Source organism: Engystomops pustulosus, chromosome 4 (assembly GCF_040894005.1).
Source record: "Engystomops pustulosus chromosome 4, aEngPut4.maternal, whole genome shotgun sequence".
In the NCBI taxonomy this organism is placed as follows: domain Eukaryota; kingdom Metazoa; phylum Chordata; class Amphibia; order Anura; family Leptodactylidae; genus Engystomops; species Engystomops pustulosus.
The window spans coordinates 196,973,631-197,089,440 of NC_092414.1; the positions used below are offsets into that span (position 1 = coordinate 196,973,631).

A 115,810-nucleotide genomic window follows, 5' to 3' on the forward strand; every position below is an offset into this window, starting at 1 on the left:
CAATAAAGTGGGCAATTTTGAAACTCAGTATCTAGAAGCTTCGCCATCACTGCCGTAGGATATCGGCAGACCTTACTTGATAGGTGCGGCTGCACCGTAATACAGTAGCATGAAGTGGATCCCATACACAGCGCTTTTCTTCTGCAGCAAATAAGTAACGTTACTTATTCCTGAAGATCAATGCAAAGATTGAGCTCTAGCGTTTATACACATCAAAAACCAGACATGGTCGAGTGATTACCGCAGGGGCAGAACACACCGCCACTCTGCAACATGTACAGATACCCTCTGAGATCCACACAAAACTGCATCCGATCAACAAGAAAGGAAACAGCAATTCAATTAAATATTTTATTGTCAGCACCTGAGATGGAGGAAGAAGAGAACAAATAATGGCTGCCATCTTCCCTTGCTGTACTGCCAGTGTTGTGGGTAAGGATTGATGGCAGCACTGTACAAGCCCACACCAACACACTCAGCTCTGCTATTCTAGGAGACATACCAGCTCAGCTCAAGCATGACCACTAAACTATTACTATAGAACATTCACACAAAATTGCAAAAATGTGCAAATCTCCCCCAGACTGTGCTATGATATCTCTGTGCTATAACATGGCGCCGCCTGTGCACCAGGTCTCCTGCATCAAACCTCTCAGTTCTCTTCTTCCTTTTACTTCAAGATAAAGCAAACACTATTCAGGTGTCAAAACAGCAGCAGCAGCAGGGGACATATCAGGTCCAGTCAGCGTAAGGATTGTCCTCTAGCCAGCAGCGGATTGGTCAGTTCATCAAATTAGGAAGTAACGGAACGGCTACGGTAATGGATCCATGAATTCATGTTCGGAACAGCTCCAGCAGCTGAGGCTGTCACCTCCGTTGCACGGGAAATGGGAAAAAAATAATAATAATAATAATAAAATTACCCCTTTTGTTCAGTTGGTTTGGTCCAATATATATTTTTTTTTCTAAGAAGGAATATAATCCACTTATCAATATGATAAATGTCCTAAAAACTGAGTCCTCACATCTCCGTTACAGAGATTGACGTAAAAAGGACAGCAAGCAGGTATCGGTTTTCGAGACAACGGATTTGGTACAGGCCTCGGAATCACGTTAGGAAACCCCTAAAGCTCTCATGTCCGTGAGAACCACTTGGACAGCAGTGGAGCGCTCCACAGGACCGTGGGGGTAACACTGCTGTATAACACGCTCTTCCTTTGGTCAAGATCCCACCTCGAAAGAATGTTGGAGAATCACAAGCCTCTGTCCGTGGCCTATCCCAGCTGGATCTGACCGGAGAACGTGGTCAGTAGTAGCATGATGGAGAACCCTGTAAGCAGCCCCGCATTCTGGATGAGGAAGGCAGTGAGCGGCCGTCCTCCTTCCTCATCCTCTTTACTAACTTCATTCATCTCCGGGAACTGGAAGAGAATAGTAAAATAAAAGTGTTACAATGGGCAGGAGAAACTGGACCTCAACATAAATATAAACCATGAGCTAACAGGTGACGCATCCAGTACCAATGCCATATGACCAAGATACGCATATGATGGACATTACTCCGAGGTCCAGGCACTGTGACTGTGGTATCTTCTTATAGGTGTTATCCATGGCCACCTTCCTCCTATGATCTACTTTTATAATCATGCTAATGAGCCAAAATTGCTCACAGGCAGTTAGGCCTCTTGCACACTAGCGTTGCGTTTCACGTCAGGGTGCAATGCGTGAAAAACTGACGTTTTTGCTGCGTTTTTGTTTCATTTTTGTTCGCGTTTTTGGTGCGTTTTTCACGCGCGTTTTTTTAAGTCCATTGGACTTTTTCAAAGGGACCAAGGTTTCGGGAATAAAATGTTTTATTTAATTGAAAAATAATGTCTTCTGATCAGTTGCAAACATCTGCGATCTATTCTTCACTGTTCCGCGCGCGTATATTATCTCCCGACAAGTTAGCAGATGTGAAGAACAGTGAAGAATAGAATAAAACCAGTGAACACAGTGAACACAGTGACCACAGGATCATTTAAGATAAAAACACAGTGCAGAACACAGTGCAGAATAGATTACAGATGTTCGGCACATCTGCTTACTTGTCGGGAGATACGCGCGGAGCGCTGCGAACAAAATAGCATGTGAAGAACAATATATATGTGTGTGAAGAACAAATTGCAGATGTTTAAATACATCTGCAATGTGTTCTTCACACATATATATTGTTCTTCTCCCCGCGGTGTAGACAGGGCACGGCGTGAGCGCGCACAAAGTTTCCCAGGTGTCGCCCACCCTCCCTTTACTCGTAGCTGTACACACAGGCGCGGGGTAACGTCTGCTGAGCGGTGCCAGTGACATAGGAAACCTTCACACACCGCCAGGTTCCCCTTCTCTGTACGGGATAGCAGCCGCAGGTGTCGGGCTGCGTGCTCCCGTGTACAGCAGGTGCCTGCTGCCGTCCTCCTTGCGGCGCTGCAGGACTTTGAGTGAGGGAACAGCTGCATACTACACAGTCTCCGAGCCCTCGTGTCCCCTCTTCTCCTGCGACAATGGGACAGCCCCAGCAGTGACACGGCACCTGTGCAGCACACATTAAGGGGGTGGCGGCTGCTTACTATTGTCATACGTCCCTGACGTGTATGAACGCTGTGCTACATGACTGAGGGAAAGCTTCAGTTACATGGAGGGCAGGCAGTGCCGCATACAGTACACACGGGAGTGTTATCTGATAACACCCTGCGGGAATGTCCTGCGGGGGAGAGGAGGCGCTGCCAGCCGCGGTGTAACCGATGTTATCCACTACAAGGATGGGCACATTGTTGTTCAAAATAGCATGTGAAGAACAATATATATGTGTGTGAAGAACACATTGCAGATGTTTAAATACATCTGCAATGTGTTCTTCACACATATATATTGTTCTTCACATGCTATTTTGTTCGCACCGTTCCGCGCGTATCTCCCGACAAGTAAGCAGATGTGCCGAACATCTGTAATCTATTCTGCACTGTGTTCTGCACTGTGTTTTTATCTTAAATGATCCTGTGGTCACTGTGTTCACTGTGTACAATGATTTTATTCTATTCTTCACTGTTCTTCATTGTGTTTTTTTAATTAAATGCTCGATCGCGAGCAGGGGAAATAATGTTATTCTGGTCACCTAGCAACCCTTACGTTTAAAACGCATTGCACTCGCATTGCACTTGCAATGATTGCGAGTGCAATGCGTTCTTGATGCATCTCCATAGACTTGAATGGGGCGTGAAAAACGCGCGTGACCCGCAAAAATAGAGCATGCTGCGATTTTGACGCGCGTGCAAACGAACGCAAGCACGCGCGTTAAAAACCACGCTAATGGAGAAAGACCCATTGAATACAATGGGACAGAGTGCAATGCGAGTTCTGAGCGTCAAATGCACGCGCAGAACTCGCGCATGAAAAACGCCAGTGGAGAAGGGGCCTTACACTTCCCTCTCCCACTGTGTGCTGAGAATACATCAACTTTGCAAATTATGCTAATGAGTAAAGGGCTCATTACCAGCACCTCTCCTCACTGCAGCTTCACAGGTTATTACAGGTCTCCCCTTTTGCTTCCTCAGCACTTGTTCCTCCATCTGCTTGGTGTAATCTCACTGCAGCAGAGTTTCAGCACACTGTGGGTGAGGGTACTTCTCCTGCACAGTGTAACAGCCTGTGAATCTGCAGCACAGATGTGCTCTGGGAACCACCCCAGTAGCCTTTTCATCATAAAAGGCTCATCAACGTAATGTTAAAAGTTGATTTTAGAAGGGAGGAGGCCATGGATAAGAAATATAAGAAGATTCCCACAGTCCCGGTGCCTGGATCTATGTGTAAGTGTCCCTGGTTTATCATGATGGATTTTCATGGTAGATTTCCTTTAAGTTTGACAAACATCCAAAACAAAGACATCAGGAATGGTATAAATAGATTTTCAATTGCAGCTTAAAGGGGTTGGCGATGGGTTAATAGTACCTCCTGTCCACATTATTAAAATCTGCGCCTCTGATTGTGAGAACAAGGCTCCTGCTCCCTTTAGGTCGAGCAGGTGCCACAAGACTCCATCTTTTATTTTATTTTTTACAGGACTATCAGCGATAACAGAATATCGTACAACCTGCCATTCAATTTAAATGTAGTAATGGGTCCCCCGATTTCAGTAGAGGGTCCCAATGTCTGGAACCGGTCAAAGGGCTGCAGTATGCCATTTCATACTCACCATATCAGCAAGACTAATGTAAAGGAACATCCCCCCTGCTAAACCAAAGATCCAGTTAGAAGAGAAGTGGCTGCCGGCGAGGATCCCAAAAGCCAGACCGAGGTAGCAGCAACAAGCCGAGAGGAAGTTAAAGAAGAGCGCCTGAGGAATACTCATCCCCGCGTTTAGGAGAATGACAAAGTCACCTGCAACAAAACACAACAGGTCAAGATCCACAAACAGCAGGGGGCGCCACTGACCAAGAAGTCATCACCTGAGTAGACTATGACCTGCGCTATACACTAGTAGCCTGGGTTAATAAACATCAGAAATCTACAATCATGCCCAATGTTTATCAGGAGTTCATTAAGTTGACAAACTTTGTTTGCCAGCTCCTTACTTGGCAGGGACGGCCTGTCATGTAAGCAGTTCATGAAGGACATGAAGGAATGATTGTCAAATAGCTGATAAGACGTATCCATCATTCTGCTGGAGTACAAAATACCTCAGGAGTGTATCCAAATGTCTGACACCGCTACTGCACAACATATACATTGGTGGGTGCCCGACGATGGACTTTGCCATGATGAAACGGCTGATAACTGAGAACAAAGTGGGATCTGCTTACTTCAGATATGTGCAGATACACATTTGTGACCTCTGTGTAAATAACTTGTATTTCAGGTTGTCTATACAAGTAGGTTATTGTCCAGCAGTGACCCTTATAATTACATAGTGACACAGACCTGCCCCTCCACTATTTATATTACACACAATTATACGACGTTTTTAACACAAAAGCAGATCCAACAGAAAGCAAAATTATAGTACATTCCCTTCCTTTTGAGTGCAAAATCGGGTTTTTGTTCTGCTTTGGTGTTATTCAGATGGTTCTAGGGCAGTGATGGCGAACCTTTTGGAGACAGAGTGCCCAAACTACAACCAAAATCCACTTATTTTCCCATGAAGTGCCAACATGGCATTTTAAGCAGTAACTTATTGCTGCCTGTTCTTCCACATCTTTCAATTGTATCGCCCCCCTGAGGCCACCAATACAGTTGAAAGAAGGAGGGCAAATTCAGACTCTCGTTGTAGCTTCTCTCCAGGGTCTCTCTGTAGAGAAAGAATGGTGGGTCCAGCAGGATGACCACCAAAGATAATGTATTTCTGTCCACATCTTCTCACTTTTCCCAAAGTTCCTTACAGCCAATGAAATGTTGCTTTAAAATAGCGCTGAGAGCAGCATCTCTTAAGTTGCCTGGGACTTGGTGGATTTGGTCCCATTTGGTGAACTCTGTCCTGGGGTGATGGTCTGAGTGCCCACAGAAATGGCTCTGAGTGCCACCTCTGGCACCTGTGCCATAGGTTCGCCACCACTGTTCTAGGGCCTCAAACACCACACAATATCACAAACAAGTTTCCAATGTTGTCAATTTAAAATGAGATTCTTGTACTGGCAAAAGTAAAAACTATGGTCACTTTTGTTGAGAAAATAGCGCCACACTTCTCTCCAGGGTCTATATGCTACTGCAGCTTAGTGAGCGGAGCAAAGCTGTAGTAGCACAATTAACCTTTTTTTTAAATCTTGAACAAAAAGAAAAATTCCATTTGTTTTTTAGTTCCCACACCACATGGGGATTTCATGGTGACCAACCCACTGAGAACTTGCCTCATGCATCCCAGGTGCCCCTAAGGGGGGGACATTTATCAGAGTCCTAAAATAATCAAAACTCCTTACAAATTGCGATTATCCCTTTATACCACCGCAAGTGGGCAAGGAGTGGCATAAAGAGCGTTGAGGACGCCCCGCGGTGGAACGAGGCCGTTCCTGCCCTGTGCTTGCACACTTGCTATAGCCTGCAAGAGTTCAAGTCTGAACGGTCGCAAAAAAAAAAAAATAGCGCAATTCCATGACATGTATGGCCTGGCATAGAATCGGGATATATCCGGCACTTAATTTTGTACAAGTGCCGACACTACAATATGTATAGATAATTTGGGAACAAAGGATAATCAAATGAAAAACACGTCTCCACATGTGTTGATGTGCTATAAGTGCAATCACAGAGACACCCCCCATAGAATGGATCTTGCTTCCGTCTGGTAACGTACCAAGTTCATGGGGAAACTCCTCACACAGGATGGCGATGGACGTGCTGACCCCTTGGAAGACAGACACTGTAAACGAGGCTCCAATAGCCAAGCCATCAATGAAATTATGGAGTCCATCACTTAGTGTGATCATCCAGGCGAGCGTGCCAATGTCAGAGTACCGGATACCTTTCAGCCAGTAACAAGAGCTCTGCTGTCCCGGTAGGTCCTGCATGAGAAGAGGAGTCTAAGTACATGTAAGGCATGTACATTATTATACCCAGAGATAGAGGAGGATTGTCATAACTCACCTGCACGGCCAGGGAGCCCACCACAACCTTCTCATCCACCAGGTGTGGCCGGAGGTCCGGCTCACTACCACCAGGAGGAGGAATGATGTGATCCAAGTCGCCATTCTGCAACTTCTCCGTCACGCCTTCCTCCGCATCCCGCTTACTGGTGTCAGCAGTGTAGTGACTGTGCCCGTGCTGGGGAGGGAACACAAGGCATGTGTTTAGTATAGTTGTCTGTTACATGATAAAACTTTCCTGGGGTTTATATGCAACTTAATTCAACGTACAGACTTTACTATGCAGAAACAACGGATTTAGACCAAGGCTAACTATACATATAGCTTTTCCTTCTTCCCTACACACTCAGCTCTCTTAGAGAACACATGCTGGCTCAGTCTCCAAATCTGACATATTGGGGGTCATTTACTAAGGGCCCGATTCGCGTTTTCCCGACGCGTTACCCAAATATTTCCAATTTGTTCCAATTTTCCCCAGGATTTTGGCGCAAGCGATCGGATTTTGGCGCATTGGCGCCGGCATGCAAGCGATGGAAATGGGGGGCGTGGCCAAACGAAAACCCAACGGATTCGGAAAAACCGCCGCATTTAAAAAAAAAAAAAAAAAAAAAAAAAATGCGTTGCGAAAATTGCACTTAACTTCACTAGGAATAGGCCGGTGAATTTCAGGGCATTCAAGCGGACTTCAGCGCAGCAGCTCCACCTGGTGGACGGCGCAGGAACTGCCTTAATAAATCCCGACCGGACCCGAATCCACCGCACACAACGCGCCGCAGGATCGCGAATGGACCGGGTAAGTAAATCTGCCCCATTGGATCCCTTGTATTTAGAATCGAACAGCCAAGTCCTTATACCCCTGGTACAATCCCTCATGCATTTGATGGTAAGGTCTGATGTAATGTGTAAGTACACGGAAGTCAGTTTTGGTGCAAGACCCACTTCTTCTCCAGACATTAACTTACCTGCCAAATCAAATGTAACTATGACCTCAAAAGTAGTGCTTTATAAATGAAGGAACACTGCAGACTCTTCTGCCTACCCACGGGATGTACTGCTAATCAATAGCGGTCCTAAACTTGATGGTCAACACTGCAATGTTATGAACCCATAACTTGTAGCGTGTTAATATGATGCACTTGCAACGCAATTCAAACGCATTGGGGAGGAGTAATCCCTGAACACAGATGTAGCTAGACCGCAAACACAAGTGTCTGGGTCTAAATACAAGTGTTTTGTCTTCTATAACAACAAAACACAAGTTGCTAGTTCCTAAATGCAACCTTGAAGGTCTAAACACACTGACGTAGCCGCGTTAAGCCTCATGCACAGGAACATATGCATTATGCTGTAGCCCGTGCAAGCATACAGCCGGGTGCAGGAGAGAAGGGGTGAGCACTCCTCACCCCCTCCCCCTCTATATTGAAAGCCGAGAGGCTTAAAACAGCAAAATATACGACATATCCTGTATATAACAGTGCAATTTGGTCACGGTGTGGCGAGACACTGTGTGCTCACCGTGACTGGGTGCCACAGACGTCTATGGTGGCCGTGATGCGGCCGTATCGCCGCCCCCTATACGTTCATCTGCACGGGACCTTGCTCCTCCCCTATGCGTTAAAATTGCACTTCGAATCATAATTCAAGCGCAATGTGTGCATGCGGCCTTAGGATAGGTCCGATTGGATCCAACTTGCTAAAGTTTAATTCAGAAACAAAAATGCAAGAATATCCACAGCGGCAAATACTCCCAAACAGGGTGTGCATGTTAAATCTTTTATGGTGCGCCCCCTGTCTATGCCCCCTATACAGATCCTACATACGTGCCCTTTTAGTAATAAATAGAGATGAGCGAACATGCTCGTCCGAGCTTGATGCTCGGTCGAGCATTAGGGTACTCGAAACTGCTCGTTACTCGGACGAATACTTCGCCCGCTCGAGAAAATGGCAGCTCCCGCCGTTTTGCTTTTTGGCGGCCAGAAACAGAGCCAATCACAAGCCAGGAGACTCTGCACTCCACCCAGCATGACGTGGTACCCTTACACGTCGATAGCAGTGGTTGGCTGGCCAGATCAGGTGACCCTGGGATAGACTAGCCGCTGGCCGCGCTGCTCGGATCATTCTGTCTCTGGATGCCGCTAGGGAGAGAGCTGCTGCTGCTCAGGGAAAGCGTTAGGGTGTTCTATTAGCTTACTGTTAGGCAGGAGTGATTCTCAAAGAACCCAACAGCCCTTCTTAGGGCTACAATAACGTTCTACTTTTTTTATTTTAATTTGCATCTTTTACCATTTTGTGAGGAATTAGCAGGGGGACTTGCTACCGTTGTGTTTAGCTCTTAGTGGCACACATATCCATAGCAAAGACCGAAGTGGGAAAATTCAGTAGGGGTTGGATTTCTATTAGGCAATAACTCAGTGTCATCTCATCTGGCATAGTACTGTGCTTCCTTTGATACTTGGCTAGAAAATAGCCATAGGAGAATACAAACAGCTTCTTGAAGCCTACAGTAGCGTTCTATATATTTGATTTCTGGTTGATCTGCTGGTGGCTGTAGTTTCTGCAGTGCATGTACTTGCCAATTCTGAGCAATTTGTAGTGGGACTTGCGACCGCTGTGTTCTGCGCTTAGTGGCGCACATATCCATAGCAAAGGCCGAAGTGGCAAAATTCAGTAGGGGTTGGATTTCTATTAGGCAATAACTCAGTGTCATCTCATCTGGCATAGTAGTGTGCTTCCTTTGATACTTGGCTAGAAAATAGCCATAGCAATAGGATAGCATTGTTTGGTTTTAAAAACTCAAAAAAAAACAAAAAACACAAAAAAAAAAAAAAAACAAAAAAAAACAAAAAAAAGTAAAAAAAAAAATAAAGTTATAACTCTCATTTTAAAAATGTTTAACCCGAGGGCTAGGGGTAGAGGACGAGGGCGGGGACGTGGGCGTCCAACTACTGCAGGGGTCAGAGGCCGTGGTCCTGGGCGGGGTGAGACACCACCTGCTGATGAGGGAGCAGGGGAACGCCGCAGAGCTACACTCCCTAGGTTCATGTCTGAAGCTACTGGGACTCGTGGTAGAGCACTGTTGAGGCCAGAACAGTGCGAACAGGTGATGTCGTGGATTGCTGACAATGCTTCGAGCAATTTGTCCACCACCAGTCAGTCTTCCACGCAGTCCACCCATGTCACCGAAATCGCCACTCCTCCAGCTCCTGCACCTCAGCCTCCTCCCCCCCAGTCTGCCCCCTCCCAGGAAAATTTGGCATTTGAACCGGCATACTCTGAGGAACTGTTTTCTGGACCCTTCCCACAGTCACAAACCACTTGTCCGGTTGCTGCTGAGCAATTTTCCGATGCCCAGGTTTTCCACCAGTCACAGTCTGTGGGTGATGATGACCTTCTTGACGTAGTGGAAGTGTGTAAAGAGGTGTCCGACGATGAGGAGACACGGTTGTCAGACAGTGGGGAAGTTGTTGTCAGGGCAGGAAGTCCGAGGGGGGAGCAGACTGAGGGATCGGAGGATGATGAGGTGACAGACCCAAGCTGGGTTGAGAGGCCGGGTGAACACAGTGCTTCTGAGACGGAGGAGAGTCCTCGACCTGAACAGGTTGGAAGAGGCAGTGGTGGGGCCAGACGGAGAGGCAGGGCCAGAGCTGGTGCATCAGCGCCACTGTCAACTAGTGAAGCTCCCGTGGTGAGGGCTCTTGCGGCGAGGGCTAGATCTTCAGAAGTGTGGAGGTTCTTTAAGGAAACACCGGATGACCGACGGACTGTGGTGTGCAACATTTGCCAAACCAGGCTCAGCAGGGGTTCCACCACTACTAGCTTAACTACCACCAGTATGCGCAGGCATATGAATGCTAAGCACCCCACTCAGTGGCAACAAGCCCGTTCACCTCCGGCCGTGCACACCACTGCTCCTTCCCCTGTGTCAGCTGCTAGTCAGCCCCCTGCCCAGGACCCTGCCACAAAAACCCCATCGTCGCCTCCACGATCCTCCACAGCATCCACCAGCGTTCAGCTCTCCATACCCCAGACGCTGGAGCGGAAACGCAAATATAGTGCAACCCACCCGCACGCCCAAGCCCTTAATGTGCACATCTCCAGATTGCTTAGCCTGGAGATGCTGCCCTATAGGCTAGTAGAGACCGAGGCCTTTCGCAACCTCATGGCGGCGGCCGCCCCTCGGTATTCGGTCCCCAGCCGCCACTACTTTTCCCGATGTGCCGTCCCAGCCCTGCACCAGCACGTGTCAGACAACATCATCCGTGCCCTGACCAACGCCGTTTCTGACAAGGTCCACCTGACCACGGACACGTGGACGAGTGCTGCCGGGCAGGGCCACTATATATCGCTGACGGCACATTGGGTTAACTTGGTGGAGGCTGGGACCGAGTCTGACCCTGGGGCTGCTCATATACTGCCGACGCCGAGGATTGCGGGGCCTACCTCGGTCCAGGTGTTTCAGGCCTACTATGCCTCCTCCTCCTCCCACCCCTCCTCCACCTCCTCCTCCGAACTACCATCCGTGGGCACGGCGCCATCAGTCGGTAGCTCTAGGCACAGCAGCAGTGCCGTCGCTAAGCGACAGCAGGCGGTGCTCAAACTGCTGAGCCTAGGCGACAAAAGGCACACCGCCCAAGAGCTATTACAGGGCATCACGGCGCAGACTGATCTGTGGCTGGCACCGCTGAACCTCAAGCCGGGAATGGTTGTGTGTGACAACGGCCGTAACCTGGTGGCGGCTCTGCAACTCGGCAGACTGACACATGTGCCATGCCTGGCCCATGTGTTAAATCTGATAGTGCAGCGTTTCCTCAAGACATACCCCAATCTGTCTGATTTGCTCACGAAGGTGCGCCGCATCTGTGCGCATTTCAGGAAGTCCAGCCCAGATGCTGCCACTCTCAGGGCAGCGCAGCGCCGCCTCCAACTGCCCGCTCACCGACTGTTGTGCGACGTGCCCACGAGGTGGAATTCAACACTGACCATGTTATCCAGAGTTTACCAGCAGCGCAGAGCGATTGTAGACTGCCAGATGTCAACTTCCACCAGAACTGGTAGTCAGGTCAGTCAGCTTCCTCAAGTCTACAATGAGGAGTGGACGTGGATGTCTGATATCTGTCAGGTGCTGAGTAACTTTGAGGAGTCAACACAGATGGTCAGTGGCGATGCCGCCATCATCAGCCTCACCATCCCGCTGCTTGGCCTGTTGAAAAACTCTCTGGTCAGCATGAAGTCGGAAGCTTTGCGCTCGTCACAAGAGACGGGGGAAGAATATTCCCTTGTTGATAGCCAAAGCACCCTGAGGTCTGTTTCTCAGCGCATATCGGAGGAGGTGGAGGTGGAGGAGGATGAGGAGGAAGAGGAGGAGAATGTTGGCGAGACACAAGAGGGGACCATTGTTGAGTCCTTCACTGTTCAGCGTGTATGGGCAGAAGAAGAGGAGTTGGAGGAGTTGGAGGAGGAGGAAATGGACAGTCAGGCCAGTGAGGGGAGTGAATTCTTACGCGTTGGTACTCTGGCGCATATGGCAGATTTCATGCTAGGCTGCCTATCCCGTGACCCTCGCGTTCAAAGAATTTATTCCAGCACCGATTACTGGGTGTTCACTCTCCTGGACCCACGGTACAAGCAAAATCTTCCCACTCTCATCCCTGGAGAGGAAAGGAGTGTGAGAATGCATGAATACCAGCAGGCCCTGGTGCACAAGCTGAAACAGTATTTCCCTTCTGACAGCGCTAGCGGCAGAGTGCGTAGTTCTGCGGGACAAGTAGCGAGGGAGAGTAGGCGAGCAGGCAGCTTGTCCAGCACTGGCAAGGGTACGCTTTACAAGGCTTTTGCCAGCTTTATGTCACCCCAGCAAGACACTGTCACCTGTCCCCAGTCTCGGCAGAGTAGGGCTGATCTTTACAGAAAGATGGTGAGGGAGTACGTAGCTGACCATACCATCGTCCTAAATGATCACACAGCTCCCTACAACTACTGGGTTTCAAAGCTGGACATGTGGCACGAACTGGCGCTGTACGCCTTGGAGGTTCTTGCCTGCCCTGCCGCTAGCGTCTTGTCCGAGCGGGTTTTCAGTGCAGCTGGTGGCATCATCACCGATAAGCGTACACGCCTGTCGACTGACAGCGCTGACAGGCTGACGCTTATTAAAATGAATAAAGGCTGGATTTCTCAGAATTTCCAATCTCCACCAGGTGAAGGAAGCTCAACCTGAATAATTGATCCACTCCTCCTCCTCCTCCTCATTTTCCTCCTTCTCCTCCTCTTTGTACAGTAAAGCAGAGGAAACTGGCTATTTTTTGACAGGGCCCACTGGCTCTTGCTATAGTACTTCATGCATTTAATTTTTCTGGAGGGCCACCTACCCGGTCCTCTGTTTGAAACAATTTTTGTGAGTGCCACATACAGGCACTCAATCTATTCCATTTTACTGCAGGGCCACCTACCTGCTCCTCTGGTTTGAACAATTTTTGGGACTGCCACATACAGGCACTCAATCTATTCCATTTTACTGGAGGGCCACCTACCTGCTCCTCTGGTTTGAAACATTTTTGGGACTGCCACATACAGGCACTCAATCTATTCCATTTTACTGCAGGGCCACCTACCTGCTCCTCTGGTTTGAACAATTTTTGGGACTGCCACATACAGGCACTCAATCTATTCCATTTTACTGGAGGGCCACCTACCTGCTCCTCTGGTTTGAAACATTTTTGGGACTGCCACATACAGGCACTCAATCTATTCCATTTTACTGCAGGGCCACCTACCTGCTCCTCTGGTTTGAACAATTTTTGGGACTGCCACATACAGGCACTCAATCTATTCCATTTTACTGCAGGGCCACCTACCTGCTCCTCTGGTTTGAAACATTTTTGGGACTGCCACATACAGGCACTCAATCTATTCCATTTTACTGCAGGGCCACCTACCTGCTCCTCTGGTTTGAACAATTTTTGGGACTGCCACATACAGGCACTCAATCTATTCCATTTTACTGCAGGGCCACCTACCTGCTCCTCTGGTTTGAACAATTTTTGGGACTGCCACATACAGGCACTCAATCTATTCCATTTTACTGGAGGGCCACCTACCTGCTCCTCTGGTTTGAACAATTTTTGGGACTGCCACATACAGGCACTCAATCTATTCCATTTTACTGGAGGGCCACCTACCTGCTCCTCTGGTTTGAAACATTTTTGGGACTGCCACATACAGGCACTCAATCTATTCCATTTTACTGCAGGGCCACCTACCTGCTCCTCTGGTTTGAACAATTTTTGGGACTGCCACATACAGGCACTCAATCTATTCCATTTTACTGCAGGGCCACCTACCTGCTCCTCTGGTTTGAAACATTTTTGGGACTGCCACATACAGGCACTCAATCTATCCCATTTTACTGGAGGGCCACCTACCTGCTCCTCTGGTTTGAAAAATGTTTGGGACTGCCACATACAGGCACTATCCAAATTAAATTGTCTCCATAGCAGCCTCCACACGTTGTCTCCATTGCTACCTCCAAAAGTCGTCCATATAGCTGCCTCCATACATCGTCCCTTTATCAAACGAGGTGTGTCAGGCAGAAATTTGGGTTGTTTTCATGGATTCCACATCAAAGTTGTTAACTTTGTCGCCACCCTGCTGTGTTATCCACAAAATATACTGGCAAACTTTTACCATTTAGGGATATTATTTCAGCGCTTCTTGCGCATCTGTTTACATTCCCCTCACCCGGCATATCCTAAACTTATAAGAACGCTACTACACTTGATCTTATACAAAAGGTTCTTAGAAGTGCTGTTTGGGGAGTAGCCTAGAGACAGGGGCTTGGATTGGCGAAAGCTCGCCTGGCAGGGGAGCGCCAGCTCCATGCCAAGATCCAACTAACATAGTTTTAACTGCAGCACCTTTAATCTACTACTAGTTCACTGCCTCCATACATGGTCCCCTTATCAAACGAGCTGTGTCAGGCAGAATTTTGGGTTGTTTTCATGGCTTCCATGTTAACTTTGTCGCCACCCTGCTGTGTAATCCACAAAATATACTGGCAAACTTTTATCATGTACCGATATTATTTGAGCGCTTCTTGCTCACCTCCTTTGGTTCCTCTCTGCCACCCATTGGTTTGAAGCCTGAGTCCATTTAGGGTATGTCGCCATGACACTCTCTAGCCTGCTGCCGCTGCCTCTGCATGCCGTCCCCTATAGTGTCAGGGTCAATTATTGGATGTTTTAGATGCTATCTAGCTTCATTCTGTCACTCTGTCATGGCCATGCTGTTGCCCATAATTTTGGCATAATGGTGCGATTATGCAGCCTCAGAGGCATCCATGCATGCTGCCCCTGCTGTTTCCTGTCCATTTCCGTGGTGTTTCCATCCTTTTCTGAGGTTCCCAGGTGTTTGGCCAAGCTTCCCTGTGCAGAGCCTTGGTCCCCTTGAAAAATGCTCGAGTCTCCCATTGACTTCAATGGGGTTCGTTATTCGAGACGAGCACTCGAGCATCGGGAAAAGTTCGTCTCGAATAACGAGTACCCGAGCATTTTAGTGTTCGCTCATCTCTAGTAATAAACACTAAGTATTTAGTTAAGGATTTATTTTTCCATGCGGTGGTTTCGTACCCCTCTAACAATACTCCGACCGTATCCATGACAACAAGCGACAGAAATTATTGAGCAGAGGCCACAACTAAATGCTTCGCCATTGCCGCCGAGACATTACCTCATGTTTTTGCTTGAGAAGCATCTTCAGTACTTTTTCGGTAAAAAAGAAAAGATAAAAACCCCCAAAGACGACTGCGGATGTGGCGATGTAGGAGTCTTCCAGCGGATTAAAGCCGAATGCCTGCGGTACAGCAAGAAAGAAGCGTCAGGGCCCGGGAGTGGGATAGAGGACATATTATATACATCAATGTGAGATCTATATACTACAGGCCTGCTCAAATAACACTCCCATATATATTATTATTAGAGATACTTGTATATCTGATTATTGTGAATTTTGAGGGGGGAATTCATGTCTATCCCACCCATGTGCTGGAAGCCAATTTTTGGTTACTCAAAATGGTCAACTATATCCAAAACTAGAGCACAGGGAATATAAAAGAAGTTGCATGTATTGACCAATCGGGCTGCCCTTTACATTTTTCAAAAGGCCTCTGAGAAATGTTAGCTGTAATCCGATTGGTTGCTATGAGGAACTGCTTAATTTTTCCTCTGCCCTAGTTTTAACAAATCTACCCCCAAGAAACATAACCTAGTGGGGTAAATGGCACTAACCCTGGCTTACGGGAATAGCTATACTCCACCAAGGCTGAATACGTACCCTAATGCCCACCATGGCAGCAATATTGATACCAATGTGGAATTTATTCATATTTTTGCCTAATATATCATTAGATTATTAGGTAAATCATTGGATACTCAACACTTCCTGAACTTTGTGCTGTAAATTCACATTTTTAGTAGCACCACCAATAATAACATAATACTGGGTTGCTATTTGAGCAATAACCTATATAATCTCCCATGTAGTCTACCCGCCTGGCATGCACATGGTGTCATGACACTATAGCAGACAATGTGAGGGGAACAAAAAAAAAAAAAAAAAAAAAGCTCCACTGAAGAGGTTTTTACAACATTTCAGTTCAATAATTATTCTGAACACTGGAATTTGGGGTTTCTTCTCTGTTCACATCTAAAGCTGCGATTATTTAATATTAACTGGATTGTCCAAGATTAACACAAAATTAGGTGGCTTTCCTAGATGCCCAAAGAAAAAGCCCCCCCCCCCCCCCCAATAAATTCTCCATATATCCTGCTTGAAGTAGTGTCCCCCCCACCCCAATACCCGGAAAAGCATTGAGGTCGTTCTAACCACAGCACCTTATGTATGCGGACCCCTCTACTACTTTACTCATTGCCCCTAATAACTGCTTACCCCGAATTTATCTCCTGCACCTAAATTGCCTAATCCCAGATAATGAAGATGAAGTTTGCAAACTTTTAAGAAAGGGTGGAAAAGGGGGTTTTACCCATGAACATTTATCTTCAGTCTACAATGTGGTTTCATGTAGTAAATGTCTTATCATGGATGGGTCAGTAGGCTGGTATCTGTGATTGGCATAATGGGGAAACAACAGGTCCCCCTTACCCATCTAGTGAAGGCGCCATCCAACATTGGCTCATCCCAGGAGTCGTGACAGAAGTCCCATAGCAGTTTATGGAGCACAGGATGAATACTGCTGCACTGACTTCCAGGGGACTTCATGACTAGAAGACGCTAGAAGTCGCAGGCAACCTAAGGGACTTGCAGTCCCCCATTCTCCTGATGATGGGGGGGAGGGGGGGGTCCTGGTAGTACTTTTAGTGTGATCCAAGTTGCAGGTCCCAGGGCTCCTACTAGGTCCTAGGACCTCCACCATCAGCAGCAGGAATAGGCTGATCGGCGAGGGTCCCCAGGTATCGGACATCCCCCCCCCCTCTAGTGATCGGATATTGATGACCTATCCTGTGGATAGGTCATAGTTATCCCAAAGCAGTAAAACAGTTATAAAATGCGTTTCCAGTATTAGCCCATGAACAGATGGAATAAAGAAGCCGTACTAGATGTATATAGAGATACTTTCTTACACAATTGTCCATAGAATTTTAGCTTCTAAAATTCTATGGACAATTGTGTAGGAAACTCTCTCTATTTTTCTAAACATTTGCAATGATTTATTTTTTTTGACTCCATAAAGTGGGCAGAGGGTCTTTAATTCTTATCCAGCGTACATGTCCCTTGAATTAGATGAACCCTTTAATTTAGCTGTGAACAGTGAAGAAAAACACACAAAGTCAAAATGTATCCTGTACAAGTAATCATACCATCAGATTATGTAGATTGTAACTGAAGTACTGTAAAGAGTGGAGCTCAGTCACTAACACTACCCATACACATACACACAGGGTCTCAGGATTGTACGCGGCCCCCCCATACCTCGGGGATGAGCTGAAAGAGAGCGTTGGAATAGAGGGTCCCAATGGCGAGAGCAATGAAGAAGAGGAGAAGACGCTTGTAACAGGATTTCTTCATGAAGGGAACCACGCCGGCCCCCAGGAGGGAGCAGAGAGAAATGACGGTGACACATAGGAAGCCATAACCCCACACTGAGGAGAGACGTACAACATAAATAGAGGACGAATCAAAGACCAGGAATAAGGGAACCAAAAGGAGAGAAAGAGACGATTAATGATTGGATTCCACAAATACGATGTGATTACGTTAATTCATTCATGGGCCTCATGCACGTATAACCCGAGGAGCAGCAATGGAGTCCAAATTACTGCAAAAATCCCCTAAAAATATCCACCTTCTTTAAGGGTCAGAGAGAGAAAAACATGGCTGCTTACTTCCAAAAACAGCGCCACTCAAGCCCAGAGGTTGAATGTGTTATTGCAGCTCTGAAGGTATCGCCATGATTTTGTATCCCTGTAAGAAGTAGTTTATTTTAGTACCCAGATGAAACATGCACGAGCCCCATGATTCTCACCAATCTCCCCAAGATGCACCAGTATATTGAGACAAGATTAGATGGATGGATGTTTCTAGGTGGATCCTATACCCCAGGTAAGTAATAACGGAGGTATAAGAAACCAGAGACACCGGGTAATTCTGCTGCAGCCGATACTCCTCAAAGGACACAGTCTACAACCAAAATATAAGAAACAACTTATGTCTGCCATCCAGAATCTTTTACTTTTGAAGCATCCATTACTCAGCCATAAGTAGAGATCTAAATGTTACCCCTATGATGCTATTCTAGCGGAACATTTGCGTAGTAAAAGGGACACAGTCGCCAGATTAAACTACTACTCCCCCCTCAAGTAGGAAATTAAACGTCCTTTCTAGAACCCCTCTTGTGTCATATCTCACCCATTTATAGATTGAAAAAAATCTCCTCCAAAGACATGTAATAATGACCAGAGAATAGTCATATTTTACCCAAAATGAGTCACTTTTAGAAGTTGTAGAGGAAAGAGTCACTTCCCACACTTCTGGTGTCATGTTAAAGATAAGAAATCATCTTTCAAAATCACATCTAATTAAACCAGAAATAGGCAGTTAAAGGCATATAATTGAAAGTGCATAGATTCAAATTTCTGCCCTTTTCTTTAATTGCATCTCTGGTTCTGTAGATCACCGAAACTCAAGCAGGATGTGATCTGAAAGATGAGATTGAATATACATGCATCTGAAGTGCACCTCCCCATGCAGCTTCTAAACTTGACTCATCTTGCGCAAATATGACTCTTCTCTTCTCATTTTCGGGAGACTTTTTTTTTTTAATAGGTAAACAGGTGAGATTTCACATAAGAGGGAATTCTAGAAAAGACATTTCATACCCTACCTGGGGTGGTCAAAACTGGAGACCAATTTTATGTAACAGTCCCGTCTATGCTGTACCCTTCTTATGCACTAGGTAAGGTTACAGTCAGAGGAAACCCTTTAAGAAATGAATATTCAGTTGCAGCAGAAATACAGACATCAATTAGACCCTTTATATAAGACATAAAAATTGACACATGGAATTAATAACAATATCATAAATCACTTCTATTACACGCTTTATTCTCTAGTGACCCCTAGATCACAGCGCGGCCGTTCTGATTGCGGGAAGATATTAACATTCACTGGACACGGCGGCCGTAATTTTGCTTGGCGAACCAATAATAGAAATGATAGTATAGTATAATATTTTATAAAAATGGTTCATCCCACAAAACAGCGGCCTGCACTGTGCACCAGAAACATACACGTTAAATTAATGATAGATCTGTCAGCTCATCAAGGACATGGGGGATTGGGGGTAGCAGCTACCGAGACGCCAGCATTCACTAGATGAACCCGTTATTATAGGACCTGAACCCCCCCCCTCCCCTACAAATTATTAATGATCATTATGTGTATCTGTATGTTCTGTAGAGCGTTGGCTCCCTCTGTGGTGGACACTGGTACTGCACCTCTGGGATCAACTGCAGGAGAGCATTAGACAGCAGCGTGCCAATGGACAGGCCGATGAAATAGATAAGGAGTCGTCGGAACATGGGTCTCTCTATGCACGGGGCAAAGAAGACACCCAGGAGAGAGGACAGGCTGATGACGGTGACTGCCGCGAACCCAAAACCCCAGACTGTGGGACAAGAGGAAAAAGTGAGGGATGTGTATGCAGTATAGGAACAAAAAGAAACACACTTACGATAAGAATAGGAATATACAGAGACCTGGATCCTCATAAATTGGATCCACACGGATCCTCATAAATTGGCAAGAGGATAGAGCCTCAGGCAGGGGCGCAACTCAAGTGTCAGGGGGCCCTGTCATCTGACCTGACACCAGAATGTGCACCATTATATACAGATTATGCTGCACATGGTACAGCACAATTTGTATATAACATATACGTGATGTGTATACGATGTACATCTGTGTATGGTGCTGGATGTGTGTATATGCGAATGTATAAATGTGTGTGTATGAGTGAAGAACTGTATATAGGTATATAAAGGAGTGTGATATATATGAATGTAATGTGTATAAGGGGAAGGGGGGCCCATTCACAAGTCTGCTATAGGGCCCAGCCTCCCCTAGTAACACCCCTGCCCTGAGGTTCAACAAAAAATCCTTTACCAGTTAATATGTGCAAGAGCCGTCTGTTCTGTCCCTGAGTGACCCCATTACGTAGGGTTAGCCGATAATCATTACACAACCACATAGGGCTCTATAGAATTTGGCTGGATTGTCGATCCAAGCCCCGGTACGTCACCATTGTGGCGCGGTCTCAGTTAAAAAGCTTATTCTTGATGGTCAAACACGTGAATTGGGTTTCGGTTGGTAAAGCTTCACCAGTATATAAATATATACAGTTCTAAAACTTTCTGTCAGTGAATTTCCATTTCCATTAATAGGCCAGAGAGGTGAGCAGACCTGATCTTCAGGTTCGGCGTCCTCCATTCAGCAGCTTCCAAAAGCAACATATCCTGGTTAGGTGGAGCTGCCGAACCTAAAGTTTGGAAAAAACTCATCTCAAATAGGCAGTGATCCTGAACATGACTAAATGCTCTCAGACATGGACACAATTGCGTCCAGTCTAGAAAATGCTCTGTGAGCCAAACACAATTGTATCCAGTCTAAAAAATCCTCTGTGAGCTAAACACAATTGTATAGAGTTTAGACAATGCTCTGTGAGCTTAAAGTGAACCAGTTAGCAGAAAAATTACCTCAAACCACTAACAGCATGTTGTGAAGCAGCCGTACACCTTACAGATCGGGTTTCTTTCATGACCCTACATGGTGGAATCATCGAGAAAATCTATTTTGAAGCTAGATGTAAACTGGCTGTATAAAGTCAAGGAGGTGGAGATTTTAACACAAGTCAAGCTCTCTTTCCCCAGGAGAGCCATCTTCAATGTAACTGATGGTCCTGCATCCAGAGACATCACAAACTAGATCTCCTGAAGTCTGATGCATGATGTCAATCACAGAGGAGAAGGTATTCAGAGCCCCCACCTTGACTCCAGTGTTAGACTCTCCTCCTTCTCGACTTTATGCAATTTACATCAAAAGTTTAAATTTTCTGGATGATGCCACTGGAGGCAATGAAAGAAACTAAAAGCCAAAAAGTGTTATGCTGCTTAACAATACTGGTATGGGTTTATTAGATCAATTGCTGATGACAGGTTCCCTTTAACAAATTTCTGGTTGTTGGCTACAACATATCAATTGTGGTTCCAGACTGTAGCTCGGAGAGCATTGTCTAGACTGGGATCCATTGTATCCACCTCCCAGCAGAAAGCAGGACTCCCCATGTACAGGGTACAGCAATAACATATCTGGACAGTAGTTTAAAAGTGTTGTCCAGCCATATAAAACTTTCCCTTATACACAGGATAGGGGATAATTTGCAGATTGTGGGGATCCCAGTGGTGGGACCCTCATGGATCAAGAGAATGGGGGTCTGTTGTACCACAAGTGGCCACACTGTCTATGGCATGGATGGAAGTAGTAGAATATTTTGCTCTGCTATCTCCATCAGTGCCATAGAGTTGACTAAATAAGCTTCTCTATTCTTTGGGGGTGGAGGGGGGACTACGGACCCCTGTTAATGTGATCTGTGTTGAAGTTGATGTAAGGCACTTCCTAAAGAGAACAAAGACAGAGACAAACAGGGTAAACAGTTCTACCTTATTACATGGATGTGACATGGAAAAAGACAGCTGTGAGGTTCACATTAATATATTTATACTTCTTATCTCAGATAAAGCCATTACACGTCTCACCAAAATTAATCAAACTGAATAGTAAACAGAAAAAAAAAAAACGACAAAAGTTTCAACAGGCGCCAAAAATGTGATCATCACATGAGACTTTACAGCAGGGAGAGTAATGACACTTCTGATGAGGATATAGATGGGGATGACGTTCTTCTTACTTACCTTCTGCACTGCTGGGTCTCCCCTCAGGCTCCGTGTCATTGTGTAGGCTGCCGCTGTCCTGGCACGCTTTTGTTTCCATCTGTTGGAGGATGGATGGGCAAAGATTTTGCAGACCCTCAGCATTGACTGTAGATTGGGAGGTCAGATTGTGAGCCGAAAATAGGGCAGAGGCGCTAAGACACTGAAAGAAGAATGATAGGGGTAGTGATACATCTGCTGAGGACAAGCCATACAGAAATCGGTCATAAATCAAACACATCCGATGGAGTCCGAATAGAACTATACACATTATACCGTCATCAAGTGCCACCCAAATATTCAGGATCAGCCATCAAATATGTATGGAAAACTTTTCAGGAAACTATTTTTGCAAAGTAAGGTCAATCGGCTAAAAGGATTAAACTGGACCTAACCAAAAAACTGTACATGTATGTATCCAAGAGAACCTTGCAGAGCCCAAAGTAAAACAGTCGCACCCTGTAGTACTCCAAATTCTTACAACCTCAGATCCTAAAGGAGGGAGCGACCTACTGACATCTTATCCATAGAGGGAGTCATGTCATGACTCTAGACAGACTTGACCCAGTTCTTATGAAGTAATGGAAGGGTAAAGGTCTAATCATTTGGGGTCATTATACTGGGAACCCCAAGAACATTACAACAACCCGCAGATGCCCCATGTGAATGGCACATGACCAACACTTCATTCACATCTTTTAAATGAAGTGGGGGAGCGGGAAGATGTGATAACCCTATATATTTAAAGGGATTTTCTAGTCCCCTATACCACCAGGGACCTATACATAGTATAGATTGAATGCAGTTGAGGGGGCGAGACCTGATGCCTCCACACATCAGCCGTTCTACACTATGTTCAGTGTCGGCTACACTACACTATGTGTGAATCCACCAATATTTACAGTGTATTTGTATGGAGGCAAACACATAGAATTTGATATCCCTGTGAAGACCAGATAGAGATCAGTACGGGAAGTGTTGTCATGAGTCCACAGGTGGAGACTTGTAATCTTCTAACACTGATAAGATGGAAGGTAACACATAAAACGCTGCCAACGTAAAGTAACCAGAGCGATTGCACTTTGGGTCTCATAAAGATAAACTAGATAAAGAAAAAGTTGTTATTTGGCAACATCTTCCATGTGTAATAATTCCTGAAACCACCACTGGGGGACAGCAACAAGCCCAAAACTGATCCAGATTTTTTACAGTGGCACCCAGCTACCAAATCTCATCATACATCAAGACCGGGGACCCCATAGAGATCCTTAAGGTCTATTCTACAAATAAGCAGCAGAAACAACACCTCCTGAAGTCCAGCACACCTCGGGTTCCACCAGTTTATGTAACAAGCTATAGATGAAAAGACCAGAGATTACGGCCTCTATAAAGAGTCCTCTGTTCTGTAGAGCCAGGCTGCACTCTTAATCCTGCTATAGGGAACCTATAGATACTACGGGGAATGCTGGAAAGCAGGTGACTAGCGGAAAGAACCAGACTTAACTTCCCAGCACTAATCCGCCATGTGATAACCATTGTCTCAGGTCAGATTATCAAAAAATGACTTAAAGTTTAGAAGTACAAAGGGGTCATTACCAGTGTATGTAAAGTCTATGATCACCTCTGATTTCCAGGACAAAGGGCCCTATGTACAGATCTATCCCCTTGGCACAGCACATAGATTTCAGTTGCTGCCTTCTAATTGATAGAACACAATCCCTTGCTTAGGTCATGTGCACATGTGTGTTGGAGGCTCGGTTGGGAAAACACTGAGAAACCGAAGCCCAAAGGACCTCATTATAGTCAATGGGATATTTTAGGCTTCGTTTCCCAATGGATCAGTGTAAAACTATCGAATCCCACCTTTTACTTATTATATGTTGGATCAATGTGTACAGGACTTCCCCCGCCCCCACTGTAGGATTTTTGCACATGTTCCAATTGGTAATCCTAATTAAAATTGACTTTCCACAACTTTCCATAAAAGTTCTACTACTTTCCATTATACTTCTTGTTCTCCAATCCTCCATACATCGCTCATAATCTGTATGGATACAATACATACTACATTGTAGTGGATTTCTCTGTATTATCCATGTCTCGATCATATACAGGTTTGGGTTTTCTTGGATAGGACAGAGTATCATCTTTGAAACTCCAAGGTGTCCCCTACTATTGGCAAATAGAAGGGGAAATTACTGGAGCAAAACTGACCCTTCTCTACATGAGCAGACACAGCACTGGCATCTCTGTAGCCATGACCAATACTGCAGCTCAGCAACCATCACAAGTGTCAGGTACTAATGCTCTATCCAAAATAGAGGGTCTGAACCCCCTTGGATGGATGTCACATGGTTTCCTTGGTCTCAGCATCACCGAGTTATCAAACAAAACCTACCTGCGATATGTTCCGGGACGCAGCGGCTCCTTTTCCGACTTCCAGTCTTTCCAGCAGTGTCTGTAGCTGTGGTAATGAGAGGGTCTCATTCTCTCCATATCTTTCCAATATGTCCTGCAGGAAGGAGGCCGCGCTCAGCTGATCACTGGAGGCCGGAGTTGCACCCTGCACTTGGGGGATCAGGGGTACACAGCCAAGCAGTACAGAGGCAAGGAGGAGCCATGTGCCAGTCATGATGGATCCTAAACAGGAAGATTGTAGTTACTTCATTTATGTATATGAAAAGTGGAAAATAACAGAAACATGGAGAGAACATACAAGTTCTATGCAGGCGGTGTCCATAATCAGATGCCCAGGGAAGTAGACAACAGACATGCAGGGGAAGGCGTAAAAGACAGTGCTGGGCGATGGGCACGGATAGAAAGGGGTAGAAGTCAGAGAAGGACAGGGGTAATGATAAAGAATAAAAAAACGACACAACAGAGCCAAAAGATGTGAGCAGAGCGAGGAGGTTTTTGGCGATTATGAGAAGAGAGAGCACAGGGCGGTCTACCAGCATCAGAGGTTACAGCGCAGGGCAACGGGCTACAAAGGACAATACATGGAGACATTATGGTGGGTGCAGGGGAGCACAGAGCTATAAAAGTGGGGGCAAACTGGGACTGAGCAGTGTGACAGCACAGGATAAAGAGATGGCACAGGGTGACAAGGGGGAAACGACCAAGTACAATCAAGGATGCAGTGTCTCAACCGGGAAAACAATCAGTGTGGCGGCGACGTCGACGAATATTGCAGAAGCGCAAATCACAGGGTGACAGCCAATATTAAGGGGCAAGACCAGATCACAACCAAACTAGAAGGGTGACAACCAGAATAACAACCAGGATGACTGGTGAGATGTAATATAGAAGGGTTACGACCAGGATGACAAGGTTACATCCCATATCACAGAGTGACAGGCAGTGTGACATATCATATCACAGGGTGACAGGCAGTGTGACATATCATATCACAGGGTGACAGGCAGGGTGACATATCATTTCACAGGGTGACATTCCATATAACAGGGTGACAGGCAGGACAACTAGTTTCATCCCATATTACAGGGTGGCATCCTATATAACAGTGTGACAGGCAGGTTGACATCCCATATAGCAGGGTGACAGGCAGGGTGACAACCCATATAGCAGGGTGACAGGCAGGAATATAGGTGACAACAATAGTGCCAGGTGACATTGAGCAGTCCGCGCAGGTGACCGCAGTGACCCCCGGGCGCAGCCCCTCACCTTTGCCCGGCTCTCTCACACATCCGCCGCTCACGCTCTCCCGGTCTCTGTGATCATCCCGGCCTCCTGTCAGCAACGTGGAGCTCGGGAGCTGGCTCTTTAAACCTTGACGTCACGACAGATTCAGCTCCGCCTCTTTCCGTGACGATGGGGAGTGACCAGAAATACCGAACAGATCACCTGTCCAGGCACATACAGCGTTATAAACTAACGAGGCCAAGTTCAAGCATCCACCCAAGTCCGCAACGTCCCTGTCATCGTAGGCCTCACCTTTCTATAGTCCAGTGACTTGGCTCCGGCAATATGTCTTCCCCCGTTACTTTCTATAAAAGTCAGACACTTCGCCCTCTAGTGTTAGATCTCCGCGCACTGTATGAATGGAATAATGTTCGCTGCATTCCCTTCCCGGCGCGTAATTGGCCGCTTCATATCACGTGACAGCATATATACAGTCGCTTACGTTCAAATACAGTGGAATGTCAGCGGGGGGTCACGTGACCGGCTGTACTAGGCGGGATGTGTACGTGTGAGAGGGCTCACCTATGTGTGCGCCCCCCTCACCCGGTGCCAGCCGCCGCCAATGACAGAACACGTTGTGAAAAGATATAAAAAAAAATAAACCTCTACCCATTCTCATTTACACATTTATAATACCTAATAAAATGTAATAGAAAAAAGCATAAACAAAAAACGCAATGAAGCTATTAAAAGCCTAAGGTGTTTTATTCACACACTGCTGAATTGATAATACATAGTTAGTCCTGAAGGATGAGGATACTTCTTCATTTGACACAAAATTTCTGGAAAAACCCTGAAATTTCTGGCAAAAATGTTGATGTTTTAATAGATAGGTAAGGAATAGGGACAGAAAAATTGCAGGATTTTGGTTTAACACTACAAATACAGGCCCCTTTCTCCACATACCTTTACACTATGCAGATCTTACTATAGTAATAACATAAAATCAAAAATGTAAAACTTCAGCTACCACAGAGGTGTCACCATCAGCAAAATGGCCGCCTCAGCGCTGCTCCATGTAATACAATACAACATCACCTATCCACACCCTGCTCCATATCACTACTTTTTTATGTGACTAGATTATGTGACAATTATGTGACAATCTTGGTGGCCTCATCGTGTCAATGAAACCTGTCTTTTTAAGTCAACGGGTGTGTAAAAAAAAATAAAAAAAGATGTCACTCATGTGTCACCCTAGTACAGTCAGATTTACCTGCACCTATAAGTCTTTTTTTAAATGGCTCGACAATTACTGCCAACATTTGTTACCAGAACCAACCAGAACTTCTTTGAAAACTCTTCACTTACAGTTCTGCACTCTACGGACCTTTGGAGGCCCCTCAGCGGTCCTGCAATGTCTCTTGTATACATATTACAAGAGCCAGCACATATAGATGAGGATTTCAGGGCTGGACGTTCCTCTCTATATTATATCTACAGGCAGGGCCACCACTAGGAAGTTTGAGGCCCTTGACTGGCAAATTTTGTGTGCCCCACACCCTCCACAGAATGATAATCCGGTCCTGTGTGCACAGTGAGTTCCCTGCAGCTTGGAAGGGAGGAGAGTTTTCTGGAACTTGGGGCCCCTTCTATTCCTCAGGGCCCTCTGAACATAGTCACACTAAACCTCCCCCAGGGACGTAACTTGACGGGGTGCAGTCGCAACCGGGCCCAAGAAGCTTTGGGGACCCATAAGGTCACACTTTCCCATATGAGAAGACTATTACTATAAACCATACATTATAGTCGGGCCCTGGCACAGACTTTGCACTGGGGCCCATCGGCTTCAAGTTACGCCACTGCCTCCCCCTGATGGCGGCCCTGTCTACAGGTCAGTATCAAACCTGGGTGACTGTGGGCCCCCTCTAAGCCTCAGGAGGCCCACCCTGAACGCCCATATTATAATTACTGCTGGACTCAACCTTGACAGAAGATATTGAAGTAGATGTCGGTTCTGAACTGCCTGATCCTTTTGTTCTTGATATAAATCACTGTCTTAAGGCATCATTCACACCTCCGCCATGATCAATTAGCTCCCCAAAGCTGCCAAAGACCAATGCAACGATTCCTGGAAAAGCCCTTTAAGAGACCTTTTATCCCTCTCCCCATATAACATTATTTCCCTGTCACATTTATTATCGCTTTATTCTAAATAACCTGTGTAAATAGTGGCAGATTTGGTGTTTTTGAGGAACCCTAAGGCCCCTTCCACACTAGCGTTGCAGTTCACGTCAGGGTGCAATGCGTGAAAAACTGAAGTTTTTTGCTGCGATTTTGGAGTCATTATCGTTTTTGCGTTTTTACCACGCGTGTTGTTTGCTTTTTTCTTGTGTTTTCGGTGCGTTTTTCACGCGCATTATTTAAATCACATCATTCTTAAATTGGTACTTCATGACTTTGTTTCACATCACCTAGCAACCCATCTGTTTAAAACGCATTGCACTTGCAATGCTCGCGAGTGCAATGCGTTTTTGATGCACCTCTATAGACTTGAATGAGGCGTGAAAAATGTGCGTGAAACGCAAGATTAGAGCATGCTGCGATTTTGGCACGTGTTAAAAATATGCAAATAAGGACAAGCCCATTGGAAACCATGGGACAGAGTGGAATGCAAGTTCTGTGCATCAAAAGCACGTGCAGAACTTGCGAGTGAAAAACGCAAGTGTGGAAGGAACCTAACTCATCACTCCAGAGCAAGGAGTCTATGGTCCTGAGGGTGTCAGTTTATGGGGTTCCCCCTGACCCCTGGTGGTCCTAAACAATTGTTTGCATTGGATTTTACGTATATTGAGCCTTCAGTGTGAACACTTATATCACTTCATCAAACGTTACCCTCAGAGGTCAGAGCGGAGACCATGACAGCGGTGGGACACCTGGTATAGATGACAGAGCACGGCCTCAGTGTAGGCCTCATTATCCCTTCTAATGGCTGCCCATCAGTCAGGGCTGTGTGTCTCAGCTACTAGTTATAGTCAGGGACTATCCATTATATCTAGATAACATCTCTCTACCTATAGCAATGTAATCTATAGACAAGTGTCCAGTCATAAACCCCTCATTACCCCGCACCGGTGGTCTCCAGCCTGTATAATGACCCCTCTACCATGCCGTGACAGTCTCTCCTATATATTATTGCTGGGGGAGGATGGAATGTTCTATTGTAATGTAAATAATTCCCGCACCTCGCTGGTTCTACCACTTTTCTGAAAGGTGAAGAGGGCAAAGTGCACCACAAAAAAAAAATCATTATTTTGAGGAGAACTCTAGAAAAAATGATATGTAAGGCCTATCCAGAGTCGCTTTTTAAGAGCCTCTTACAAATGTTTGTTGGTTGATTGTATCTTTTATGCTGGAGGAGAAATCTTTGTTTTCGGGACATATGACCATGTAATTGTAACCAAGAGACGCTCGGTGTAAATAGGGCCCCGAGGCATCACAGAACAATGACAATAGAGGCAGAACCGGGTCCATGACATGACAAACAGTAACAGATGCCAACGGATCCCAACGGTGTTTATATCAAGACGTTACTGGACAAGAATGTGCTGAATTTTCAGCTTTTTTAGTATTTTTACATGGTCATATGTGCTGAAAACAAAGATGTCACCTCCAGCATAAAAGATACGATCCACCAACAACCATCATTTTCTGCTAGAATTCTCCTTTAAAAATGATTTCTTATGTGGTGCACTTTGCCATCAGAAAAGTGGAAGAACCAGCGAGGTGCGGGTTGAATCCAGACAGAGGTTTATATCAGGAACAAAAGGATCAGGAAGTTCAGAACCAAAACATCTACTTCAATATCTTCTGTCAAGGTAGATTATAATTTTGGCCACCTGAGGCTTGGGGCCCACAGTCACCCAGGTTTCATACTGCCCTGTAGACAAGGCCGCCACCACAGGGGTTTAGTGTGATTGTGTTCAGGGGGCCCCAAGGAGGAGAAAGACCCCCAAGTTATAGAAAACCCTCCACCCTTCCCAGGTGCAGGTACAGAATAGACTGCAGAGGGTGCATGTGCTCAATAACATATCTCCTCATACATAGACCGGTATTATAAATTATACACTGGAATTTGGGGGTCTGGTTTAGATTTTGCATTGGGGTTCAGCAGCTTCAAGTTTCTCTACTCAAAGCTTTCAATGTAGATGGCGAAACATGACCAAGCCCCTATGGCTATGATGAAATTTGCAGACATTACTCCAATTGTGTCATATAAAAATGTATAAGGTTTGGAGTGTACATCTTCACAATGCTATGTGTCTCCATGGTAACAGACTACAATCACTATGAAAAATATTCTGGAAATAGTTAAAGGAAATCTACCGTCAAAACCCATCATGATAAACCAGGGACACTTATGAATAGATCCAGGCACTGTGACTGGTGATCTTCTTATATTTGCTATCCATGGCATCCTTCCTTCCAAAACCAAAATTATGCTAATGAGCAGAGCCTTTTTGTGCTTCAGTTTAACAGACTATGCATGAGCACTTAGCCATCCAACTGTGTGTTGAAACTTCATCTTCTGCAGTGAGATCATATCAGGCAAATAGAGCAGGGGGTTAGAGACAGTGTAACAGCCTGTGAAGCTATCAGCACAGAGGGGTTCTGGTAACACCCCAAAAAGCCCTGAAGGCTCATTAAAATAATTTTAAAAGTTGATTTTAGAAGGAAGGAGGCCATGGATAATAAATATAAGAAGATTCCCACAGTCACGGTGCCTGGATCTAAGTGTCCCTGGTTTATCTTGATTGATTTTTATGGTAGATTTCCTTTAATCATTAGCCTCCTTATCTGTCTGAAGGGGACAGACCTCATTGCAGGAGGAAGACTAGAAACAAAGCAAAGAGAAGCCACTTTACTTAATGAAGTATATGACAACGTTTACTGTTATCACCTGCTATATTCATTTCTGAAATAATTTTTTTTTTAATGGAGCCGGATGCGGGGGGGAAGGGGGTTGTTGGGGGGGTAGTGAGTCGTCCCAGTGGGTAGACCCCCATCAATTACCTTTTATTGTGGAGAGATCTACCCCTTCCTGATAACATCACATGTGATGGAGCCTCTTCAGCATGGAGGAATGTGTGATGTGAAGATGCGGTGCTGAAATGTCAGGAGCTTATTTATAGGAACAGCCTTATCAGAAATGTCTCAGCCCTATTATCAGCGGGTGCTGGAAGTAGGTCACTGCCAAAATAATAGCTGCCCCCTCCCATCAGACCTACTTCTAAGTGTCCTGAGTAATTATATACAGATTATATAATACATGGATTATTATTATCATACATAATGGATCCTATAGGCAGCAGGTAATTACTGAGAACACTATATTTGGCTATGTACCGTACAGCACCTGGAGACTTAAGACACAAATAATATGTTTCCACAAATTACAACGTATTCTGTCATTTTCTGATTTGCCCTCGGATGTACAATCCCTGCCACATTGCACTATGGGCTACATTTATCAAGCTGTCTAAGAGTAAGAAACTGCTTAGTTGCCCAATGCAACCAATGACAGCTCAGCTTTCATTTTACCAGTGCTCATGAATATTTTAAAGGGGAGCTGTGATTGGCTGCCATGGGCAACTAAGAACATTCTTACTCTTAGACAGCTTGATAAATCTGCCCCATTTATCTGTGTTCTCCTTGAAAATAGAGTAAATCATTGGCAAACATAATCCCATGACGGATCTGCTTATGTTACATCTAATAAATACATGTATTTTATGTGAAATAACAATTCTGGAACTTTTTTTGTATTGGAATTCCTTTGTTATTCCTCCTAGAAATTTAGGAGTATGTGGACAACTGGGTGTTACTAACTAGGGCTTTGTCCTTGCACAGTTTGTGCCGATTGGACACACCCAGTTGACAATTTAGTCTGAAATATCTAGGAGGAATAACAGAAGAAAGGCACATGCTGCAGAATTGTTAGATTGTGAATGTTATGTATTTGTGGGGTAAAACCCCACTATTCATCCTTTAGTTGTACTCATGTAGCCATCATAGCCCTGTAGTTGTGATACAACATAATACTGGGATGCTAAATATCAAACTATTCCATCCAGATGCTACAAAAGATGCCATTGCTTGCCATGGAATTGTTTTTGATACCCCAGGCTGGATGTCTCTCTATTGTCAGGCAAGTAAAGGTTGCATGCAGTACATAGCTATACACTATACCTGGTTATTTCCCCCTCCACACCGAGGGGGCGCGGACAGTGGTAGAGTGAGGCGGCGCGGAGCGTTCCTGTCTCTGCCTGTGCACTCAATACATATAGTGACTGTTTGCTAGTTAATAGTACAAATGTATCCCAGGCAGTGCATGGCGTAGATTTGTACACTGTGCTGCCCATCCCCCTAATGTATCCAGCAGCGATGGAGGGACCGGACCTTTATCATATGCTGGGGCATTATCAACACCTTATTATAAATGTCCCCCATTGTATCCCTCCTGCCACACAGGATCAGGCATCAGATTGGTTTGGGTGTAGTAGCTTCACAGTTTATAGATTACATGAAGGTACCTGCCCATTGTACCATGCGTGGCCCCTTTGGTAAATGTTTGCCCTGGTGGACCGCCAAGACCAGACTGATAGTGTGTGAGTACAAATCCCTACTGCATTGTTCATTGTTCACTGAAGTGACTTTCAGTGCCCCATTTTATGACTTCCCATGTAATTTTATGCCTGTATTATTACAAGACATCCCCAATGGAGGGGCTTATCCAACACTTATCAACAATGTTATCTTATAGGGAGGGGGCGGTCAACCACCAGCCATTATTAGCCAGAGTGGAAAGCTACAGCAAATTCTGGTGGCATTGTAATATTACAATTCCCAATGCGATGCCCGGGAAGCTTCGGGGTTCCATTGGCAATGAGTTGCCATTATTAAGACGAATGTCTCAAAATCAGTAATGGCAGATGATAAAGGTCTGATCAGCAAAGGTCCAAGTCCTGAGACCCCCATTGACCACAAGGATGGGTGATCGTTGAGTCCTTAGCCAGTTGATGGACAGACTGACACATGGGGCTACAAGGAAGTGATTGTCCCACTTCCCAAAAAACATCATGGTGGCCCAATATCCGGTTCAGCCTCATGACTGTGGTTTACTATATACACTATCTATAGGTCCTCAGAGGGGAGAATGATGGATCTGGATGCACAGTAAGGACATTAGAATACAGAACACATAGAAGACACCAATTCTAGTTGTGTCACTTACCTCTTCCCCGACACCGAGAGGGTAATGGTCGCTGGAGGAGGCTCAGTTTATATGTAGTCTGATCCTCTTATCAGGGAGGGTGATGGTGATTTATTGGGAGTATGATTAGGCTTCTAAGGAGTGGAAGTTACTAAGTAATAGGCAGGATGGCATTAAGTCAGATCAATAAGAAACTCATGGAAAAATATATAGTATACAGCATAACCCCCGGTATAAGGTCTTCATTTGGTCATGGAAAAAAAAAATCAAGGGGGAAGTGAAAAATAAGTAACTGTGTATAATGTGTACTGGGCCAGCAAACCCATTCACTAGATCATAGAGCACTATAAACTCTCCCTGCAGTGCCCCCACAGGGGAGATTAAGTATTACACAAATCCCATCTAATCTATGTCTCAAATTTTATGAAAACAATGTTTTTGGAGATGTTATTGGTCTGTCGTGTCCAGTATCTGCCATATGTGGTCAAAGGAAGGACAATCAATGACCAGGTCATGAGAATCAGAGACGCATTGCTCTGAGTGTGTAGCAAAGCCTAGCCCAGGTGGTCCGATCCTACATCAAAGTGCAGGACAGAGCAGCTTGATGTGTATGGGGTAGTGTTAGTTACCCACTCCACCATCCAGAACTGGACCAAAAACAATGAGGGAAGACAGACTCATCTATGGAGAAGAGAGGAAGATAAACAGGGTGGAATAAAAAGGTCGGAATGGCAGAATATCTCGAGAAATACACAACAGATCGAAACACTAAAAACGTACTGTACATATCAAATATTTTACAAAACTCGTCCCCTACCCCCAACCCCTGGGGATGCGATGAGGGCAACTTTAAAATCTAAGAGCCTACATTTTTATTGCAGATTCGGATTGAAACATTACATTAATTCAATCTATGAGTCAAGTAATTTTCATTGGCAAATGGAGCGGTAATCGCCAAAAATTAAAAATGGGTAAAAAAAAAAAAAAAAAATTCAAAAATGCTAACGAAGCAAAAAACACATCGGATCGAAAAACAAATCATCCCCCAGGGAATGATGGGGGTAAACTAATTTTTAATGTTGAGCTTTATTCAATATAAACCAGGAACAAAAACATAAATAGTAGTAGCTTTCTGTTCTGGGGCGGGTGTAATGTGAGTTCCTGCCTCTCACACATCAGGGGCGGGTGTAATGTGAGTCCCCGCCTCTCACACATCGGGGGCTGGTGTAATGCGAGTTCCTGCCTCTCACACATCGGGGGCTGGTGTAATGTGAGTCCCCGCCTCTCACACATTGGGGGTGGGTATAATGTGAGTTCCCACCTCTCACACATCGGGGGCTTGTGTAATGTGAATCCCCACCTCTCACACATCGGGGGCTGGTGTAATGTGAGTCCCCGCCTCTCACACATTGGGGGCTGATGTAATGTGAGTCCCCACCTCTCACACATCGGGGGCTGGTGTAATGTGAGTCCCCACCTCTCACACATCGGGGGCTGGTGTAATGTGAGTCTCCGCCTCGCGCACATCGGGGGATGGTGAAATGTTGGTCCCACCTCTCACACATCAGGGGCTGGTTTAATGCGAGTCCCCGCCCTCTCACTTATCGGGGGCGTGTGTAATGCGAGTCCTGGTGTAACGCGAGTTGGACAGAAGCTCATTGAGGTGTTAGATTACACAGAAGATTATGGAAGGGGGGGGGGGGGGAGTGAGTCACAGCAGTTAGACCCTTACACAGATACAACCCCGACACAGAGAAAAACGACTAGAAAAGATTGTGCAGATTGTGCGATATTTCAAGCCAATAAACAGTGCAAGGAATGGATGTAGTTTATATACTGAAGAAATTGAGTTTTTTGTAATTAGGTTACAATGCATGTCACATGAGATATATTACAATTCCTTGTTCCCAGGAGGAGCGCAGGCGCCACACCCGGTTGGGGCCGTATTACTATCATGCAAAGGACCTCAAGTATCCGGCTCTGTGTAGCTGTATTAATGATTTATTTACCTAGACAATGCCCTGAGCGCAGCACTTACACCTATATACACATCCTTACATCGAGCCGGAGGGTAATAGCATCTCATTTCATGATAAGGTGTTTGCACAGTAGGGAGCTGCAGATTACACTTGTGACATTTGCCTTCCACAAGGAGAAAACTCGCTACATGAAGGTCTTATTTCTACCGGACACTCATAAAACAGGGAAACGGGTATTACAATATATATGTAATAAAAAAAAGATAGAAGATATGACTTAGAGGTATCACACAGTAACAATTTTAGTGACCAAAGCCAGACAGCTGCAGCGAAAGCAAAGAGAAATATAGGATGTGTCACGTGAGGAATCGATTTGTAGTTTGGCCTTATACAGATCACTGGTCAGACCACACGTGGAATATTGTCCACAGGTTTGGGCACCAGTATATAAATAGGACAAAAACTGGAACGGGTACAGAGGAGAGCAACCAAAATTATTAGGGGAATGGGGGAACTAGATTAAAATGACAGATTACAAAATTTGGGATTATTCAGTTCAGGATAAAGACGACTGAGGGGAGACCTCATTACAATGTACAAATACCTGAACGGACAGTACAAGGATCTCTCCAAAGATCTTTTTATACCTAGGCCTGTGACCAGGACAAGGGGGCATCCTCTATACCTATAGGTGAGGCGGTTCTACCATGACCATAGACAGGAGGCATCCTCTACACCTAGAGGAGAGGTGGTTCTACCATCACCATAGACAGGGGGTATCCTCTACACCTAGAGGAGAGGTGGTTCTACCATCACCATAGACAGGGGGTATCCTCTACACCTAGAGGAGAGGTGGTTCTACCATCACCATAGACAGGGGGTATCCTCTACACCTAGAGGAGAGGTGGTTCTACCATCACCATAGACAGGGGACATCCTCTACACCTAGAGGAGAGGTGGTTCTACCATCACCATAGACAGGGGACATCCTCTACACCTAGAGGAGAGGTGGTTCTACCATCACCATAGACAGGGGGGTATCCTCTACACCTAGAGGAGAGGTGGTTCTACCATCACCATAGACAGGGGACATCCTCTACACCTAGAGGAGAGGTGGTTCTACCATCACCATAGACAGGGGGGTATCCTCTACACCTAGAGGAGAGGTGGTTCTACCATCACCATAGACAGGGGGGTATCCTCTACACCTAGAGGAGAGGTGGTTCTACCATCACCATAGACAGGGGACATCCTCTACACCTAGAGGAGAGGTGGTTCTACCATCAACATAGACAGGGGGGTATCCTCTACACCTAGAGGAGAGGTGGTTCTACCATCACCATAGACAGGGGGGTATCCTCTACACCTAGAGGAGAGGTGGTTCTACCATCACCATAGACAGGGGCATCCTCTACACCTAGAGGAGAGGTGGTTCTACCATCACCATAGACAGGGGGGCATCCTCTACACCTAGAGGAGAGGAGGTTCTACCATCACCATAGACATGGGGCATCCTCTACACCTAGAGGAGAGAAGGTTCTACCATCACCATAGACAGGGGGCATCCTCTACACCTAGAGGAGAGGCGGTTCTACCATCACCATAGACGGGTATCCTCTACACCTAGAGCAGAGGCGATTCTACCATCACCATAGACAGGGGGCATCCTCTACACCTAGAGGAGAGGCAGTTCTACCATCACCATAGACAGGGGGCATCCTCTACACCTAGAGGAGAGGAGGTTCTACCATTACCATAGACAGGGGACATCCTCTACACCTAGAGGAGAGGAGGTTCTACCATCACCATAGACAGGGGACATCCTCTACACCTAGAGGAGAGGAGCTTCTACCATCACCATAGACAGGGGGCATCCTCTACGCCTAGAGGAGAGGCGATTCTACCATCACCGTAGACAGGGGGCATCCTCTACACCTAGAGAAGAGGAGGTTCTACCATCACCATAGACAGGGGCATCATCTACACCTAGAGGAGAGGCGGTTCTACCATCACCATAGACAGGGGACATCCTCTACATCTAGAGGAGAGGAGGTTCTACCATCACCATAGACAGGGGGACATCCTCTACACCTAGAGGAGAGAAGGTTCTACCATCACCATAGACAGGGGGACATCCTCTACACCTAGAGGAGAGGAGCTTCTACCATCACCATAGACAGGGGGCATCCTCTACACCTAGAGGAGAGGAGCTTCTACCATCACCATAGACAGGGGGTATCCTCTACACCTAGAGGAGAGGCGGTTCTACCATCACCATAGACAGGGGGCATCCTCTACACCTAGAGGAGAGGAGGTTCTACCATCACCATAGACAGGGGGCATCCTCTACACCTAGAGGAGAGACGGTTCTACCATCACCATAGACAGGGGGCATCCTCTACGCCTAGAGGAGAGGCGATTCTACCATCACCATAGACAGGGGGCATCCTCTACACCTAGAGAAGAGGAGGTTCTACCATCACCATAGACAGGGTCATCATCTACACCTAGAGGAGAGGCGGTTCTACCATCACCATAGACAGGGGACATCCTCTACATCTAGAGGAGAGGAGGTTCTACCATCACCATAGACAGGGGGCATCCTCTACACCTAGAGGAGAGGAGGTTCTACCATCAGCATAGACAGGGGGACATCCTCTACACCTAGAGGAGAGGAGCTTCTACCATCACCATAGACAGGGGGCATCCTCTACACCTAGAGGAGAGGCGGTTCTATCATCACCATAGACAGGGGACATCCTCTACATCTAGAGGAGAGGAGGTTCTACCATCACCATAGACAGGGGGCATCCTCTACACCTAGAGGAGAGGAGGTTCTACCATCAGGGGCATCCTCTACACCTAGAGGAGAGGCAGCTCTATCATCACCATAGACAGGGGGTATCCTCTACACCTAGAGGAGAGGCGGTTCTACCATCACCATAGACAGGAGGCATCCTCTACACCTAGAGGAGAGGAGGTTCTACCATCGCCATAGACAGGGGGCATCCTCTATACCTATAGGTGAGGCGGTTCTACCATGACCATAGACAGGAGGCATCCTCTACACCTAGAGGAGAGGTGGTTCTACCATCACCATAGACAGGGGGCATCCTCTACACCTAGAGGAGAGGCGGTTCTACCATCACCATAGACAGGGGCATCCTCTAGACCTAGAGGAGAGGAGGTTCTACCATCACCATAGACAGGGGCATCCTCTACACCTAGAGGAGAGGAGGTTCTACCATCACCATAGACAGGGGACATCCTCTACACCTAGAGGAGAGGTGGTTCTACCATCACCATAGACAGGGGGGTATCCTCTACACCTAGAGGAGAGGTGGTTCTACCATCACCATAGACAGGGGGGTATCCTCTACACCTAGAGGAGAGGTGGTTCTACCATCACCATAGACAGGGGCATCCTCTACACCTAGAGGAGAGGTGGTTCTACCATCACCATAGGCAGGGGACATCCTCTACACCTAAAGGAGAGGTGGTTCTACCATCACCATAGACAGGGGGGCATCCTCTACACCTAGAGGAGAGGAGGTTCTACCATCACCATAGACATGGGGCATCCTCTACACCTAGAGGAGAGAAGGTTCTACCATCACCATAGACAGGGGGCATCCTCTACACCTAGAGGAGAGGCGGTTCTACCATCACCATAGACGGGTATCCTCTACACCTAGAGCAGAGGCGATTCTACCATCACCATAGACAGGGGGCATCCTCTACACCTAGAGGAGAGGCAGTTCTACCATCACCATAGACAGGGGGGCATCCTCTGCACCTAGAGGAGAGGAGCTTCTACCATCACCATAGACAGGGGGCATCCTCTACGCCTAGAGGAGAGGTGGTTCTACCATCACCATAGACAGGGGGGTATCCTCTACACCTAGAGGAGAGGTGGTTCTACCATCACCATAGACAGGGGGGTATCCTCTACACCTAGAGGAGAGGTGGTTCTACCATCACCATAGACAGGGGCATCCTCTACACCTAGAGGAGAGGTGGTTCTACCATCACCATAGGCAGGGGACATCCTCTACACCTAAAGGAGAGGTGGTTCTACCATCACCATAGACAGGGGGGCATCCTCTACACCTAGAGGAGAGGAGGTTCTACCATCACCATAGACATGGGGCATCCTCTACACCTAGAGGAGAGAAGGTTCTACCATCACCATAGACAGGGGGCATCCTCTACACCTAGAGGAGAGGCGGTTCTACCATCACCATAGACGGGTATCCTCTACACCTAGAGCAGAGGCGATTCTACCATCACCATAGACAGGGGGCATCCTCTACACCTAGAGGAGAGGCAGTTCTACCATCACCATAGACAGGGGGGCATCCTCTGCACCTAGAGGAGAGGAGCTTCTACCATCACCATAGACAGGGGGCATCCTCTACGCCTAGAGGAGAGGTGATTCTACCATCACCATAGACAGGGGGCATCCTCTACACCTAGAGAAGAGGAGGTTCTACCATCACCATAGACAGGGGCATCATCTACACCTAGAGGAGAGGCGGTTCTACCATCACCATAGACAGGGGACATCCTCTACATCTAGAGGAGAGGAGGTTCTACCATCACCATAGACAGGGGGACATCCTCTACACCTAGAGGAGAGGAGGTTCTACCATCACCATAGACAGGGGGCATCCTCTACACCTAGAGGAGAGGAGGTTCTACCATCACCATAGACAGGGGGTATCCTCTACACCTAGAGGAGAGGCGGTTCTACCATCACCATAGACAGGGGACATCCTCTACATCTAGAGGAGAGGAGGTTCTACCATCACCATAGACAGGGGGTATCCTCTACACCTAGAGGAGAGGCGGTTCTACCATCACCATAGACAGGGGACATCCTCTACATCTAGAGGAGAGGAGGTTCTACCATCACCATAGACAGGGGGCATCCTCTACACCTAGAGGAGAGGAGGTTCTACCATCACCATAGACAGGGGGCATCCTCTACGCCTAGAGGAGAGACGGTTCTACCATCACCATAGACAGGGGGGCATCCTCTACACCTAGAGGAGAGGAGGTTCTACCATCACCATAGACATGGGGCATCCTCTACACCTAGAGGAGAGAAGGTTCTACCATCACCATAGACAGGGGGCATCCTCTACACCTAGAGGAGAGGCGGTTCTACCATCACCATAGACGGGTATCCTCTACACCTAGAGCAGAGGCGATTCTACCATCACCATAGACAGGGGGCATCCTCTACACCTAGAGGAGAGGCAGTTCTACCATCACCATAGACAGGGGGCATCCTCTACACCTAGAGGAGAGGAGGTTCTACCATCACCATAGACAGGGGACATCCTCTACACCTAGAGGAGAGGAGGTTCTACCATCACCATAGACAGGGGACATCCTCTACACCTAGAGGAGAGGAGCTTCTACCATCACCATAGACAGGGGGCATCCTCTACGCCTAGAGGAGAGGCGATTCTACCATCACCGTAGACAGGGGGCATCCTCTACACCTAGAGAAGAGGAGGTTCTACCATCACCATAGACAGGGGCATCATCTACACCTAGAGGAGAGGCGGTTCTACCATCACCATAGACAGGGGACATCCTCTACATCTAGAGGAGAGGAGGTTCTACCATCACCATAGACAGGGGGACATCCTCTACACCTAGAGGAGAGGAGGTTCTACCATCACCATAGACAGGGGGACATCCTCTACACCTAGAGGAGAGGAGCTTCTACCATCACCATAGACAGGGGGCATCCTCTACACCTAGAGGAGAGGAGCTTCTACCATCACCATAGACAAGGGGGATCCTCTACACCTAGAGGAGAGGCGGTTCTACCATCACCATAGACAGGGGACATCCTCTACATCTAGAGGAGAGGAGGTTCTACCATCACCATAGACAGGGGGCATCCTCTACACCTAGAGGAGAGGAGGTTCTACCATCACCATAGACAGGGGGCATCCTCTACACCTAGAGGAGAGACGGTTCTACCATCACCATAGACAGGGGGCATCCTCTACGCCTAGAGGAGAGGCGATTCTACCATCACCATAGACAGGGGGCATCCTCTACACCTAGAGAAGAGGAGGTTCTACCATCACCATAGACAGGGTCATCATCTACACCTAGAGGAGAGGCGGTTCTACCATCACCATAGACAGGGGACATCCTCTACATCTAGAGGAGAGGAGGTTCTACCATCACCATAGACAGGGGGCATCCTCTACACCTAGAGGAGAGGAGGTTCTACCATCACCATAGACAGGGGGACATCCTCTACACCTAGAGGAGAGGAGCTTCTACCATCACCATAGACAGGGGGCATCCTCTACACCTAGAGGAGAGGCGGTTCTACCATCACCATAGACAGGGGACATCCTCTACATCTAGAGGAGAGGAGGTTCTACCATCACCATAGACAGGGGGCATCCTCTACACCTAGAGGAGAGGAGGTTCTACCATCAGGGGCATCCTCTACACCTAGAGGAGAGGCAGCTCTACCATCACCATAGACAGGGGGTATCCTCTACACCTAGAGGAGAGGCGGTTCTACCATCACCATAGACAGGAGGCATCCTCTACACCTAGAGGAGAGGAGGTTCTACCATCGCCATAGACAGGGGGCATCCTCTATACCTATAGGTGAGGCGGTTCTACCATGACCATAGACAGGAGGCATCCTCTACACCTAGAGGAGAGGTGGTTCTACCATCACCATAGACAGGGGGCATCCTCTACACCTAGAGGAGAGGCGGTTCTACCATCACTATAGACAGGGGCATCCTCTAGACCTAGAGGAGAGGAGGTTCTACCATCACCATAGACAGGGGCATCCTCTACACCTAGAGGAGAGGAGGTTCTACCATCACCATAGACAGGGGACATCCTCTACACCTAGAGGAGAGGTGGTTCTACCATCACCATAGACAGGGGGGTATCCTCTACACCTAGAGGAGAGGTGGTTCTACCATCACGATAGACAGGGGGGTATCCTCTACACCTAGAGGAGAGGTGGTTCTACCATCACCATAGACAGGGGCATCCTCTACACCTAGAGGAGAGGTGGTTCTACCATCACCATAGGCAGGGGACATCCTCTACACCTAAAGGAGAGGTGGTTCTACCATCACCATAGACAGGGGGGCATCCTCTACACCTAGAGGAGAGGAGGTTCTACCATCACCATAGACATGGGGCATCCTCTACACCTAGAGGAGAGAAGGTTCTACCATCACCATAGACAGGGGGCATCCTCTACACCTAGAGGAGAGGCGGTTCTACCATCACCATAGACGGGTATCCTCTACACCTAGAGCAGAGGCGATTCTACCATCACCATAGACAGGGGGCATCCTCTACACCTAGAGGAGAGGCAGTTCTACCATCACCATAGACAGGGGGGCATCCTCTGCACCTAGAGGAGAGGAGCTTCTACCATCACCATAGACAGGGGGCATCCTCTACGCCTAGAGGAGAGGTGATTCTACCATCACCATAGACAGGGGGCATCCTCTACACCTAGAGAAGAGGAGGTTCTACCATCACCATAGACAGGGGCATCATCTACACCTAGAGGAGAGGCGGTTCTACCATCACCATAGACAGGGGACATCCTCTACATCTAGAGGAGAGGAGGTTCTACCATCACCATAGACAGGGGGCATCCTCTACACCTAGAGGAGAGGAGGTTCTACCATCACCATAGACAGGGGGTATCCTCTACACCTAGAGGAGAGGCGGTTCTACCATCACCATAGACAGGGGACATCCTCTACATCTAGAGGAGAGGAGGTTCTACCATCACCATAGACAGGGGGCATCCTCTACACCTAGAGGAGAGGAGGTTCTACCATCACCATAGACAGGGGGCATCCTCTACGCCTAGAGGAGAGACGGTTCTACCATCACCATAGACAGGGGGCATCCTCTACGCCTAGAGGAGAGGCGATTCTACCATCACCATAGACAGGGTCATTATCTACACCTAGAGGAGAGGCGGTTCTACCATCACCATAGACAGGGGACATCCTCTACATCTAGAGGAGAGGAGGTTCTACCATCACCATAGACAGGGGGCATCCTCTACACCTAGAGGAGAGGAGGTTCTACCATCACCATAGACAGGGGGACATCCTCTACACCTAGAGGAGAGGAGCTTCTACCATCACCATAGACAGGGGGCATCCTCTACACCTAGAGGAGAGGCGGTTCTACCATCACCATAGACAGGAGGCATCCTCTACACCTAGAGGAGAGGAGGTTCTACCATCGCCATAGACAGGGGGCATCCTTTACACCTAGAGGAGAGGAGGTTCTACCATCACCATAGACAGGGGGCATCCTCTACACCTAGAGGAGAGACGGTTCTACCATCACCATAGACAGGGGGCATCCTCTACGCCAAGAGGAGAGGCGATTCTACCATCACCATAGACGGGGGCATCCTCTACACCTAGAGGAGAGGTGGTTCTACCATCAGCATAGACAGGGGGCATCCTCTACACCTAGAGGAGAGGTGGTTCTACCATCACCATAGACAGGGGACATCCTCTACACCTAGAGGAGAGGTGGTTCTACCATCAGCATAGACAGGGGGCATCCTCTACACCTAGAGGAGAGGCAGCTCTACCATCACCATAGACAGGGGGCATCCTCTACACCTAGAGGAGAGGCGGTTCTACCATCACCATAGACAGGTATCCTCTACACCTAGAGGAGAGGAGGTTCTACCATCACCATAGACAGGGGGCATCCTCTACACCTAGAGGAGAGGTGGTTCTACCATCACCATAGACAGGGGGCATCCTCTACACCTAGAGGAGAGGAGGTTCTACCATCACCATAGACAGGGGGTATCCTCTACACCTAGAGGAGAGGCGGTTCTACCATCACCATAGACAGGTATCCTCTACACCTAGAGGAGAGGAGGTCCTACCATCACCATATACAGGAGGCATCCTCTACACCTAGAGGAGAGGTGGTTCTACCATCACCATAGACAGGGGGCATCCTCTACACCTAGAGGAGAGGAGGTTCTACCACCACCATAGACAGGGGGTATCCTCTACACCTAGAGGAGAGGCGGTTCTACCATCACCATAGACAGGGGGCATCCTCTATACCTAGAGGAGAGGCGGTTCTACCATCACCATAGACAGGGGGCATCCTCTACACCTAGAGGAGAGGTGGTTCTATGGAACTTGCTTAGACATGATGTTGTTATGGCTGATACTTTATACATCTTTAGGAGAGAAGTGTCTGGAAGCGTTTAAAAGTAAAACTATTACATTTTATTTGTACTTGAGGTGATCTCACTGCTACACTTGACATTTTCTCCTGAATTTGGAGGATTTCCTTGTTTTACCCAGGAGGTTGTGCTCCCTGTATGACCTTGAAGCTGTGGTCTGTATGGTTACACTTCGGCTCCTTCGCTGCCTCTGTGGTTTACAGGCTCAAGGTCAGATAAGGCTCCTCTCACAACGGTCACTGAAGTCATGGGGGCGCAGACTACAATATTGATTAGGTCAATATTGTAGACTGTGTATTTTTTTAAGCCAATTTGTATTGCTCCACTTTGGCTTAAATAAAAATATAAATATTTTTATGCATATCCATATAGTAAACAAGAAATCCTAAACATCTTGTTCGGCTTCTGTTAGGTCCATGAGGCTCTATGGATTTTTCACAATCTGATGTAACTTTCCTCTCGATTTCCACTTCACAATAGTCCATTGTTTTCCCCTTTGTTTCTATTGTTTTTAGCGGTGTATTTTGGCTCACTATCCTGTTGTCACGACCTGCATCAGACACGGGGCAGCACTTTTTTTCTAGAACCTCTTGATAATCTTGAGATTTCATTGTACCCTGCACACCCTGTGCCAGATGCACTAAACATCCCAGAACATAACAACCTCCTCCATGTGTCACAGTACGGTCAGTGCTCTTTTCAAGATGGGCTTCATTTTTCCTTCTGTAAATAAAGAGTTATTCTGTAAAAATGTTAGCAACTAGTCTCATCTGTCCATAGGACCTTCTCCCAGAAGCTTTGTGGCTTGTCAATGTGTAGTTTTGCAAATTCCAGTCTTGCTTATTTTCTGATTTGTTCTCAGCAATGGTGTCCTCCTTGGTCGTCTCCCATTAAGTCCATTTTGGCTCAAACAACGACGGATGGTGCAATTTCACACCGATGTTCCTTGAGCTTGAAGTTCACCTTAAATGTCTTTAGACGTTTTTCTGGGCTCTTTTGTTATCATTCATATTATTAGTCTCTTTGGATTTTCATAAATTTTCCTCCTGTGGCCATATCCAGGGAGGTTTGCTACAGTCTATTACATTTCTGATTAATATGTGTAACTGTAGTCACAGGAACATCATGCTGCTTGAAGAAGATCTTTACCTTTAACATGCTTGTCTATAATTTTTTATCTACGCTTCTAAAACAACTGTGTCCTTTGCTTCCTCTGATCTATGTTAAAGGAAATCTACCACCAGGATGAAGGATTGTAAACCAAGCACACTGACATACTGGTCAGGATCTGCTCTTCTTGTAGCTTAGTATGCCTTTGCTTTTAAGAAAAAGAGGTTTTTTAAAAATTACGCAGATGATCCTTCGGGGCTCCAAGCTCCATTGGCATCTGTAGAGTCTGGAGCCCCGCAAGCTCATTTGCATACTTTGTGAAACCTTTTTATTGTAAAAAACAAGGTCCGAAGATGCTAAAAGTATGTCAGTGTGCTTGGTTTACAATTCTTTATCCTGGTGGTACCCTATATACAATACAGTGAGTAGCTGTACCCTATATACAGCACAGTGAGCAGTTGTACCCTACATACAGCACAGTGAGAAGCTGTACCCTACATACAGCACAGTGAGAAGCTGTACCCTATATACAGCACAGTGAGTAGCTGTACCCTACATACAGCACAGTGAGAAGCTGTACCCTATATACAGCACAGTGAGGTGCTGTACCCTATATACAGCACAGTGAGGTGCTGTACGCTATATACAGCACAGTGAGGAGCTGTACCCTATATACAGCACAGTGAGGAGCTGTACCCTATATACAGCACAGTGAGTAGCTGTAGCGCTATATACAGCACAGTGAGGAGCTGTACCCTATATACAGCACAGTGAGGAGCTGTACCCTATATACAGCACAGTGAGGAGCTGTACCCTATATACAGCACAGTGAGTAGCTGTACCCTACATACAGCACAGTGAGAAGCTGTACCCTACATACAGCACAGTGAGAAGCTGTACCCTATATACAGCACAGTGAGTAGCTGTACCCTACATACAGCACAGTGAGAAGCTGTACCCTATATACAGCACAGTGAGTAGCTGTACCCTACATACAGCACAGTCAGTAGCTGTACCCTATATACAGTACAGTGAGGAGCTGTACCCTATATACAGTACAGTGAGTAGCTGTATCCTACATACAGCACAGTGAGTAGCTGTACCCTATATACAGCACAGTCAGTAGCTGTACCCTATATACAGTACAGTGAGGAGCTGTACCCTATATACAGCACAGTGAGGAGCTGTACCCTATATACAGCACAGTGAGAAGCTGTACCCTATATACAGTACAGTGAGTAGCTGTACCCTACATACAGCAGTCAGTAGCTGTACCCTATATACAGTACAGTGAGGAGCTGTACCCTATATACAGCACAGCTAGTAGCTGTATCCTATATGCAGTACAGTGAGAGGCAGTATCCTATATACAGCACAGTGAGTAGTTGTACCCTACATACAGCAGTGAGAAGCTGTACCCTATATACAGCACAGTAAGGAGCTGTACCCTATATACAGCACAGCTAGTAGCTGTATCCTATATACAGTACAGTGAGAAGCTGTACCCTATATACAGCACAGCGAGGAGCTGTACCCTATATACAGCACAGCGAGAAGCAGTACCCTATATACAGCAGTGAGAAGCTGTACCCTATATACAGCACAGTGAGGAGCTGTACCCTATATACAGCACAGTGAGAAGCTGTACCCTATATACAGCACAGTGAGGTGCTGTACCCTATATACAGCACAGTGAGGTGCTGTACGCTATATACAGCACAGTGAGGAGCTGTACCCTATATACAGCACAGTGAGAAGCTGTACCCTATATACAGCACAGCGAGGAGCTGTACCCTATATACAGCACAGCGAGGAGCTGTACCCTATATACAGCACAGCGAGGAGCTGTACCCTATATACAGCACAGTGAGGAGCTGTACCCTATATACAGCACAGTGAGGAGCTGTACCCTATATACAGCACAGTGAGGAGCTGTACCCTATATACAGCACAGTGAGGAGCTGTAGTCCTATATACAGCACAGTGAGGAGCTGTACCCTATATACAGCACAGTGAGGTACTGAACCTTATATACAGCACAGTGAGGAGCTGTACCCTATATACAGCACAGTGAGGTGCTGTACGCTATATACAGCACAGTGAGTAGCTGTACCCTACATACAGCACAGCAAGGAGCTGTACCCTGTATACAGCACAGTGAGGAGCTGTACCCTATATACAGCACAGTGAGTAGCTGTAGCCCTATATACAGCACAGTGAGGAGCTGTACCCTATATACAGCACAGTGAGGAGCTGTACCCTATATACAGCACAGTGAGGAGCTGTACCCTATATACAGCACAGTGAGGAGCTGTACCCTATATACAGCACAGTGAGGAGCTGTACCCTATATACAGCACAGTGAGGAGCTGTACCCTATATACAGCACAGTGGGGCTCATTTATTTAGCCGTCCGCTGGAGTTCACTGAAAGTGCATTATCAGTCTATCCTGCATGTGTCGCTTCCCCGCTCAGGTCTGCTGGAGTTCACCTTCTTCTTCCCGGTGCATGTAAGTGCATTGTCTTCCGACACAATTTGACTGTGAAATCCCGCGCTCAGTCCGAATCAGTCGGGTCGTCCGATGCCCCCCTCCCCCCTCTGATTTCTCACGCATGAAAACCAGCAGCGCCAAAATCCAATCGCGTGCGACACAATCCCAGCGCAGACATCTGATAAATGCCTGTCCAAGCCGTGTAATCCCCGAAAATGGTGCAAAGTCTGACGAAGTGCAGCGTGCAGCAAATAAGCCCCAGTGAGCATTTTTTGTCAACGCTCTGGAAAACCCGAGATCAAGCACAACATTTATAAAATATACCGAGCCAAACCAAATGAAAACTGGAGAGTTTCTATTTCTATTCATCTTCTCGGGGCTACGATGTTTGCTAAGAAAGTAACAAACAACTTTATGAGTTCAGTGGAATAAATTTCCATAATCTACAAAAAAAAAGTAAATAAAAAAAGATTCTGCAGGTTTTTACCCCATCAGTCAACAACCTGAGTGAAGTTACTGTCACACAATACACAGACTTAGCTTTCACATCACCTCCTGACACTGAGGACTAGAGGAGGTTTCATACTACTTCTTACTACAAATTCAAGGGAACCCGTCAGGAGGATTTTGGCCCACAACAAGACAGTGACAGGATCACAATGATGTCTTGTCTCCCAGGAGATTTATGTACAAGTATAATTCTGCATTTAGATGAACTGTAAGTAGTCATGGGGGGAGGAGAAGAGTGACAATGGGATGTCCCAAAGTCGGGCGAATATAACTCTTCTCATCCCATTTTCACGTGAGACGAGTCAAGTTTAGTGATTGCAAGTGTAACCACACTTCACAAGCCCCTATCTTCTGTTTTATAGCACCTAGGAACATGATGCTGGTGTCATATTAAAGATTAGAATCTCATCTTCCGCAGGTTGTGGTTCTGTGCACTACAGAACTGGACATAAAGGCGGTTAAACATAGGTAGGAACTGGATCTTTATCTGCTGCTTGTATTCCCAACTATGTATTTAGCTGCCTGTATCTATTTTTCTGTAGCTCACAAAGCCATTCAAGGGGTTTTCCCACCAAGCAAGTTACCCACAGGATAGCACCTAAGTTGCTGATCGGTGGGGGCCTCAGTGACTAGATCCCCACCGATCACAAGAACAGGGGGTCTGATGGGGTCCCAATTACCTCAGTCGGACTCCTCGTCGCTCCGCAAGATGAACGGAAGAGACGGCCGAGCATGACCGTTCTGCTCCATTCATCTCTATGGAGATGACAGAGTTTGGCAGCACTCGGCAATCTGCGTCAGCTCTCCCCGTCTCATGATCTGTGAGGGTCTCATCACTGAGACCCCCACCGATCAGCAAGTTATGCCCGATCCTGTGGATAAGGCCTAATTTGTTTGGTAGGAAACTCCTTTAAAAATTATTATAGGTAATAAAAAAAACTTGTTTTTAAGTGCTATACAGCAAAAGACAGGGGCTTCTGAAGTGACACTTCTCCTGCAACCACTAAACTTGACTCATCTCATGTGAAAATGGGATGAGAAGAGTCATATTTGCCTGACCTTGGGGTAGATTTTTTTTTTTATAGGTAAATGGATGAGATTTCACAAAATGAGGAAATTTTGAACGGTCATTTCATACCCTACCAGGGGGTTATGGTAGTTTAGTGGGGTTAGGTTCTCTAAGTTTAAAACATGTGAAAACTAGAATAATTACTAAGCACTTTGCACCAGTTATCTGTCTGACTTTTCACGTTTTGTTAGGCGTAAACTGCTTGCACAGGTATTTAAGAAGTGTCTGCACCACAAATGGGTTGCACGTGACTATTTTGTGGCGCAGCTGCACTAGTCTTCATGCGACACAAATTAGGCGTACACCCTGTTAAAGGTGCACCATAAAAAAGTTGGTGAACTCTATCGGGCCAGTGCAGGGAAGCGACAGATTCATACATTTTTGGCACATGTTCTTAAAGGGGTGTTTCCATTAAATAAAATGTATGTATATAATTTTCCAATATACCTTCTGTATCAATTCCTTACAGTTTTCTAGATCTCTGCTTGCTGTCATTCTATAGAAAGCTTCTATGTTTACTAATATTGGACACAAATCTGACCATGGTCACACAGGTGCACGGATCATTAGTATCACAGAGAGTCATCAGAGCTGTGTGATATAACGAGCCGTGCACGTGTGTGACCATGGTCAGAGTTGTGACCATTGGAAGTAACCGTAGAAGCTTTCTATAGAATGACAGCAAGAAGAGATCCTGAAAAACGTGAGGAATTAATACAGAAAGTAAGTTAGAAAATGGTATAACTTTTTATCTTGAAAACAGTAACAATAACTGGCTGAAATGGGACTACCCCTTTAATGAATCTGGCGCACCGAGTGTTATATACAGGCAGAGCACTCTGCTCATATGGTCATATAAGATTTCACTGGGCAGAAACTGATCCCCATCGTCTTCCAAAATCTATGGGAATTTGTGAGCACCTCTGCTGAGGTAGAACCTGCATCTAACAGGGTAAAATATGGAAATGGAGATCATGGAATCATAAACAAGAATATATAATTTTTTTTGCATGCAATTTATTCAGAAAAAAAACACAATAAATAGTAACTACCCGTTACCATGCTATACAAACATGTAGAATATAGAGCAGTAAGGTCTGACTGCTACTAGATAAGCAAAAAAAAAAAAAATGCTAATTCAATAGTAACCAAATTATTTTATTTTATTCAGCAAGAAAAGACAAGTGATTTCAACGCTGAGGAATCATCCTGCTTCCGCCTGACATGTCACTATGAAGGGCCGCTGCCAAGCCCAAAACGTAAGGGCAGAGACAGGGCTGGGGACAATTCCTACCTGGATCCCAGGGAGTTTATATGTGTTTGAGGAGGAAGGGGGGGGATTTACATTTTTATGTTGTTTTTTTTATTAAGTTTGTAAAGTTTTGAAATCATGTCCTGACTCCAGTAATGAAGAGAGAGGTGACAGCACAATAGAAATAAGCGAAAGTTTCTGTCCAACCCGGACAAATTGCTGGATTGACGTCCAAATAGCCAATCCGGAAAATTGACACCCCTGGCCGAGACTATGATTGGCCAGCTCTTCCTCAAACAAAAGTTGAAAAAGTTTCCGCCGGCGGCCTGGACCTCTAGGATTTGATCTCTTTGCCAGTGTGGATTGGTCGGGTTGTTATCGACATCTGGTGAGAACTTCATGTCAATAGAACCTTCAGAAACAAATGTATTTCACCCGCTGTATCGGCTTTTGCACATCGGCTACACTCTATGGCCAAAATCAGTTGCGCCCTTCCCAATGATGAAAGGGCAGAGCCATTTCCATCAGTAGGTGTAGAATCAATTAGGACATTACAAGGGACTTTCAATAACACGGCAACTTTTGCCAGGTCACTCCTAATCTCTCAAACTCCAGCCTCAACTGACTTCTGGTGCTGCAAAGAGGAAGTAGGAGGGAGGACGGTTCTGCCATGTCCAAGTTTGCCCTAAGGGTACATTCACACGCCCGTCTATGGGGACGTATATGCGGCCACAAATAAGTCCCTATAGACGCAAAGGTGGCCTGGCAGCGGTATAATGTCACACATGTGTGGCACCGTACAACGGGAAAAGATAGAGACTGCTCTTTTTTATGGAGGGAGGAGGTGCCGCGTCCTCCTCGTGTCCAGCGCACGGCCGTATGCCCTAAGATCTTTCGAGAAGAGTGGAAGATGCTGATAAGACAACTCCGGTGACCTCTCATGGTTTAGGATTGGAAACTCCTACAAGATCATTTAGGTGTCCCCTGATGGCCATATATTGTATGCCTAGTATTTTAACCCTTTGATATAATCCTTCCACAGGTAAGATATTATAATCTTATACCATTATGTCACTTTTTTATCCAGAGATGTGAAAAATTAAACTGACCACAACAGAATTTATGGTACAGATCTTACCTTTAGTGAATGTAGTTGTCTGGTTGAAAAGGATTCTGGGTTCAGGACTGTGTAAAAGAGAGCTCCTTCCTCTAGGAAACCTCATGGCCCACCGCAGTATCCTCCAATACCCAGGAGGTCCAACTGGAGACAGCGCACGTTGGAAGCCACCATGGATGTTTGGACGGTGTGGCCCAAAATCATTCAGTCCAACACTACTTACTAGAGACTAGAGGGTATGACAACATGGTTATGGCACACAGAGCGATTCTGAACAGGAAATGTCACACTCTAAAAATGACACGAGGAAATGTTGATTATTGGGACTTCTTCAGTGTAAATAAAGCTTGTGTGACAGGTGAGAAAAAGAATGTCAACCCTCTATTGGATTTTTTCTATGGTTTTACATTTCAAGACACTAATAAAGATATTGGGTCCACAGGGCTACAAACATGGCTCAGTTACACCTGTTCTGCCAGGAGGAATCCGCCCAAATTCCTACCAACTATTGTGAGAGGCTTGTGGAAGGAGATCCAAAATGTTTGAACCAAGCCATACAGTGTAAGGGCGATGGTACCAGATAGTAATGAAATGGATGGAAACTATTGACTTTTCCGAAAACAGTAAAATTATTAAAAATAATAAAAATTCCCTCTCCCTCATTCTTCTGGCAAATATAAACAATTTTGGTAATACTAAAATTGCTAAAGCTGGGAAGGTATATTCTGATTTCATGTCAGATAGTGAGAAAAACATCATAAGTGTCTTTTCATATAGTGTACGGAAACATGAAAACATTCTTTCACATAGACGTAAGCTTGTCTGGCCATAGCCCGGGCGAGTGTACATCCACAAGCACGGCTCACCCCTCCCCTCTCCATAATAAAGCCCGGCCATACTTACAGGAAAAGGTCTATCGTTTTCCCGTGCACAACGTCTATGTGAAAGGTCCTATGCTGTAGACAGACACCATCAAAGAAGACTCCAGTTTCAAAGAAGTGCATAAAGAAATGAGGAAAACTGTGGCCCATATTTACTAAGGTGCTTGCGCCAGTTTTTTAGTGGCGTTTGCACGTTCATTTCAGTGTAAACTGCTTGCACAGGTATTTAAGAAGTGTCTGCACCACATATGTGCCGCATGCGACCCTCTTGCGCCACATTTATCATGCAAAGTCTGACAGAATTATGTTGCACGCCCCGTGTTAATGGTGCACAAAAAGAAAGTGTTTCTGCACTCTGCCAAAGCAGTGCGGGAGGCACCAGATTCATGAAGATGGGCTAATACACATGCATTCGGATGAACGTATGGGGGACATATTTACAGCCACACGCTTCCGGCCGTACATACATCCCCCGTAGATGGCAATGACTGCATGGTGTCTCACGTGTACCGGCAATGGCCGCACAGAGCAATACGGTGCCGTATACGGTACCGCTCTGTACACGTGGAAAAGATAGGACATGTCTTATCTTTCCCTGTCTGCATAGGCCGTTTTCGGTGCATTTCTATGAAGAGGGGTGACCCCCTCCTCCTCTCCATGGCGCTAGACGTGTGCCCCCCCAGCCGTAGCCATGCAAGCATACATTTGTCTAAATGCAGCCTTAGGGTGCATTCACACACCAATCTATGGGGATGTATATGCAGCCGCAAATTTGCAGCCGCATATCCGTCCCCATAGATGGCAGTGGCGGCCTGGCAGTGGTACGGTGTCACACATGTGTGGCAACGATCGGTGCCGTACAACGGGAAAAGACAGAGCCTGGTCTATCTTTTCCCGAGTGTGCAGCTGCGCACCCCTGTTTTCTATGGAGGGAGGATTCAGGTATACCGCCGTGTGAATGCAGCCTTAGGGTGTATTCACATGGACATGTACTTGTTGGCGCGCTGCTCACCCCTCCCCTCTGCATAGGAGCACTGCTAAATGCTGGATGATAAGCTTGGCATAGCTTAAGACTGTCCAGTCTAACTTTGTGCTTCATTTGGATAATTTTTAGTGCATGTCCGTTATCCCACAAATCTGCGCCCCCTTTTGCCAAACTAGTCGTAAAATAGTCTAAAAACTGAACTGTCATAAACTCGAGATAAATCTGGTGGAAATTACAACAGAATTCTTTCATAAACAGACACAAACTCACGCCGGTATCAGCACTATCCCTCAGAATATCTCCTGTATGATGGCGGAGTGATTTAAAGGAAACCTACCATGTGGTTTGATGCATTATGTAGCAAACATACGTTGAGAATGCTGTAGATACACTGATGCAGGATCTTATCTTGGTTAATCCCTGTGCTGAGTGGTTTTGCTGATAAATCAGATATAACATTATGATAATGAAGCTCAGCTTCAGCCCTTCTCCTAGCACATTAGTTATTCACTACAGGAGAGGATGATGTAATGCCTGACTTGTGCCTGAAGGCAGAATAATCAATTGCTGCACCATCTTCCAGCTGCTGTGTATGAGTGATCCAGCTCAGGTTGATTAGTCATGCATGCATCCAGTCTGACCCAACTTTCCCAAGGCCCTGAATGTTATAATTGTTTTATCAGCAAAACCACAGGGATTAAACAAAATATGATCCTGCATCAGTGTAGCTACATTATGTTAGCTTCATAGTGCATCAAATCAAACGGCAGGTTTCCTTTAAGCTTGTTTTGCAGCTACAGGGCCTGAGCACCTTCCTGTTATTAGGCTGACCATAGAAATAGCTGAAAAAGAAAATCAAGATGTTGCAACACCAAAGTCCAGATACAATGTGATGTCATATCTATCTATCCATGAGATTAACCCCGACCCTGATCTTATATTCATGAATACTATTTTGAGGTCCTGGCAGGGCGATTGCTCATGGAAAGATAGAGATCACATGACCCTCCATCTGCAGCCATTTTATGGTCAGGAATGTCTGCCTGATGAGGTAAAAGACAGGAGGATTCACTTTACATATCAAGAAAGCGGAGCAGAACTATTAATAGATGTATATTGGTAAATTACCTCATATCCTGATTCCCACACTTACACAGATTACAAAAAAGCGACCAACCCCTCCAAGAGAGTTGTGGATAACCGTAATGACCACAGATCTCAAATGACCAGAAGCATGTGAAAACTGGCCAAGACTTTTACTCAGCCAGAAGTAAATCACAGTCTGTGGTTCTTGCTGAATAAAACAAAGCATATATTTGTGCGCTTCTCTAAGGGGTGGTCACACCTGGGTGGTCCTTATAGTTATGCTCCTCTTATAATTATGGTCGTGATGGAGATCAAAGGCTCAAAGAAGTGTTTCTTTCATGAATGCAACTCTGTTTGTCTGGAACTTTGCAAATGAAACATTGCAGCCCCTCGCGATCAAAGGGAAAAATGCAAAATATCCTCTCCAAAATCTACCAACCGAGTGTCAATTATACTGACACCTCAATCCCAACCTAGGTGTAAGGTGCGACCTGCACTCTGCATAGGCAGATAGATACAAGTAGACAAAGTTGGGGGAAGAAAAGTGATCAATGCACCCGAAAAACAGGTCCTGTTAAAAAAACACTGAAGCAGATTTTTATGCTTTTCGGTGAAACTTTTCTTTATATACATTGTTCCCTTTAAATCAACAAAATGTCTAGTAATAGAACACTCCACAAACAAGAGTGTAGTGTGTCAGGGGGGCGGGGCATGACACAGGGATGATTTCTTTAGGGTGTGCCATGGCTCCGCCCCATTGAGCCTTACACTACACATTGCCTGGAGAGTTCCTTTAACACATGTCTCTTCTGTCAAGCTGAATAAAATAAAATCTTTCAGTTATAAGTGTCTTTTGAAGAGCAAAGGAGCAAGTAATACAACCACGTAAGAAAGTAGGATTATGACTTAACTTTCTCAGACTCATTGTTATCCTACCTGTGTGATATAGTGGTCACTGAGCTTCCAAGCTATAAAATTAAACAGTCATATAAAATAAAATTTCTAACAATATAGGCCGTGAGTGTATCCTGCGTACAGTGCTGCAAAATATGTTGCCGCTACCATAGAATATTACATAATGATGGGCCTATCTTCTTCTTATAACTAAAGGTTATGGTTTCCTACCCTAGGTAACACAAACTTGATACAGAATTACATGTGACACGTATAGCTTCCAGCTATATCCTGCGGCAGGACTTCATTGTCACAGATCGTATCTTCTGTAGGGGTTAGGAAGTTTTAATGGGTCCAGATCAAACGTCATAGACAGCAAAAAAACGCAAAAAAAAACAAAAAAAAACATGGATGAACGGATGTAAAATAGAAGATATTAATGCTAAGTCTGTGGACTCAGCATGATCGTATGGGCAGGACAATAAAAACCTAAAGGGGTAAAACTAAAGAAATGATCATGCAGTAGGGTCCGGCCGCTTGTAATTTACAGAAAAAATAACTTGTCGCACAACTGAATGGACGGCTCGTGGTGGAGAAACTGGCCGGACAGGAAGGCCAACTTGTGGGCGTATTTGCAGGGGGCCGGCACTCGTATTGTACCAGGCCAGTTCCAGTATATATGGCACAGCTTGAATGTCAACCTGCAAAAAGAAGTAACAATAAAAATAAGTCAAAAAGATTACAACAAGCTGGAGGGGAAGCTGAAAAGGGACAGGGAGCATAATTACTTAGCCCAAAACCTAAGAAAGGAATAGATCTTAGAAAGGGTAAAGTTAATAGTCTTGAGATAGGCCCAAGCACATCACAGTGTGGTGAGCACAGCATGTCGCACCGGACAATGTCAGAACCGGGTGGTTGCACCACAAAAGATAGGCCAGGTGCTATTCCTGCCCTGAACTGCAGCACGGCCACTCAGATTCTATTTTTGCACACATTCATATGCATGAGGCCTTATGCCGCAAATGGAACTGATGTGCTGAAAAGCTGGAGAACTTGAGCAGCTCCTTAGGAGGTTTGAGTATGGGTAGCTGGCTTCCTTGAATGTGTGCAGCAAGGGATAATGGGGTCCATAAGGAAGGGCAAAGGCCCACAAGGGTTTACTAAAGGTGCCCATAAACTTCAGATGAGTGTTAGCTGAATCCATGAGCCCACTGTACCGTAGCACAGCAGGCACACGGCGGTACGGGGAGAGGAGGCCGTATGCCGTGAAAAGATAAGACATACCGAGCGGTACAGTGCCGCACGTGTGCTGCAACGTACCGCTCCCGTAGGGCGCCGTGCGCCCATTGCCGTCTATGGGGGACGTATATCGGCCGTATATACGCCCCCCCATACGGCTGTGTGAATGTAGCCTAATCTTGTAATATCTGTATGTGGGACAGATATAAGGCTCTCAGATTTGATAAAGATGAGTGAACATAACAAGTCTCAGCACAGCCCGCTTACCTCTGTAAATGATCGGGGCTAAGGTTGGGGGTGTTCATGACGCACACATAGTGAGTGGGAATGCCGCAGCCCTGTCTTGCGTGATGAGAGAGTAAGAAGAAATCCACCCTACAGAATAAGAGGTAACAAATATCAGCACGTTTCTCTCCATCACACAAGGAGGCGATTGCAGATGACTGAGCGGCTCACCATTCACGGGAGGTGACAGTATGGTCTAACACTGTCCCCGGTGCAGGAGTTACTAATTCTCCAGTATGAGCGCAATACATATTAGTGCTGACTCTTTTCTGCACCACAATCACCACCATGCGGGGATTATAGTTCTCAAATGTACTGAAGCAAGTCTGCAGCTGTGGGATCTCATAATTCTTCACTACGCTCAGCTGTCCGTCAGACACACCATCCCGGTACACTACTATCTTCTCCGGCAGCATGTGGTTCACCTACATGGAGAAAGTATGTTATATGTTACTATAACACAGACACAAATATATTCAATGACTCACAAAAGGTTCTTTATTCAATCCAAAATCCATGTATTCAATATACAAAAATTCATTTTTTTACCTCATAAAATTTCTGCAAGGCCCCCACTAGGCAAAGCTTTAGGCCATCCATAATTTCCTGGTGTGGAAGCTGGAAAACCACACGGGAGTACCAACGGGTCAGGCAACTGCAAGATCACCAGAACTTTGTTATTCTCTTTGTTCAATGACTTACATGTATTTTGCCACCTTTTTCCTTCACAGGAGGTTCTGTAGATCTAGTACGTAGGGTTGTGGGTTGACTTGGATATTATGTATAAAAATACTTACGTATATACTTGTGTATAAGCCGAGTTTTTCAGCACAAAAAATGTGCTGAAAAATGTTCCCTCGGCTTATACACGAGTCAATACACAATGTCAATGCACTTAATAATAAGCTTATATACTCACCCTCCGGTGGCCCCATTGTGCAGCGCTGCTCCCCCGATGTCCGCGCGGGTCCTCTTCTGGCTTCCGCGCCCATCTTCTTTCTTCTGTAACATTGTGCTCGGCGCCGCCTTGGGTGCAAAGTATGACGCGCCGCTGCTGACGTCATACTAGCCGCCACCCGGGAGAGTACGTTGGCGTCGCCCAGCATGATGTTACATAAGACAGAAGACAGGCGCGGAAGACGAGCCGCGCTGACATCGGGGCCACCGGAGGGCGAGTATATAATTTTATTTTAATTTTTTTAAAGCTGGGCTGGCTGTATACTACTGGGGGCAGCCTGAGGTAGCTGTATACTACACTGGGGGCAGGCTGGGCTGGCTGTATACTACAGGGGGCAGGCTGTATACTATAGGGGGCTGGCTATATACTGGGGGGTCTGTGACCAATGCATTTCCCACCCTCGGCTTATACTCGAGTCAATAGGTTTTCACAGTTTTTGGTGGTAAAATTAGGGGTCTCCGCTTATACTCGGGTCGGCTTATACTCGAGTATATAGGGTTCCTTACTCCGGCACTTCCGGTTTTAAAGCCTGTGCCAGGTTGGAATTTCCTGGCGGAAGAGTCATGGGACAAGGGGACAACAAAGAGATGTCCTTTTTTCCGAGGAGGCAACTTATCGGATGAATCGGGTTCCATGACCACACTGAACTTCCATCCAAACACAGGCCCAAAGTATCAGAGTGAAACACAAGCTGGAGCAGGGTAATTATGCTTTTGTTTTTTTTCTCCCCAGATTCCTGAAAAACCACTGTAAGTTTTAAGGTTGCATAGCCAAAACAGTAACGCGTGAGTCACAGAATAATGAGTTGTTTATGAGAGGATTTTGGTCCATACTTAATACATTTAAGATTTTCAGATAAACACATTTTTATAATGCATCTTATTAAATGACCCTCCCAACGCAGTATATAACACCTTTTTGTATCCCCTTTAACCATATCTCATACATTTAGCTCTCTCTTAATTTTATATAAAAAATAGGACCGTTATTAATTGCTGCATTTATCCCATAATAAAATGATTATGTATGAGCAGGACACAATGCATTCTAATGTAAATTACAGGACACCAAGCAAAAAACAAGCCCTCACACATGGATGTCAGCGGAGATACTCACTGGTTCATGCTGGCCACAAATCCAGTCACTGACCGTAACCCACGGCTGGGGTCATGGTAGACGTCAATGCCGATGACCATCAAGTATTTCTAGGAAGAGGAATAAACAAACCGTAGAGGTCATAGAAAGGCTGCAATTATCATAATGTCTGCTTATGCTTCTGTACAGAGTGCTATTTTCTACAGTGTAAGATTTACATCCCTGGAGGTGTACTGTATACACATACAATGCAGTGCAGCCTTTTGCACATCACTGTATTTGGGGGCCGCAAAAACAGCAGCACCATCCAGGCCTATTTTGCACCCTCACAATGCCATAAATGATAGAGCGAGTCCCATTCCTTGCCTGATTTGTCATGTGTCCACTCATTTCCTATAGAAATGGGGGGGCACATTGGGGGCGGGGGGACATTTTCCCCTGTCTGCAGCCGGTATTGCACACATGCTCATGAGGCCTAGGGCTTTATTCACATCTGTGGAACATTGCAGATTCCTTCTCTTCACACAGTAGTACTCATCTTCTCCAACACAAATCACTCACCAGGGGGATGTCTACACCCCATAGCTCTCCCCCCAGCTTGCAGTTGATCTGCAGTAGGATTTTTTGCGCAATGCTCCTCAGTTTCTGTGGATTGGAGATTGTCTTTGAATTAACCACCTGTAAATGGAAAAAAAAATATTACGGTGTGAACTGTATAGAGTAGACTGAAGGCAAATTGGTTACGTACGGGGTCACATGCAGTTTGGTTAAAACCTCAAGCTCTCGTATGCCGCGATTTAATCATGTTGTATTTTAGGAAGATTTTTTTTTTTCCAAATTATTTTTATTAATTTTTAAACACAGATTAACAAGACATGCATTTCAATATGACAGCATAATAAATTGTACCATATAACAATGTTGTTTGGTCTAGAGTCAGTTGGGAGTTGGTTCGTATTAGCGTACAGTTCTTTCTTTTCCCGTTTATTTATGTTGTAGCGAGTCTTTTTCCCAAATATATTGTGTATTTAGGAAGATTTTACCATTTAACTTCTGACACAATTGTGCCCCACACAGGACATTTCTAAACAACATGTAGGTGATTTCAGTGTTTATCTTTTTTAAGGAGCGATAATATATGAATTTTCCATACATGGAGCTGTATGTGGGTCTTAGTTTGTGGAATGAGTTGGCATTTTCACAAATATAATTTTTTAATAACATTTCAGGTGATGGTGACTATCGTAGGGATTAAATAGTGTGGTAATTGAATAGATTGGGTCTTTATGGATGTGGCGACTCCAAATATTTGTATTGCTTTTATTTTTTACTGCAACTAGGGGGGAACCCCTACTAGGACACATACTTCATGTTTTGGAAATCCCTTTGATTTGTAAGGCGCTGTAAAATGTTAAGGCGCAATAGAAATAAAGATTATTATTAACCCCTTGATTGCTCTGTGCCATACATGTACAGTGGAGAGGTGCGGGTGGTATATAAAGAGGGCTTACAGGATAAAAATTTATATAATTTTTGAAAAATTTATAAAAACACAATAAAACCTATAAAAATTTGGTATCACTGTGATCGTCCCGAACCAAACAATTAAAGAGGAGGTGTTTTTGGTTTTTTTTTGCCAATTTCATCACATTTGGAATTTTTTTTCCAGCTTCCAAGTACACGGCATGGAATAATAAATAATGTCACTGAGAAGTAAAATTTGTTGTGCAAAAAATAAGCCCTCACACAGCTCTGTACAAGGAAAAGTGAAAAAGTTATGGATTTTTGAAGTTGGAGAGTGAGAAATGAGCGAAAAAACCCTGTTCTATAATGAAGAATAACATCTCCCTCATCCATTAGGATACGGTTTACATCAATGCTGCTGGGTGTGCAGCTACTCATGGGGTACAGATACTCCTTTGGGCCACGCTCCAGCATGAATGTACATGGATGGCGAGGACAAGACACAGAAAGTATGTGGTGTGATGGGCGTCACAGGTGATGATGTAATGGACTCATAGAGGATGAAGTGTACTGCATAGTAATGGAATGAAGTATCTCAGGTCCTGCCCTTACTCCAAGCACTACAACAATAACCACTGGCCACACGTCTGCAATAAATCACACACAGTCCTGGCTTCACCCAGTCCAAATTTGCCTAGGTTACATCAAACACATATTTTATTAATAACATCATTTTTGAGAATTTATTTCCATGCCATCCCCTTAAATATTCTGGTAGTGTGAAGAAAGGGATGGATGGAATGGTAAAGTATTAGGTGACATTACCTGAGATGGGACAGGGGTCTGCACGCAGCACAACTTCTTTATGGCCCCGTATAGGTCGTCCCTGTTCCCAGAGATGATGCAGACGATCAGCTGCACCTTTGCCTGTTGAACAATAGACAGAGAAGTGTTATCTTAGTGCTGTGACAGTCAGTGCATTACTCAGGAAACATACTGTGCGCACAGACAGGCTGAGGGTGCATGTTTATGGAGGAGTAGAGGGTATTTTTGTCCAATACTCTGATTATAGGGCAGAAGGCGTAAGGCACCTTGAACTGTGACAAGTCTGTACAATTTCCATTCTATAAAAAAAGTATGAAAGTGGAGATAGAGGCCGAATAATGTCAGCAATGTGCTGGAAGCAAAACTAAGGAATGTATCAGAGCCCATCCAGATACAAAGTGCAATGTGACAAGACACGGGGAACTACTCATGGCTTTACCCCACCGGTGACAGGTTTCCAAGCTCACTCATACAACATGCTGTATGAATATATAGATATATATAATATAATAATTCCTTTATTTATATTGCGCTCACAGATTACGCAGTGCTACACTATGTGTGCGTGTGTGTGTATATAAAGTTGCATTGATTTTGAACTCCATCCTGCGATGCTCCGTACATTGACTGAGTTGGAAGGATTACACGTACGGTCATGAACACAGTAAAGGCTCAGGGGCTGTGTACTGTGTAATGTAACACATTGAGATTCCATCCTGTTGCAATGGAGGGGCTTGAAGTTTATGGAGTTAGTCGCATTCAGTTTATTTTAACCAGTAAGTCGCTACACACAGAGCACATATATGTTCTTTGATCTGAAAGAGTTTTCATGTATTTCAAGCTGCTCAAGTTCAAGATGGTCCAGAGCAGGTGAGAGCACAGTGTATGAGGAAGATTATATACAGCAGGTGAGAGCACAGTGTATGAGGAAGATCATCTACAGGAGGTCAGAGCACAGTGTATGAGGAAGATCATCTACAAGAGGTCAGAGCACAGGGTATGAGGAAGATCATCTACAGGAGGTCAGAGCACAGTGTATGAGGAAGATCATCTACAAGAGGTCAGAGCACAGTGTATGGAGAAGATCATCTACAGCAGAACACAGCACAATGTATGAGGAAGATTATCTACAGCAGATCACAGCACAGGGTATGAGGAAGATTATATACAGCAGGTCACACCACAGGGTATGAGGAAGATTATATACAGCAGATCACAGCACAGGGTATGAGGAAGATTATATACAGCAGATCACAGCACAGGGTATGAGGAAGATTATATACAGCAGATCACAGCACAGGGTATGAGGAAGATTATATACAGCAGATCACACCACAGGGTATGAGGAAGATTATATACAGCAGATCACAGCACAGGGTATGAGGAAGATTATATACAGCAGATCACAGCACAGGGTATGAGGAAGATTATATACAGCAGGTCACAGCACAGGGTATGAGGGAGATCATCTACAGCAGATCACAGCACAGGGTACGAGGAAGATTATATACAGCAGGTCACACCACAGGGTATGAGGAAGATTATATACAGCAGATCACAGCACAGGGTATGAGGAAGATTATATACAGCAGGTCACAGCACAGGGTATGAGGAAGATTATATACAGCAGATCACAGCACAGGGTATGAGGAAGATTATATACAGCAGGTCACACCACAGGGTATGAGGAAGATTATATACAGCAGATCACAGCACAGGGTATGAGGAAGATTATATACAGCAGGTCACAGCACAGGGTATGAGGAAGATTATATACAGCAGATCACAGCACAGGGTATGAGGAAGATTATATACAGCAGGTCACAGCACAGGGTATGGAGAAGACCATCTACAGCAGGTCACAGCACAGGGTATGAGGAAGATTATATACAGCAGATCACAGCACAGGGTATGAGGAAGATTATATTCAGCAGGTCACAGCACAGGGTATGGAGAAGATCATCTACAGCAGGTCACAGCACAGGGTATGAGGGAGATCATCTACAGCAGATCACAGCACAGGGTATGAGGAAGATTATATACAGCAGGTCACAGCACAGGGTATGAGGAAGATTATATACAGCAGGTCACAGCACAGGGTATGAGGAAGATTATATACAGCAGATCACAGCACAGGGTATGAGGAAGATTATATACAGCAGGTCACAGCACAGGGTATGAGGAAGATTATATACAGCAGGTCACAGCACAGGGTATGAGGAAGATTATATACAGCAGGTCACACCACAGGGTATGAGGATGATTATATACAGCAGATCACAGCACAGGGTATGAGGAAGATTATATACAGCAGGTCACAGCACAGGGTATGAGGAAGATTATATACAGCAGGTCACAGCACAGGGTATGGAGAAGATCATCTACAGCAGGTCACAGCACAGGGTACGAGGAAGATTATATACAGCAGATCACAGCACAGGGTATGAGGAAGATTATATACAGCAGATCACAGCACAGGGTATGAGGAAGATTATATACAGCAGGTCCCAGCACAGGGTATGAGGAAGATTATATACAGCAGATCACAGCACAGGGTATGAGGGAGATTATATACAGCAGATCACAGCACAGGGTATGAGGAAGATTATATACAGCAGGTCACAGCACAGGGTATGAGGAAGATTATATACAGCAGGTCACAGCACAGGGTATAAGGAAGATTATATACAGCAGATCACAGCACAGGGTATGAGGAAGATCATCTACAGCAGATCACTTCACATTACATGGGGAAGTTGGTCTACAGCAGCTCGAAGCACAGTGTATGGAGAAGTCAGAAAACTCTTCAGATGGAAATGAGCCCAATTATTTAGGTCAAGTAACACATTCCTATAGACAGAATGATTAGTAGAGATTACAGAATCTATTGCATGCCTACTGAACCATAAAGTCACATGCTTTAACCCATACAGTTAACAATTTCAGTGTGGAAAAAAATGCAATTTTATTTACATTTAACAGGTTCCCTAAAGCCTGTGCTAGAGCGAGTTTTTGGAAATTGCCCGGGCAGCTGAGTTTTTGGGTTCTCTACTGCAAGAAGCTGCAGGGGACCCTGGAGAGGAGAGTGAAGCAGATTCTACAGCTTCCATATTCTCAGTTTCTCAAACAAAGAAAGAGATATAGAGGTTGTGGTAGTTCTGCATTATTTACATGTAAAAAATGTAGCACTCGTTCCAGATCACATGTATTGAGGTGTAAGTGCATGTGTGATCGGAGGAGAAACTCCATCCCGTTGTGCCGACAGGAGTGGGTGCAAGATTTAGGATTTAATATTGATGACCTATCCTAAGAAAGGGTGATCAGTCCTAGAAGAGCTTCAGGTCACTTCATATCCAGTAGACCTATTAACCTATGGCTGACCATTGTTTTTATGAAATGGTAGATACTAATGTAGATTGGTGACCAGTAATATAATACACGTCCCATTTAGCTGTACAAATATTAAAGTTCAGCCGACACCTGAAACAACCCCTAATTGAACTATCCCCATCCTGCTAGAATTTTGCAGCTTTCATCATTTAAAGATTAATTTGGAATGGAAAATTGCCATATAGTGTAGTTTAGATAAGCGATTACTACCACCCCACCCAGACCTGCTTTATCTGGGCTATAAAAAGATTAAGTAGCCTTCACTGATACATTGTAGCAAACTAACAGAGATTTATACCACTGTTTTGATGTGTTGAGCTCAGACTGGATGCACAAATCCGTGAGCAGAAGTATCACAGCTCTAACCCATAATCACTATGTTATCCACAAATAAAAAGGTAGCGATCCAGCACTTGAAAAAGATCAGTTTATTCCATTTTGGCTAAAATCACAAAGTGAATGACCCCCCCCCCCTGTGGTCCTACTTATTTTGAGCTTTTACAATTCAGTTCATGGTCTAGGGGGATATAAACAGGAAACACCTTGAAATGAGAATCTCACAGATGTATGTAGTAATCAGATGTTAGTGGGTGCGTATATTCTTCAAAACAGTTTACATCGTACAAGCATAGGGTACAATAAAACATAGTGGGACTCGATTACTAAGGGCTCTGCATGTTCTTTTAGGCATTTAAGATCAGCACATTTGTGTCACGGCCGCACTAGTTATCATAAAACGACACAAATTAGTTGGACCGTGCGCCACATTTAACATGCAAAGTATGACAAAAGTGTCTCACACGACCTAAGTTAAAAGTACACCAAAAAAAAAAAAAAAAAAAAAAGTGGTGCACTTTGACTGGGCAGTGCAGGAGGCACCAGATTCATGCAGAGCGTGCGCCAGAAATCCTGAATCCACAGGACACTGCACATAGTACAGACTGCACTGTTCTTAGTAAATGTGCCCCAAATAAGTCCATTTTACAGGCATCTAGCTGCCACCCTACCCTCGTTACTAGTAACCTGCTACTATTATTACTAAATGGTTAAAAATTGGAGGATATGCAACCAATTTGATTAAAAGAGCTGGGAATAAGAGAAAAAACTGCTATTTAAATAATAACTGTACATTTATGTAGCCTACAGCAGCGATTATAATCAAATCACTGATATTATACAAAAACTATTTACCCTTGCTGACAGCTAATAAGAATGAAAGAAATATTACAGACGGGATGTCAATATCCTGATGAGCGCATGCTATATGGAACATTGTTTTCCCATCCTTGTATCTATCTGTAGAAAATAAATTTGTATGAGATGTGCCTGGGAGTGAAAGGGGTACATGTATCACAGTTTCTCGGCTACCACTTTTTCAGCTTTCCTGAAGTCGGCTACTTAATCATTGCAATGTATCTTGCGTTTTCCCCCTTTGTGATACATGTGATGAACTGTCTGCTTAGTCTCATTTTTGAAGCTCCCAAAAGTAAGTCTGGGTCTAGCCTGCTCCGTTTTGGGACCTATTAGTGAATGAACTTCCGGCCAGGTTTTGTCGGGTTCGTGATCGCGTATACAATAAAACCATGGTCTTATATAAAGTTCTCTGCATCATAAACAGGATTGCAGGGATATCTTGATGCAATTGAGCATTTAGCACAGTATCCGCTGCACCCTCTCTTGTCCAATTCCACAGGGAGAACACAATACTGTCAATGGGAAGGAAATGGGAAGAGAGGGTGCACTGGAAATTAAGATTTCTCTGCTTTCAGGAAGAGATTTTCATAAGAAAGACTTATCTGAGTCTTTGGACAAATTCAGTAGCTGACCTGGTTTTCCCCTTGTGCATAAGTTTATTGAATGAGGAAATGGAGAATAAGTGTCTTATCTCTACTCCGATGCCAAGTCCTTACTTCTCTCAAGTATGCTTTTTTTGGGGGTTAGAATTTGGAGATCACGATTCACATACCAAAACTGCAGATTTGACATATTATGCTTTAGGGATTGACAATTGAACCCAAAGGATCCTACAAATGAATATATTTCTATGGGCTCATACATGGCTGTGGCTTTCAATGCTCCGTATACGAGCCTACAAGTCCTGTTCCTGCTCAGGTTTGCGGCTCGGAGGGTCTTTTTTCTTTACACCGGAGAGTGACAGGACCTCACATGCCGTAACACAAAGACTGCAGATTAAATGGAAAATGCTAATATGGCTAATATGTAGTTTTCTTATCTGAATGGTGATCTCCAAATTCTCCCCCCAAAAAAGCATACATGGGAGTAGACTTCAATACACTTATGCACAAGGGAAAAACCAGGTCAGCTACTGAATTTGTACAAAGACTCAGATAAGGGTGGCCAAGACAGACTTATGAAAGTCAAGTCTTTCTTATGAAAATCTCTTCCTGAAAGCAGAGAAATCTTAATTTCCAGTGCACCCTCTCTTCCCATTTCCTCCCACCAGGCCTTGGTTGACAGCACTGTGTTCTCCCTGTGGAATTGGGCAAGAGAGGGTGCAGCGGATACTGTGCTAAATGCTAATTTGCATCAAGATATTCCTGCAATTATGTTTATGATGCAGAGAACTTTATACAAGACCATGGTGTTATTGTATATGTGATCACCAACCCGACAAGACGTTGCCGGAAGTTCATTCACTTGTTTTGCACTGGAGATTATTACTAGGCCCTTGGCTACAACTTTTGAGGATCTGACTGGTCTTTGTACTGAGATATTTGAGTTATTATGCAGTAATTCAAATCAGGTGCCGAAAATGTATTTATCTGCGTGTGTGTGTGTGTTGTATATATATGTGTACACAAACATTTCTCAAAAGGTGCCTGAGTTTATACTTGTCTTTATCAAGGCAGTTCCGATGGTTGTAAAAGTCAATGAGTGTTATAAAAAGTGACGAGAGCCGAGACAAACAAGAAGAAGGGAGATAAATACCGTAATGGAATAAATGCTGCAGCACATTCCAGAACAACACATAGAGGACTGGTCTCAAGTCTGTCATCTCTCCCCCTAGAGTCTGTGACCTGCCACACACCTTATAGCATTAATATGGATGACAGGCGTCTACAGGCCGCAAAACATTTCGTAAAAAAAAAAAAAAGTACTGGTGAACCTTGTACCCTGTAGGGAGATTATTCCTGCTCTAATCCCTCTGACCTTGTGCTTGATGGCTAAGTGAAAGCACGCTATGTACTTGTAGCCCTGGTCACCAATACAAGGGAGAGATCAATCAATGCTGGGAAGGAAATGCATGTGATCCAGTTTTTTGCATCAGTTATCATGATCCAAATACAGGAGTGCAGATCTTATCTCTATGTCATCTCCAAATCTGGTTTTGATTCATAATAAAATATGCAAAAGAGTGATTGAGAGGTGAACTGGTCCTTAGGTCCCTCTGTATAGAAATCACCACCACCACCCAACTATCTGCGTTCCACTGATTGTGTCGCATTTCGAAGGATCAATGAATCTGAATGAAAACATTTCTATTCGAAGATGCCTTATTATTACAATCGAAGGCCATCTATAATGGTGTTGTGGAAATCTGACTCCTGCACCCTGGCTAGTAAGCTTTTTGAAGGGGTTTGAAGGGTCCTCTTGAATGTTTAACAAGCACAGCAGCACTTTACTTAGTATTATATCTCTGTCCCCAGAAGTAATACCACGTAGTGCCACTGTAAAGCATATGGCACTGTGCCTGGTAAACATAAAGGGGGACACAGCTCCAACGAGACTGAGACAGTGCTCACATGTTACGTTTATGCAGCACTCCATTGCGTTTACACAATGTGAATGTACTGTCAACTAAATGTAAGTGCACCACTTTTTTTGATGCACCTTTAGCATAGGGCGCGAGACACATTTCTGTCGGACTTTGCATGATAAATCTATCACACGGTCCGACTGAGCACCGGAACGCCCCCTGTGTTGCATAAAGCAGCTGCGACACAAAACTGTCACGTGCAATACAAATGTGGCGCGGACAATTCTTAAATACCTGTGCAAGCAGTTTGCACCTTAAAGAACGGGCAAAGTCCAACAGAAAACTGGCATAGGGGCCTCAGTAAATGTACCCCAACGTGTGTACACAGCCTGGAGGTTGTACTAAAATCACATTTACATTGCAGTCAAAAATTGTATATGTGAGGGGTGTTTTTTTGTGATGAAGTTCACTTTTACCTTACCTGAATATCTGTAGGAGGAAATCTAAAAATATATAGAGAAAAATATTATGAAAATAAAAACTGACACTATCAGCTAATCTTATCCTCATCCGTTTTCCAAATAGTTGCTCAAAAAAGCCAAAAGTGAAGCCAATAGGTCACCGGTCCTCTTGCTAAATCCTAGAGTAGGTTTTCCAGTAAACTTTTATCTGATGTGTATTCAGGAAAAGTTTGTATTGTCATTTCCTACCAAACTGATGACATTGATTTAGTCTTGTATGCAGGATCTTACCTCCCCCTCCAGCAGTGACCTGATGCTTCGTGCGTATGTCTCTACGCGGTCGTCTCGCAGTTCTATGGCGTTGGGCTGATTGACGCGCATGCCCACTGGACCGGCAATCTTTTCAATGGTGCTAGTGAGGTCCTTGACTTGATTGAAGGCACGTTTTGGATATATTACTACCCAATACTGCAGGGGAACCTAGGAGAGTAACAGAAAGTCCCTGTCATTATAAACTTCTCTTTATTAATACGACTATTTAATGACAATGGGCACCAGATTAAAAATAGAAAGGATGAGTGTGGCAGACATAACCAGCCAATTTTACTCCGCCTACATAGACAACCTGTCAAATTTGTAATAGTTACAACATAATATAAAAGTACTATACCAGTATCTTTAATACGTGTGTATTATATTTAAACTACCTTTATTCTCTCCAACATCCAAATGACTGAAACAATGGGGCAGATTTAAAATATTAATTTACTAAGAGCTTTAGGTGTAAACTTCTTGCACAGGTATTTAAGAAGTGTCCACGCTACAATTGGTGTCTGGCCTCCATGCAACACAAATCAGGTGGACTGTGCACCAGATTTATCATGCAAAGTCTGTTGCACGCCCTGTGTTAAAGTTGCACCAGAAAATTGTCGGTGAACTCTGTCGAGCCAGTGCAGGGAAGTGACACATTCATGATTTCTGGCGCGCAATCTTCATGAAACTGGCTCACGCTGCACTATACACAGACAAACTGCATTTAGTTTGCACCGCTCTTGGTAAATGTGCCCCAAAAACTTTTGAATAAGAAAAAAAAAAAAAAATTTGATCACATAATGCAACAAAAAATGGTTATCACTTTGCAATATGAGAAAATCTTATAAAATGTTGTATAGCTGTAATCATATTGGCCAAGAAACATATATATGTATATATATATCAGACAGAAACACTTAGGAAATACATAAGTAAACAGAAACTTGCTTTTGCAGTAAAAGATGTTTTTACCATGTGCAATGGGGCAAAGGTAGGGAGTGCAGGTGAGGCAGGTGTGTTGTGTAATGCTGCAGGCAAACCTCACAAAAACCCTTTGTGTCCAGATGATGTCATTCCACAAGTTGTTTATTCTGAATACTAGTGTAGAACTGTACTGTATGGCCATAAGAGGGATATTTAGATAATATAATAGATGCGATGCAATAAGAAAAGTCTTCCAGAGGTGTAAATTGCCTTTAACAAGGCTATTACCGCACCCATTCACCGTGTTTCTCACAGCTACATGGGCAGCTCCTTTTATACCAGCATTTAGGAGGTAGTGGGGCTGTGTATTACAGCAAATCTCCATCTGGTGAGAGTTAGGGCTCATTCACACAAACGCAATGGGGACCAATATTCAGCCGCATAGCTATGGTGCTCTGTCAATGTGCAGGGAGCACAAGTTTTCTCACCGCACCGTGACTGGCAAAATACGGGACGTATCCTATATTTCACCATGTTATGGCTCCAGCCGCTAACTTCTCTATGGAGAACGCTCACTCCTCTGCCTCCTCTCCAGCATGTGGCTGTTTGTTTGCTTGGGTATGAATGTATCCTTGTGTAACAAAACCATCTATGTCACATCAGATTACGTTTCTTTAGCTAAGTATGATCCTTTTCATACTACTTTACTATTGGGTGCAAGAAAAGTCATATCATTTAAAAAAGACAGAAATACACACAGTAGAAATTGAGGGTTCGCGGGTCACTTCTCTGGTCCAATTAAGGTCATCTCCTGGTGGGAACGAGTTATTCCTTAGGTTAATTTTCTCCATTGGTAGAATCCTTCCAGATGTCTGGAAAAGATAGGTGATAACATTGGAAATCTTAACGGTGTAACAACAGTATCCTGCAGCCAGCTAAGCAGCTATCAAGGGCTCCATTTGTGACACAAATACTGTTCTAGAGGAGGTGGACACAGCCACTGCACATATCATGGGAATATGCCTTACCAAAGTGATTGAAATAACCTAAACAATCCCTAAAGTGGCTCTTACAACTAATGGGGATACAAACGTAATGAATGGCAATATTCCTGCAAATAGCATAGAACATACAATTTTCTCATATAAAATGTACCCGTACAGCGGGTGCTATAATACTCACCATATGGATATCAGAGTCTATTTGTAGTCCCCATCTTTGCATCTCTACCTGGGCATCCTCATTGATCTGAATTCTTTTAATTAGCTTTCCGAGGGATATGTGGTGCTGCTTGGGACTAAGATGAATCTGCTGGGTCAAGTCCTAAAAATAGGGGGGGGGGGGGGGGTTAGTAGTAAGTTCATTGTAAGAAATAAGTGGTAAAAGTAAAATTTCCAAATTCTTTACTACTAGTGCATTACATCCAAGAAGGCAACCATGTCCTATACAGCATACATACATGGTAGATTTGGGCACATCACCCAGGAGAGAGAGAGATGTTCTCTGCAGGTTTTATCTACAAGGATGGAAATTAATGCAACTTTGCAGCGGCCAGATGTAACTTTGTTTGGCAAAGACAGGTGTTGGTCCTGGCTGCCAAAAGAAGTAACAACCTATTGCCCCATGTCTCACATGTTGAAATAATATATATCTAATTTTAATCCAAATCAATAACATTTAGATCTATCTGTGATCTCATGAGTGGCCCCATCTTTTCCCTAAGCTTTTACAGATGGGGTGGGTGTAAGTTTATTATCTGAAGCAAAGAACTTCTAAAATGATATCTGCATGGGTGCAATGCGTACCCCTCCATCAAGTCATCAAGGTTTTAGACGTCCCACCTAATTTACCTTCATGGCTCTAAAGTCTTTCTTCATTTTTTCTGGAATGCCGGTCATGTAGGACAATTCTGGAAGAAGGAGCACCATACCTGGCATCTGAATGTCAAAAAAGGAATATTCCGAAAATTCGTTTACAGGAGCGATGATAACTTCTGCCAACAGCACAGACACTGACATCACCTTGCCCTGAGCATCTTTCCTTTCTTTGGGTCTGTGAACTAGTAGCGGCTGATCCACCTCCTTCACCGTGATACCATAATTCTTACTAGAGAGCACAAAATATCAGATGACAAATCACATGGAAGACGACTGCAGGTCCAGAAAGATGATCACATATATATTTGCCTCTATTTTATATTACAATTCTAAATAAAAATAAATGATGTTCTTATCACTACTGTAAAAAAAATGTGGATTGCTGCTCTAAAAAGTGAAGTGATCTAAAATGTGTAGAATTTACTGGGGGAAAAATCCTACAAAATTTGCATATACTCGATTATAAGCCTAGGCCCCTAATTTTACAACCAAAACTGGTAAGCCGAGGGTGGGAAATGCATTGATCACAGCCTCCCAGTATTTAGCCAGCAAGTCCCCTGCAGTATCTAGCCAGCCCCCTGTAGTATCTAGCCAGCCCCATATAGTATATAGCCAGCCAGCCCCCTGTAATATATAGCCAACCAGCCCCATATAGTATATAGCCAGCCAGCCCCATATAGTATATAGCCAGCCAGCCCCATATAGTATATAGCTAGCCAGCCCCCTGTAGTATATAGCCTTCCAGCCCCCTATAGTATATAGCCGGCCCCCAGTTTGCCCAGCAGATAAAAAAATAAACTAACATAATCCCCTTTGCGGCTCCCCCGATGCTCGGCGCGGCTCCTCTTCTTTCTTCTCTCTGCTATAACAGACGGCAGATTCACGTCCACACGCTCTGCCAGCACACACTATGACGTAATCAGCGCCGTGACTGCGCACATCATAGTGTCTAATACATAGTCGAATACAGCAGAGAGAAAAAAGAAGAGGAGTCGCATGAAGACGCGCCGAGCATCGGGGAGCGCTGGAAGGTGAGTATGTATATCTATTTTTTATTGACTCGTGTATAAGCCCTGGTGGGTTTTTTCAGAACACTTTTTGTGCTAAAAAACTCGGCTTATACACAAGTATATACGATGTACAATGATGTTTAGGTATATACAATACTATTCACCCACAAGTAGTCTGATAAATAAAGAGGATGGTGCCACCTTGTGACCAGTGAGAAAAATTACAAGGACACCACAACTAGCATTAGGGAGAGTGCACACCTGTGAATTGTTCTGCAGAGCATTAACCACTGCTACATTAAGAGAAATGGATTTTACCTGCACAGCTATGGTTATGGGCACAGTGACTCCTACCTATAGTAGTCAATGAAACTAATATTAGTGCCATCTGACATGGTGAAGACATCTTTGGGGGTTTTTTTCCACTCGATATCATCTATGCGGTACGTGCGGTTATTGTATCTGGTGATCACAATGCTTCCCACCAGCTGTTTGGTGACTTCATCTTGAAAGTGTTCACGACTTTGCTGGTACAAGACATGCCTAGAACATGATAACACATATACAGTAGTGAACAAGGAGGGACTTGAGGGTGGGGAAGGGGGGGATTTACTAAGCCTTTACCACCAGGTTTTTGGACAACAAGGCCCATTATAATCAGTGTTTCTTCTGCATTTCAGCTGGTTGCGCTCTGCATGCCACGTTGGCTTTGACAGTGCATGGACTCCTGCTCACAACACAGAAAGGAGGACGCATGGAAGCCATATTTTCTACAACTAGCACAAGTCCTCAGTTCCTTGTATGGGCTCAGGTATACACCTGATTTCACGCAGTGGCCAATGGCCATCAGCGCATGAGCGGAGCGCACCCTTGAATGACACACGGGATGCAAACAACATTCAATACCTGCAATACCTACCGTATACCTGCAAGTGTCATGAAGTATGCTGGTGGAAGGGGCAATGAAGGCCGATGTTTAAAAAAAGCAGTCTAAGGGTGCACTCACACAGCGCGTTCTTGCCCCGTTTAACCCCTTAAGGACGCAGGGTTTTTTCGCTCATTTCTCGCTCTCCACCTTCAAAAATCCATAACTTTTTCATTTTTACCTGTACAGACCTGTGTGAGGGCTTATTTTGTCCGTAACAAATTTTACTTTCCCGTAATGTTATTTATTTTAACATGCCGTGTACTGCGAAGCTGAAAAAAAATTCCAAATTTTTATGACTTTGATTGTGCACTCAAAATAACACCTCAGCTTTATTCTTTGGTTTGGTGCGATCGCGGTGATACCAAATTTATATAGGTTTCATTGTGTTTTAATACATTTTCAAAAATTAAACGAATGTGTACAAAAAAAGAAAAAAAAATTTTTGCCATTTACTGAAGCTAATAACTTTTTCATACTTTGGTGCACGGAGCTGTGTGAGGTGTCATTTTTTGCGAAATGAGCCGACGTTTGCATTGCTACCATTTTGAAGTCTGTGCGATATTTTGATAATTTTTTATGTGATGTAAAATTTCGGACATTTGGGCGCCATTTCCCGTCTCGGAGGTCACCCCCGGCCGTAACCGTTTTTATATTTTGATAAATCGGCCATTTTGGGACGCGATGATACCTAATGTGTCTGTGATTTTTACTGTTCATTATGTTTTATATCCGTTCTAGTGAAAGGAGGGTGATTAGAATTTTTAATATTTTATAAATTTTTTTTATTTTTTAAACTTTTTTTTTTCACTAATTCTTAGACCATCTAGGGTACATTAACCCTAGATGGTCAGATCGCTCCTACCATATACTGCAATACTTCTGTATTGCAAAATATGGCATTTTTGCAGCTCATTCATTACAATGAGCCACTGACTCATTGTAACGAATCTGCAGAAGCCAGATAGCCTCGTGTTAAACGAAGACCCGAGGCTACCATGGCAACCGATCGCGGCCCCCCGATGACGTTCGGGGGCGCGGCAATCGGAATAAAGATGGTGGCGACTTTGCCGGCTGCAATTAAAGGGTTAATGGCCGCGATCGGTGCAAGCACCGACTGCGGTTATTAGCGGTGGGGGTTTGCTGCAATATGCAACAACCCCCATCATTGTATGAAGAGGACTCAGCCCGTGAGCCCTCTTCATATGTTCCCTGTACCTCTGCGGCGTAGAGCTACGGCGCAGAGCGTTAAGGAGTTAAAAACACATGCGGTTTTTAATGTTTACAATGCGTTTTTGCATTTACCAGTATTTTGTATTTTTGAAACCATTCAAATGCATGGTAAACCATCTGTTTATCTTCATTTCTAGAAGTGTAGGCAGCTGTGAAACGGATTAAAACCAGCCAAACGCATGGTAAACATACAAAAACACATACATTTAAAAACGGAACATTAATGTACCATGTGACAGCACCCGTTTGAAAACATTGGGCATTTTGGAAAGAATGGAGACATGAACTTAGAAATAAATTGAAGAGAACTTACATGATGTCCAGCACAGAATCATTGCGGATAACCTTATGGGTGACGTCAGCTAGAAGAAACAAACCTCCGTCTGTTCTGCGTATACTGGCTGCAAATCCTGGCCATACCTGTAATCTACAACACACATCACATTAGCAATGTAGTAGAAATTTTCAAGTACATTTTATAGAACAGTTGGACACTATGAATCTACATGATCTATCTGTGACAAATCCCATCGTAAGGATTTAGCAACTAATTGTGCTTCATGGGGAATAATTCCATCAGCCAGCAATGAGGTGAGACTTCATATAACGCAATGGTTTACCTGTACTGGTGCAGCACCGTGGCACACGTCGGGTCATAGTAATTTCTGCCAACCAGTTTCATATCTAGAATTTTCATTACTCTGGAACAGAATTCACATTTATCCAAATAAAAAGTGTCAAAAAATTTGGCAGATTATCTAACATGTTTCAGCAAATAAAACAAGTTTCCAACCTTCTGATGACAACATTATAGAATGGAATGCACAGGTCTGAACTGGGGTCTAGGATCTTAGTCATTTGTATAGTAAGTTTTATCTTCTGTGCATCTGTTCTGCGTTCACTTTCAAGTTCCACAATCTGCAAAACACAAAAAGTAAAAAAGGTAAAAACTCAATTGTCCAATCATCCAGTCATTACTTCACAAAACATCCTAGTTCTAGTCAATAGTAGATGAGCAATTGGTTTTGTAAGTAGCATAAATGAGCATATGCTTTTGGTACCTGCTCAAGCTTGACAGGAAGATAGAGGATGGACCCATCAAACGCTGTAACTTTCCCGGTTGCAGAACGATGGTCTTTTAACATGCCAAAGCGCATATTACGACACTCCACATTGGGTCTATGCAAAAGGAGAGAGAAATATCTATAATATCTATCAATAACTCAGAAGAGACCATCCAGCGCATCAGGTTCTTCTAAATGTCAAATGCTATATAGCCCCTGTGTGCTCCCCTCTTGTTGCCATTAATTGCCTCACAATTGACTGCAATCAAGCCTAATAATAGTTGCAACTTCTGAAAGTTCAAGTTGTCAGTAGATAAAATGTTCAAAAACTTTTGTTTGAGGACTTACGTAAATGTGACATGGTACTGATACACAGCTTCATTCTTGCAGAGAATCTTAATTAGGTTAAGGCCTAGTGGGGTGGAAGTCCCTTTGGACCCCTGTTTGACCAGAGGCTCTCTGTAAAAAAAAAAAAAAAAAAAAAGAGATAAATGAGGGAATCCCCTGCAGAGGAAGAGGGGGACACAGAACAAGATGGAAAATAGCATATAATACAGAGAGAAACAATGATAAAGCAATGCTGTAAGGTAACATGTACAAACAGATGTTCTATGTGCCATAAAATAAGAAGTGCAAGTAAACAGAAAGTGTCAATAGGGAACAAATGCCTCCAATAACAATTCTCATTATCTGCTAATTCAGCACAATCTGCTATAACAATGCAATCCATTTTAACAATTAAATAAAACCACAATTCTAATTCTTCTTCCACCTTTTTTCTTCTTTCTTGACAGCAGTTTCAGCAGGGGGGCTTCCTCTGCCAGGAGGTGCAGCGCTTGGGACTGGAGCCATTTCTTGTTTTCCTACACCCCTACCAATGGGGCTTGGCATTGACCGTCCTGCAGCAAGAGTGCTGGATGGAGACCTGGGACAAATATGCATCAGGAGACAAACAACAAAAAATTATTTACTGAGCTAAATAATAAATCTTTTTCTATTTCTTTTCTATTTTAATAGAAATGTCATAGAAATGTATAAAAATGTCCTGGGTTTTTTGGATTCTCAATAAACATTTTTAATAGGAGGAGTGTGGCCTAAATGAACCAGACTGCAAAAATAGTCCTTGATACCCAAAATCAATGGGTACTACACTGAGCCACATATGCCACCATTTCAGAGACTACAATAGACTGTGTTTGAGTGTTACAGGCCTTTCTCCTTTCTCCAGAGAATAAAAGTACAGTTACAATACATAAGTATCTTACATGAGCCAATAAAGTCGAGGCATTTGTACTATATTTTCCATAGCAGATGTACAATATACAACTGAGACATAGTCATATAGATAAGTCATATTATAGTATAAAGCAAACTAAGAACACTTAAATGGCTTTTCCCACGAAGAAAATTTAGGCTCTATCCACAGGATAGGGCTCAACTTGCTGATCAGTGGGGGTCTCAGTACTAAGACCCCCACAGATCACAAAAACGAGGGGTCCGATGGGATCGCACGTTTCTCCGATGGACCCATTGTCGCTCCGTCAGACTAATGGAGCAGATGGCCACGCATGACCGTTCTGCTCCATTAATCTCTATGGAGCTGAACGTGGGGGGTCCATACTATTTACCAGAAATGCCATTTCAGCCCATCACACAGTGGTTATACATCAACTGGCAGATTGTGCCTCTACTACAACACAATTAATAATTATCTTTCACAATGCAATACCTTCTTTCCTCAGATTTTACTGAAGTTTCAGAAGGTAAGCCTCCAACTTTAGGAAAAGTGGTGCTAGGCATTGTAGACATCTGTTGCCTTCCTAGACCCCTACCAGGAAAGACTGGCATGGGTTGTTCTCCAACTGCAGGACTCATTGGGAACCTTGGAAAAGAGAGAGAAGATGTAACATATTATACTTCCCTGTCCTGAGACACTAATTTACACATAAGAAATGGTAACTACAAAGTCAAAGTAAAATTTGTAAAGTGATTACAGAGTTAGGGTACATTCACATGGCCCACTGGGCGGGCATACCACCGTGCTCTGGAGAGGAGGTGACCCCTCCATAGGATTCAGCGGCGCATGGCCGCACACTCAGGAAAAGATAGAGCATGCTCTATCTTTTCCCGGTGTATGGCGCGGAACACCATTGCCGTCTATGGCTGTCAAATTAGCGTCCACATATACATCCCCCCCAGACACCCGTGTAAATGCACCCTTACAGTCATTACAGAAGAGAAGGCATTGCAGTTGGGGTCATCTCCATGGGCTCAAATGGAGTACAGAGTTGCACCTATCAGCTTCATAGATTCAAATAATTATGCAGATGTTGTGCATTTTTACCAATGCAAGTTTCCCAGGAATCTAGAAAACGCATTTCAATGACAAACACCACTTTCAGATTTCACTGTGGATCCGCAGATAATCCACAGCAAAATTAACATTGAGTCACATGGGGATTTTTCTTCTTGTTAAATAAAAAAAAATGGCTCCAAATCAGGGGTCACTCTGCACCCCTTAAAAAAAGGCTTAAAAAAATCCACATTGAGGGTCAAATGTCAGATCAGGAAAATTACATGCACTTGCTGCTTACTTCCTCCTGATGCTTATTCAACCTGTGCTGGTCTAACCATAAAAATCTATTGTGGGTTTTCCATCCTATGACATTTGACCCTTACAAGAAATAACAAGATGTCTTTCAGCAGTGTAAAGTATATGTGCTCACTCACCTTGATCTTCCGAGTGGTGCAGGTGCATCCCCACTACCTAAAAGCGATGGCTCCGGGCTTTTTACTGTTGGGTGCCTAGAGAGACCAGGTTGGGGAGTAAAGCCTTCACCTGGGCCAAAAGCACCGAGCATCCCCCTCCCTGGCGGGGAAAAATAATATGTTAAAGAGGACTTGTCAGGGCGATTTAAGATACTAAACCACCAATTGGTCCTTATTGATGGTGGGTTAGTGTCACAAATGGTCCTTTAGCTTTTCACTCTGTGTCCGCTGGGAGAAAAAAAAAAAATTGTATACTTACCTTGGTGTGGAACTTCTAGTGCCTGCACAGCTACAGAAGAATTTGACATACTAAACCCTGGCCTTACTGCGCATGTGCCATGGGTATGCCGCTTTCACAATGAAGCCAGGGTGTAGTGCTCTGGCTTCACAGGCGTTGGCAGCACCAGAGATGGGTCCCATGTGCCTCATCTGACCCATTCTCTATGTAAGAATAAAGGTTTGTTTTTATTTTATAGTCGCTGCAACCTCTAACGAGTCCATAAGGACCTGTGGGTGGTTTAGTGTCCCAAATCGCCCTGACAGGTCCTTTTTAAACAACTATAGATATTTAGCATTAGCAATGACATCTGGTGACAGGTGCTGCTCAGATGTAGACATTGCAGTATATGGCAGTCGCATCCCTTATATACAGCACGTACCCAAAACTGGTCCAGCTCGACCCAGACCTGACTGTGTTTCAAAGCCCAAACCACGGAACATGGAAGTCAGCACATTTCTGGGATCCTGTGGCTCCTACAGAAACAATTTTTAAAACTTATTCAAATTAACATCATACAAAATACTTGTTATATAACTTATCTAATATGCAGATGAGCAGCAGTGGATTTCTTTGATGGTTGCTTTGTATATAAATATTCTGAATTGATGACTACAGAAGTGGAGCCCCGAAATCATCTCATTCATTCTCTCCCAAGGCCGCCAGTAAGGTACAGAATAATGTTCTCTTACAGCCCATTCATCCCGGTTTTCTGGTTCTCTCCATTAATGTTTGGTTTATACATTACGCTGCAGGTTTACATAGGGAAATTCTCCTGATATATATAGGCAGCGAAATCTCTGCTGTATGACAGGGATAAACTTGTTTGATAGAAGTAAACAATCTCAGTGCTTGATGTTAGTTATGTCTAAGATCTAGATCTATGTCTAGATCTCTAAATGCATTCACAGCTCACTAATTCTCTGAGAAATGAAAGTTTACTTGATTTGCAAATTAATTAAAAAAAGAGAGAAAACACTGGGGCACATTTACTTCGAAAGACGAGAACATCACTAAAAGTGCACTGTCCGTGTATAATGCTGGGTGAGACACATTCACTAAGAAAGTGCGCTAGAAATCATGAATCTGACGCTTCCCTGCACTGGCCGGACAGAGTTCACCAACTTTTTTGTGGTGCACCTTTAACATGGGGCGTGCACAACAATTTACCCCCTAATTTGTGCCACAATAGTGGCACAGACACTTCTAAAATACCGGTTTCCCCTACAAGAATGTGCAAAGTCTGACAAAACTGCAGCGCAAAGCCATTAGTAAATGCGCCTCAAGGAGTCCTTCAGTTGTCACTTTACCTTAACCACTGGATCTAAACTGGCAGCGACCTCCAATCCACGACCTCTTGAGAGACAAGCCGCCCTCCCAGCCGCTGCTTCTTTGGATTCAGGTGATGGTAACTTAACTCCAAAGGGTGATGGAACACGGGCGCCCCCGAAAGGGTGTCTGGTAGGATCCATTCTGTAAAACATTTCCGTTAATAAAATTGCCAACAATGCACAATACCATTGATGGAATTCTCTCTCCATGAGCATGGAGCCTTATCTGCAGGCAGCATGTTATAGAGCAGGAGCAGCTGAGCAGATTATACGTAGTGTCCTATCTGCAGGTAGCATGTTATAGAGCAGGAGGAGCTGAGCAGATTGTACATAGTGTCCTATCTGCAGGTAGCATGTTATAGAGCAGGAGGAGCTGAGCAGATTGTAAATAGTGTCCTATATGCAGGCAGCATGTTATGGAGCAGGAGGAGCTGAGCAGATTATACACAGTGTCCTATATGCAGGCAGCATGTTATAGAGCAGGAGGAGCTGAGCAGATTGTAAATAGTGTCCTATATGCAGGCAGCATGTTATGGAGCAGGAGGAGCTGAGCAGATTATACACAGTGTCCTATATGCAGGCAGCATGTTATAGAGCAGGAGGAGCTGAGCAGATTATACACAGTGTCCTATCTGCAGGCAGCATGTTATAGAGCAGGAGGAGCTGAGCAGATTGTACATAGTGTCCTATCTGCAGAAAGCATGTTATAGAGCAGGAGGAGCTGAGCAGATTGTACATAGTGTCCTATCTGCAGGTATCATGTTATAGAGCAGGAGGAAGTAAGCAGATTGTACATAGTGTCCTATCTGCAGAAAGCATGTTATAGAACAGGGGGAGCTGAGCACATTGTACATAGGGTCCTATATGTAGAAAGCGTGTTGTATAGCAAGAGGAGCCGAGTATAATACACACAGTGTCCTATCTGCAGGCACCACGTTATAGAGCAGAAGGAGCTGAGTAGGTTGTACATAGTGTCCTATCTGCAGGTAACATGTTATAGAGAAGGAGGAGCTGAGTAGGTTGTACACAGTGTCCTATCTGCAGGTAACATGTTATAGAGAAGGAGGAGCTGAGTAGGTTGTACATAGTGTCCTATCTGCAGGCAGCATGTTATAGAGAAGGAGGAGCTGAGTAGGTTGTACATAGTGTTTATATGCAGGCAGCATGTTATAGAGCAGGGGGAGCTGAGCAGATTGTACATATTGTCCTATCTGCAGGTAACATGTTATAGAGAAGAAGGAGCTGAGCAGGTTGAACATAGTGTACGGTCAAATTCAGGGTGTAAGCAGTAGAAATGCAGTACATATAAAATATTTACAGAAGTCTATATCACAATGAACTTTTTTTTTTTGTTAAAGTTTACATGAACATATTTTTAAAATCCATTTTAAAATGTAACAAAAAGGTTTATGTAACCCGGAATGGTACCATAAAAAATGGCAGATCACAACAAAAAGAGTCCTGTAACAACCTGTAAACAAAAAAAATATGAAAAGAAAAAAAAAAAGACTTGGTTGGTATAAAATGTATCAGTATTAATGTATACAGTGTGTGGAGTGGTGAATTGCTGTATATTTATTGTTTACTGATAAAATTTAAGAAAAAAAAATGCCAGGATCGGGATGAAGAGGAAGACCAGCGAGTATGTGTAGGTTTATTTTTACTTTTTGGGAGTGGTAGATTTCCTTTAACCCGTTCACGACCCGTGACGTAATAGCACGTCACGGGTCGGCCGCGGGTACATGGAGAGGGCTCACGCGCTGCATATTGCAGCAAAGGCTTACCGGTAACACCCGCGATCGGTGCTAGCACCGATCGCGGGTGTTTTCACCTCGATCGCCACCGGCAACGCTGCTGGCGGCTTCAAAAGGATGGCCGCTCCCCGTGACGTCATCGGGGAGCGGCGATCCGTCGCCATGGTAACCTCGGGTCTCACGAAGACCCGAGGCTACTTCGGGTTAACCCATGCATTACAATGTGCTATCAGCACATTGTAATGTATGAGTAGTAAAATCCCCATATACTACCATACTGTAGTATGACATTATATGATAGGATCGTGCAGACACCCTAGGGTTAAAGTACCCTAGGGAGTCTGAAAAGTACTAAAAATAAAAAGGAAAAAAAGTTAAAAAAAAAAATTATAATAAAAAACCCTAAAAACTCAAATCACCCCCCTTTCCCTAGAACTGATCTAAATATAAATAAACAGTAAAAATCATAAACACATTAGGTATCGCTGCGTCCGAAAATGCCCGATCTATCAAAATATGATAACGGTTTTTCACTGCGTTTAACCCCGTAACGGAAAATCGCGCCCAAAGTCGAAAATGGCACTTTTTTTGTCATTTTAAAAAATTTAAAAATTCTATAAAAAGTGATCACAAGGTCGAACAGTCCTAAAATTGATAACATTGTAAACGTCATCAAAATCCGCAAAAAAACAACGCCACCCACAGCTCAGTACACCAAAGTATAAAAAAGTTATTAGCGCCAGAAGATGGCAAAATCCCCCAAAAAATTTTTGTACAGGAGGTTTTAATTTTTTTAAATGTATGAAAACATTATAAAACCTATACAAATTTGGTATCCCCGTAATCGCACAGACCCAAAGAATAAAGTAGACATGTCATTTGGGGCGCACAGTGAAATCCGTAAGATCCAAGCCCACAAGAAGACGGCACAAATATGTTTTTTTACCAATTTCACTGCATTTGGAATTTTTTTCCCGCTTCCTAGTACACGGCATGGAATATTCAATACCATCTCTATGAAGTGCAATTTGTTACGCAGAAAATAAGCCGTCACACAGCTGTGTACATGGAAAAATAAAAAAGTTATGGATTTTTGATCATGGGGAGTAAAAAATGAAAATAAAAAAACAAAAAAGGGCCAGGTCCTGAAAGGGTTAAAGAGGAGGGCTGCTTGGACATTAAATGAATGCGGAAGCTTATACTCAAGTATATATGGTATATAACATTTTTCCTCTCAGTGAATAGGCCGAAGACAAGAGAACATTATAGGTGTGTGGGAGGCTATAGAAAAGAGGGTATTATAAGGTCCCTTTTTCTGTAGCTCCTTTCCTATATGGACAGATAACAAAAAAGGGGGCTACTGAAAAAGGAGCACTATCAGGAGGGGGCTACAGAAAAAAGGACACTATAAAGTCATGCTACAGAAAAGAGGCCATTTTAGAAATGGAAAATGGGACATTTTATGGGTTGTGGATAGGGGCACGCAATTTTCTTTTTCCAAGGACCATGCTAAAGGAGTTATGCACCCCAGTACCTGGAAAAAGAAAATTGGGTGCAGCCAGTCGGTGGATACAGAAAGGTTGGGGAACACTGTTGTATAGCCTGTATAGTCTGAGCATGTTTACCGCAGATGTACAATGTTACCCCACAGGGGCCTGACTGCAGTGTGGGGGCAGCTGGATTACTTGGTAGCGGAGTGGCTGTAGACCAAGCAAGGATAGGTCACAGGTGGCTTAGTCCACAGCCACAGGCCTCGATCAGGCCCATCAGGGAGAAGGCCACGGTATAGATAAGGGATCCCCGTGGAGCACTCCTGATTTGTGTGGTAATAGATCTGCAGGCAGGTGGTGAAACGGAGGCCCGTGAAGTTAGCAGCAGCCAGGGATCACACTGGAGATAATGGGAATCTTAAAAAATAACTCACAGTTTCTTTAATGGCACGCAGTCCAGAACATCAGCAGGTAACAGGCTGTAAACGGTCCTTCCTGCAGGCACACACAAGGCAGTGGATTAGTTGGCTGTGGTGATAATTCTGTTGTTGAATTTAGTAGCACATCAACCCTGATCAAGTGTTCAGAACGCTGGCTTGTAGGAGCAATATTGGCTCTGCTGATTGGCTGCAAAATGGCAAAGTGATGTCTCTCTTCGAAAGATCAGAAAAACTGACTTTGGCTACATTCACACACATGTGTGGGGGACGTATATATAGCCGATATACGTCCCCCGTACACTTTTATGGGCTCACGGCATCGTACGGAAGCACATGTGCGTCACCGTAGCGCTCCTTAGCCTGTAGAAAGGTAGGACATGTCCTATCTTTTCCCGTGATACGGCGCCGTGCGCTGTATCTTCCTATGGAGAGGGGCGGGGGTGAGCTGCGCTCATCCCCTGCCCCTCTCCGCAGCGCCGATGTGTGCCCGCCGTACTACACTACGGTGGGCATACATCGTGTGAATGTAGCCTTTCTCCAGAAAGGAGCTCAAAGAAAGACAAAAGACCCAGGGCCTTGGCATGAGCTCCTAATTACAGACTTTTCCAGAGCCCACTGCAAGGCAAATGCTGAGCTACCAACCAATCACAGCCTGGGATTCTGCAGCGAAAGATAATAAATGTTTCAACATAACATAAACATTGTATCTTAACCATTCAGTTGTAGGCATCATGTACATAAAGTGTTAATACTACATTTGGGCAGTAGGTGGCAGCAAAGGATAGCTAATGGATAGATGTCAAACATAAGAAAAGTCCTGCCATAGGCCTCATGCACAGGAACGTGAGGGGACCAAAATCGGTCCCATGACGCCTGGTCATGGTGTGGTGAGCACACTTTGTCTGAGCGCACCTCTCCCCACTTCTGTCTCTTCCCCGGATCCACGCGTCATGCGGCAGTCACCACCCCTAATCCCGCCCCCTCATGAATACACTGGACGACTAGAGCGCCAGGGACGAGGGGTCGCGGCAGAGCGCCAGGGACGAGGGGTCCCGGCAGAGCGCCAGGGACGAGGGGTCCCGGCAGAGCGCCAGGGACGAGGGGTCACGGCAGAGCGCCAGGGACGGGGGACGCGGCGTCACGGCAGAGCGCCAGGGACGGGGGTCGCGGCGTCACGGAAGAGCGCCAGGGACGGGGGACGAGGCGTCACGGCAGAGCGCCAGGGACGGGGCGTCACGGCAGAGCGCCAGAGACGGGGGACGCGGCGTCACGGCAGAGCGCCAGAGACGGGGGACGCGGCGTCGCGGCAGAGACGGGGGACGCGGCAGAGCACCGGAGACGGGGGACGCGGCAGAGCACCGGAGACGGGGGACGCGGCAGAGCACCGGAGACGGGGGACGCGGCAGAGCACCGGAGACGGGGGACGCGGCAGAGCACCGGAGACGGGGGACGCGGCAGAGCACCGGAGACGGGGGACGCGGCAGAGCACCGGAGACGGGGGACGCGGCAGAGCACCGGAGACGGGGGACGCGGCAGAGCACCGGAGACGGGGGACGCGGCAGAGCACCAGGACGGGGAAGCGGCGTCACGGCAGAGCGCCAGCGACGGGGGACGCGGCGTCACGGCAGAGCGCCAGAGACGGGGGACGCGGCGTCACGGCAGAGCGCCAGAGACGGGGGACGCGGCGTCACGGCAGAGCGCCAGAGACGGGGGACGAGGCGTCACGGCAGAGCGCCAGAGACGGGGGACGCGGCGTCACGGCAGAGCGCCAGAGACGGCGGACGCGGCGTCACGGCAGAGCGCCAGAGACGGGGGACGCGGCGTCACGGCAGAGCGCCAGAGACGGGGGACGCGGCGTCACGGCAGAGCGCCAGAGACGGCGGACGCGGCGTCACGGCAGAGCGCCAGAGACGGCGGACGAGGGGTCACGGCAGAGCGCCAGAGACGGGGGACGAGGCGTCACAGCAGAGCGCCAGAGACGGGGGACGAGGCGTCACAGCAGAGCACTCGTAGATCATTAGAGCTGGGGATACCGGAGCGCTGTGTTTGGCAATTTCAGATGCCCCCATGGTATTAGATAGAGGTTTTACATGTGGTATATATGACTAGATACACCCAGTATTTGTAAATTGTTACAAGACTACAACTCCCAGCAAACCCTGACAGCCACAGGCTAAAAGACCATGCTGGGGCTTGTAGTTTTGTAACAATTCACATTAGATTCAGATGTCCCAGAGTAAGAATAGCAGCTCCACCACCTCAGGTATAACAAAAACATCTGCTGCAAACTACACAATGATGTAATAACACTAGCATGACGTCATGTGGAGCTTTCAAATAGACGTATATAGCATTGAGGTGCTATAAATCGCACAGCATGTGAATTACACCCTATATTAACATCCAACGGCACTGTACATGTGTAGGTAACGCCTCAGGCCGGTAATGGCGGCCACAGAACCGTCAGTGACGCAATAATCCGAACACAACGGAAACTTCTACCTCGGCGGCCTCCTCTCCCGTGCACGCAGCGTCACACCCAGGCAAGCGCGAGGCGGCTCCGGCCACGTGATGCGGCCAACTCCCCCGACCATTGGGCGGCGAGGCCGTCACTCAGCAAGGCCGGCCGCCTCATTGGTCCGCGGGGGCGGTGATAGGTTATAAAAGGGAAGATGAGGGCGACATTATTGAACTGGTGGCTGCTTGTAGGCGGGACGAGACGAGAGGGGAGAGGGATGGAGAGGATTATGTGGAAGTATTAGGACAGTGGTGTGGTGGCTGAGCCCTTAGGACAGAGCATGATGGGAGTTGTAGTTTTGCCTCTGCAATAGGTCTAACATATTGTAGACAAACTTTTGAGGGGTGAAATAGCAAACAATAAGAGACCAAACCCATGACCCTGAAGTGACAGAAAATTTTTCAGTTTTTGTTTCCGTCGCACAATGATCTTGTAATAAAAATGTGAAATTCCTGTCATTTCTGTGCGTTTATATCGGTGGTAGTGATGTTATTATAGGGTTAAATCTGTATCCTATTTACATTAATTGTGTTTCCTCAAATTCGGACATTTTCAGTGGCAAATTGTGTATTTTGTTGCCACCCAAAATACGTAAGTCTGCTGTCATTTCATAAGGTGCCACATACAGGATAGATTCTGTAGGTTTGTTCTTAAGTTGAATTTGTATGTAAGTCAGAACTTTATACTTTATCATTGTAACCCCAGCCAGAATTATTTAGGTTTTTGTGACAATTGGATTTTAAAAGTGTTGAGAACCAGGATTAACAATAAAGCTTCATTACAGACACTTCTGATAACTGTTACAGCCGATTATTGTGGCCTAGAGCTAAAGTACAGTAAATTACCAACTTCCAGAGGTCCGTTTGTAACTAGGGGTCAGGTGTTCTTAAGTAGGGGACCGCCTTTATGTTCCTTGTAAATAAATGGCCTCTTGTGCCTTGACAAAAGCCGTACGATCTGCAAATCCAAGGTTTATCCTGCAGAGAACAGATTTTTATGCATCACGTGGTCGTGGCCTAGGAGCGAATTCAGACTGCTCTTTTTGGTAGGAACCAAACCTGGGTAAGGGGACAACAGTACCGCAGTCAGTCCTAAAATTTACATGGGTGGCACGGTGGCTTAGTGGTTAGCACTTCTCCCTTGCAGCGCTGGGGACCTGAATTCTTGTCCAAGGTCAACATCTGCAAAGATTTTGTATGTTCTCTCCATGTTTGTGTGGGTTTCCACCGGGTCCTCCGGTTTCCTCCCACACTCCAAAACGTACTGGTAGGATGATTAGATTGTGAGCCCCATGGGGACAGGGACTGATGTGACAAGCTTTGTGCAGCGCTGCGTAATCTGTAGGCGCTATGTAAAGAATTATTATAATTTACAGCATTGTACGTTACTCATGTTGTCAGTTTGTCTCATGCAGCGAGTGGCCGAAGATATGTGGACCAAAAACAGCAACAAATATGGACCTGCACAAATGCATCATCAAATCGTTCACAGCAGCACATTGCCTCCTAAGTGATGCCTGAGATATCATATTGAAGGACATCTACCAACATTAGAAGCTCCACCGGAAACGCGTTGGCTAGACGCTAATGATGCCTTGTATATACTAATTATTGAAGAAATAAAGGATCCTACTGCTCTTATGAGCTGCATCGTTTGTTAATGTAATACTAGTGTATTGAAGTACAGGCAGTCCCCGGGTTACGTACAAGATAGGTTCTGTAGGTTTGTTCTTAAGTTGAATTTGTATGCAAGTCGGAACTGTATATTTTATCATTTTTTTTTTGGTCTCTGTTTCAATTGGATTTTAAAAATGTTGGATTGTCATAAGAACCAAGATAAATATTAAAGCTTCATTGCAGACATCTTTAATAACTATTATAGCTGATTATTGAAGCCTAAAGATAAAGTACAGTAATTTAACAGCATCCAGAGGTCCATTTATAACTAGGGGTCGTCTGTAAGTCTGGTGTTCTTAAGTAGGGGACCGCCTATATATAGGGATTGGTCTATATATCTGTAACAGTGTGTCACCAGCACATTGTTACGGATCTAAAGAAATAATAGGATTTAGAGTCTCATATGGACTTCAGGCTGTCATGGCTGCCCATGAGCCACATGGATTTAAAGGGAACCTGTCATCAGAAACTGGCATAATAAACTACTAGCAGTATGTTGTCTAGCAGCTTTACATCTTACAGATCATGTTTCTTTCCTAGCCCAGCATGGTTCCATCACCCAGAAAATCATCTTTGAAGTGTGGTGTAAATTGGTTGTATAAAGTCACGGAGGAGGAGAGTTTAACAGTGAAGTCAAGCTCTCTGGACACCTCCTCCTGTGACTTACATCATGCACCAGACTTCAGAGGATGTTGTTAGTGATGTCTATGGGTGCAGGACCATCAGTTACAGTGAAGGGGGATTTCTGAGACAGGGAGAGCTTGACTTCAGTGTTAAGCTCACCGCCTCCTTGACTTTATACAACAAATTTACAACTCGCTTCAAAGTTCATTTTTTGGATGATGCTACCACACTGGACCATGAAAGAAACATGCTTTAGAACATACTGGTAGTGGTTTATTATGTATATTTCTGCTGACAGGTTCCCTTTAAATACCTCCTTTATGCTGATATATAGGGATATTGTGAAGAACACAGCCCCTCCCTCATACACGCTGCGCCCTCCAGTCTCTGCAACATAGAAAACTTTCTTCAGGCCAGAAATAGATGCTGCAAATATAGATATTAGAATTTTCGAAACTTGTACAAAAATATGGTAAAGAGCGATGCAATTAACCTTTTAAGAAATTCTAAAATAATGTCTGGAAATGTCACAGAAGCAAAGCCAAGTTCTGGTAGGCGGCTTTTGGAAGCGGCCTCTATGGAAAGTGCTGGGAATACTGAGCAAGTACCGGATCTAAGGCTGCAGAACTGATGCAAGATTTTTGTACTTTCCGTGTTGCTTAATCTTCATGTATACAATGGCCTGGGGCCTGCAACCTGCAACTCTCTGCACTGACCTTAGGCTGTCAGGGCATGCTGGGAGTAGTAGTTAGGAGAGAGAGAGAGAGCTCCAGGTCATAGGCTATTGCTATATACTATTCCACAGTTGTATTATACATACAAGGGTTTGATCAGGTAATGGAGTTCTACAACCTCAGCTGTTTTGGATGCCAGAAATTATACAGGAAGTACCCGGGTTACGTATAAGATAAGAACAAACCTAAGTTGAATTTGTATGGAAGGCGAAACTGTATATTTCACTATTGTAGTTCCAGACCATTTTTTTTTTTTTGCCCCAGTGACAATTGGGGTTGCAAAATTTTTATCCGTAATGGAAACAAGGATTATCAATAAAGCTTCATTACAGACTAATCATTGCAGCCTGGGAGTAAAAGCATCCAGAGAGCTTCACCAGAAGTCACAATGGGCAGAGAGATCTGTCTTTAACAAGTCGAGTGTCCTTAAGTAGGGGACCGCCTGTAAACGAAATAAAGCCAGAACCAAATGTTGTCATCCACTGCAAAATGGCCGTGCCAGGGGATCCGACAGCAAAAAGATTCTCTTGATCAACGCAAGATAATAGAAAACCCACCTGAGGACTGGTGGACACACATGCTCACTCCCTTCCCCTATGGCCCGGTCTCTGCATTAATAGCGATCCTCAGGGCAAGCAATAGGAATAGCTTCCTGACCTGCTTGTCAGTGTAGGAGCAGAGCCTCTGCAGAACATGGTGGTATAGAAGAGAAGACTCCTTCTACAGGGGAAGCTAAATTATTAGCTTGCGGAGGGTGAGGAGGCCGATAATGTAAATTAATGAAGTTTAGGGACTTATTCCAAAAAGTAGTGAGGTTTGTCCGTTACAACCGTCTAAGAAAAATACAGTCGGAAAATACAAAGGTTCTTATAAATGTCCAGTTTAATAAATTATATTTTGCAGTCATTCAGCAAATTCTCCCACTGCATCGTGGAAGGAAAGCTCTGAACTCTTTATAATGATATTTACAGTGATCACATCACACATACGGGCGTTGTGCATTACCCCTTCACCTCTCACAGTGCTCAGGGTTAAAGGCGTTGTATGGGGACATACTTTCCCATCTGACACGGATAGTGGGGTTACGATGCAAGGTGAGATAACAGCCTATTAAACCCCTTTAACTATGCAACATGGAAAAAACAAAAGATCCAGCTGAAAAGAAAGTTGTGACACCAGCTCCTTTATCCATGTCCTGTCATTGCACATTCTCCTCTTCATGGAAATGGCAGGAGTATCAGCGGTGACGTCCTTCCAGAAGAGACTCAAAGTCCGGGGAGCAGACAAGTTTATGCTGCACGTGTCCCAGCACCATCATCTCTCCTCTGCGCGCCTCCCCGACACTGACCGCTACCAGCTCCTGCAAGACAATCACATAGAAGAGAGAGTATCCACACCTACAGCAAGAAAAATACTTCCATCTTACTGCAAATCTGATAAACCTAAGGGGATCCCACTGACTTTCCATGACACATCCACATTAATGTGTACAATGCCGCTCTAATAACATGGTAACGGGCTTACCCTCGCTACCGGGACCTACCACCGCTACATGACTCATCCCGCCCACAGCGCTGACTACTGATGGTATTTCCAAAGCTTAAAGGGGTTTGAAAAAATAGCTGCTTTCTTCTAAAAACAGCGCCTCACTTGACAATGGTTTGTGCAGGTATTGCAACTCTGTATAGAGATTAATGGAGCCGAGATGCAATACCGGCACAAGCCACAGTCACGTGTGGCGCTGCTTTTGGAAGAAAACAACTCCTTTAAGTCCAAAGGAACCCCCTTAGATATTTCCATAACCTTCCTCATCCCCAGTAAGGCCACTTTCACATCTGCACCAGGAACCTTATAAACGCTGTTACCTGTAAGAAGGAGCAAGATGTTCCTATGTTGACATCAAGAGTGACCTTGCCCAGGACTAGCTGCACCTTGCCGGATTTTCGTATGACTAGTTTTCCTATCTGACCCTCAGACAGATCCTTCAGGGAGCAGTTCTCTTCTGCCGCATTGGCTTCCTATTAAACAAGAAGACAACAGTCATCCAATACTGATCAGTGGGTGACTACTTTTATTGTACTGAATAAGCCCCTTATGGAAATATTCATCATAGTGAGGCCAATAACTTAAAGGGGCTGTAGTGGGATAAGAAAAACATGACTGCTCTCTGCCGCACTTGGTTTTGCAGCCAGGGTCAATTAAAGTGACAAAAGCGAAGGTGTTGTGTTGTGCTACATCTGATATATATAGGGGTTGTGAGTCTATGGACAAGCTGTATAAGGGAAAGTATCTACGCACTTAGGAAGTGATGTCATGTCACTAGAACGTGCTTTATGATTGTGACCAAAAAGTTTATAAAGATTCAAACTTTTAGCCTGATCAACCCGTGTCTTCCCTGCTCCTCCTACTACTGAAGCAACATCCGTGATGATCATATATGTAAGAGCACTGAGAGTCGCACACACCTGGCCTTTGTCCTTTACTAGCAGCATGTGGCCGTCCTCACTCTGTACTTCGGTCCGGACAGGTCGGGAGTCCTGGGTAGGGGGCTGCCCTGGAAGAGTGTCCGGGAGTTGCATGAAGAACAGAGTGTCTTCTCCGGAGACCTGCAGAGATTCCAGTAACTCAGGAAGAGACAGGTCCTTCTTCTCTGGAGGCTTCTTCACTGCAGGCGCTTTGGTGGGTGGAAGACCAGTTTTCAGCGATCCTTCATCCTCTTCCATAGGTTCTTCTTTCACTGTGAACAGAGAATTATGTACAAGATACATCCAAATTTTAGACCCCTAAGCGGTGAAGCAATGCAAGAACAATGGTGAGTTCTAGATCTAATTATACAGGTGGTTCATGGCATAACAACACCCAACTTACAGACGACCCCTAGTTACAAAGGACCTCTTGATGTTGGTAATTTACTGTAGTTTAGCCTTAGGCTACAATGATCAGCTTTAACAGTTATCAAAGACGTCTGTAATGAAGCTTTATTGTTAATCCTGGTTCTCATGAGAACCCAACATTATTAAAATCCAAAGTTATGCAGATTCGACCTCCGAAAAACGAGGATAGAGGAGCTACTGACCCGGCGCTCTGCCACAATAGCCACCAATTCACACAGTCCACAAAAGCTCCTCTATCCTCGTTTTTCAGAGGTCAAATCTACATTATTAAAATCCAATTGTCACAGAGACCAAGAAAATTTTGGTTGGGACTACAACAATAAAATATACAGTTCATCCTTACTTACAAATTCAGCTTAAGAACAAACCTTGCATATAACCCACGGACTGTCTGTACCTACCCTTGACAGATGAAGGATCCACCTCCATACTTTCTTCTTTGGGTAAAGCCTTCATAGGCTTTATGTCTTCTTCCTCTTCTTCATCTCGGAAGAGCCAACCTGAATGTGCAAGTGGGAGCTGTACGGGCCGATTCTGGGCGTCATTCCTCAATCCGGGGTCATCTAGAAACTACAGAGGGTGGAAGATGAAGATGCATCAGGAGACACAGAGACCAGAAAAATTTCTAGATGAATAGAAGGAGCCTCCTGATACCTTGTCATTTTCTAACATTCGAAGGATCTGTTTGGTTTCTTCTTCAGTTTCCCTTTTCTCCCGTTTGATATTAATGATGTGGGAGGGTCCAAGATCGCCCGAATCTGAAGGTCCATCCCATGCACCTATGGGCAGAGAAAGGTAAGGTTAGATAATTATCAGAAACCACCCATCTCATCATCACAGAAGCCAGTGCAATGTATTACTTTTCTTCTTGAGCTGCTCTGCAGGTCCCTGCTCAAAGATGGAGTGACTCTGGATGACTTGTGGCCTCCCGCGCCCCCTGCCTGGTCCATCACGTCGATCTCTGTTGCGTTCTGACCTCTCGACTTTCACAGATACCTCCTCTTTTGGTCTTTAATATAAAGAAATGTTTACATTGCTATATATGTTTTGGAGTCGCGCTGGGGGGCAGGATGATTCATACTGCCCAGAATGTTGAAGTGTGAATGAATTCAAGAATTTTCCAGTCAATCACAAGTTATAGAAATGTTACCTTTAGCATTTTCGTTCATACACTCCCCAAAAAAGCAATCAAAAAGCCAAAAAATAAATTGAACCAGTGAAAACAACAATACTTTCCTAACCCCTGCAAGGCCCCACTGCAAAATAAAAAAATTAAGTTGTGTGTCTTAAAAAGGGACAACAAAGAAAGTAATTTTACTTTTTTATAAAAAGCGATTTTATTACGCAAAACCGAAATTAAAAAAAAGCCATTTTGGCTGTGATCATCGTACAATCAGAACATAGTACAGTCCCCCAAATGGTATCAAGGTAAAAATCATTACACCCTGCAAAACATGACACCTTACACAGCGCCATACGCCAAAGCATGAAAATGTTATTAGTATCAGAAAATGCCAAAATAAAAATTTTTAAATTTTCACACAACAGGTTTTAAATGGTTAAAATCTATTAAAACTTATACAAATTTGGTATCCCCTAAAATGGTACCGACAAAAATAAATAAAGGGGCGGTGTAATTTTGAGCGCACAGTGAAAGCCGTAAAAACAAGACAACAAGAAAGGGTTACAAAAGCGTTTTCTCATCAAGTTCACAGCATTCTGAATTTTTTACCCGCTTCCCAATACATGTCATGTTATATTACATACCACCAATAGGAAGTACAATTTGTTACACAGAAAACAAGCCCTTATAAAGTTCTGTACACAGAAAAACTAAAAAGTTATGGATTTAAAATATGCATACACCTAAAACTATCACGTATTGCGCCCGGCTACACTGGGGTGGATAGGGTTACATGCAGATACTTACTCTTCTTTTATCTTTCTCCCAATTATATTTGGAGCAAATGTTTTCTGTAAAACAAAAAAAATTAAAGATACATAACTATTATTACATATCCACTCTCCTCTTACGGATATACATCATAAGAGCCGAGCATGGTGTAGAATTGCGCTGGGTGCACACTAATGGCTGTTACAATGTAGCAGTCTGTGAAGCAGAGAGGTTCGGCTAGCCCCTCAGGCTCACTATCATAATCATTAAAAAAATCAAACCCCGAAACTGAGTATATACAGTAAGTCTTTTTTTTTTTCGTGATTTCAGATCAAATATTTTTAGGGGGTCGGATTAAAAATTTTTGTCAATTTTAGAGAGTGGTCAAATTTGGGGTCTTAAAGGAAACCTACCACTGCTGATGGTAGGTATTAGCTGTAAACACCGGGTGCGCTCAGGGTGAGCTGGTGCTGGAGCTTACCTTTGCTAGTGTTTTAAACCGATATATCGCGGTTTAAACACATTTTGATGAACAGACCCGAGGTAGCTTCGGCACTGCGCGCAGCCGCATCAAGCGTCAAAGCTACCTCGGATCTGTTCATCAAAATGTGTTTAAACCGCGATATATCGGTTTAAAACACTAGCAAAGGTAAGCTCCGGCACCAGCTCACCCTGAGCGCACCCGGTGTTTACAGCTAATACCTACCATTAGCAGTGGTAGGTTTCCTTTAAGACTAGAGATGAGCAGACCCGACAGTCCGGTTTGGGTATGACATTTTTTCAGCTGCCTGACCCAGACATATTGAAAGATTGGAGTCCTAACAGCCAATCCTGCAAATTGACACCCCTAGCAACTAGCCACGGCTATGATTGGTTGGGGCGCCATTTTGCCGGCAGGCCGAACCTGAACACCAGATCTAACTATCCGGTCCATTCTTCTCTACTTAAGTTCTCCAGTGACATACAAGCAAGTTCCTATTCACAAAATCACTCAGTGATTGGACTCTCACGGATCTCCAAAACGGGAGTCAGTTGTACCCCCGAAATGGTGCTGACAGATATTGCTGAGTATGTCACTCGGCTATCTCCATTAGCGCCATAGAGATGAGTGGAGCAGCCACCACATATGCGACAAGCTGCTTGCTTCATCTCAGGTTACAACGGGAGTACAACCAACCTCTGATCTCGTGATCCGTGGGGGTCCCAGCACTGGGGCCCTCACTCGATTGCAAGTGCCGACGAGGAATAGGAGAACGGAGAGGTAAACGCTGACGGCTACACGTTGAGATCCAAAAGCGGCTTTAAAGGATCTACATATAACTACAGAGAGTGGTATCGTATGATCATAATTTTCTTTGGGATCTATTATGTGCACTTTTACCAGCTTATTAGAATCGACTCTTACTGAAAAAACACATTGGGGGTCATTTACTAAGGGTTCGATACGAGCATTTTCGTCAGGTTTCCTGTAGTTTTCCGATTTGCGCCGAGTTGCCCCGGGATTTTGGCGCGCGTGATCGAATTGTGGCGCATCAGCGCCGGCTTTCACGCGACAGAAATCGGGATGGTTATGTGGTCGTCGGAAAACCCGACGGATTCAGAAAAACCGTGGAGTTTAAAAAAAATTTTAAAAATTGTGTCGCAAAAATAGCACTCACAGACGGAGGAGGTGAATTCCAGCGGACTCCAGCGCAGCAGCAACACCTAGTGGACATCGGGCGCACGACCTTAGTGAATCGCCAGAAGACCCGAATCCCCGTCGGAGAATGCGCCGCTGGATCATGATAGGACCGGGTAAGTAAATGACCCCCATTGCTGCTAATACTTTTATGCATATGCAGGTGACTTATGCATACATTAATCATTGTAAAATCACATATTTTTATCATGTAAATGAGGCTGGTCACATGGTCAGAGGCAGTGATGTCACCCCTGTTACCCCTCCCCTCTCCTCCCCCTGCTCATGTCTGAGTGTAATGTATAGTAAAGCATGGCTAGTGTCTGTGCTGCATCTGCTGACATGCTGCATCCTCCTAATACACAGATAGACACAGACATCAGCTACACATGAATCTGACATGTTCTGCTATAACATGGCTGCCTGGAGCTGCTGTATCTCTCCTATACACACACAGGCTGCAGGGGGCGTGGCCACCAGCACCAGGAAGCACATCATTATACAGCCTCACATCATTATACAGGCTGTCAGTCATGCACTGGGGGTGTGGCTGTACCTCCCACTCATGAATAGAGTGGACAGCTTGAATATGCTAATGCTTCATTGGACATTTCATGGGTCATTTGCATACAGCTTTAGGACCTCATTGCTTAGGTTTACAGGCATGTAGAGGGACAATGAAGGGATAGAGGTAATGCTCTCTAATGGCAGTTTATGAAAATATATTTAGTTTAGGGGGGTTATTTTGCATGACGGGTTCTCTTTAAGACCCGGAGCCCAGAAAGTGGACTCTTACTAAAAGATCACAGACTGAACTCACTTTTCTTACTCCACCAAGGGTAAGGTCCCGGGAACGGATGGAAGGAAGGCGGCCGGGGGTGACCGGTGTTGAAGGTCTCCGTCCCACCAGACCCCTGGCTCCTGCGATCGGGGTCCTGGGAGCACCAGGGGTGGGATCATTCTTCCCATCAGACATCCTGTAACACGGAGAAAGAAATTAAACTGTCCACAAACAACTAGAAGTAAAATAATTCTCTGATAAAATTACATATATTTCACTGCAGGAAGAAATGCAACAATGATGTAGCCCTAACATAACTATACGGGGCACTACTACTACCAGCATGGTACAGCTACTCAGAGCACAGCACTACTACACTCATCAGGAAATACTACTGCCACCAGCACACTACAACTCCCAGAACAGCACTATTGTTCCTAGCACTGCACTACTACTCCCATCAGGCATTACTACCACCACCACCACCACCACACTACAACTCCCAGAACAGCACTATTGTTCCTAGCACAGCACTACTACTCCCATCAGGCATTACTACTCCCACCACCACACTACAACTCCCAGAACAGCACTATTGTTCCTAGCACAGAACTACTACTCCCATCAGGCATTACTACTCCCACCACCACACTACAACTCCCAGAACAGCACTATTGTTCCTAGCACAGAACTACTACTCCCATCAGGCATTACTACTCCCACCACACTACAACTCCCAGAACAGCACTATTGTTCCTAGCACAGAACTACTACTCCCATCAGGCATTACTACCACCACCACCACACTACAACTCCCAGAACAGCACTATTGTTCCTAGCACAGAACTACTACTCCCATCAGGCATTTCTACTCCCACCACCACACCACAACTCGCAGAATAGCACTACTGCTCCTAGCACGGTACTACTACTCCCATCAGGCATTACTACTCCCACCACCACACCACAACTCGCAGAACAGCGCTACTGCTCCTAGCACGGTACTACTACTCCCAGCATGGCATGGAGAAACTATTGAACATAATGAAGTAACATAATGAACACGTCACATAGTTCAGCGCTCCCTGAAAACACATGCATAGAGATATCGCAGTGACACCGCTCACCTGCCTGTTCACCGCATGCTTCCGTCACATTCGCAGCCGAGCGGTGACGTCACCGCCACATCATGCCACTTCCGGTCGGCGCCAGGCGTGCTGGGAAGTGTAGTCCTGAGCGAGGGAGAGCTCGTGCGGGCGATGCTGGAGCCTGAGTTATAAGCATATGAGAGATTTTACCTTCTGCATTCACTTTCTTGTAACATAAGGAAGCGGCGGCGGCTCAGTATTTACTGAGAAGTCATTTATGTGTGGGATACAGGGAGATGTGATGTCATAAGAAATCCAGAAGCTGAGCTGTGATGTCATGTATTCCAAACCAAGGAAACATGTGTCCCTAGGGCCATAACGGGGCATCTGCATGTGCCCACATAGGAGTCATGGGCACAGACGTCACCTAAAGATGCCCCTACAAGTGCCAGACCCAAATGACACAAGCCTGTCATCCATACATGTCACACAGCTGCCATCTTCAGGTGCCTACATAAGTGCCAGTCTCAGATACCCCATAAACATCACCTAAAGATGCCCTTACAAGTGCCAGACCCAAATGACACAAGGCTATCATCCATACATGTCATACATCTGCCATCATTAGGTGCCCACATAAGTGCCAGTCTCAGATACCCCATAGCAGTCATCTACCGATGTCCTACTCTTATCTCCTACAGGTGCCTCCACATCCACTAACTAAAAGCTACAGTGCCACCAAAAATGTCTTATGATGGCCACCTACAGATGCCCCCATGAATGCCAGTCATATACGTCTAACTAGCTTATGGTACAGATTCCCGCATAAGTGCCAGACTTAAATAAAATTTTCGGCTACAGATGCTCCTCTGCCAGTCACAAATGTCCTATAATTGCCTCTCCATAAGCCTCCAAGACTTCCAGTCACAAATGTCCCCACAATTCAGTTTATTGATGCCCAAATAAGTTCCAGTTATATAAGGCTATTACATCCCTCCTTATAATTTCCAACCAATGGTGCCACTAATTCCCTGGGCTAGCAGAGCTAGAAATCCTGGGCATTAACATCTCAATATAGCGCCACACGTGCCATTAGGTTGTACGTGGTATTGCACTTTGGCTCTCTATTCTCTCCAGGTACTGGATGGGAGTTTGGGGACTCCTGTTCTTAGCATAGATCCATCCATCTGCGACTCCATCCATATATATATATAGATATAGCATATAGATCCATCCATCTCCGGATATGTCATAAATAACTGGTATGGGAATGTACCTTTAAAGGGGAACAATTTATGAAGACAGCTCCACAGACTCTGCAGTGGCCTTTCTGTGCTATTGCAGCTCAGACCCCAATAGTCTCAATGGGTTGTAATCAGCTGAGGGTGTCGGACCCCAACAAATCACCATCTAAGGGGCTATCCTAAGGACAATTGTCAATCTCGGACAATTCCTTTAATAATAGTATTATAAATTATTATCTGCTTGTATACCCCTGCGAGTGTCTCTTGTGATGGGCAGGAGCGGATCTTGTAGAGAAGGGAAGGATACATGAGAGAATACGCTACTTCCATGCCGCCATCTGCTCCTCGTACTTCCCGCTGTCCTCCATCTGCCTTACTCTTACTGTTTGGATGGTAACACAGATTCCTTGGCCTTGGATGATACAAAGACAATTCACACATTTGTTACAGGAATCTATTCCCAATGTTTTATCGTGTAATAGACACCTGTGCCCACGAGGAAGAAAATATTCATCCCTGAGGTCCTGTAAGGAGAGTCTTTCAGCTGATCATCATTGCTTCCAATCTACCAAGTGGCATTGTTAAATTTCGGAAATGTGGAGGGCACCGTTTTTGCTGTTTGTTAGGACTGTCTCCACCCAAAATAACTTGTCTGTTAAACACACATCTGGCATATTCAAAAGACATCTACCACCAGGATGAAGGAATGTAAACCAAGCACACTTACATTCAGGATCCGCTCTTCTTTTAGCTTCTTAGGACCTTGTTTTTACAAAATAAAGTTTACAAATCATGCAAATGAGTCTGAGGGGCTCTGGGCACCATAGATGTCAATAGAACCTAGAGCCCCTCTTAAGAACAAAGGCATAAGAAGCTACAAGAAGACCAGATTCTGCCAGAAGGGACATATACCAGTATGTCAGTGTGCTTGGTTTACAATCCTTCATCCTGGTGGTAATGTACAGTATCCACATTAGATATTCCCAGATATAAGAGTTACCAAGTACATAATGATGTACTTTTTAGCCATTTTCCAATCTCAGGTGGCCGACTCTGACACTGAGCCCTTTCCTTAGGATTGGAGCAGGTTCCATCACTGCATACACGGCTCCAATTGAAAGTGAATGGAGCACAGTTTTCAGCCACCCCACGGAACATGGAGCCAACTTTTTCTGTTTACACAGCGCCAAACATCTGATGGGTGCAGGAGCTGGGTGTTGCCCCCCACCAATCAACTATTGGTGGTCTGTCCTCAGTAATTCCTAGCCAATGCCCTTCTTTTGAGCCGTTTGATCACATTGACATCACGGACCCAATTGCAGGAGCATGTTGTCAACAAATATATCTTATAAAAGTACCTGTCCTCTTACTTTGACACTTATCATCATCCTACTTATTTCCTGTTAATCTGTCTTTTCTCTGTTGTATTCACTCTTGCTAGCAATGAGACAGACAGAAGCTCCCTGAGGTGTCAGTTACGTGGGAGTCTATGGAGAGGGGAGGGGGAGAAGTGATTCACAGCAGCTAGGTCAATATATAAGAGCACTGAGAGGATTGAAAATTAACAGACTGCAGAGATGAAAGCTGCAAGACAGAGAGAGGCTCACTGAGCAGTCATGGGTCTTTTGCAAACGAGCCGGCTCGCGTTAACAACAGGAGTTGGCTACCTTCAGTGAGCCAATAGCTCACTTAACCCCGCCCCTAAACAGCTCACCCGTCCCTCTTTAACCCGATAAAATCTGACTGGACTGGACTGAGGCTCCCTATTATACATAAAACAGGGAGCTGTTCAGGAGCCAGATGAGCCGGCTCTTCTTAGTGAGCGGAGCCTAATGATTCAGCTCACTAAAAAGAGCTGGACTTCCCATCACTATCACTGAGGTGTCATGGAGAGGAGAAGTAGCGATTTACAGTAGCTAGGCCAATATACAAGAGCACTGAGAGGCTCACTGAGGCGTCATTTACATAGAAGTCTATGGAGAAGGGAAGGGGAGTAGTGAATCACAGCAGCTAGATCTAAAACATTGAGAGGATTATGAATTCACAGACAGAGTCTGCAATGATGAGAATATGAGGATTACCAGTCACATAATGACCAGAATAAGTGTCACTTCTCATTTGCGCACACTGGATTACTGATTTCTGCAAATCTGTTCGTACAAAAAAAAAATAAAAAGACAAAATGTGAACCAAGTCTAAGAAATTAGCACATTATATATTTTATATTACAGGATGGGAGAGATTCACGAAGTAAAATTAACTAAAATGTTGCTTAGTCCTCAACCTGTTGTGCTCTCAGTTCTCTGCACAGGCCCCTTCCCCACTGCTCTAATTGATTGCTGGGGTAATCAGCAGCCTCCTACAACTCAGTGCAGAGAGCCCAGAGCACAGCAGTGTGAGGACACACCCCCAGTGAATGTGAATATAAATCCATTTTCCACATAAAATGATATCGTGACTATGTGTCCCATAAACAGTCCCAGACTATCAGATTCCAGATTAAAGGATTTACTAACATTTGTTTCATTACAATAAAAAAAAAGGATGGAGGTTTTTGTTTTAGCAACAACACAGATTCGGGGTCACCCCCCCCTGCTTTGTTCAGCATTGGCAGCGAGGCCTTGGTGCAGATAAGAATTGTCCTCCTATTATTGGCAGCATTAATGAGATTAATTATTCCCTTTCAGTTTGGCATGGTGCCAGCGCCACTCGTCAGCATGTGATGGTGGATCTCACTGACAGTCCTCTTAACCCCAAATCTGCCGGATGGCGCACCCCCTCCTTAATAATAGTCCTGTGCCACTTCCGTCACTGGGCTCCTTAACCCTTTTGTGACTGCAGTGCCAGGTAAGTGCTAGGTTGGCACTGCCCGTTCCTGGTCACTGGATGTACCTGTCTGTGTGATAACTCTGTACCTCTACTTTTCGGATCATTCATTGCCCCCCTGTTTCTGTCTCCCAGTCTTGCCTCCCATCTCTTCCTCTCACCTCCCTTCTCTCTCTCTCTCTCTGTATTTGCTGTTACCCTCCTACTCACTATTTTCCTGCGCTCTCTCATCCTCGCCCCTTTTCTTCCTCTCATTCCTTCGCACTCTCATTCCTCTGTGAGATAACTGCACATTCCCAAGGTATGTCACATTTTTCACCTGCGTTAGATTAAGATCTGTCTATGCCAACCACATAGATGCCAATGCACTGTGCCCACTGGGCAAGGGGTGCTGACTATCATTTGCCCCCTTCTTTGGCGTCTGCACCTTGTGAATGAACTTTTTGCACTTATGCAACGCTCTGCAGGGGGTGACTTTCTCTGCATGCCTGTACTCTGTTCTCTACATGATATGCAATGTTCTGCAGACTCTGCGCCTCATCTGCGATCTCCACAATCGTGATTTTATTATCGCCTGGCGTGGTAATGCTCTGCCCTTCTGTCACTTCTGAAATGCTCTGCGACATACTGTAGGAGTATGTGATCTTTTATGTCTCTGCTGGAATCTTTCCACTGAGTCTTCTGTATCAGGGGAAAACATGTGCAATACTCTGCAGGTGTCGTTATGTAAGATAATGATCTGTAGGATGGGCAATGCTCTGCAAGGCATGTGATGTTCTGCACAGCCGGTGACGCACTGTTCTCTGACAGGAGTTCAGGTTCTCGGTCCCCTGAGATGGTTTAATCTTGTAATATACAGGAAAGATTTTGGATTATGCCCAAAAGAATCTGCAGCATTTTTCTTTGGGTTTACGGATTCCGAAGAATTTAGGGGACACTGCGTGAGATTTGGACGAGGAGCTGTGTTTTGGAGGGACATCACGTTGGAAAAGGTAATATGTAGGCCAGTTGTTAGCTTTTTACCCGTGTGGGTGGCTTGTAAGCAGGGATGGAGAGAGATTAGTCTATAACACCCTCCTACAGACTGTACAGCTACTGGAGAGACAAGCAGAGCAGTAACCACCAGCACATACAGGGTTAATGGCGTCTCTAAATTCGCCAATATCTGGTATTGCTTTATTATGACCCAGTACTTATTATATTATTCACCGTCCATTCCCCTCTCATAGTGTATATCTATATGATATTGTATGGGAATGTATATTTATTGTATCCTAGGATAGTCTACAAACTACACACACAAGTTTACTCTTCACTCCACCTAGTGTTAGGAAGAGTCACTGCACTTTTCTCTCTCTTTTGGGTTGCACAGACGTGAATATTTAGCAGATTGTACCCGATTCTCAGCCACCATCAACTGTGGAGATGTCGACTGCAGGGATCTTAGAGAGGATACATGATAGAAGAGATCTAGAATGATACGGGCTCCTCTCCCCTTGGCACTCACTGTGCTCACTCTCCTTAAAGGGGTGTTCCCATTTCAGTTAATAAACGTTATTGGTTGTATAATGAAAAGTTATACAATTATTCAATATACTTTCTGTATCAATTCCTCACAGTTTTCAAGATCTCTGCTTGCTGCCCATCTATAGAAACCTTTTATGTTTACTTCCAGTGGACAGAAATCTGACCATGGCTACACAGGTGCACGGCTCGTTAGTATCATAGAGAATAATCAGAGCTGTGTGATATAACGAGCCGTGCACCTGTGTGACCACGGACAGATTTCTATCCACTGGAAGTAAATATAGAAGGTTTCTATAGAAAGACAGCAAGCAGAGATCTAGAAAACCGTGAGGAATTGATACAGAAAGTATATTGGAAAATTGTATAACTTTTCATCATTCAAACCATAACATTAATTTGCCGAAATGGGAACACCCCTTTAATGCCTCTGTCCATAGACTTTGGAAAGCTGTCAGCCCAATGCTTGTTAGGATGACCTCTGTCCCTCCTGACACTCCCAGGAGTTCACTGGTTTTTGTTCAAGGGACAGAAACTCTAGCAGTGGCTTATTTTCTGGAGAAAAAAGGAAATTAGAGAATCAGTCTTCGTGTAATGCTACAGAACAAAGCTTACTGTAAAGATATGGGAACAGACCCCAAACTTACTGTATATTTGTATATGTAGATATGGTACCAGGACCAAGCTTACTTTATAAGATACAACTTTATTAACCCCCAGAGGAAAATTCTTCTGTACATAGTGCCCAACTTACAGTTCCAAGCTTACTGTATAAATATGGCAACAGAACCAGCCTTACTGTATAGATATGGTAACAGAATGAAGATTACTTTATAGATACAGTAACAGAACCAAGTTTCTGGTGTAGAAAAAGTAGCAGAACCAAGCTTACTGTAAAGATATGGTAACAGAACCAAGATAAGTGTATGAGGCAACTGTATACTGTACTGTATAGACATGAGAACAGAAGCAGACTTACTGTATTGATATGGCAACAAGACCATATTTACTATATATCTCTATCTCCAAGCCTACTGTATAGATACAGTTACAATACCATAAACAGAACCAAACGCACTGTATAGATATGGCAACTGAACAAAACTAACTGTATAGATATGGAAGCAGGACCAAGCCCACTGTATAGATATGGTACCAGGACCAAGCTTACTTGATAAATACAGTAACAGAACCAAGCATACTGTTTAAATATGGTAACAGAACCATTCTTACTGTATAGATATGGTACCAGGACCAAGCTTACTTTATAGATATGTTAAGAGAGCCAAGCTTCCTGTATAAATACAGTAACAGAACCAAGCCTACCTTATAGCTATTGTACCGGAACCAAGCTTACTGTATTGATATGTTAAAAGAACCAAGCTTACATTATAGATACAACAGAACAAAGCTTACTGTATAGATAAAGCAACAAAGCAAAGCTTACTGTATAGACATGGTAACATAACTTGGCTTACTGAATAGATGTGACCACGTTAACTGTATAGATAGGGTACCAGGACCAAGCTTAATGTATAGATACAGTAACAGAACCAAGTTTACTGTATATATAGCAGCAGCACAAAGATTATTATATAGAATCAGCAACAGAACCAGGCCCACTGTAAAGGTATCATAACAGAACCACATTTACTGTATAGATATGTTTACAGAACCAAGATTACAGTAAGGATTCAGTACCATGACTAAATTTATTGGATAGATATAGCACCAAGCTTACTACATAGATATGATAATAAAACCATATATATGTATATATATAGTAACAGATCCCAGCTGTTTACATACAGTAACAGTACCAAGCTTACTGTATAGATATGTAAACATATCCAGGACTGTATATATCAGAACTAAGCTTACTATATAAGTATGGTAATGGAACCAAGATTACTACATAAATATGGTAATAGAATTAAGCTTATGGTTTACTTATGTTAATCGTACAAAGCTACATATTCTGTAACAGCAAAACTTACTGTATAGCTGCAGTTACAGAACCAAGTTTACTGTATAACTATGGTACCAGAAACAAGCTTACTGCATAGCTATGGTAATGAAACCAAGCTAACTGTATAGTTGCGGTAACAGATCCACGCAACTGTATATCTATTGTATAACAATCAAGCTTACTAAATATAGATACAGTAAGAGAAGAAATATTACAATATAGATACGGCAACAGAATAAAGCTGTTTAACCCCTTAGCAACCAGGCCCTTTTTCGTTTTTGTGCTTCCAATTTTCTCTCTGCAAAAATCTATAACTTCTTTATTTATTTATCTTCTGGCGCTAATGACTTTTTTATACTTCAGTATAGGGAGCTGTGTTATAAAAATTTTTATATTTTGCAAAATGGTGAAAAAGAGGCCTTACGGACATCTGGGTTCTATTTATCGTTACGGGTCCTAATGCCAGGAATAACCGTTATATTTTGATAGCTCTGATATTTTGAGACGCAGGGATACCTAACATATATATGGTTTTTACTCTTTATTTATTCAAACGGTTAACACCCTCGCAGGTTTTAACGGGGGGGCGGGGGGGGGGGTGTTTGCTGCAGATATGGCAATAGAACAAAGCTTACTGTATAGATTTGGAAACTGAACCAAACTTACTGTAAAGATACAGTAACAGAACCAAGCTTACTGTATAGTCATTGTACCAGAACCAAGCTTACGGTGTAGATATGGTAACAGAAGCGAGCTTACTACATTGATATGGTAACAGAACCAAGCTTACAATATGGATACAACAACAGAATAAAGGTTTCTGTATACATATGGTAACAGAACCAAACATACTGTATAGATATGGTAACAGAACCAAGCTTACTGGTTACAGGTTTAGCTATGGTAACAAAACCAATATTACTGTATACATACAGTATCAAAACCAAGCTTATTATATAGATCCAGTAACAGAACCAAGCTTACAGTGTAGTTATGGTAACAGATGCGAGCTTACTACATTGATATGGTAACAGAACCAAGCTTACAGTATAAATACAGCAAAAGCAAAGAACTTATTAAATAGATACGGTAACAGAAGCAGTTCTGCTGTATACATATGTTAACATAACCAGGCTTACTGGTTACAGGTTTAGCTATGGTAATAAAACCAATATTACTGTATACATACAGTATCCAAACCAAACTTATTATATAGATCCAGTAACAGAACCAAGCTTACAGTGTAGATATGGTAACAGAAGCGAGCTTACTACATTGATATGGTAACAGAACCAAGCTTACAGTATAAATACAGCAAAAGCACAGAACTTATTAAATAGATACAGTAACAGAAGCAGTTCTGCTGTATACATATGTTAACATAACCAGGCTTACTGGTTACAGGTTTAGATATGGTAACAAAACCAATATTACTGTATACATACAGTATCAAAACCAAGCTTATTGTATAGATATGGTTAAAGAACGAAGCTTACTGTTTACTTTTGGTAATGGAACCATATTTGTTGTTAAAGGGATATTCCCACGAAGACAAGTTTCTTATATGTACTCAGGATAACAAAATAACACATTCTCTAATTCACTGTTATTAACAAACATACAGCATTTCACAGATATAATTCCAACCTGTCTCTATCAGTCCTGGTGTATACAATTTCAGACCCTGTAACTTCTGACGCCATCTTGTATTTCTGTGTGACAGCCGTGGAGCTTTCTCTCTCTCTGCTCCCTGTGCTTTAGCCCCACCTCCTGCACTCTAGCCCCACCCCTGCAGTCCAGGACGGAGCTCACTCACTGATGCACACTGAGACACAGAGTTCCTGCCGGCAGCCGTGGCATGAGGAGAACTACAGACTACTACAAACTAAGTTGTTTGTCTGGGGAGGCACAGCAGATCTAGTGTGCAGGGGCGTAACTTTAGGGGGTGCAGAGGTTGCCATCGCACCTGGGCCTCAAGAGGTTTAGGGGGCCCTTATGGTGTCACTTTCCCATATGAGAAGACTATTACTATAAACCATACATTATAGTTGGGGGCCTGGTGCAGACTTTGCACTGGGGCCCATCAGCTTCTAGTTACACCACTGCTAGTGTGTTGTGGAATAGTAGAGATGTAGGAGAGCTGACTATGTCATTGGTGTAATAGGCATCTTGTGTATTTCTTCATCTCTGATCTGTTTCATCTTTCTTTCTGTACAATGTCCAGAAAGTGTATATAAATCTGTACCCTGATAATCTAAGCACATTGTCGCCACACAGAGTACTAGATGGATCATAATGTGTCTGCTTAGAGAGTCCCCGCCCACACCCTGGGATTATGCACGTACCATCACTGAGTGATAGGAGCTAAAACAGCAATAAAACTGAGTAAAAATTGTGACAGGCATTTTATACACAGGAATCTGTCCATGAGGCAAACAACAGGAGGCTTCACTTTAAAAGAAATCAGAGCCAAACTACTAATAAATGTATATTGGTAATTTACCTAATAACCTGCCCCCAGACTTAGGGCGGCACGGTGGCTGAGTGAGTAGCACATCTGCCTTGCAGCACTGGGGTCCTGGTTTCGAATCCCACGCAGGTCAACATCTGCAAAGAGTTTGTATGGTTTCTCCGTGTTTGCGGGTACTCCGGTTTCCTCCCACACTTCAAAACATACTGTTAGGTTGTTTAGATTGTGAGCCCCATGGACAGGGACCAATTTGACATGCTTGTGCAGCGCTGCGTAATCTGTGTGCGCTATATAAATAACGAATTATTATTATTACCTACACATTACAAAAAAACATGAGGTAAAGTGGCCAACCCCTTTAATTATTTAAAGAGTTATTCTCATCTGAGCAATCAATAATTTAGTTCATCTGCCATGTACATACATTTCTCCAATTGGATGCTATTGAAATATGTATTACCTTTCCCATAAATGTAGCCATGTTGTCCCTTAGAAACAAGACTGTTGTCCTTAGATACAACCACATATGAAAAGGCCTGGAATTGCTGCATGTCCTATTTATGTCCTCTGGTAGTGATCACTGAATCCAGGTGGTCAGACAGGGCTCAAAAGCGCATGTTTTTTTTCGCTGCTACAAGAGTGCAGGGTGGTTGTATCCAAGGACAGCTTTCTCATTTCTAAGGGGCAACATTTATTGGAAATTATCTTTCCATAGGCACATTTTTTTAGTAACATTCATTGAATAAATATTTTATATATGGTAGATTAATTAAAATAAATGTGAATGCCCAGATGCCTAACAGCCAATCCCCTCAACATGCTCGTCAAGGGTATACAGTCCTGGATAGATGGAAAGATATAGAGATAGATTTTAGATATGAGATAAAAACATACCTCCCGACTTTCGAGATGGAAAAAGATGAACACGAGATGCTCTGCACATGGAAACATTTATGAACAAAGCAACACCCTAATAGTCCCACACAGTATAAAACTCACTATTGTTGCCCCCCATTTATTCCTTTGACACCCCACCATGTATTGTGCACCTCTCTTGTTGCCCTCGCTGTGTAATACCTCATCTGCTCCATCTGTATTATGTCCCTTTGTGGGGAAAATATAATGCCCCGTCATGTGACCTGCCCTTTTATTCAATGCCCTTTCTTTCTGCCCCCTGTAAGCTCTCCCTTCCTTGTAGCTTAATAATCATAAGGAAAATACATACCTTTTCTCAATCCCCTGCAGCAGTTCTACTTCCTCCTCTGGTGCGGTTGTGTGCAGCTCTAAATCCGGCAGATGGGGTGATGTAATCCCGTTGTATCTGTCCACCTCTTCTGCACACAACAGCACCATCTGGGACCATAGTAAAGACTCCGAATATCCAGGACTGTTCCACCTGGTTCCAGACGGTTAGGAGCTATGCAGATATGTAGATAGATCTTTGTGTGGCATTCCAAAATGTAAAATTTTTCAATTGATTTCATTGCTTATGGGCTTGTTTTTTGTGAGACAAGTTGTCCTTTTTAATAAAGGGTGCCCATAATTGACATCAATGTATTAACTCTTTTTCAGGAGAATAAACTAAATCTTGGCAGGAATTCTTTATATCCAGTTTATGGCATCTTACCCAATTCATTTAGTGTAGTAATGTTTGTGATGTTGTAAATCTGATGATCAAAAATCAAAACATAACTAAAAATAATTTGTAATTTCTTTTTTTTTCCCATTACCTCAGTCAGTTGTGGACTTATTTTTTGCAGGTTGAGTTGTAATTTTCAATGGGTCCATTTTAGGATATGTCTTATCTTATATTTATTTATTTAGGTATTTTTTGTATGGCTAGTTGGGGAACTTTTAGAGATTTTTCCATTATCTCAGTTGTGGACTTATTTTTTGCAGGTTGAGTTGTAATTTTTAATTGATCAATTCTAGGATATGTCTTATCTTATTATTATTTATGTATTTTTTGTATGGTTAGTTGGTCAACTTTTAGACATTATATTATTATACATTGGTGCCTAGCACAAGTGGGGCCTATACCGCCAATTTTATTTTGAGAATTTGTAACTCAAAGTCACACTAATTCTCCCATGTAACACAAATAGTACATCATTTTATATCTTTATTACGCATCTTTTTTATTCTGAAACTGTATGTGTTTATGTGGAAGAACCTAGAATAACTGTGTGTCACAAGTTCTTCCTATGCTTATACAGATCAGTCATGGAACCCCCTCTTACCGCTCCTCATGGTATTCAAATCAGTGACATAACCTGTGACTCATTCCGCGTGTCCTGGGAGATGCCACCTTATGATGCCAGGCGGGTTACCCATTACTTCATAGATCTGAATAAGACAGCAGGGCAGAAGGAGAATAAGTTCAAGCACCGGGTAAGTACCTTACTGTCACGACAAAAATATTCTGTGTTATTCCGAAGATTACTAGACATATGAATATTATATCTTATTTCACAAAGGATGTGCCAACCAAGCTAGTAGCAAAAGCTGTGGTTCTGCCCATGACGGTACGTGGCCACTGGTTCCTCAGCCCAAGGACAGAGTATACGCTGGCTGTGCAGACAGCAATAAAGCGTAGTGATGGAGAATACACGGTGTCGGGCTGGAGTGAGACCCTCCGCTTCTGTACGGGAGGTGAGTGATTCATGATCATATGGAGGGAAAAGCAAATTTTGCCGATACACAGACCCCTCTGACCTCTGCTGAAGCTCTCTGAATGCTTTACTATAGTCCCAGACTGCAATGATCAGCTGTAAGGTGTCTGTAATGAAGCTTTATTGATAATCCTTGGTCCCATTACAGCAAAAAATGTTTAAACTCCAATTGTCACTGGGGCTAAAAAATTTTTTGGATCTACAATTATAAAATATACAGTTTCGACTTGCATACAAATTCAACTTAAGAACAAACCTCTGGACCCTATCTTGTACGTAACACGGCGACTGCCTGTATTGATTTTTACATTTTGGGAACTTTGTGCACAAATTTGTCAAACCAGGCAGAAATTTAGAACTGGACAAGAGGAGGCAATGAGAACTAATATAAATGACTTTCCGATTTTCATCCCAGATTATGCCATGGAGCAGGTGAAACAGCTGCAGGAGAAAGCGGAAGGGATCGCAGGTCGGATGTTGTCATTCCAGGTCTTCTACAGGAACCAGACAGCAGAATATTTCCAGCATGTTAGGTGTGTAGACCTTCTTATATGTAAGGTTCAAGCTATAAAACTTCTTAAAATAGTGAAATATATATATAAATTCAATGAGTTGACTCATTTAAAGTTGTAGAAAACAGATGTCTATGAAGACAGTTTCTAGACCAGGCAATACATTGTTTTTCCTGGTAATTTTTGGAACATTATCTCCTTTACAGATCTCACTTTTCCTCTTTATGTGTTTTTTTGGGACAGGGACAAGTGGGGAGGTCTCATGCTTCCATCCTTAAAAGACCAGAGCGGGAGTCATGGGTCACCGATCAGTGGCACACTCCATGGTGTCTTCTTCAGCTGCAACACAGAGTTCAACACAGGCCTACCCCCGCATGACTCACCCTACGGAAGATGGAGGGTGACGGTCCCAGCTGGGCACCTCTTTAACGAAAACACAAACTTGTACTTTGCCGACTTCTACTGCATGTACAGCGCCTACCACTATGTTGTCCTGGTGCTGGCTCCTCGAGGGTCTCCAGGTGATGGCTTTTGCAGTGCCCGTTTACCTCTGTTGGACCCAAAAAACAACCCATTTCTTACCCGGGGTGAACAGGGAAGTTACTGGCATGCACAGGATCTTATACTAGAGTTAGTCTACACTGACCCCGTGCCTGTGGGCACAGGGCAACTGTCAGAGATCAAGGGGCATCAGTTGATGAGTCTTTCTACGGCCAACGCCAAGAAGGATCCCAGCTGTAAGGTCTGCAATATCTTTGGTGGGCGCTAGGGAGCCACGTGTGGTTTGTCAGCAGTAGTTGTTAAGCTTAAAGGATTTGTTTGTGCGGCTTATGGTGTTGAAAGTGTTATTAGTGCATTTCCACAACCAGTCCCCACAGAACAGCTTGTCTATATGACCTACGTACATACTGACCTAAGTAGAAGGGTGACGAGGAAGGAAGATGACTTGGAGAGCTTCTTAGCTCTCACATTACTACCAAACAAAGTAGACAAGCTCTACCAGAGAAAGCTAGAGGTATCTTGAAGAAAGGGATTATGGTTCCTGGGAAGGTATGGAGAAAATAGGAGCTGACAAACCTCTTCAACAATCGTTAGAGATCTGATGTAACATGGTTGCATCGTTGTTGCATTGCTACTACGGTATACAGTGAATTTGGAATGACTTGGTGACCACAGGAAAATGTGGTCATCCTCATTTTTTTCTTTCATAATTTCCTTTACAGATTATTTTACATTTTTAGGAATAAATTAACCCATTTTCCATTGGTTTTCAAAAAAAAGCCATGGTAGTGTTTATGGTTTGTTACTTTAGCAGAGTAAGTAGAAACCATGGTTAGACACTAGGACAATCTTAAAGGGGTAATCCACAGTTTTAGAATTAATGGCTTATCCTGGGGAGATTTTATAGGATTCTTCTAGTCAGCGAAGGCCAACATTGAAGAACCACCAATATTACAAAACATTGTATTGCTCTATGGCTAGCTTCTGTCTGGCTAAAATGTAATCCCTAGGGATGAATAATGTCAGCCATGATAAAAAATGACGTATAGAACAGATAGGACAAGTCATTTGCAACTTTCCACAGGACCCAGGGAGTCAATATTTTGACCAATTAGACTGTTATAATTTCTTTGGTATTGATCACATTATGATTGATGAACCTCATATGCGTATGGGCGGCTTCAGACAATTTGATAAATTAGGCCCCATGTTGTAACACAGTACGCTGATGCCTCAGGGAAGATGTTGTATATTTAATGACCCAACCTATAAAGACTGCTGGTACATGAGAATGAGACCCCTATGAGCCATATATTTATTGCTATGTGTCGTTTATGTGTTATGCTCCAGGTCACAGTCACCATGTCACTGCGATAATCGCCGTTCTCATATACGCTGTATATACCGTCATCCAAGCTCCTAGTAGTGCTTATACTTCTATTTTACATCCCACGTGGCCTGTGCATGTTTTATGTTGTATTATGCCACTTGTACTCTTCATAGAACCTTGGACTTGTTTGTATTCATAAAATTTATTGTTCGATTTAAGGGCACGGACAAGAACATTCTGCATTTCTATTAAAAGTCAGTGTTTGGAAAAGATTGCAAATGTTTTTGTTTCACAGTGATTGTTTTATAGTTGTTTTCATTTTATTTTTAATTTCCATACAATGATCCCATATAAAATTAAGGAAAGGGGGTTGGTTAGTGGGGCTGTATATAAATGCCAAATTATATAGTATATAGTGAGGGTATATGTCTAGTAGTGTAATCCCTGTTTGTGTTCAGGTTGGGACTTGCTGTATTCGATATACATTGCTTTTAGTATTGTAGACTAGCATATATACCGGTAAGTCTGATCCAGGAGCAGTTAAAAAGAATGCTCAATGCATTACACATATATTCAATTCCTATCTATATGCACTGTGAAATGCTTTTTGTCCTTATAGAGGTGCTGCAGGAGGAACATATACTTGTTGCTTTAAAGGACATCTACCACCAGGATCACAGATTGTAAACTAAGTACTTTGTCATGCTGGTGTGTGTCTGGCAGGATCTGCTTTTCTTTTATCTTCATGTTCCCGGTTTAAAAAAAAAAAAAAAAGCCCTAGGGCAGCGATGGCGAACCTTTTAGAGATCGAGTGCCCAAACTAGAAATAAACCCACTTATTTAAATGCAAAGTGCCAAAACAGCAATTTAAGTGGTAACATGTTTTGTCAAGGCTTTTAATTGTATCAGCGTCCTGATGACACCAAAACAGTTGCAAGAACAAGGAGAAATTCAGATTATCATTGTAGCTTTCTTCCAGGGTCCCCTGAACAGGATGAATTTCATGGCCTAGAGCAGGACCTACAATAATAACGCAGCCTTGTCCGCACCTCCTTGCTTCTCTTGTAGTCCCAGGCTGCTTTATAATGTGTAGCTTTAAAATAGCCCTGACCACAGCATGTCCTGGGTGGCCAGGGACTGCTGGAGGAGGTTTTGAGTCCTGTCTGGGGTGATGGCCTGGGTGCCCACAGAGAGTGCACCGAGTGCCACCTCTGGCACCCGTGCCATAGGTTCGCCACCACTGCCCTAGGGGCTCCATAGGTTTTAATGGAGCCTGAAGCCCTTTAGGCTCATTTGCATAATTTGTAAAGCCTTTTATTCTTAAAATTAAGAGGGAGCACACACACCAGTATGTAAATGTGCTTGGTTTACAATTCTTCATCCTGGTGGTAGATTTCCTTTAAGGAAATACCAGCAACAGGGCAAAGTCAAACCATCTAGTCCTGGAATGTAAAGTGTCATGGCAGGACTAGAGGGCACCATTTTTCATTAAAATTTTTGCTATGAAACCCCATTATCAGGAGGGGCCTTAGAGGGTATATAAAAGTGTATCTTTCCACTACCAGGGTCCGTATTATACTATACAGTATAATAGTGGACCGAGCATCTTCAAGTTGCTTCATGGTCATTGTACACTCCCTAAAAGGAGCAACACTACCATTAAAAATTCCGATTTTCAACAGGTAGAAATTTTGGGCCCACTGTAAATAAAGCAGATTGTGGATAAAAGGATCCTGCTCAATATGCCAAAACTGTGGCGGGGGCTGCCCCCTATTGTTGGCGGCTAATCCATGGGTAATCCCACAGCAGAAACCTGAGGCTCAGCATCAAAGTCTACATATCTTAACAATTCACTAATATTCCCCTTTGTGATCCAGTATTCCCACACACTTTCCATCCGATGGCTGCTGTTGTTGCCATGACCACCAATGACGTTGTATTTTCCAACACATGTCCTGCCCTGACACATTAAGGACGTCACCAAATATTACTCATGTATACAGAATGTGTTATTGTGTATTATCTGGGAAAACTTATCTATCATTTTGTTTGGGTTGGGGAGACCAGCCCCCACCCCCTTGAAGTCATCCATACGTCTAAATTCGTGAAGCGTTTATCCAATTGCTCCAATTCTGGTTTTCTGACAAATTATTTAACCATGGAAGCCCCTGCAAGTATAAATTAACCATAAGAGCACTCGCTATCCATATAGCGCACAGTTGTACATGGGGACCCCCCCAAAACAGAGCAAAGAACTGGGGGCATCAGAATATTTTTCCACAGAAAACATAGATACTATCTTTACAGTATGCAACATACATTGGACTTCATTCTTAAAAGCAAAAAAATTCACTTATCCCAGATAGCAAACAATTTTCTGTATCCTCCT

At 44.4% G+C, this 115,810-nt stretch overlaps 4 protein-coding genes across 9 annotated transcripts; 1 reads left to right on the plus strand and 3 right to left on the minus strand.

Annotated features, from left to right (window-relative positions):
• Positions 1-337: 337 nt before the first annotated feature.
• SLC39A14 (solute carrier family 39 member 14) lies at positions 338-30,876 on the minus strand. 4 transcript variants are annotated; one of them, XM_072149343.1, is made up of 10 exons: positions 26,054-26,169; positions 25,784-25,963; positions 24,498-24,739; positions 22,082-22,262; positions 17,586-17,755; positions 15,327-15,449; positions 6,607-6,783; positions 6,317-6,524; positions 4,226-4,410; positions 338-1,421 (listed from the first exon to the last, which is right to left on the minus strand). In XM_072149343.1, exons 3-10 carry the CDS (start codon positions 24,729-24,731, stop codon positions 1,275-1,277), a joined length of 1,425 nt encoding a protein of 474 aa, XP_072005444.1. In that variant the 5' UTR covers positions 24,732-24,739; positions 25,784-25,963; positions 26,054-26,169; the 3' UTR covers positions 338-1,274. The 4 variants fall into 4 exon arrangements, with proteins under 4 accessions (XP_072005444.1, XP_072005445.1, XP_072005446.1 ...); XM_072149344.1 differs by lacking the exons at positions 25,784-25,963; positions 26,054-26,169 and adding an exon at positions 30,815-30,876; XM_072149345.1 differs by lacking the exon at positions 17,586-17,755 and adding an exon at positions 19,610-19,779 and having other exon boundaries at positions 25,784-26,058.
• A 19,551-nt stretch (positions 30,877-50,427) lies between these two features.
• PIWIL2 (piwi like RNA-mediated gene silencing 2) lies at positions 50,428-87,123 on the minus strand. 2 transcript variants are annotated; one of them, XM_072149347.1, is made up of 25 exons: positions 86,989-87,123; positions 84,481-84,541; positions 80,782-80,944; positions 79,854-79,947; positions 79,156-79,294; positions 78,155-78,307; positions 77,198-77,350; positions 76,774-76,884; positions 76,423-76,540; positions 76,155-76,279; positions 75,982-76,062; positions 75,675-75,788; positions 73,558-73,746; positions 72,338-72,422; positions 72,167-72,253; positions 71,499-71,639; positions 71,075-71,188; positions 69,372-69,560; positions 61,512-61,613; positions 59,784-59,900; positions 59,244-59,332; positions 57,719-57,824; positions 57,341-57,594; positions 57,152-57,259; positions 50,428-56,346 (listed from the first exon to the last, which is right to left on the minus strand). In XM_072149347.1, the coding sequence occupies exons 3-25, from the start codon at positions 80,941-80,943 to the stop codon at positions 56,190-56,192; spliced, it is 2,988 nt and encodes a 995-aa protein (XP_072005448.1). In that variant the 5' UTR covers position 80,944; positions 84,481-84,541; positions 86,989-87,123; the 3' UTR covers positions 50,428-56,189. The 2 variants fall into 2 exon arrangements, with proteins under 2 accessions (XP_072005448.1, XP_072005449.1); XM_072149348.1 differs by having other exon boundaries at positions 86,905-86,993.
• A 3,779-nt stretch (positions 87,124-90,902) lies between these two features.
• On the minus strand, positions 90,903-98,554 carry POLR3D (RNA polymerase III subunit D). 2 transcript variants are annotated; one of them, XM_072149350.1, is made up of 9 exons: positions 98,413-98,554; positions 97,325-97,481; positions 94,863-94,906; positions 93,793-93,941; positions 93,587-93,711; positions 93,334-93,502; positions 92,504-92,775; positions 91,904-92,056; positions 90,903-91,398 (listed from the first exon to the last, which is right to left on the minus strand). In XM_072149350.1, the coding sequence occupies exons 2-9, from the start codon at positions 97,478-97,480 to the stop codon at positions 91,276-91,278; spliced, it is 1,191 nt and encodes a 396-aa protein (XP_072005451.1). In that variant the 5' UTR covers position 97,481; positions 98,413-98,554; the 3' UTR covers positions 90,903-91,275. The 2 variants fall into 2 exon arrangements, with proteins under 2 accessions (XP_072005451.1, XP_072005450.1); XM_072149349.1 differs by lacking the exon at positions 98,413-98,554 and adding an exon at positions 98,356-98,379.
• Positions 98,555-102,579: 4,025 nt separating this feature from the next.
• Positions 102,580-113,693, plus strand: PHYHIP (phytanoyl-CoA 2-hydroxylase interacting protein). Its single transcript, XM_072149352.1, has 5 exons — positions 102,580-102,744; positions 110,623-110,797; positions 110,884-111,058; positions 111,494-111,611; positions 111,834-113,693. Exons 2-5 carry the CDS (start codon positions 110,630-110,632, stop codon positions 112,357-112,359), a joined length of 987 nt encoding a protein of 328 aa, XP_072005453.1. The 5' UTR covers positions 102,580-102,744; positions 110,623-110,629; the 3' UTR covers positions 112,360-113,693.
• Positions 113,694-115,810: the final 2,117 nt, after the last annotated feature.

Coding starts and splice junctions, on each gene's coding strand:
- SLC39A14 (XM_072149344.1), bottom strand. CDS start 24,731: ATGACTGGCACATGGCTCCTCCTTGCCTCTGTACTGCTTGGCTGTGTA. Junction 6,525..6,606: donor TGGGCTCCCTGGCCGTGCAG/GTGAGTTATGAC, acceptor CTTCTCATGCAG/GACCTACCGGGACAGCAGAG. Junction 1,422..4,225: donor ACATTAGTCTTGCTGATATG/GTGAGTATGAAA, acceptor ATTCTCTTCCAG/TTCCCGGAGATGAATGAAGT.
- PIWIL2 (XM_072149347.1), bottom strand. CDS start 80,943: ATGGATCCTACCAGACACCCTTTCGGGGGCGCCCGTGTTCCATCACCC. Junction 73,747..75,674: donor GATTCTGTGCTGGACATCAT/GTAAGTTCTCTT, acceptor ATCATGTTCTAG/GCATGTCTTGTACCAGCAAA. Junction 59,901..61,511: donor AGACCCCTGTCCCATCTCAG/GTAATGTCACCT, acceptor TTCCATTTACAG/GTGGTTAATTCAAAGACAAT.
- POLR3D (XM_072149349.1), bottom strand. Junction 93,712..93,792: donor AGAGCAGCTCAAGAAGAAAA/GTAATACATTGC, acceptor CTCTGCCCATAG/GTGCATGGGATGGACCTTCA. Junction 93,503..93,586: donor GAATGTTAGAAAATGACAAG/GTATCAGGAGGC, acceptor CACCCTCTGTAG/TTTCTAGATGACCCCGGATT.
- PHYHIP (XM_072149352.1), top strand. CDS start 110,630: ATGGAACCCCCTCTTACCGCTCCTCATGGTATTCAAATCAGTGACATA. Junction 110,798..110,883: donor AGAATAAGTTCAAGCACCGG/GTAAGTACCTTA, acceptor TATTTCACAAAG/GATGTGCCAACCAAGCTAGT. Junction 111,059..111,493: donor CCTCCGCTTCTGTACGGGAG/GTGAGTGATTCA, acceptor TTTTCATCCCAG/ATTATGCCATGGAGCAGGTG.